The 134,281-nt window shown below is 41.6% G+C and overlaps 1 protein-coding gene across 1 annotated transcript; it reads left to right on the top strand.

Moving 5' to 3' along the window:
* Positions 1–16,729: 16,729 nt before the first annotated feature.
* On the top strand, positions 16,730–77,375 carry CUZD1 (CUB and zona pellucida like domains 1). The gene is made up of 11 exons (XM_030568865.1): positions 16,730–16,862; positions 57,718–57,750; positions 59,109–59,420; positions 65,524–65,538; positions 67,025–67,060; positions 68,537–68,699; positions 69,022–69,233; positions 70,603–70,775; positions 71,694–72,082; positions 74,728–74,999; positions 77,019–77,375. The coding sequence occupies exons 1-11, from the start codon at positions 16,730–16,732 to the stop codon at positions 77,198–77,200; spliced, it is 1,920 nt and encodes a 639-aa protein (XP_030424725.1). The 3' UTR covers positions 77,201–77,375.
* Positions 77,376–134,281: the final 56,906 nt, after the last annotated feature.

Raw genomic sequence — 134,281 nt, forward strand, 5'->3', positions numbered from 1 at the left:
CTTGGATCTTAAAACAAGGAAAAATCAATCAGGTTCTTAAAAGAGAAAGCTTTTAATTAAAGAAAGAAAGGTAAAAATCATCTCTGTAAAATAAGGATGGAGAATACTTTACAGGGTACTCAGATTCATATAGCCTAGAGGAAACCCCCTCTAGCCTTAGTTTCAAAGTTACAGCAAGCAGAGGTAAAATCCTCTCAGCAAAAAAGGTATATTTACAAGTTGAGAAAAACAAAATTAAAACTAATCCGCCTTGCCTGGCTACTTACAAATTTGAAACATGAGAGACTGATTCAGAAAGATTTAGAGAGCCTGAATGGATGTCTGATCCCTCTTAGTCCCAAGAGCAAACAACCTCAAAACAAAGAACACAAACAAAGACTTCCCTCCACCAAGATTTGAAAGTATCTTGTCCCCCTATTGGTCCTCTGGTCAGGTGTCAGCCAGGTTTACTGAGCTTCTTAACCCTTTACAGGTAAAAGAGACATTAACCCTTAACTATCTGTTTATGACAGAGCCATAAAGACATTGCAGGCCCAGACGGCTGCCCTGCAGCCACAGAATGTGGTCCTGCAAGCTCAAGTTGCTCTCCCGTGGGCACTGACCCCCACAAGGCCAAGCTTCCCCACCTGACAAGTTTAATGGTGATTGCGACAAATCTATTGGGTTCCTAAATCAGTGTCAGCTCCTACTGCTGCTATGCCCACAGTCATACCCCACTGACTAAGCCTGCGTAGGACTGATTATCGGACTGATTATCAGCCTGTTTACCATGGAGTGCCCTGACTTGAGTGTATGGGCTCCTGGAAAAATCTACCCCACTTCTGGGACAATTTGAGGACTTCATTAGAGCTACAGCAGTGATCTTTGATGACCCCAGTCACGAGTTTATGGCCGAAGTCATGCTTCAGATGGTGAAGCAGGGAGGCCAGCCAGTTGCTAAATATTCAGCGGCGATTTTAATGCTTAGTGGTAGATAATGAGTAGACTGAAGCCAACCAGTGTTATTGTTTCCAACTCTGTCTCTACAACTATATTAAAGATGAACTTGCATGGGCGGAGTCTGGCCTCGCCTCTCTGACATGGAGAAAAATGGATGCATTGGGCCTATGCTGATACTGCAGGCATCTGGGACACTTTGCAACAAACTTCCTTGCCAAAGTCTGGTCTTTGCCCAGGTCAGGAAATGCCAAGCTTCAGCCCCAATAGGGGGATCCGGGCTGGGTTGACACTCTTCCCCTCTGCCCAGCAGTCCATACCAGCTCTTGTCCAAAAGTAGCCTGGTAATGGCCAATCAGCATCTAACACCTCTTCAACTCCCTAAGCAACTCCAAAACCTTTTGATAACCAACATCAGTCCAGAGGTGCTGGGGGATTTAGGCAGTTGCATGCCTGGAGTTTGCCCGAGCACACAATATTGCCACCCAACATCAGGACTCCCCCGAGTTAGTGGAGTCTATAGATCAGTTGTTCCTTTCACTGGAACCAGTTACCCAACGGATGGCTCCCTTAGAAATAAAAATCCTTTAAGGCCATGGAGAAGTCCTCCAGGTTGAGCTTACTTGTGCTCCACATTCAACAGCTGTCCTTGGCATTCCCTGGTTTGTCACTCATGGCCTGCTCATCTACTGGTGGTCAGGAATGGTATACTTTGACTCCCTGTCTTGCCAGCAATCCTGTTTCCAAGAGTGTTCCAGAAACCAACAACCCCCTTTGTAGTTTATTCTGTCCTCTAAAGAATTCAGAGAGGTAAACAGAGGACCCAAAGCTCTAACCCTGGCAATTGCTACAACCGCCACAACACCTCCAGGTTTTCCTGTTAAATATCAACACTATGTCAACATGTCTGGCAAAAAGAAACCCGATACTCTTAATCAAAGCTACAACTGCTCCATCAACTTCCAGCCAGAAGCAGAAGTTCCCTTTCAATGCATTTACTCCCTCTATGAAACTAAACTATGGGCACTCTGGAGCTAGCTCAAGGAAAATATGCAGAAGGGGTTCACTCTCCCCTCCTTGTTTCCAGTGGGGTCCACTTTTCTTCATGGTGAAGAAAGACAGCTCCCTCTAGCCTTGTGTGGACTATTGAGCTCTGAACAAGATTATAATCCCAAACTTGTACTCCTTACCATTTATTAATGAATGGTTCGAAAGACTCCACTTTACCTAGGTAAGGCCATTTCAAGTATTTAATCATGCCTTTTGGATTGTGCAATGCCCTAGCAACTTTCCAGTATTTCAGAAATGACTACTTTAGGGACATTCTAGACCAATTTATCATCATTTACATGGACAACATCCTCGTTTACTTTGAAAGTCAGGTCTCCACAGTCATCATGTGTGCACTGTCTCGGGGGGGCCTCTGTCAAAGCCATCTCTATGTGAAGCTTGAGAAATGTGAGTTCAATAAGGACACAGTGGAATTCTTGGGATGTATCATCTTACCTGAGAGGCTCACTATGGACTCACACAAAGTGGCAGCAATATCTGACTGGGCTGCACCCACAAACATATACAGGGGTTAGCTAAGGGAGAACCTATGTATTGAAACTATGCCACAAATTGCTGGTCTTGGGCCTTTTTGGCCTAGTCAAGACCTGAAGTTTTGTCTTGAGAATCTTCTGGTGGACAGACCTATGATCTTACAACAAGGATTATATAAGGTCCTTTGACCTCTGCCCCCAAAAGAGAATCCACAATCAAGATCCCTAAGTCTGACCTCTGCCCAATGCTCTGCAGCCTTGGTCTACTATATCATTGTAGATCTGCTATGTTCCCAGGGATACTAGTTGTTCTAGACCTCCTAAAAAAGATGGCAAATTTTGTCCCTTACCATTCCTACTGCACAGGGGACACTCAGCTGATACAAGACAATGTCTTCCATTATCATGAGTTATTAATGGGCATTGTATTGGACTGGGCTCCCAGGTTCATCTCCCAATTTTGGTGGGAATTTCTCAGACTCCTGCACATTGAGTCTCTCACCTTGTCCACCTACCACCTGCAGACTAGTTGACTCTCACTGTTTCCCCATCAAATCTTGGAGCAGGAGCACAAGGAACACTTGAAGTCCTCCAAAGAAGCCTATAAACACCAAGCAGACAAGACCATTAGGTTGCCCCCAATCTGGCTGTAGGGGGCAAGTTGTGGCTTTCTGCCCAGAACCTTAAAATGAGCTGCCCATTCACCAAACTAGCTAACCAATAGCTAGGCCCTTCAAGATTGGGTTAACCCAGTGGCCTTCAGGTTACATCTCCTTGAGTCCTTCAAGATCCACCCAGTCTTTCACATCTCACTCTTAAAGTTCTACACCAACAACCCATACCCAAACCATTCCAACACACCACCATCATCCATAAGGGTCCGTGGACAGGAGGACGATGTTTCCTACTATGTTTTAAGGGTTTTGAGTTGCATGGTTTCAGTTCCATATTTTTAATGTAATTATATTTATTTTAAGAATGGTTCAGGAGTGCTGATATATTAATTACTTAAATGCCAACCGCAGGTGCTGTATAAGACAGATGATGAGTGTTAATTATTTCCCTCCTAAGTTTGTCAAGCTGGGCAATCATGACTTGATGTGATCCCCAGTTACCTCTTACTAATCTGATTGGGGGCAATCAGCTGCCAGGCAGGCATAATTCAGAATGTATAATTAATTAAGGGAAGGCAATCTCAGCCAAAGAGTTCCCCACATCTAGCGAGTGAAGCTATGTGCTGGAAACTTTTCTGTGCACTCTTCTGGCTAGAATAAAGCTGTTTACTGTAAACATTGTGATTGACTAATATATTAGTAGAACCCTCATAATATAATTTTGATACATAAGGTAAAGATATGCTCAAACCTAAACTTTGGATCCAATCTCTCCCAAACTTCGAGGAGGTTGAAATCTAGAACTGAACTTTGTATTTGGATCCTTTCTCTAGGAATTGCCATACTGTATCCAGATCTATTGTCCATCTATGGTTCACCATCCTGTTTCCGGCAATGGCCAGTACCGGATGCTTTGGAGAAGGGTACAAGAAATCCTGCATATGGGAGTTATGGATGTATAGGATTTTGGAAAATTCCTGCCTTTATGAAGTTTCCTCCTTGCCCTTATTGTTGGAGATTAGTTTATGTTCCACTGGATCAGGCAAGCTGAATTTTTCATTGTTGGCATACGGGAATAATAATTCAGTGTAATAAATGGACTCTTTAAATAAGCTCTTACAAAACTGTGTGTATTAAATGACAAATTGACTGCACTGTTGTTATGGAGCATGGGACTAGTAGAAATTAGTAGGTTAACATGCAATAAAGAAAATCCACGAGGTACCTGCTGGATTGTTTGCTGTGTGATACAGATAATATTTAACCTGATTTTGAAATTAGTAAATTGTTAACCCAGTTTCAGAGATGTATTGTATAATGACGACTTCTACAGTGCTAGTGTGTGAATAACAAGCACATAGTTCTCATATTCAGTTTCTTATGTCGTCAGCTGTGAAAGATTAACTAAAGAATCTCATGTTTATTTAGTAATGTGACCCACATTGCCATATGGGAGGTCCATTGTACATGCTGTACATATATGGGTCCTGTAGTTGCCATTGGATTGCTATTGTAAGTGCTTCACCCTAGGGTGAAGGTGACAGGGAGTGAAGAGATTGGCAGTATCAGAACAAAACCGAAAGGATGTTTTTAATTTAGAGAGTTTAAAGAGGGGGGGTCTTTCTGAACTGTAAGTTTAGGAAGTGTCATTAGAACCCTTTGGACCAAATTAATTGCTGGTATAGCTTTAGTGAGTGACACCAGGAATGTGTCCCCACCAGCATATATAAAACCATCTCTGTATAAGATTTCTTTTACCACTTGTGCATGGTTGCTCTATAGCCACAACAGTTGTCCTTTGCCTCTGAGTTTTTTAGCTGACAATTTCCTTCAGATGTCCTTTACTGGCCAGAACTAGACAAGACTGACTCCCTCTCTCCCTCCCTCCTGTGAAGCGCTCCTGCTGCAGGATGTTTTACAAGCCCTTTACTATGACTTGGCTGCTTTATTTTGTTCCTTGGCCGCCTCTTCCTTCAGATGTCTCTTAAAGGTGAGGAAACCCCTGTCCTTCCTTCTCCCTCATTTGCCACATCTCACTAGGATGTACAGGTTGTGTATTCTGTTTAAAAAAACTGGGTCTTTTTCTCCAGCTTGAGAACCGATGGTTCCTCCATCTCCTAATTTGTGATCTCAGTTTCCCATGGCATTGATTCTACCAGGACTAGCTCCACTCCACCACTTTTTTCCCTTAAGGAGCACTGCATTTTTGTTCACATTCTCTCTAAATAAAGGCACCCACCCTGTATGTGGGACATGAGCTAACCTTTTTACATGGAGTCTGTATGCCCATATCAGGATTAAGTAAAGTTTACAGAGATCCTAGCATGGGGTCTTATGCAACACCCACTAAAGGAAAGTGGACATATAGTCTGTGATATGCTTCAGAGAGCCCTCTGCAGCCTCATGGATATATGCAGTGCTACAGAATATTAGGTTAGCTTTGTAATGCTTTGGACTTAAATTAAAATTATATACTGTATAGTATATTATATAATTTCCACAGTAGCATACAGAACATCTAATAAGGCTGCAGGCATCCTCTGAAGTGATGAGGTGTAGTTCCATACTATCCTGGGATGTTTATGAGTTCAAAATATTCTAAGGGACACCCAGAACTCAGAGTTGGTGAGAACCCTCTTTCCCCAGAAGTTTTTGCTGTTGTATTTGCAGTGGGACTTGCCTTTGTGATAAACTGTCTTCATACGGTCTGTAAACTGTGTCTGCTGCAGAACTACCAGTAACTGTAATACTTAGTTATGGTCTGTCCCATGCATTTTTGTGTTAGGCTGCATGGAATTGAGTTACCTCTAGTTTGCAGGGTTATGAAACTCTCCCCAAAAGTATGGAAGATAATTGGGAGCTAAAGAGACTTTATGTGATGAACCAGTCCAGTGGGAAAAGAGAAGCTTTTAGAATAAGGCAGCGTAAGGGGAAAACATGCATATATGTGAACATGAAAGCTAACTTCTCCAAACTGCTTATAATATCAGGTTGTTTAATGACTCAAGTGATGGCAGCCAAACATACTGAAAGGAAAGAAGACTACAGGTGGTATTTTTAGAAGTGCCTATATAACTTGAGAGTGCAATTTTCTAGTCAATAGGACATCTGTTCCGAAATGACATAGGTGCTTTTGAAATCCCATCCTATATACACAAGCTCGTCCCCAACACAGCAACTTGTTTGAAATATACAGATTTTGGGACTTGGACTTGGGATAGGTGCTCAGTATTGCAGCTATGAGTCACAAAAAGGAATTCTTACCCTCTTCACCTTCTCATTTTCCTAGATGCTGTATCTAAACGGGACGTTAGACCTGTTCATTGACGTTTCCTGCAGTGACATTACAAGTGAGTACAGTTTATTTTAATCAACTTATTTCATGCCTTTCTCTCCATTTCTGTACTTCCGCAATAAAATCTGCTTTTAAGAGAACTGCATCTTCTACATGGTTAATTTCAGCTGACTGCTGAAGGGCTCCTGGGATAGAGAAGAACTGATCTCTGACAAATGCTGGTAACAGCCAGTGTGAGTGCAAAGAGCCAACAGAGCTGACAGGTGTTAAATACCCCAGGGACTGTATCTGGAAGGAATCTGCCAAAATAAGGATCAAGGCTTAAGGAATATGTTGCCACTGGGAAGTCATGAGAGCAGTGCAAAAACAGAGAGAGGCCAATGACAGCTGGATACTGACATGTTAAGAAGTGGGCTGTGTTGAAAAGTTGGAATATTTTGGACTATCAAGACAAAAAGATGGCTGGTTATTGCGACTCATCTGGAATGAAGGATTTTGTCAGTGAAAAGGTGAGAAAATGTGCCAGAACAATAGCAAAGATTAATATTAAAGTTGCGCAACACATTGTAAATAGAGTAATGCTGGCAGGAAATCCTCGTAGAAACTGGTAGGTCAGCTAGTTCTTAAATACACAATATCTTGTACATCTCCCACACTGCTGAAAATGTGTGTTACTTCTCTGTGTGAATATTTCCTTCCTACTGATGATACCGCAGGGATGACAATTTACTTAAATCTACTGTCAGTGAAATCCTAGCCCTATTTTCTAAACCTCAGGATGTCGTTTTAGGGCAGGGACCGGCAATCTTTGGCATGCAGCCTGTTGGGGAAAGCTGCTAGTGGGCTGGGCCGGGTCGGTTTATCTTCAGCACCCACAGGTTTGGCTGATCGCGGCTCCCACTGGCCGCAGTTCGCCATCCCAGGCCAATGGGGGCTGTGGAAAGCGGTGCAGGCCGAGGCACATGCTGGCCGCCGCTTCCTGTAGCCCCCACTGGCCTGGGACAGAGAACCATGGCCAGTTGGAGCTGCGATAGCCCAAACCTGTGGATGATGCAGGTAAACAAAGCGGCCTGGTCTGCCAGTGGCTTTCCCTGAGGGGTCGCATGCCAAAGGTTGCCGATCCCTGTTTTAGGGCTTGCCTACTCTACAAAGCTACACAGGCATAATTAAAGCCATACAACCCCCCCTCCCCCAGTGCATAAATACAGATATATACCCATAAAGGTGCTTTTTATCAATACAGTTATTCCCATATAGAGGGGTAATAACTATCCCTGTATTAAGTCACTTTACAGGAGTAACTGTGTCCACACCAGGATTCTTACCAGTATAACTATTCTGGTAAAAATCACCCCTGCCAGTGAAATAATTACATCAGTAAAACTTCTATGTGCAGATCTTAGAATGTGTAAATGTATTTCTAAGGGGGCCTAGGGCCTCCCATGAGGTGCTGAATCATTGAAGTTGGTGGGAATCGAAGGCACACAGCTAGGAGATGCTTGGCCTTTTCCAGAATTATGATTCATATCCTTAAATTGTTGTTTTGCTCTTCCATCTCTGAATGCCCAGTTATCTATCTAGATATGTTGCGGCACATCTTAATACTGGCATATCCTAACTTCTGCATGCTTGACTATGCAATCTTAACGTTCCTTTTAAGGTAACATTTTACAGTGATGTAGTAAATACTAGTGCATTTATTATTTAGTAGCACTGCACACTAGTTTATATTACATTTTATTTCACAATAGATGTTTTAGTAATTAGTATCTTACACTAGGATAGTTTCAATAACACTTCTGAAGGGTTCAGAAAGATCATAGAGTTTAAGGCCAGAAGGGACCACCAGATCATCTAGTCTGACCTCCTGTATATCACATGCCACCAATGCCCTCCAGCACCCGCACCTTAAACTCAACAGGTCAGGCTGTAGCCTCTTGGATTTCAGAATTAATAGCCACTGATTGCAAAGATGGTTTAGTTGGTCCAGGCAATACCAGTGAGTGTCTAAAATATGATGCTAAAAGATCCCCAATACCAGACAGTCCCTCACACACAGCTCCTGTGATTAATAGGTACTAACTTTTATTCTCTATTCAGCCTCGAATAATAACTATAATATTACTTAGCTTTTATACAGAACTCTTTATCCATGGATCTCGAAGCTCTTTACAGAGGAGTTTGTTGCTCCCCGTTTTACAGAAGGGGAATCTGAGCCATGGACTAGTGACTGTCCTAAGTTCTCTCACAGCAGGCTAGCTGCGGAGCCAGGAACAGAACCCCAGGTTGCGATTTTCAGAGCTGATTAAGAAATTTAGCCACACTGAAATTTATGGAAGTAGTGTAGCTAAATCTGCTAATTAACTTTGAAAAGCTCAGCCCAGATCTCTTAACCCTCAGACAGTCCCAAATCCTACTCAGTAGACAATGAGGCTAGAGTATAAAATGTACCTAATGTGACTTTTAGGGACATATGCAAAGAGAGAAAAAATGAGGCCTTGGGCAAACTCCAGAGCACAAGGCACAATCCCCTGCAATGTATATAGCCCAAAAGTATATAGCATTTTCAATAGGAATGGAACTGGACCCAGTCTCCTGATTTTAAAAAGCAAGCTCCAATCATTCTCAGATCTCTCTTGAAATCTCTATACCTCAGTCTTGTGACAGATGTGAATAAGATGCAACCTGATGTCTCCCTTACTTTTTTATATCCACTGCTTTCTTAATATCAGCAACTGCTTTTCACGAGTACTATTCAACAGAGCCATAAATATCCTTTGTCATTTAGGAAGTGTACTGTGCAGGGTAGAACTTACTTCATAATTTCAGTTTCTGGTGAGGGGCTTCTGCTAACGTTGGCTGAAAGTCCTAGAGTCTCCATCCCTGAGGTTGGTAGGTCTGCAGCATGGGAACTCATCATATTACCTTCCAAGAGGTTTACCTGGGTAACAGGGCTAAATTTTCCTATAGGGGGCGGGGAGAGATAGCTCAGTGGTTTGAGCATTGGCCTGCTAAACTCAGGGTTGTGAGTTCAATCCTTGAGGGGGCCTTTTAGGGACCTGGGGTTAATAAAAAAAATGTCTGGGGATTTGTTCTGCTTTGAGCAGGGGGTTGGGCTAGATGATCTCTTGAGGTCCCTTCCAACCATAATAATCTATGATTCTATTTGCAGAGCACTTTGAGATCCTGGCATAACATTTATGGAATAGGGAGAGAATAACATTGTCAGGGTGGATAAGAGTCTATTTCAATACTGAGAAAAATTTCCTCTCTCAAAGAGGATGAAGATCCCAGAAACCCATACTAGCCCTGATACATGTGCCAAATAAACCATAGAATCCTAAATATTAGTGATAGAAGAGATCTATTCAACCACTTTCCCTTGCTAGTTCAGGATTTTTCTGTATAGTGCTCTTCCCCATCTTTTGTCTAAACTAGCATAAAATGTCTCAAGCGATGAGACTTTCACTCCTTCCCTTGGGAAACTGTTCTTGGGCTATTACCCTGGAACTGAGAGGAATGTTCCCCCATAATTTGATCATGCTAACTGCAGCCATATTGTGTGCATTCAGCCACCTTGAATTAATAAAATAGAATATCACATAGTTAAGAGTTCATTTGGATAAGCTGGGCTTTTGGAGGCAAGGTCAAATACTAGCTGCAGGTTTGCAGTTTCTGCCAATCAGAATGGGAGGAGGAGATAAAGGAGTCAAGAAATTATGAGACTGAAAGAAAATACGTGGATGGAGATCTTGAGTTTTGGGTGTTTTTGATATAGAAGCTTATTATGGTTAAGATTGTTAGGAATCTTTTGTTGCTAAGTAGTTAGTTGAAGTTAGGAGAAGTGATGACCCAGTAGGTGGTCACTATGAGCTATGTGTTTTGTAAAAAAAAACAGTTATAAAATGACTAGATAATAGAGTGCGTGTACTTTGGAGCAGTTCTCTGAAGCTATCCTGAGAGACCTTTTCCTGACACCATACTCCCCAGCGAGGAAGCGATTGGCTAAATACTCAATACCATCTCAGATTTTAGGTAATTATTTGGGATGTTCTAAACATATTGCTTATGTCTGTGTGTGCTTAAATCTAGTAAATAGCAGTTTTAGATAAGAACATGCTTACTTGTATCAATCTTTCACTGTGTTCCCACTGATTTATTCCTGACACTGCCTGGAGTGAAACAGCTAAGTTAGCACTGCTTTGGGTTCTGAAAACCTGAGTAACAGGGTTAAATGTATCTAACTTTTCCCTTCCTTAATTGCATCTCAATACTCCTATCTATGTGCTTTGTGGAATAGCGTACTTGATTGGGCAAGCACTGGAATCAGTCCCCACGTTTCTCAGCTAATGAAACAAATCTGATTTCTTTTCTTCCCTCTCCTACTATTTATACTAAATTGGCCAAGTAGTTATGCCAGTTGGTTGAAAATATGGAAATAAATCACTTTATCAATATATAGTAATTTAATTATTTCTTGTCCTATATAACCACCTGTCTTAAGGTCGTCACTTAGCAAAGCCAGATGTTTTTCTCAGCAATGGGGTGAGGGTATAATGTGTGAAGGTCAAAAGTAGATTAACTTCAAATTCAGCTTGTTTATGCCAGTGTGAATTTGATCTATTTTATATTAGAATCAAATTCTCACTGACACTGTAGAATTTCATCCATTATGTCAGGTTAAGAATCTCCCATTGTCATTCCTTTCAGTGAGGAAACTGTTCATTTGAGAGATGGTCTACCTGCTTTGGAAAATATAGATATATTTATTTTGAATATACTATATATAGAAAGTATATTCAAAATGAAAATAATTTCTAATGATTTTTGTTTTCTGAAATTATATGACCTAACTGTCTTAATTATTTGGCAAACTGCTGAGTGGAAGAAATTGAAAGAGACTGTCACAAAATGGGAAATGACAAATCAGGAACTGTGGAGAACTGGGAAATGTTGATATTAGTCTTTTTATAAACATCATGTGCCCTCCACCAGCGTATCTGTGTGACTTATCCTACCTGAATATGTACAGGTAGATCAAAAGGGATTAGTGTAGTGTTGGAGCAGCAGTCAGGTCCCATCCTGACCAGGTTTACTGATTCAGAGGGACCTGGAGTGGAGGAAGCTGTTCCTGAGGAGAAATGGCTGGTGGCACTGAAAAAAAACAACAGCAGCTTTCTGATTGGGACTGACAGAGCCAGTATGAACTGGAACTTGTAAGACTAGGGAACCAGGAACACACTGATCTGATAAGCAGGGTTGAAACATTAGATGCCAATTCCACAAGGGGCATCAGCCCAGTTCAAAGAAGTGGGAGCTATTGATGTCTATTTCAATGCCTTTGAGAAAGCTAGTAATTTGAACTTACCCCTGAGGTTAACAGGAAAGGGTTCTGAGGGAGGCTGAAGCGCGAGGGCGTCATTTACCTGGAATTGGATAACCAGATGAGGGATTACTTCCCCAAATGGGAAAGAGATCTGGAACCACTACCATGGACCAGTTGTATGAAATATTTGGGCTGGAACAGTTTTATGACATGTGTCCGCTTGTGGCTAAAGGATCAAAAACCAACGGGTCTGCAACTCGCAGGCAGACTGACTGATGAGTTTGTAAATAATTTATCTGGTTCTGAGAGGAAGGGGAACACCAGGGTAAACTGCTCTAAATGTGGCTCCCAGGAGGCATAACAGGTGGAAGCACTCCAGAAGTGGGTAACCTCAAGACAAAGAGTGACAGCCCCAAACTGACCCTCTAAAAGAGATTCCAGAGATCTTTACTGAAGTGCTATCACTGTCAGATGATGGGACACGTGGTCAGACTGGGCTTAGATGCCAGGAAGCTTGCAGTGAAGTCTAATGGGTTCACCCACTGTCTGCCCAGCCAGAAAGGCAGCTTCTACCTCAGGCTTATGGAGTAGATGAAGTCACTGAGTCCAGAAGAAAGGAGTTATGCAGCCAAATTCTCTGGGGCACAGAATATGCTGATAGATGAATTTACCCGCTAAAGAACTGTTTTGCACTCCCTGCATGCTCAGTGGGAGCAGGAGATGGAAGTTAATGTGGATACATTCATGGGGTGGACACCTTGACTGCCCCAACTCCTCTGAGACCTCTTGTGGTGAAACCCCATCAGTTGCTGAGAGTATGTAACATCTAGGTGAAGGTTCCAAGTTTGAAACCATTTGTGCTGCATGCTGCATAAATTTCTGTACTGACACAGGAGGGATTGGGATGGGATACTGGATGATGTCTCTCTGGAAATTACTCTAAGTTTAAGGTAAAATCCAGTCCTCCCTTTAAAAGCATAGGGGTTGGATCAGGTGCTGAAAACTGGCTGTAAGAATGTAGCTGATGGTATCAGTGAAATGCAAATGGAGGTGGCTGGGAGGGAGAAAGGGGTGTCATTTCCCTCTTCCCTGCGACACAAGGAGAAAATTGTGAAACTCAGGACACCTTCCCAGTGTCTGTAAGCAGACACACGAATGTGAGCTGGGCAGGGGAAGTCTCTCCACCCCTGAGTCATTCTGGCTCCGATAAATTCTGGGAAGCCAGACTCTGTAGGAAGGGGAGCCACCTGTGATTTCCCCTCATACAAACAGTCCCAGGATAGAGACAAAGCCCCACAGAGGTTATGCCAATGCTGGGGATGGCCCTTATTCCCTTCCTCACCTGAGCCTAGGAAACAGAGCCCAAGATTTACTGCTGGTTAAGTCCAGCTTTGCAAAGAACCAAACCTGACTTGCTTTCCCCATCTGTTCAAGGGGTTGCTTCCCACACCACCCTAGTGGGAAGGATGCCGCGGGCTGAAGTTGAGGCACCTTGAGGAATGTGGGTTCACCACTCTTCTCACTCACAAAAGACAAATGGGAAGAGCAGGACCCAGACCCAGGCACAAGCTCAGAGATTTTTAGGGTGAAAATAGACTGTGGGGCCACATGAAAGCTCCCCATGTGTGTCCTGCTAGTGTGATCCAGAGGAAAAGCTCTATATTTATCTATATCTGTAGCTATGTATTTGATAATGCTTGGCTCTGTTTTATGACAATTGTGTGGTGTGTGATTATGGGGAAGGCTTAGTGTGAAGGTCTCAAGTATCAAAGGGGTAGCGGTGTTAGTCTGGATCTGTAAAAGCAGCAAAGAGTCCTGTGGCACCTTATAGACTAACAGATGTTTTGGAGCATGAGCTTTCGTGGGTGAATACCCACTTCGTCAGATGCACGTAATGGAAATGTCCAGGGGCAGGTATATATATGCAGGCAAGCTAGAGATAATGAGGTAGTTCAATCAGGGAGGATGAGGCCCTGTTCTAGCAGTTGAGGTGTGAAAACCAAGGGAGGAGAAACTGGTTCTGTAATTGGCAAGCCATTCACAGTCTTTGTTTAATCCTGAGCTGATGGTGTCAAATTTGCAGATGAACTGAAGCTCTCTCTGAAGTCTGGTCCTGAAGTTTTTTTCTGCAGGATGGCCACCTTAAGGTCTGCTATAGTGTGGCCAGGGAGGTTGAAGTGTTCTCCTACAGGTTTTTGTATATTGCCATTCCTAATATCTGATTTGTGTCCGTTTATCCTTTTCTGTAGCGACTGTCCAGTTTGGCCGATGTACATAGCAGAAGGGCATTGCTGGCATATGATGGTGTATATTACATTGGTGGACGTGCAGGTGAATGAACCGGTGATGGTGTGGCTGATCTGGTTAGGTCCTGTGATGGTGTCGCTGGTGTAGATATGTGGGCAGAGTTGGCATCGAGGTTTGTTGCATGGATTGGTTCCTGAGCTAGAGTTACTATGGTGCGGTGTGCAGTTACTGGTGAGAATATGTTTCAGGTTGGCAGGTTGCCTGTGGGCAAGGACTGGCCTGCCACCCAAGGCCTGTGAGAGTGTGGGGTTATTGTCCAGGATGGGTTGTAGGTCCCTGATGATGAGTTGGAGAGGTTTAGCTGGGGATTGTATGTGATGGCCAGTGGAGTCCTGTGTGAAGGTCTGACATTTGAAAGCCAAGGAGGTGATAATAGATACTCCATTTAAGGCAGGAGGTTTCCTAAAACAAGGTGAGTATTCTTGCTTTGTCCTTTTCTCAGGGGAAGAGATATAGAGAAGGGAGGACACAGACTTGCCACTTGAGAGGGATGCATTTGGGGGTCTGGCAAAAGGTCTCCAAAGGGGCAACCTACCTTGGAACTGTGATAAGAGCATCATGGGGGCAGGGGAGAGAGAAATCTGGAAAAAGTTTGTCACTACCACCTGAAAATTTCCAGGCCTAAACCCTCCAGCTGGTGTTAATCATCGTAGCTCCATTCATCTGAATGGAGCTTTACAGATATCCACCAGCTGAAGATTTGGCTCCCAAAGTTACTTTGGTCACAGAACATGCTACACACAAAGACATCAATAGCAGTTAAAGCTGGAGGTGGGATGCCATGAAAAAAAAATACAATAAAGACCAAAGTCGACTCATCTGGGTTGAAAGAAAGCTTAGATTACTCTCATCTGAGAGAGAGGTGTAGCCATGTTAGAATCTTGGTCGGGACGAATAGCTTGGTGACACAGTAGTGGAAACATGCCTTCAGGTGTTGGTGCTCATCAGATGAGTTTGGTGGTGTGGTTTTGATTCTTATTAAATACCACAACTCTGAGCAGGGGATGGCATTGACTAGCAGTATTTGTGTGTGTTTCTTAGTCTTTCAGCACTAGGTTTAGTTTTGATTCTGGGTATATGACTGTGTGAATGCCTATGTATTCAGTAACTTGAAACCCTTGGCTGACTGCCATGCGGTATCTTGGAAACTGTACTGTAATAAAAAAGTAAGAAAAAGAACAGTAGGCCAGAATAGTGAAGTGTAATTGTAATAGTGAAGTGAACATTTGTGGCTTCCTTTTATCTTTTAATCTTCTCTCAGTTAGGAATGGATAGGCTCCCCAGTGCTTTTCTATGGCAGCACATTTGGCTGCTCATCTTGATATATTCATGCCATTTTTATTTGCCCTTACCGTTTTGTTAATAACGAGCCCTATTTGCCTTTTGTGGTACTTCTGTGAAAAAAAAACAAATCCAATTCCTGTAGTTACCTTTGTGCAGACGTGTTTATTATAGTCACTAACCCTTCTGTCAGATGTAAAGCTACTGACTCTATCAGTCACCAGGGCCTGTGGAGGATCATGTCTCAATTCGGCTGTCCAGACAGTCATACGAATGATACGTCAATTTCATCACGGTATGATGGCTCGTGTCCTGGATGACGGTGAAACATCTGAGTCCTTCCCGTCACCAATGGCGTCAAGTGAGGGTGTGTTTTAGCACCCACTTTGTTCAGCATGATGTTCTCTGACACTCTGACTGTTGCCTTTCAACACTGCACTGATGGAATAGGTCTGAAGTACAGAACTGACGGGAAACTATTCAATCTGAGGTGACTGCGTGCCATCACCAAAGTGAAGGAAACCGTACTTTGAGACTTTCTTTTTGCCGATGATTGTGCTCTGAACGCTAATACAGAGTCAGAAATACAAGCCAGTATGGACAAGTTTTTATCTGCATGTAACAACTTCGGTCTCACTATTAACACCAAGAAGACTGAGGTCATGCATCAGCCAGCTCCCCACGCTCCGTACTCAGAACTGTTCATCACTGTAAATGGACAGAGACTTCAGGCAGTGGACCACTTCACGTACCTGGGCAGTACCCTTTCCTGAGCAGTGTCAATCGATGATGAAGTAAACAGCAGAATTGCTAAAGCCAGCTCTGCATTTGGCCGATTGCACTCCAACGTCTGGGAACGTCGAGGGATCAGTCTACCAACGAAGCTGAAGGTCTACCGAGCAGTGGTGCTTCGAACTCCTTTGTACGCCTGCAAGATGTGGACTGTCTACCGGAGTCATGCACAAAGGCTCAATCACTTCCACATTTCCTGTCTGCGAAAGCTTCTAAAAATCAGATGGCTGGACAAAGTGCCCAATACTGAAGTCCTTACCAAAGCCAGTCTGCCGTCAGTTCACACACTGCTGATGAGAGCCCAGACCAGATGGACTGGACATGTCGTGAGAATGTCAGATGAGTGCATTCCTAAACAGCTCTTCTACGGAGAACTCACCCAGGGAAAGCGCTCCCATGGAGGACAAAAGAAGCAGTTCAAGGACACGCTGAAGACCTCTCTGAAGTCCCTCGAGATTAACATCGCCATATGGGAAACCCTCGCACTGAACCATCCAGCATGGCGCAGCCTCATTTACACAGGCAGTAATACCTTTGAGGCAAGGCGTACTGCTGAAGCTGAAAGAAAGCGTGAGCTGCACAAGTCCAGAGCTGCCCGCACATCGTCGACAATGCCATCACACGTCTGCTCAACATGTGGCAGGACGTTCCACGCCCAAATCAGACTGATCAGTCATCTTCGGATGCACAGAGCCCAGTCATCGAACGAATGAGATGTCGAGGTCTTCATCGACAACGATGGATGAACATCAGCCCCTCTGTCAGATGTAAAGCTACTGAGAGATTTAAAAACAGGGGTGAACAGATGAACTGACCAGAACCATTGCCCAGAACTCAGAACTATGTTAATTGAACTATTATGAAGTTAAAATAACCCCATTTAAATAAAAGATATACATTTTTTCTTTCTAGATGCCACATCTCATCCTGATTCTGGCCAGGAGTGGAACAGGAAATGTCAGAATTCTATGAGAACTCGATAATCTGATGTTTTATTTTGCTGGGATTGGGTTGGGTTTGCAAGACAGTCTCAGTATCTCCAACAGTTCTGTTGAAAGTGGGTCTTTCTCTCAATTTCAGCACAACTCCAGGACATCTGGATTCCCAAAGCATTGTGATGTTGTGAATGCAGCATTTCAGTGCTTCATATAGCCTTACTGGCAGTGGCACCTTCTTCCAATTGGCCACTTCTTAGCTGGTAGAATGAGAACAGAAGTCACATCCATCCACCAGCAAAGGGCATGAGGCTTGAAGACATAGACAAGGGCATGAGCATGGAGAAAGACATGGAGGACTGCTTCCACTCCTCGTCCTTGGATGAGGCAGACCCTGACCCTCCTGAGAGAGTGACACTTGTGGCCAACTAGAAGATGTTTGAGGAAGTAAGAGGGAGAGAGATATTTTAAAACTGTCTAGTAGGAGTAGAAGGGAGAGTGGGATGGACAAAATATTGATGCAATGGAGAAAAATGTGAGTAGGGAGGGTTTGTTGGATGAATGGGTAGGTGTGGAGCTGGGGAGAGCTGCGCTTAAATAGTTTGCTTTAAAAGTTCAAGCACAGAAACACTTAGTTTTACAAGAGTGAATGTAGGTGATATGGACTGAGAATATGTGCTGTGATAGACCCAGACCAGTTGGGAACAGCGGAGAGGGAGATATACTGGCCACTGGATAAGCAGTTTTCTGTTCCCTGAGTGACCAGAGCAGGGGCTGCTCCAGACTAATGAGAACACCTGACTCCAATTAACCTGCTAAGAGTCAGGTGAGGCTGTTAAGCACCTGACTGTAATTAAGGCCCCTCTGATGCTATAAAAGGGCTCACTCCAGTCAGGCCAAAGGGGAGCCAGAGGAGAGGAAGTGCGTGCGAGGGAGGAACTGGGAGCAAGAGGCTTGCGAGAAGCGGAGAGTGAGCAGGCATACTGCTGGAGGACTGAGAAGTACAAGCATTATCAGACATCAGGAGGAAGGTCCAGTGGCGAGGACAAAGAAGGTGTTGGGAGGAGGCCATGGGGAAGTAGCCCAGGGAGTTGTAGCTATTGCGCACCGTACCAGGAGGCACTATAGACAGCTGCAGTCCATAGGGCCTGGGCTGGAACCCAGAGTAGATGGTGGGCCTGGGTTCTCCCCAAACCTCCCAACTCCTGATCAAACAGGAGGAATTGACCTGGACTGGGGCTTCTAGCAGAGGGGAAGGTCTCTGGGCTGTTTCCTGATCCGCAGGGTGAATCTGTGAGGCGAGCAAATCCGCCAATAAGTGCAGGACACACCAAGGTAGAGGAGGAACTTTGTCACAGTGCATTAATAATATGTAGGCCTATTATTTCTTTCACAGATGTAAATAATATGAAATATCAGTATTTGTGCAGAAACCACCTAAAATTATGAATGGAGACTGCTAGGAGTGAAGCATCTCAGCATAAGGTTTAAAAAAAAAAAAGCATTGTAAGCAATATCTCTCTTTCAGAGACTGGTTGCCAAAAAGTTAGGAATGTTTTGAAAGAGTGAGTGGGTAGGGAATTTTCACGCTATCAAAGCTATAAAATCCCTTTGCTGGTTTCCCCCAGATTTATGGTAAAAATTCTACTGATGGATTAGATGTTTTGTTTTTGAAATTTTTTAAGAATTTGGTTTGATGAAGTAAAAACGTGTACTGAAAATAAGGCTAATGATCTTAATTGTCAATAGCAATTAGATGCTGTGTGTATGTATCTCATGCACAATATCTTTAAGGATTTCTCAAAAGATATTTTCCAAGCTGCTTGGTTTGCCAGTCTGGTCCTGCTGATGGGAAGCAGGAAATTACTGCCTCGTCCATTCCTGCTGATACCTTTATCTCTCATTCTGTTGAAGCTCAGGGGTTCATTTTATTGTTTTACAGCATGTGGAGTATTTGCAGTGTGATGGGAGGTGCAGTGAATCAACTCAGGACTGGATCCAAGCCATTCTAATGTGGAAGCTACGCCTTGCTTAAATAAACTTCATAGATCTGATTTTTGTTATCTTTGTGTATTTATTGGTAATAAGCCACGTAAAACTCAGATGAGCTTGGATTTCCACATCTAGCAAGAGCCACGCAGCTCACATGACTCTGGCCTGCAGCCCAGGTGAGTTCTCATGCAGGCGTATGAGTTGCAGGCACGTAGCAATTATTTCTCTAAAGCGATTCTTCTTAGCCACCAGGAGCTGGTGTGGCATCAGATCTCCTCTTGCTGTTCTCCCTATAGGATACAAGCCAAGAAGGCAGGATATCTGATAGGGAAACAAAATATAGAATCCAATGCTGAGTCAAGGTTTCCCCCTCTCAACTCCTTTTTCCACAGCTTCAGCCCCTTCACCTCATAACTCAGCCACTTGTCCTAAGCTTTCCCTCCCTTTCCCCAGCTTCCAACCGCTTCCCTCTCTATATATCAAGTATCAGAGGGGTAGTCGTGTTAGTCTGGATCTGTAAAAGCAGCAAAGAGTCCTGTGGCACCTTATAGACTAACAGACGTATTGGAGCATGAGCTCTCTTGGGTGAATACCCACTTCATCTCTTTGCCTCTCTATATATGTGTCAATAGTTAGATAAGGTGCTAATAGATGCACTCCAGGATATGTAGCATAGTTCATGAGTTTTATAGGATCAATAAAACTTCTTGTCTTGCACTTGTTCCTCTGTGCAGTTTGTTACATTGCTCTTAACACTCACCTGTCCCATCACTAACCTCCTCAGCTGGCCAGGCACAATCCCACTGCTAAGCATCCAGCAGCCTCTTCACACCCTCATCTGAGCAGGCACTGGCAGCATTCTGCATTTCCCTGTCCTTTGAAAATGGCTATACAATCTTTTACAATTCAGGATACTGCACCTGGCATTTTATCTTCTGTGGGCAACCTACTACTGCCACCCCCCCAACTCTCCCTCAACCTCAGCCCTTTTGCTTGGAGGAAAGGAGCATGGGGGATGAAATTTCAGAGAGTACCAGACATAGAGAACAGCTCATGGGGACAGCAGGCATATGAGCTAGCAATGGAGGAGGCAGAGTTGTTTAACAAGGAAGGTGTGGTAGTTAAATTAAGAGGGAAATTTGTAATGGTGGATTTCCTTCAAAGAGTGTTGAATGATTAAGGGCAGGACCAGAGGAAGTGGATGTCTGGGCCAGGCTTCAGAATGGGTGGATGGACAAAGCAGAGGGAGAGGAGATAAAAGTAAAGACTAGAGTGGTGTAAACAATTCTCTCTCAAAAAAAATACAGTGTAACAGGGCGATCTGCCCCTTTAAGGGCCCAGGGGAGCAGGAAGAAGATGATCCTGTTATTGAGATGAGCCCAACAGGCAGGTTCTGGGAATCATTTGACCCACCAGGACACATTTAGTGATTGGGTCTGAGGAGTCTGAGCTAGGACACACAAAGAAACACTCAGCTCTGGGAGGCTGCTTGGCGTTTTGGGAGGGCTGAGAGTCCACCCTCTTGTGGCTGCAGCAGAAGGCTGTGAGAAGAGAGGCAAGCCCTGAAGACACCCATAGGCTAAAGGATGGTCCAGCCCACTAGTTATCAGAGGCCAGACGGTCTCACAATCTCAACTGAGACAAGGACTGTTGCTTTTTGTTGTTGTTTTATTTCTCCTTTTTTTGGGATGAAGGATAACTAGAGCCCTGAGCAAAGGGCTACAAACTGAAGTGGGTGTGGCCAATTGTTTGTCCTTGGCTGGTGAGCAGGTTCACCAGCCTCCACGGTGAATTTAGCCCTTTTCTTTTTGTTAATGAATTGTCCACAAACACACTGTGACTTTTACAAATTTTACAGATTACTTTGATGATTGTTGGATAAGGTTATGTGATGGAGTTGTGTGTTGAATAAATTAGTTGAGTACAAAAGTCAGATCAATGGCCTTGGGGCTCTTTTGACCAGAGATCTTCTTTTGCATGGCTATTATAACAGAACAATATAATTGGTGCTATACATCAGACATCAGTTTGTTCGATCAACAGATAAATCATCACTATCTTCATATTTAATAAATCAATGGTTCTATATTAACCAACTGAAATCCAGTACAGGACAGACTGAATTAACTGGCTCCAGGTTTCATGGGGCAACTGGTTGTAATTCCAAATGCATGGGAAATGTTGACATTATGATAGCAGATACTGTAAAATCCGGCTTTAGGATGGTCCATAAACAGATATAGCTCTGGCCTCTTCTGAGCTGTCACCTGTGTTGCAATCAGATAGTGGGTCTGAAAACACAGGGTTTTGATATGCTGTCAGCAATGGTCTTTGATATGTTTGCAATCTGTTCACATAGAATCTTTTCTGTTCTTCTGGTGGCTTTAGCTTCCTGATGTGCTAATCATGATTTCACACACAAATATAATATAAAAAGATGAGGAAATAAAAGGGGAAAGTCCATACCGTGTATGCCTTTATAACAGCTGTAGCTCAGAGGTTCAGAGTCAGCCTGCTCCTAAAAGTATACGACATTCTAAGTTTGAGCCTTCCCCATTGAAGTCACTAAACATTTTTTCATTGTTTTGATTGGGAGCAACATAGCACTCTCAGTTACATATTCAAGGTCACACAGCAAACTCAGGACCAGAACCAGGAAGCAGAATCCAAGAGTGCTGACTTCTAAGCCCACGCTATATCTGGTGAACCATGCTGCATCATTACCATTTCATAAAGCTGGACCTCGATAAGTAGTTAAGGGACCATTCTCTCATGATCAAGGTTGTGAATTGCCTCTTCAAACAGGGATATTCTTAAAATTGTAGCAGTTAAATATCTGGTTAATCTTATGTGCCTTTTAAATGGTTTCCAGATGAACTCCACTGAAGATACCATGCCTAGAAAAAAGCTACCAGCAATAAATTGACAGCGAATGCTGACAGAATAGAGATTTCAGCAGAGGGTTGTTGTGTTTTTTTCAAAACTTCAGGGAGTTTGTTTTGCAGTACAGTGAATTGGAAAACATCTCAAGATGATTAGAGAAGGCCAAAGAGAACAAAGTGCCCATAAAAATCTATCCAGATATGATGAGAGATGCCATGGCTAGGAAGGGGGAAGCAGGTTAATCACAATAAGTGCAGAAATTAACCTGCCAATATATTTTTTATTTATTCATACTAACTGTGCAGATCTTGTCTGACAATGGAATTCTCCTAAAACTAGCTCATGAGACAGAAAATGCAAACACTTTGAAGTTTGTACTGAAGAACAGAGTTGGCAGAATTATGGACCGTGAATAAATTACCTGAACAATTGAGCTCTTTTCTCTGCTTGAACCATTTGTGAATGGATTTTGTATTAATTTATTTGCTATTCATAATAGTTTTAAGAGTTTGAAAGAAGAAATGTTGTCTTCTGGGTTGTTTTTGCTTCACTAATCAGTGTGCAATTGGTCAGCTGGGCCACTCAGTATTGGTTCTTTTTCCTGCCAAGATGTCTGAAACGAGAATTGTGAGTAGTGGATGACAAATGATTTTGTTCATGTGTGAATTTCTTTATTCACATGCAAATATGGTTTTCTGAACTCAGAAGAACCAGCACCTATTTACTTGATGCTTTGCACATATCCTTGGCTGTTCCCTATTACAGAGCTTACCTGTTAAGTGTCTTGTGCTTTGTTGTCAAGGCTTCAAACTGTATCTCTGACCTTTTTCTTTTTGCATTTCCCCATTCCATTGCGACATTGCCAGCCTTTAAGCTTTTTATGTTCCTTTAAACAACTTTGTTTTTGTACCTTCTTTACTGTTCCCCTTGTATGGAACATCTTCCCAAGCATATTTGTTGAGCCACCTTCCTTGACACATTCATATCTCTCAAATATATTGACTTAAGCTATCTGGCCTGCACGAAGTGCGGTAAAAAAGAAAACAGTGTAAGTGTGCAGAACCCACAAGCTGCGTACGTGTCTCACTAAGTTTGCACGCGGTCTTTTCACTGTAACCTTTGTACCCTCTTCTCTTCTTTTTCCCCTTTTATGACTCCTGCTTCTGTACTTGGTTGCATTCAGACTGTGTACTACTGAGGGGAGAGACAGTATCTTAATGTGTTTTAGGAGGTACCTAGTATTTTTCTGAGTGCTTAAGAAGTAATATATTTACTAAACATTATTGAAACCCAAACCCATTTAGGAGCAGCAAATAAAATGTGACAGAACTCAAGAGCCATGATTTCAAATGAGTGTCTACCAATGATTTTTGCCATTTTCACCTAGTTAATTCAGAATACAGCATTACAAAAAAGAAGTCAAGCACATACTGTAGGTAATAGTAAAAGGAGTAGAATGTCTGTCAAACATTGACCCTGCCCTTTTCTACCTAATGCCCCTCCCACCCGTCACTTGGGGTATTACTTCCGGGGTTGAGAATGACACGTGACTGGAAGAAAGGGGGGGATGTGACCCCTATAAAAACTCTTCTCTGCACCATCTACCATAGGACCACTCCGAGAGCAGATTTGACCAACCAAGGCAAGGGCTGGGGCAGGATGACCTGCCTGGAAGAGGGTTGTGTGATCCTTCTAAGAATTCTCCCCATCCCTCTCTATCAGTTGGCAGGAGTTTCATGCATTTAGGCTGTCCTTGAAGGGAAATGTGTACCAATCAGAATGAGTTTACCACAAGGATCTAATCCAAAACCTCTAATCTCTGGACCTCAGTGGCTGGCTGACTGGCAGCACCACCCTGGAAGTCTCAATGCTGCATCGAAGACACCATCTCATTTCAAGAACATGTTTTTCAGAAATCATGAAAATACTAGGAGGAAACTTGGACTCCTTCACCACCATCATGAGAACTTTGGAATTTGTTTTAGCTCCAAGGGCATTCAATTGCCTGCAGAGAAAGTGCTACATCAGCAACAGTTCTGAGGAGCAATAGGAAGAGGGAGTGACTAAAGGCGCCCTTTGGCCTAGCCTAGCCATTGATGCAATGGAACCCGAGACCTGAGCCCTCATGAGGCAGACTGACTAACGTGACGGCCTCCCATTGTCCAGTTGCCTCAGCCATTGGTGCCTAGAGATGCTCTATTTTGGGGGAGGACTAACAATATCTGCCTGTATTATAAACTTAACCCTGGTGAAGAAATCCACTATTATGATTTGACCAGTCTGTACCTTTCCTAAACAAAGCCAAAGAATACTCAATCAGACACCCTGATATTATTCACGACAAATCTGGACTCCTCACAAATCATTTTGAAATTGCAAAAGTTAAGCGTACACCCCACGAGGCCTATTTTTCCCATTGTTACCTATGCCAAACCTGTGCAGAAACCGAGCAGTGGGAGACATACACCATACTGGCAAGGAGAAGGCCATCCTGGGGACTTGGTGCAGGGTGGAATTGAAAGTGGGTGTAGTGAAAGGGTGTGTGGTGGCAAAAATCTATGAAATCCTGCAGTTTGAAGAAAAATCTGACAAGCTTTTTTCCCAGTATATAAAATTACACCTACATCAGAAACAAGAAGCTTCTGGGTATCCCAGCTGATGGACAGATAAAGAAAAACAAAATAAGTATGTTAATGATTTCTATCAGAAAGGAGGCATTTGTTTATGCCAACGTGAGATCATGTTCAACCCTGCAAAGCACCAAATTGCTAAACTGTTTTTAAATTCTCTGTGGGTAAATTTGACCAAAGAACAAACTCACTCAATACCAGCATTGTGAGAGACCCCGATGAACTCTTTCAGTACCTATTTTCCTCCTGTTATGAAGTTTCATCCTGCAAGTTTATTGACAGTGAAACAGCTTGTGTGTCTTGGAAGCATGCAGATGAATGCTACACAGTTTCTAGCAATACCAACATCTTCATAGCTTGTTCCACCACTGCTTACAGCTGCTCAGAACTATACAATTTGCTAGATAAGTTGCAAGAATAGTGCCTGTAGTATTACATAGACTCAGTGATATATCTGAAAATGAAGGGTGACTGGCTCATGTGTCTCCTTGAATCTTTTCACAAGCACACAGTGACTAGCTTCCATAGCCGTTATGTGATGTAACGCCTGTGATTTTACGTGACTGCTCCACAGCGCCAGCTCCAGGCCACAGCGCCAAGCGCATGCTTGGGGCAGCATGCCACAGGGGGTGCTCTGCTGGCTGCTGGGAGGGTGGCAGGCGGCTCTGGTGGAACTGCCGCAGGCGTGGCTGCCGATGGTCCCGCGACTCAGGTGGACCTCCCGCAAACACACCTGCGGCAGCTCCACCAGAGCCACAGGACCATCGGACCCTTCGCAGAAACACCTGTGGGAGGTCCACTGGAGCCGCGGGACCAGTGAGCGGCAGAGCGCCCCCCTGTGGCGTGCTGCCGTGCTTGGGGCGGCGAAATTGCTAAAGCAGGCCCTGCTGCTTGCGGTGAGCACGTTACTGAGTTTGGACTCAGAAATGGGAGTATAAACACTGTTTGTGCTGCTGTGAAAATTTTTATCAAAATTTTTCCTACACCATCCAACAATGGAAGGCAAGTGCAAATGGAACAGAAAATAAACAGATGAAAATTGAGGCTCCCAACAGGAGTGGGACAATAAGTGTGTTTTTGTTGAATGTAATGGGAAGTCCATGCGTTGTCTTTGCCAGCCGTGCATCTCTCAGTTCAAATCTTCAAACTTGCAGTGTCATTTCACTTGGAGCCATGCACATACGGATCAAAAATTCCCACAAGGTTCTGAATTCTGCATTTTAAAACTGAAAAATTTGAAAAAACAGATGTAGAAAGCCGAGTTCTTCACCAAATTTGCCAACCAATCACAGACTGTAACGTTAGACTCCTATTATGTGGCCTGGCACATAGCCCGTGAGAAAAAGCCCTATTCTGAAGGCGAGTTTATAAAAACTTGCCTCACTGATGTTATTTCAATCTTGTCTCCAGAGAATGAGAATGTACAGAAGAAAATTTATGGCCTGCAGCTTTCATGCCGCACAGTAGAATGCAGAATCTCTGACCTGAACAATGACATTGAATTGCAACCGCACTTGCAACTTCAGCAGTGTGAGTATTTGATCATCGCTTTGGATGTGTCTTGCGATGAACAGGACCTCAGTTATCGCTATTTGTCCACACTGTGTCTGACGACTGTGTTGTAAGGGAAGAACACCTTGATATCGTGTCCCTGAAGGACAGAACTCATAAACGAGATCTAAAGAAGGTGTTGATGTTAGTAGTTGCGAAAAACAACTTGCCTTTATAGAAACTCAATGTCATTGCAATGGATGGGGCTCCGTCCACGTGGGGATCTGTGAATGGATTAGTAGGGCTTTGTAAGTCTGATGAGAGCTTTCTTGAATTTTGGACATTTCACCATATTATTCATTATTTTAGATACCAGGAACAACTGGTATCTAAAAATCTCAAATTTGATCATGTCATGAAACCTGTCTTGCACATTCTGAATTTCATTCACTCAAATGCACTCAGTCACAGACAATTTCAAAATCTAATTGAAGAACTGGATGAAGGCGACTCCCCTGCTGATTTGCCATTTTACTGCACAGTTCAATGACTCTTGAGAGGTAAAGTTATTTCACCTTTTTTTTTTTTTTTTGAGCTCCTGGAACTAGTAAAATTGTTTATGGAGGAGAAGCACAGAATACACCCTGAGCTTACAGATCTTGGGTGGGTTCTAGATTTGGCATTTCTTGCAGACGTTGGATAAACTAAACGTGGACTTACAATGAAAATTCTGGTTGCTGTCTGATCTAGTGCAAAGCGTATTTGCGTTCATGAACAAACTGCAGTTGTTTCACAGACAAATGCTTGAGAGAGAGCTGACACACGTTTCCTCAGTGTCACAACTTCAAGCCAAATCAAAAGATGATGCAGCAGAATCCCTAGAATGGGGCACAACTAGATATGTGAGCATGAATAAAGATCTTAAGAACAGTTTTGAGTAAAGATTCCAAGATTTGCAGCGGAAAAGACCTCAAATCAAATTTCTGATTGACCCTTTTAGTCTGAAGCCCACTTAGTCACTGATGAAGCAACATCCCAGATGGAAATAATAGAACTTTTGGAAGATGACAGATTGAAATCTGTTCAGAAGACAAAGGAGACCCTTACTTTCTGGAAATCTGTACCAAAGGATAAATACCCCAACATCAGAGGTGCAGTCCTAAATTAATCTCGATGTTTGCCTCAACCTATCTTTGTGAATCTGTTTTCTCAACACTCAAACGTGTGAAATCCAAGCACTGATCCATTCTGACAGACAGTCACTTAAGAGAACTGCTGTGTGTGAGCATGACTGAACACAAACCAAATTTCAAGGGAATTGTTGAAAGCAAGGATTGCCAGAAGTCCCACTAAGTAAAAGGGTAAGTTTTTATTATTATCATTGTTTATTATACATTATAAATGTATAAAATATATATTATCAAATTCTATAATGATTATTTGTGTGCATATAAATACATCTACATATACATATATAATAATTACATATTGCTGTGGTTCTTTGGCAGTGTACATTGGTAAATTCTGGCTCCTTCTCAGGCTCAGGTTGCCCCCATCCCCCCCACCAGATAACATCATCACATCATAGAGTTTGTGTCAGCTGGTCCAAAAACGTATGAGTACCAAGCTGTCAGGAAGAAAGGCCTAGTATGAAGGTCAAAGGGATTACCCTGAATGTAGCTATCTGTGAAGAGATCAGCCCTGACAGACTGAAAGATCCTCTCCTGGGCTGTAGCATAAATTCAGGAGATAACACCTCAAAAAAGTTAGAGGTGAAGCAGCCCTCTATTATAAGGATCAAAAATCAATGGCAAATAGAGACAAAGACCCTTAAGAAAACATAGAATGTTGTTTACAACAAGAGGGTCATCAGAAAAGGTTTTAAAACCCTGCCCTATGGTTTTTGAAAATGGATACATGGTGGAAACCCCCCTTTTCTGTAATTCTTGCAGGACCTAGTAACAACAGGAAAAGCTACTTTATTAAAATGTGTTGGATAATGTTGAGCAAATGTTGTCTGTTATGCCTGAGAATATTGTGTGGTGTTGCAATTGCTGGTAACCTCTGTATAAAGAACTGCTTGGTAAATACTCTTTTACCAATTTTGTGGATACTTTTACCAGTGACCCATAAATATGATTAGCATAGAAGATTCGATGTACTCTGCTTGTGAAAGCGATAAAACTGAGAGAGCCTTTACCAATGCGTGCATCAAAGGAACCTGACCATTAGGTGTATAGTTCAGAACATATTTTGCCAGAGAAAAAAAGTCGCACAATTAATCTAAACACAAAGTACTTGGTTCTGTTAAAAAACCCTGTTATAAACAACAAATCACTATGCTCCCTCGGCATGTATACACCAGCAAGGCACAATTCTTTCCAGAGACTTTGAGGATGCTACCTGTGACACATGGCCAGAAAAGGTTAAACATCCAGCAAAATAAATGACTCAAATTCAACCCTTAAAGACATGTGAGGAGATAATGTTTGTGTTTTTGTGTATTTCCATATATAGGGGAGTGGTCAACAATGTAATCAACAGTCCCTGTCTATGTGGTATTCTGATAATTTGGAGATCAAAAGAACATCCTAGCATTTACATGAATTGTAAACACAGGATATCTCTGTATTCATCTCTCTTTGAAATGTATAGCAAATCATTGGTTAATGGTGATGAAACAGGCAATTGTCTAAGTTAATTTATATAGTTAAGTACCAGTGATGACCCACTTCAAAGATGCCCTAATTATCTGTTGTTTCTGGAGGAACTTCAACTTGTCAAAAAAGTCCTGAAATTGTATAAAAGATCCTTGGGTTACAATCCTTCTCATCTCAGATCTGCTTAAGCCTCTTCAGGGGAAGTTTGAGTCGCCAGATTGAGATCCCAGTTATTCTGGTACTCCCTGAAGGTGATATTGGAAATTGGACTATAACCTGTGGTTTTAAATTCTAAAGGAACTATTTGCAACTAGAAAGCTCACCATATTTGCTATGTATCTGAACTTCAAGAATTGAAAGCGTGTCTATATGTATATTGATCTTTCAACCGCACTCTCTTTTGTTTTTTAATTAATTTTAGTTCAGTTAATAAGAATTGGCTGTATGCATGTATTTGGGTAAGATCTGGAATATTCATTAACCTGGGAGGTAATGTATCTGATCCTTTGGGATTGGTAGAACCTTTTGTTTTATATGATGAAATAAGATTTTCAGAAATCTTCATCATATTTGACTTGGAGGCCTGTAGCTGGGTTACTTCAAGGGAACTGTGTTGTTGACTTCTGGGAAACCAGTGAGGTAATAAAGAAACTGTTTCATGCTGATTTGATAAATCTAAGTATTGAAAATATCCACCAGCTTTGGGGATTATCTGCCCTATTCTTTTCAGTTCACCCTAATTGAGTGACCTCAGCTGGGACCCCGGTCACACTACCAAAATACCTTATGGCTACCTGGTGTGGATTTAAGTGCTTCTATACAAGATGTTTATAGATTAAGAACCAGCCTGTTCCCTCCAGACAGGCCGGTGGTTTATACTTTGAACAGAACAACCGCCAAGCATAAAAAGAGATGAATTATCAGCATGTTCTTTTTAACAGCTGGGGCTGCTGACCAAAAGCATGTCTAGCTGCAGGAAGAGAAACCTGATCCTTTTAAAATTACTTAGCAAATTGTCCTCATAGCAAAGGAAGGCTATACGGCATTGGCCTCTGATGATTTAGTAGTGGCAATCTCAGAAATAGCACTCAATACCTTAAATGGCACCATACCTCTGACAGAATCAAGAGTGTGCACTGAAAAAGCAATGCAAATTTATAAAAACTCTGTGTAATAAATGGGTCTCACTTGAAAGAAAAATGTGTCTGGTGAGGCAGTCTGGGGGGTGTTTATCAGACCTCTGATAATGTGGCTTTTGACCAATCAATAGTTGAGTATGCAGAAAAAATGTAGCTGGTGTCTAGCCACCAGTTGGAGCAATTAAGGGGCTATTTTGCATTAGCGGTAAGCAGGGCCTCCACATGCCCCAAACAGATGCATGGGACCATCCATACTTTTGTCCATACTTTAAAGCCTTTGGTGGCATTGCCCATTATGCAGAAGGTATCTTTACTGCATGTCAGTTTAATTTTCATATCCATGCCGTTCAACAAAAGTTTTTCTTGAAAAAACAGGTCGCTGTGTAGATGACCCGACAGTCCTGCTCTTGGTCATTAGGTTTACCTGCCTCACAAATCCTAGATTCTCACCATCCAGCTCTATTGCTTCATGTTGTTTGGGAGTGTCTTGATAAAACAGGGCAGTGGAAAATTGTGTGGCAAGGGTGTTGTGGCTGTAATTAAGCACTGATTCTATAAAGGCTGTTACCAGATTTGACCGTTACTTTGGGGGTATGCTCATTTATTAGGGTTACTCTGGGTGGGGAGGGGAGCTTTCTGTAATTCTATCAATATACTGCTTGTGTCACTTGTGTTTTCATATGGAGCTCTGCTTCTCCTTTCTGCAAATCCCCTCCCAATGGAGCAATCTTGCAGGACCTAGGTTCCCCAGGGCTGGGTTCCTCCAGCTCCAGAACCGGATGAACACACACACACACACACACACACTAACTAACAGAGCAATTCTGAGTGGACCAGGTCAATCAGCACTTTTAAGCTGACCCCTTATATGTCCCTGGACTTAGTGGGCTGGGTCAAGCAGCACTTTCAAGCTGCCACCCTTATGTGCCACAGGTACCGCACTGGAATAGAGTAAGCCTGAGCAGGCTGGGTCAAACAGCACTTCCAGGCTGCCACCCTTATATGCCCCTGGACTCAGCAGACTGCCACCCTCATATGTCACAGGTTCAGCATGTCCCTATCCCCACTTTCACATTACAATTGTACTGGTAGTAACCCAGTTGATGAGCAAACCCCACAGTATTTTTGGGTGCTACAGGGATCTTTAGCTTAGATAAGAGAAGTGTTTCTGCAGAGTAAATGGGGAAGCTAAAAATACAAAAGAGTAAAGTTGAGAGAGAGAGAGGAAGCAACCAGCTTAAAAGCTATTTATTGAATAATAGTGATAACTACACAAGGAGAGCTTAAACCAACATAATAGTTACATTATTAAAGGTTACAAAAGTTATATATAGAAAACTATACCTGATCAAACAAGTTAGGGTTAGAAAGTTATACCTGAGGTAGAAAAGAAAACAGAGAGAGAGAGAGATCACTTCCATGAAGCTTGAACTGGTTGGGGTTCCCAGGTGATGGTGGTAGCTCAGGGTCCTGAGAACTGGAGACAGGCAGAGCCCCCAGCACAATCAGTCAGGAGAAGATGTAATCCCAGTGGAACTGATGCAGAGTTTGGATCCATGCACCAGAACACTGACTGGGTAGGGTTTTTTGTAGGGAAACAACAATGGTTCAAGGGAGAACACTAGATTTGTTTATGGGTAAACTGATGACTGAAGGGTTTTTCTTTAGGCTAGACAATAGGAGCTGATCACTCTTGGCTATGGGTGGTGTTCCTCCTTCCAGGGAGCTCACAATGCAATTAGGCAGCTTCAGTATTTTGGATATGAGTCAAGGATTCATTACTAGAATTGGTCTGATAACTGCTGAGCTGGGTTTGTGCAGGCGTAAGTTCATTAACGTCTGGAGCAGAGATCCTCCAGAATGCAGTGCTTCCCTGCTTTTCTGGTCCCAGAGTTTAGTGTGATTCTTGCCTTGGAAACTGTTCTCTATTCTGTATGCTAATGGAGATGCCTCCCTGTCCCATCTTTCATGCAGATGAAGCTAGGGAAGTTTCCTTAATCCTATCACCCTTGTCAGGAGGGGCCTAAGTGTATCTCCCACCGCCCTTCACTGCTCTCTGCAAGTCTTTTCTCTGAACAGTTTTGGTTCAAACAGAGGCTGAGGGGGATGTCCTTTCATGAGTCAGGAAGGGTGGATACTGCACTCTGGTTCCCCCCAAAACACAGAGCTGACTGGTATCAAGGCTCTGCAAGGGTAACAGTTGTTGCTTTGGTTTACGAGTTGGTTTCCCAATGTGACATCCAACTGACTGAAAATAGAAGCCATGGGGTAATTCACCAGACCCACCTTGGCCACTCTGCTTAAGGCACTTCCATATTTTTTTACAATCTTGCAACACAGCAGTCTGTTGTTTAAATCCATATAATGTATGCTATTTCCTGCTACAAAAAAAGTCAATGGGGACAGCCTCCATAATTGCTGATAAAGGCGACTCTTTGATGTGGTTGCTTTTCTTGAAGCTGATCTGCTTAGGGACTATTTGGAACAAGTCTAGTTTGGATTTGATGCACTCTTCAGAAATACAGTGAAAAAAAGCCATGCTGATTAAAATTTATTTCTTTTGCCAAGTGCAGAGCAACTCCTCTTTCTCCCAGGCTTCCTCTTGGGCGTTCACTTATGGCTGGTCCTGCGCCTCAAAGCCTTTCTTTTAAAGGGTTTTGGGGACCCATGCATTGTGAGTGTGATGCATTTCTCTTTCTTTTCCTCCTTTTAATATAAATCAGCTCTGATCCCTTCTGAGAAGATGTATGACCCACCTTCTCCAGAACAGCTAAGGAGATGTAGCTTACCACCTCTCTAGCTATGTTTTGAGCTGATATTTTAAGATGGGATTTAACAATCTCTAGCCCCCTCCTCCAAAGCTGTAAGGCTTTTCAGAAGAGGCTATGGAATATTCCACCCATGCCAGCCGCAAACATCAAAGGGGCCCCATGATATCGAGGAAGGGCATATCCAGTCTGGATTTGTAATAGTTTCTGTAAACGGTGAAGTCCCCATAATTTTTTAGGGTCACAGTAATGTTTTGCATTTTAAAAACTTTACTCTCTCTGAGAGTGCAGGTTCAGCTTGATGACCACTTTGAACAGTAAAATGACATGTTTCTGTTCTGGTTTATCTTTATTTTAAAGGTGGTGATGTCAATGTGATGTTTCTTGGCAGGGATGAAAGGTGGTTTATCATTGATGATAGTGACAAACTTGTTGTTCCTTCCTCAGATGGGGACACAGTGTAACGGAGGAACGGAAAAGTCCCCAACAAGCTGATGCTCTACAATCTCCATGTGTTAGAGGGATAGCTATGTTAGTCTGGATCTGTAAAAGCAGCAAAGAATCCTGTGGCACCTTATAGACTAACAGACATTTTGGAGCATGAGCTTTCGTGGGTGAATACCCACTTCGTCAGATGCATGTAGTGGAAATTTCCAGGGGCCAGATATATATATGCAAGCAAGCTAGAGATAATGAGGTTAGTTCAATCAGGGAGGATGAGATCCTGTTCTAGCAGTTTAGGTGTGAAAACCAAGGGAGGAGAAACTGGTTCTGAGGTTGGCAAGCCATTCACAGTCTTTGTTTAAACCTGAGCTGATGAACTGAAGCTCAGCAGTTTCTCTCTGAAGTCTGGTCCTGAAGTTTTTTTCTGCAGGATGGCCACCTTAAGGTCTGCTATAGTGTGGCCAGGGAGGTTGAAGTGTTCTCCTACAGGTTTTTGTATATTGCCTTTCCTAATATCTGATTTGTGTCCATTTATCCTTTTCTTTAGCGACTGTCCAGTTTGGCCGATGTACATAGCAGAGGGGCATTGCTGGCATATGATGGCATATATTACATTGGTGGATGTGCAGGTGAATGACCTGGTGATGGTGTGGCTGATCTGGTCAGGTCCTGTGATGGTGTCGCTGGTGTAGATATGTGGGCAGAGTTGGCATTGTTGTGGAATAACCATCCACATCGTTGAATTTGAATCAGACAGCCTGAGGCTTTCTTTATTGATTACAAGTGTGCACACAGGGAGACAGCGGTTCCCTAAGCAGAGAGAAGGCTGATCTGCCCTTTACAATTTCACCCAGCTTTTAAAACTTAAAACCGCAAAGCGTCACACAGTAGTACATTTGATATATTCCTTATTTGGCATTTTGCACAGTTAATATTGTGGAACATAATTGATAACTTTCCTTATATGGCTTACCTATTGTAATTTCAGCTACATATTTCACAACCTTCCTGTTATTCTCTTCAGGGTGGTTGTGTGGGCCTAACCGTTACATGACCCGTGACTTTGCGGTTACCTTAAGCAAGCACTTATTCCTACACGATAATCCACCAAGCTGCAATATGTTTCCCCCGGGGCCCCCTTCCTAGTACATTTCCAGACAGTGTATTTGAGTAAACAACTTTTAGGGAACTAAAGGGTACTTTGGCTAAGGCTAGTTGGCTAAAGGCTAGGCCTACAAAATTATCTTAACAGCCTGAAAGTCCCTATTATGCAGGGAATAGTAGGAAAGCCCCTGTTAAGGAGTGGGTTATTTTCCCTATTAGCATCGAGGTTTGTTGCATGGATTGGTTCCTGAGCTAGAGTTACTATGGTGCGGTGTGCAGTTACTGGTGAGGATATGTTTCAGGTTGGTAGGTTGTCTGTGGGTAAGGACTGGCCTGCCACCCAAGGCCCTTGAAAGTGTGAGGTCATTGTCCAGGATGGGTTGTAGATCCCTGATGATGCGTTGGAGGGGTTTTAGCTGGGGACTGTATATGATGGCCAGTGGAGTCCTGTTGGTTTCTTTCTTTGGTTTGTTTTGCAGTAGGAGGCTTCTGGGTACACATCTGGCTCTGTTGATCTGTTTCCTTATTTCCTCGTGCAGGTATTGTAGTTTTGAGAATGCTTGGTGGAGATTTTGTAGGTGTTGGTCTTTGTCTGAGAGGTTAGAGCAGATGCGGTTGTACCTCAGTACTTGGCTGTAGACAATGGATCGTGTGATGTGCCCAGGATGGAAGCTGGAGGCATGAAAGTAGGCATAGCGGTTGGTAGGTTTTTGGTATAGGGTGGTGTTAATGTGACCATCACTTATTTGCACCGTGGTGTCTAGGAAGTGGACTTCCCATGTAGATTGGTCCAGGCTGAGGTTGATGGTGGGGTGGAAGCTGTTGAAATCGTGGTGGAATTTTTCCAGAGTCTCCTTCCCATGGGTCCAGATGATGAAGATGTCATCAATGTAGAGTAGGTAGAGAAGGGGCGTGAGTGGATGGGAGCTGAGGAAGCGTTGTTCCAGGTCGGCCATAAAAATATTGGCATATTGTGGGGCCATGCAGATGCCCATAGCGGTGCCACTGATCTGGAGATATATATTGTCATCAAATTTGAAAGAGTTGTGTGTGAGGATAAAGGCACAGAGCTCAGCAGCCAGTTGTGCTGTGGCATCATCAGGGATACTGTTCCTGACAGCTTGTATTCCATCTGTGTGTGGGATGTTTGTGCAGAGAGCCTCTACATCCATGGTGGCTAGGATGGTGTTTTCTGGAAGGTCACCAATGCATTGTAGTTTCCTCAGGAAATCAGTGGTGTCACGGAAATAGCTGGGAGTGCTGGTGGCATAGGGTCTGAGTAGAGAGTCCACGTATCCAGACAGACTCTATAGCAGACCTTAAGGTGGCCATCCTGCAGCAAAAAAACTTCAGGACCAGACTTCAAAGAGAAACTGCTGAGCTTCAGTTCATCTGCAAATTTGACACCATCAGCTCAGGTTTAAACAAAGACTGTGAATGGCTTGCCAACTACAGAACCAGTTTCTCCTCCCTTGGTTTTCACACCTAAACTGCTAGAACAGGGTCTCATCCTCCCTGATTGAACTAATCTCATTATCTCTTGCTTGCTTGCATATATATACCTGCCCCGGGAAATTTCCACTACATGCATCTGACGAAGTGGGTATTCACCCACGAAAGCTCATGCTCCAAAACGTCTGTTAGTCTATAAGGTGCCACAGGATTCTTTGCTGCTTTTAATGTCCATGTATAGATACAAGGAGTTGAACCCCTCCTGTAATGTCTGCTGAGAAGGGGATTTTTTTGGACACTGTGATTAGGGCCCAAACCCAGAATATTACGTAGCTCCCTGCTGGTACAAAATGTATAAGCACCATCATGGGATTTAAGTCTAACTTTTCTACCCACAGGGTCATAGTTCATGACCACCTTAAGTGGTCCTGGATGACTAGCCACAGTACTTTTCATGTAGTCCAGTAATTCGGATATGGACAAGTAACAGTCTTATTGTAGGGTGAAACTCCATTTCTTATCTGCAAAAGTGATTTTGAAAGGGACATCTTCATTGATACTGTTCCAGTTGTGTGGGTATTTTATTTCCACTAATCCTACCTCTCAGGCCCCCAGGAGATCCAAGGATTTAACTAGCTGTATTGTAAAGTTCAAGTTGGTGTTTTGGGGAAATCCCAGAGCTGGCATTGCTAGGCAAAGTTATGCAAAAGCTGCCATGACTCATTTTCCCCGTCGCTCCCCACCTCTTTGCAGGCGTAATTGTTTTCTTTCATGTCTAAATGTCAGAGCTGAGAAGCTTCCACCCAACTGTTAAATGTATTGAGCCATCCAAACATTTCACCACTAGTTTTTTTTTCTCCCCTTTGCTTTCTCTGCTAGAACTTTTTCAATCCTGTAAATCCTGTCCTCTTTGAGGTTAACTTTTTATAATTCTTCAGGGTACTCCAGGGTACTCATCCCCATAATCTTTTAATTGGTATACATTGATTAAGGCTTCATCCACTATGGATAACTCATTGCTAAATGTTTGTTCTTAACCTTTTCCAAACTCCTTCGATTTTAGATTGTCTCACATGCTCGCCTTTACTAAAAGGGGCAACAACTGGCTTTATTTTAAAACTGTTTCTGTAAGCCATTTTCCATACCTTTAGAGAATTTGAGGTGTTAACATCAATGTGTCTGCTACATGTAGTTCTGTGAAAGCTCTGGTTGTAACTCTTTATAAACTCAGGTAACACATTGATGTAGCAAAAGGTGTTGTGGGATGTAAAATATCTCCACATCCTAGATTTTAAATTGCTGTTAAATCACTCCACGGCCCCCTCCCCCATTGATGTCATTATTGGTAACAAAATGGTGAACATCATATTGCTTTAACACTCTGCTTAAAGGTTTGTTTAAAAATTCTTTTTGCCGATTGGTTTGTAATTTTGAGTCACACGACCTTTGCTGAAAATAGCTTTAAAGGTGTTGGATACTTTGCCATCTCTATTGTCTTTTAGGCCTAAGGCCCAGGCATATTTGGATAGAATATCTATCGCTGTCAAGATGTACTTAAAACCACTGTTGGTTTTGGAGAACTAGTGCATTTTCACAAATCTGCCTTCCGTGGTGCCTCCACATCTGAAACAACGATGTGTTTCTTTTAAAATGTATTTGAGACGGTTTGCATAAAGTGTAGGCATCCTGATCTGAAAGTCAAGCTGTTACTTGTCTTATATTCACTGTTTTATTAGGCTTTTTGGCAGCTTGAAGTAGATGGTTCACCCTTCCAAATCTCCCAACTTCCCGGGTGGTGAGATGTATTCTCTTTAACAGAGCCTTCAGCATAGACAAGACTGTTAGCTGTAACATCTTTTACTAACACAAGTATGGAAAGGATACATTCACAGTGACACATTTAAATAAGTTTTATTAATCACCTGGTTTAACACATCCTTTTACAGCTGCCTTTGGAAAACGGATGCTATGACTCCTTCCATTGGGGAGGAGCTGCTTCATTCTTCCATTTTGTTCTTATCCAGATTTTCCTCTCAAGCATGAGCAAAAACAGCTGAAGCGTGACAGATTTACCCGCACAGGGCTACCAGTGTGTAGGTTCTCAAGGGCCTCTAAGAAGGTGTTGTCGAGCTGCCCAGACATTTTCAGAATAAAAACAGTGTAAGCCCCCTTGTTTTTAGATTTATGCAACCTTGGGTCAGTTCTTAGCCCATTATACCCCATCCTCCACTGCCACTTCTTATCGTTCATTTACCTGTGCAACATCTCCATTCACCTTGTCCACTAGCGACTCTCATAAGCCATGGTTGCCTTTCTCCACAGGAGTGGGCAACAGGAGGCCATCATGCTCACGAGTCTCACTTACGAGCGCTAGGTGTCGGAGTCAAATTCAGGCTTATCCATCAACGGCTGGGCCAAAGGGCTCACCTCAGTCACTCCCTCCTCCTCAGAACTTTGGCTGATGTAGTGGTTTCTCCCCAGGCAATCGAACTCCCTGAAGCTAAATCAAATTCTGAAGTTCTCACACTGGTGGTGAAGGCGATCATGTTTTCTCTGAGCGTTTTCACAATTTCTGAAAAACATGTTCTTGAAACTAGATGGCCTTTTCCACACATTATTGGGACTTTCGGGGGTTTCATCCTAGACCCTCCTGCTGTACATATTCTGATTGGTACATGTTTCTCTTCTGGGATGACCTAAGGGGCTGAAACCCTCGCAGATTGGTAGAGCGTGGTGGGGGAGTTGTTAGAGGCATCACACAACCCTCTTCCAGGCAGGTCACCCTACCCCAGCACTTTCCCCAGTTGGTCAAATCTGTTCTCGTGGCAGTCCTAAGAGGCTGAAACTCACTCCAATTGGCAGAGGGCAATGGGAAGAGTTGTTAGAAGGGTCACATGCCAACCCTTGCTTCTGGTCATGTGTCAATCTTGACCCTGGAAGTAATACCCCTGGGTGGGTTTTATGGTGATAGATGGGAGGGGCATTAGGGATCAATGTGTGGGATCATTTGATTGAAGTTGTACCCCACCTAGTACTGAATAATCAGAGCCAGATCTTCATATGGTGTACATGCATCTCTATTGACTTCAGTCAAACTGTATTTATTTTACACCCAGATGAGGATCTAGTCCATAATCCCACATGAACTAAAACAGTGCTTCTCAACTTGTGGTCCATGGACCACCACTGATCCTCAAAACCCTTCTGGTGATCTGCATAGCCAATTCTCAGTTTATCTAAACTGTGGGGGTTGAGTTGATGAAAGGCAAAAGATGTGCTGTAAACATGTGTAGTCTATTTTAGGAAAAGGTTCAAAAATAAAGTTGGGTAATGATATAAATATAACTTTGGGGAAATGGCTGGCAGAATTTCTTATTTTCTAGGTGCCCAGATTTAAACTCTTTCCCTGTGAAGGCTTGCATGTTCCAAAGACCTTGAGAGCTAGCGTGACCATAATTCCTTATGCTGAATAGGGGACACTTGTTAAAATTACTTGTTTCAGTCAAGTACAATAGCAATGAATCAGAACTATGCAGTACAAACATTCAAATCAACACTGTTAAAGATAAATACTGCGTAGTTGGATTCTTTTTATTTGTCTTCTTATCTTCAAGACTTTAGGGTTCACATGGGGAGGGGCAAAACACACACACACACACACACACACACACACACACACACAGAGGGAGGATGACTGACTGACCCACTCTCTCTCATGCCTAGCTGGGTGCCCGGGATGGAACCACCTCTCCAAGTACCTGACACCACGTCTTTCCAAGGCAACATGTGCAGGGGCACGCAGGGTCACATGCTCTTCTCCCCAGATTTCTGCCAGGGTTCACACCAGAATGTGGCCAGCAGCAGCCTTTCGGCACTTTCGAGGAGAGCTGGGAGCGATGACCTGGCCCGTGTCTTTGCAGAGCTCATCTCTCCCCGGCTCCTGCCCCAAGGCTGGAAGCAGCTTGTCCCTTCCTGCTAGCACAGTGTTGAAAGTCAGCTAACACCTCCAGGCTGCTGCTGACCACCGACATAACCCAGCTGCCTCAGCATGGGCAGGAAGGGGCTAAGCTCAGAGGACGCATTGTGCACCAGGGCCTAGGGATCCTGACTGCAGGGGCTTCAACGAACCCGGCCAGAGAGGTGGCTCAGCAGGAGAAGGTGCCTAGGGGATGGAGCAGCCTCATGCTCCCTGGTGGCAGGACCTTGTGGCGGAGGGCAGGTAAAGAGGGGGCTGCTGTGGATCCTGCAGGGCCAGGGTGTGAACAGGCTGGAAATTACTTTCCCCGCCACTCCAGAGATTAGCTGAGCTGTGGATAGGCTTCGCTGTGCCAGTGTTGTGCGAGCTTTTTTTTTGGCACATGCAGGTCTCGGGTCCTGCTGGCCAGCATCCTGGGCTGGAGGGTTTGGGGCTTTCCCAGGGTGCTGGCCCAGCCAGAGGCAGAGAAGGAAGAAAGGAGCCTGCTGGCCAGGCTGTTGGTGAGCTGAACATGCTGACCAGGGGCTGGTTCTCTGCACAGCACTGGGAGTGGGACATGCCCAGCTAGGAGGAGTGAAGGGGCAAAGCAGGGCGAGGACAGCGATAGGGGAACATGTAAGGAGTGGATGGATGGGCAGCAGAGGCAATACGTAACCGGCTGCCGCCTGGCACCTGCCCACACTCACCAAGCCCTGCTGGCATGCAGCAGGGGCTGCGCTGACAGATCAGCAGGGGGAGTGGCCGGCCCTGTGCATTGCATCTTCACCCCACCACCAGCCTTGCACACAAACCCCATCATCTGCCACTGAACCTTCCCACTTACCGCTGGTGGGCAGGCAATTAGTGAGCAGGGATCCGACCAGCAGCAGGACCTGCCAGTACTAATGAGGAGAAGACAGAAAATACGGGACAATTTGCCCCTTTTTAAGAAAAAGTTGGGACACCTGCAGGAGGGCTTAAATATGGGATTGTCCCTTTAAAAACAGGGCATCTGGTCATCCCATTAAGAGCTATGCTGGTGGCAGTTTTAACTCTTTGTAGGGCCACCCCAAACAGACAGGTCAAAGAGTTTCAGAGACAAGGGACCAGACAAAAAGCAGTTAACTTCCCCTCTCCCCCATGTTGGGGCTTGAGCAATAGGCCAACAACCTAGCTTCATATATAAGGTAAGTTATAGAAACACAAAACAGATATTTCTGGCAAATGGTATAATATACAGTGGTGGTCCCCAAACATTCAACTGTCTTTCTGTACCTGCTGAGCCAGTAGTTGAGCCTTTCCTTGGTGCTGTAGAGGGGTTGATGTATGGCTTCATCAATCAAGGGATAGGCTGGGTTCCACAGGATTGCTATTGGCATTTTAACATTCCCAATGGTAATCTGCCAGTCCCTGCTTGTAGCTTTCTGAACAGTCCTGTGTTCTTAAAGATGTGAGCATCATTCACCTTCCATGACCAGCCCACACTGATGTCGGTGAAGAAGCCCTGGTGATCTACCACTGCTTGCATAATGATAGAAAAGTAGCCCTTTCTGTTGATGTACACTGTGGAAAAACTGTTTGCTGCCAAAATAAGGATATGCATGACATCTATTGCTCCACCACAGTTCAGGAACCCCATTGCTGTAAATCCTTCTACTATGTCCTGCACGTTGCCGAGAGTCACAGTCCTACATAGCAGCAGGCAATTAATGGCCCTGCACACTTGCATGAAAATGGCCTCAGTGTGTTTTCCAATGTCAAATTGATTTCCCACTGACCAGTAGCAATCTGACATTGCAAGTTTCTATAGTGCAATCATCACTTGCTTCTCCATTGCTAATGCAGCTCTCATTTAGGTTTCTCTGCACTGGAGGGCTGGGACAAGCTTGGCATACAGTTCCAGGAATGTGGTCTTGAGCAGCTAAACGTTCTTCAGCCACATCTTGGCATCCTAAGCCTGCATTACAATGCAATCCCACCAGTCAGTGCTCGTTTCTCAGGCCCATCTGCAGCTGCTTCATAAATGCCATCAACAACCTTGAATTGGTTCTCGCTATGTCCTGCAGCAATCTGTCCTCCAAGAAATCATATTCCCCACAGACTTTCTTCTTCTTATGGCTCTGCAGATACCATAGGATCTTGAGTCCTGTGCTTGCCACACTCCTGACAACAATGCAGAGCTGTGCAAGATCCATGCTTCTGTCAGAGTTGGTGGACAGTGAGAAGGGCTGTGCGGGTTTGTGGGATTTTGAAAAAAAGTGTGAAAATTACGGGATACAGATGACATTATGGGATGGAGTTAGTTGCACACTGGAAGTTGACCCCTTGCTTCGTGATGCCCCAGCGTGAATTGTTTTTACCCCACCAGGCACTGCCAAAACTTCCCAGAAGTCAGTGTGCTGAACAGTGGCAGGATGCAGAGTGGGATACCTGTCCATGGTACACTGCACTGTGCATCTGTACACGCACTCCAACTGAGTACATGCACTGCTGACACAAGAAGCCAGTATACATGTGCATAAGTGATATACCAAACTGCAGTGTCTGTACGCTGATGTAACGTGCATTGGCAAAACTTTGTAGTGTAGACATGGCCACAGACCATCCCTTTGGGGATATAAGGAACCAAAAGAAAGACTCTGTCTTTATTCTTTACCTTCTGAGACAAAGAAACCAAGAGATTTGATCTCTATGATGGGTCCTGGTAAGGCTGGGCAGAAAAAAGCCCTGGAAAGGAGACTCTGGGTGAGAGAACCCATTTTGAATAAAGACTGTATCTTGCTAGGTTAATTTTTAGTCTTTTAGAAACATATTTTCACTTTTATTTCCTTGTAACCATTTCTAATTTTATCCCTTTTACTTGGTATCACTTAATCCATGTTCATCTGTTAATAAGCTTGTTTCATAAATCAGTGCTGTGTAAGATCAGTAAAGTGTATGCTTCTAGAAACGTAACAGGTTGTAGTGTTTTATTGTCCGTGTAGACAGTGAACTTAATACTTTCTCTGTGAGGCTTCAAGGAGAGAGACTGGCCCCTGCAGTAGGATCATTTGGCATCAAATTCTAGAGTAGAAGGCTACAGATTTGAGATTAGAAAACTATAAAACCAAATTGAGCAAAGCCAGCTTGCGGGCTGCTGGCAGGTTGTTAGAGTCAGAGCTATAAACCAAAACAGCACAGCCAAAAGACACCTAGCATTACAGGCTGGATGGTGACCGAATCCATTACTTGTCTGAATGAACCCCAAAATATCAAAAAGACCTTAATAAAATATTCTACAAATACTTGGCAGTAGTTTATTTGTGATGCTGTGACTCAGTCACATTTCTTAAGTATGTACTGCAGGCAACGAACTGACCCTTCAAACACCATTCCTTCTTGAAGGAAGGTAAATCTGTAGGAGCACCCCACTGTCATCTACAGCCTCAACCCTTTCATGCCATCAGCAGTAGCCCGGAAGAATAAAGCCCTTGGATCCATCCTAGAGATGTAAAAGGTAACTTTTGATTCATACATGAATAACAAGCACATGGGGTAATTTACGCCAAGGATGTTCTCCAGGAAGTGAGAAGTGCTACTGTTCAAATATCTTCCGGCAGAGATCAGGAAGTTATAAAATAAAATAAAACCAGGAACACCTTCATCTGAGACTGAAATGAAATCACTTTGTATTGATTTACTGTAGACACAAAACAGAATATTGAGCCACGCCCCTCCATAGTCAGCGCCTATAAATTCTGATGCAGCTTTTGTCAGGCACCCTGACAGGATGGGTACCACAATGTTCTTCAGTTGGATGATGCTGTTAATTTCTGAAACTCTGCAGACTACTCAAGGTAACAGGCCTACAATTCTTCCAAAGCTATTCTTTCAAAAATGTAAAGAGAAGTTTTGCTCATTTTCACTGGGTCCACAGCTAGACCTTCCAATCATGGCAATGGGAGTTTTGTGCAAAAACTAAAGGTAGCGTAGGGCCACATTGGCTAGCCCAGCTTTATTCTCTTCAAAAATTTGAGCTAAGGAAGCTAGTTAACTATAACTACTATTTGAACCATGTAATAAACTGCTCAGTATGATGAAATTAACCTTGCTCCCACTACCTAGGGTTTTGTGTTAAGGGCTTGCATCACAACTGAAATCAAGTCAATCACTATACTGTAAGTTACTGATTTCATGTCTCCAGATCTTTGTGTTCAGGGTGGGAATTAAGGAGGGATGTGGTTTCTCTTGCTAAAAAGCATATTCATTTTAAAGTGCTTCAATTGTAATACATCCAGATCCACATTGAATCACTCAATTTATATTTCATTAAATATATTTTAATGACATATAATCAGATATGCTTGTAAATTCATCATAGTGTTCTTGGGGCAAATGAAATATTACACACATCCTAGTATGCAGGCATCTTTCCTTTGTCGGTGATTTTCTTTCTTGCTATGTTATATGATTAGTTGGGTAACCAGTTCAAAATGTTAAACCAACCTATTCTAAACAAGTCTGTAAAGCTCAAATTATATTACTTAGACTTTGTACCTGGAAATACTGTGGGTGATTTTCATAACTAGTATTTAAGCAGCGTTATAGGTATTTTTATTCACATCAGGCCCTTGATTAAATGAAAATTTTAGAGGTCTAGTGTGCTATAGAGTGTGTCTATCCTTTCCATGTATTGATGAATGGTTATGTTGTAACAGGGGTATAAGGATATATGAGTGAACTCTAATCTTAAAGCTGGGCAACTTCTTTAAAACACCTTAAAATTTGGCTTCTTCCCTAATCTGAAATATCCTTCCTAACCTACCAATCATGGGATCCGAGTTACCTGTGTGTTCGCTGCTGAACAGATGGCTGGCCTCCCAACTATCTGACCTCTAGTCTCTCTTTGTGTGTGTTTCTTTCTCCCCATCCCTTGTTTCCTCCTTAGACTCTCCACATCTTTCCTCCCTCAGGATGGCCCTGACTCCTGCTTCCCCCAGCTTCTCCCACACTTTTTCTACTAACTCTCACCATTACTGCCCAGTCCCTTGAGCACTCCGTTCCCAGTGGGAGAGACTATTTCCAGTGCTCTCTATGCATTATGCCATTGGCTGTTTCAGGCACCTCTGTATTTTTGGCACCTTTCACCTGTGTTGCAGTGAGCAGACCTGTAAACTTACATCCCTAATGGACAGCTTAAGCAAATAGAAAGATGAGAAAGAGGTAGGCAATGGGGGCTCCCTTATAACCTTTAGCGCAGAGCCCTCAGCTGGGATGTGGTTGACCCAGGTTCAATTTCTCTCTCTACCTGATGCAGATCAGATTTTGAATTTGGGTCTCCCATGTCACAGCAGAGAGCCCTGGCCAATGGACTATGGGATATTTGGTGTGGGGCTCTCTGAAGCTTTTCTTTTGAAGGTGGTCTACTTTATACAAATGTAACCCTTCTGCCCCTCTGAGTTGGAAGCAACAAGGGCCGGGTTCAGTATCCAGGGGTTCCGTTTCAGTAACACAATGTATAACCGGCTTGAGCCCCCACCCAGTGACCTGGGACACTCACATACCACACCCCCCTGGGAGCCTCTAGGAGGCAATACTTCCCCTCTCGCAAGCACGGAGTCTGAGTGTAGCAAAATCTTTTTAATAAAGGAAGGAATTAATGCAGCATCCCCTTGGAGAAACACCACGAACAGGGTTATAACAAACCATAAACAAAAACCCACCTCCAAGTACGTTTGGCACTGTCCTTTTTCCCCTTAGGGTTTTAAGTCCAATCACCCCAAAGTCCAACAACCCAAAAGTCTCTGGTCAGTGCCACCCCAGAGTCCAAGAGTTTATCTGCAGAGGTCCCTCCCGCCCCAGCTTGGATAGAAAGGGGCACCTTACGTGGTCCGGGGCCAACTGTCCTGCCTCCCCGTGGGTTCTGCTTCCGCCTTCTCCACGAACTGCTCCGCTTTACCAGCCGCTGCACGCTGCTCCTCCAGCCGTCCTCAGAAACTGCTCCGCTCCACCAGCTGCTCTGCTCCATGAGCTGCTCCGGTTCTCTCTGCAAACTGCTCGGCTCCGCTCGCTCTGTGGGCCGCTCCACCTGTCCCACAGCTACTCCACTCTGCCAGCCGCTCTGCTGCCACCAGCCATCCCCACAACTGCTCCACTCCGCCAGCCGCTCTGTTCCACAGCATATCTTCAGGCTCCCCCACTAGTTAGCACAGTACTCAGTGCTCTCAGCTCAGTTATTTCAGCTCTTTAGTGATTTCAACTTTTAGTGATCGCAGCTCTTAGTGGGGGAGCCCCAGTGCTAGTGCACCATTAGCCCAAAGTGATTTCAGCTCAGTAACCTGTATTTAAATTCTTAAGGGAATAAAAAAATCAACTCTGACATTCCACAGTGGAGAGAGAAGGGGGTGCAACTGGTGCTTCTGGCTCCACAAGAAGACTGCACCACCAGGCACAAATACCTGTCCCCAACCTCTCTCAATTCTCTGGGTTTTGGAACCCATGTCTAGCCAGTACCACCCAACTGAGGGTGAGCAATTTGTCACCAAGCAATCCCACAGCTTGGGAGTCTGGGATAGGGTGGGCGTACCTATGCAAATACACTCTCTGAACTTCTTTCCACCAGATGTCAGTGTAGAGCTTATCCTGACTCTGCTTACACAAATAATTAAATAGTCAGTGGAGAAGGGACTGGAATTTGAGTCTCCCATATCTTAGGTGAGTGTCCCAACCATGGAGTTAAAGGGTATGAGGAAGCTTTCCCCTACTATTTTGTGCATCTAACCCTTTATTTCCTGTGCTTCTATTTTAAAATGCTCCAAAAATCATTTCATTTGATCTAAAATTAATATTTTTGTCGTTTTGATGATTTTTTGGGGGGGCATTTTCAGTTTCAGATCAAACCAAATGGATTTTTTTAAAAAATTTTTGAAACTGCCAGAGAACTGAAAAATCCAGGATTCACCCAGTCCCAGTGTTCACTCCTGCTATTGATGACAGATATAGACTGACTGCAAGAAAAAATAACTTCGTCACTTGTAACTGACCAATAGTATCGTGCATTGCTTCCAAATTTACAGTTTCAATTCTATGCAAATTGCAAAATGTTTTGGTATTGCCGAATCTACCTTTTTTTCCTGGAAAAAGTTTTGGCCTAAATTTTTGCCCTGTTCTAGTTATAAGACTCTATTAACTGATGCTAAAATTTCTCACGTTTCACCCTAACAGTTGCTGGATATACAAGGGCTTCAGAAACAGGTAACTGATCACTTACATATTATCCATCATGACATACATTTTAATATGCAGACATGCACATGTACAGAGTCACTACTGAAATGTATTACAGGCAGAGCTGCTAGTACCATTACTTAAGATTGCCTAACACTGTCCATGATAAGGTCCAATTTTCAGTTGCTTATAACTTTGCCAAACTTCAACCATTTAGGCTCAAATCCATGAATGTTTGCCACACACTGGTGTATTTTGGGAAGTTTCAGCTACAAAATTTCTTCTGTTTTCAAAAATAAGATTAGGGAAAACATGTTGTTTTGCCCTGGTTAAAAACATTCTTTAAACTGTTTCATTAAGGAGCTCTTGCGCTTCCATGATTGGGTGTAGGGAGCTGGAATTTGGCAAAGAGGATATACTCTTGGCCAGCCTGTGAAAATTCACTAAAGGTCTCTAGTTTTGCCTGTTATCTTCCTGCAGAAACACCAGGATACCCTCTATCATGGCCTTGGTACACAACTGGTAAGTGCTAACTCATGCTCGTTTCTCTCAGGGATTTCTCTTTTATGGGATTCCGTGCTTGACTGTAACATATGATTTCAGGGAGCCGTTGCCATGTGACTGAAATGAGAGGAAGGATTTTTCTCTCCCATTCCATTTCCATTTCCAATTGCTCATAATTTCCTCAAAGAAATTCCTTTTTCAGCTGAAATAACCCATACTTTGTCTGAAGCCTTAAGGTAATCGTGTTATGTGGAAAGCTTTGAATAAAATATGTGCAGCCATTTTGAGTTACATGAAAAAGGGCGGGTTAAAAATTCTCCATGTTCCTTTTGACATCTTGCTGTGGGTATAAATTTCAGTCATGGTTTGGTTTGCGGGTTTTATTGCCTGTGTCTTCACACCTTTTTTCTCATGTTCTTAACTTGTGTTAGCTAACCCAGGGTAAAATCCTGTTTTGATGTTTTCACATGAGTTAGCAGGTTGAGATAAGTCCCAGGCTATCTCCTGGTCTATAACTCAACCTGCTAACTCATGTGAAAACTACCAACTGCCTTGTCTTCATTTGATTTTATTTCAAATTAATTAACATGAGTTAAGAACATACTTACCTTTTTTCGAAATGTGCGTTGAGATCTATTATTTAAAAGTGCTATATAAGACTTAGGTGCAATTCATGGAAGTTATGGAACTGATAGTAAATATCCTTAGGCATATCTGATTATCAGGGATCTCTCACAAGACTAACAATTCCGTGGGCACCACTTTAATCACATTAAATCCATTGGTTTCAAGTCCATCGAATCACTTCCTAGCTTGTGTTTATGAATACGTGTTGATAGGACTGAGGCCTAAGATTGCATTCCTCACAATTACTTAGATGTTAGTGATTTCAGGGTTTTGTGCAATTCTGAGAGATCCTCTGTGTCTTTGCTGCCCTATTTGTTGTTCTTTGGCACTACATTAATTACAGCTACAATTACAGTGCCCAATTTGTTGTTCTTTGGCACTACATTAATTACAGTTTTCTATTTATTTTTAGAAAAAACATTGCCATGGCCACCCCTCCCCCCAATAACCAAGCTCACTAACCTCTGTCCTTCTCTTTTATTTTTCAGACTCGACAAGAACTGATAATTATCTCTTTTTAACATTTTTATTTATCTTTATTTCTCTTTCCCAATGCTTTCCAATCTGACAAACAACACCATTACTGCTCCCAAAAAAGGGTTCCAGATGCAGGAGTTATTGGCAGATATAAGCTGGTGTAAAGAGAGAAGGCAGAGCCTGTTGCACTATGCATTACACTGAGGGCCAGAGGAGAGTGGCTCTCATACATATCAGAAAAAGAGCCAGGGATAATAGTAAGAAAGAAATGAATGCATTGATGGGCATTATCCAGAGGTGAAAGTAAGCCGATAAGCCCCAGTGCGCTGTACTGGGACGGCTCGGCTTCCTCAGGCGGCAATTTAAAGGGCCTGGGACTCCCAGCAGTGGCTGGAGCCCCAGGCCCTTTAAATTGCAGCCAGAGCCCCAGTGCTGGATCCCTGGGGTAGCGGCAGTGGGGCTCCGGGAGTTATTTAAAGGGCCAGGGCTCCCGCTGCCTCTACTGCCCTGGGCCCTTTAAATAGCCCCCGGAGCAGCACCGCCGCTACCCCAGGGCTCTGGGGGCTATTAAAGGGCCAGGGTGGTAGAAGCAGGGAAGTCCTGGGCCCTTTAAATAGCCCTCAGAGCCCTGGGGTAGCAGCGGCAGCTGGGGGCTCCGGCAGCGGTTTAAAGGGCCTGGGGTGGTAGCAGTGGCCGAGCCCTGGGCCCTTTAAACTGCTGCCAGAGCCCCCGGCTGCTGCTGCGGCTACCCTGGCGGGGGAGGGCACTTACTGGTACAGGGCAGGCTGGGGCTTGCTCTGACCCACTCATCTCCGCCTCTTCTTCCCTAGGCCCTGCCCCTTCCAGGGGCCAGAGCCGGCCCCAACCCAGCCCCGTACTGGTAAGTCCCTGTTTCTACTGTCACCTCGGTATTATCTATGCTGAAGAGTTTGAGGGCCCCCTACTGATTAAAAAATAGATGACAAGATTCTTAAAATACACTGATAATTTTTGCAAACCTGAGCTACCTGTGGATCAGATTTCTGAAGGCTGACTGTTACTCTAGCAAAATAAAATGGCACAGCAAGCTCCATAAGAAATATTACATGAGAGTTCACAACAGAGCAGTTCTTGCAGCTGTAAGTGTCTCTGATCCTTCAGACTGTAGGGTCAAATGACTATGATTGTTTAGTAGCTATATTACCGCAGCACTGGGCTATAAATCCGTGGTTCTAAACCAGGTGTAGAAGTACACCTGGAGATAAGCAGAGGTCTTCCAGTGGGATACATCAACTTGTCTAGATATTTGCCTAGTTTTACAACAGGCAACATAAAAAGCGCTAGCAAAGTTAGTGCAAACTAAAATCGTATATAGACAAGGAGTTGTTTATACTACTTTATAATACTATACCCTGAAATGTAAGTACAATATTTATATTCCTATGGATTTATTTTATAATTACATGAGAAAGTAGGCAATTTTTCAGTACTCAAATGCTGTGACACATTTCTATTTTAATGTCTCTTTATTTGTAATCAAGTAGTTTTTAAGGGAGGTGTAACTTGGCGGTACGCAAGACAAATCAGATTCCCGAAAGCGTTACAGTCATCTGGAAAGGTTGACAGCCACTGCCCTAAGTGAACATCCTAACCACCAGCCTATCGAGTAATTCTTACACTTTGCCCCTCTCCCAGTGAATTCATTGTCATTCATAGTGGTAATTCAGAGAGTCATTCATAATGCTAATAATCTATTTGCCAAAAATCTTTTGCCCAGCTCTAATTATAAATATCCCTCTTCCTAACACAAAAAATACATTCCTAGGACATATTTCTTTCAGGAGCCACTTGACACATGCAAGAAAATCAAACATTTTAGCAAATGTCTTCTCGTGATACTGAGAGATGTCATTGAAAATGAAAAACAACCCCTAGCACAAAGAAGTCTGGTCTCTGACTGGGGTGCCTAGGTGCTACTGCAATAGAAATAAAAACAATAATAATTAATGCACATGAATATTCATTAGAATAGTCATATTGACTTGTATAGGACTAGTTAGCAAAGGATAATTATTCTTAGAAATGTAGGGCTGGAAGGGACCTTGAGAAGCCATCTTGTTTTTTCCCTCTGTGCTAAGACCAGGGTTAAATATACCAGGAACATCCTTTCTTAAAAACTTCCAATGGTGGGGATTTACATGCATGCATGTTTACAGGATTGGATCCCAAAGGGTTAACATTCATATTTCTTAACTCTATTTTCTCCTTCCTCTTCTTTTAAGCAAGTCTTCAGTATAGTAATCAGAGGAAATGCAGACAGCTAGCTTTTTATCAGATTTGTGAATTATACAACGGGCTAGAAATATAGTTATGTGTTATTTGCAAGATGGGTGCCTGCTCTGTATTCTCTAGTGTCATGATTAGCCAGACAGCTCTCTCTCTCCATACACCTTTCTACCTACCACGTTCTAATTTTCATCCTTTCTTTCTCTCTCCATCTATCTTCTCCCCCCATTCAGTTATGCTGTTAATTTGGTTTTGATTTTATTGGCATTATCTTGAAATTGGCACATTACTCTAAAAGCCTCTCTCTCACTATTAAAGATATTGCCGATTTATGTATTGTTCTCCTTTTGTATTTATAGCTCCTACTGCTATTCCAACATGGTGGCCATCAGGTAATTCATAATTCTTTTACTTCTTTATTTCTACGTTGTATTCTTCTAAATTATCTCATTATAATACACAAATAATTCCCATATAAATGGCACCAGATTCCTTGGATAGGAAAATAAGTATGGCACGGTGATAAACCTCTGTATTTTTTGCAGGCTGTCTTCAGGCTGATGGCAATACATTTTTTCTGAATATCACCTTTTTCTTTCTTTTGGCAGCCAGCACTTCTAAATAGGGATACAGTAGTACTGCAATAGTTTATTTAGGTATTTATACTTTAAAGTAAGCACTTAGACCCCAATCCTGCAAACACGTATGTATGTGCTTAACTTGGCTGACGTGGCTGGTACCAATGGCCTCGATGAAACTATTCCTGTCAGCAGATTTAAGCATGTGCGTATGTTTGCAGAAACGGGGATCTACAGCCTGGTGGTACTGGAGTACATTTGATATGGGAATTGATGAGACAATAAACATGAAACAGAATGGAAACACCTACACAACACGAGTAAGAGTTTAAGAATTGGGCCCAGAAAAAGAAAATAACCCTACAAATACCTGTGCACAGAAATAATTTGAATTATGCAAGTACATACCATTGACATCAATAGAACTAGTGATATGAATAAAGTTACTCATACATGTAGGTTTTTTGTATTTTGTGTTTTCCCATGACTCTGGTTCTCTGAAGAAAATCTGTCCAGAATTTTAAAAATGTATTAATATTAAAATTAGAACTGGAACAGAACCAAAACCATGTACACAAATATATTTGACCTTTGGGAACATTAGGATCCAAGTCAAAACTGTGATTTGGGCCCATCTCTAATTTAAAACTGAAACATTCTTGCATGCATGTTACAGCCTTTCCTATTCATCCTTTCTTTGTGTGGATAAAATGAAGAAGGTCATAATATTTGGGATGATCTGTTAAGGCTGCCTGAGGGAAGGCCTGCTAAATTAAGGGTGCCTCAACTGATACACCACAATCAAGGCTATTTCAGTTTTGGACATTTCTGCCCATAACACATTGCTGAAGATATTAAGCATGCATAGGAGCAATTCAAGAGACTTCTTTGTTTTCTTTTTCTCTTGTTTTTATTCTTTCTTTCTCCTTTTTTGGTTTTGAGTTTACTTTTCATCCTTTTACATTTTTAAATGTTCAGGGAAATGGGTATTTTATAAGATGAAACATGGGAATTATTAATAAATGCATAAAAGATGGAGCTGAAAATGGCCAGTTTAAGGTAATTTATATTTATGAAAATGAATTTCAGTACCATTGGAATGTTCTTGTTGTTTGAGAGACATAGAATGGAGAGTTAATTTCTCCCAGGCATTTCTTTGTCAATGATAAAGCTTGTGATAGAGAGATATAATCGGTCGTAGTTTCTCAGTTATCAAGAGAGAAGGAGCCCAGTTCTTCCTCTGCAGGACACAGGTATATTTCATTAACTGTAATGGGAATTAGGACTATCCCCTATGGTAGGAAAATCAGATTCCAGTAACATGTATGAAAGCATGCCAAAATGAAACTCTTTGAATGCTCATCAAGATGTTTTCTGTCTTTGAAAGGAGTTTTTGATCTCAGACTGGTGAATGGCCGGAACAGATGTGAGGGCCGTGTCGAAATTTATGCCAATGAAACCTGGGGGACAGTCTGTGATGATTTATGGGACATAAATGATGCTCAAGTTGTATGCAGGGAGCTTGGATGTGGATGGGCCATTTCTGCACCAGGAAGTGCCCGATTTGGTCAAGGCAGAGGAAATATTTTCCTGGATGATGTGCAGTGCAGAGGAGATGAACACTTTGTCTGGCAGTGTCAGCACAGAGGGATAGGCATACATAACTGTGGCCACCACGAAGATGCCAGTGTCATTTGTTCAGGTATTGTCTTTTCGCTTATAACTATTTTAGTTAAGAATCAGAGAGCAGGATCTTTTATAAATGTGGAATTCTTGCCATTGGCAGTTTCTTCTTTTTCTAATAATAACATACTTTATATCATAAGTTAAGATACTATCATACTCTGAGGTACAATCCAGACCAGAGAGGGATTGTGTCAGCACCTGCCCTGCAACCTGGGGTGCCGCACAATGCCTTGCTGATGTAGCTGCCAACCTGAGCTACGTCTGCAAGACAGTATGCAGGTCACACCCTGCATGTCTGTGTATAGCCACAGCCCTGCTCCAGCAGATCTGACCCCAGCAGCCTGTCAGAGACACTCCAGTCACGTTCCAGCTTCCAGCAGCCTTGATAATTGCTTCCAGGGTGAGCCCAACACTCTCCCAGTCCCAGATTTCCCCCCAAAACATGTTTTCTGAACTGCCCAGTCAGAGGTGAAAGTAAACCGGTACAGGTCAGTACGGCGTACTGGTAAGAAAGTGGCCGAAGCATTCAGTACAAATGGGTAAAATAGGCTAGATTTATCTGTAGTAATAACAAAAAAAATGAGATTTATCGCTTGAATTAAATATATTTTACATTCTTTAGAAACAAAATGCTCCCCTTCAGTTTTCAGTTGTTACTTCTTGTCAGGTGGAAGATGTTCACATGATTCAGAATGTTAGCTTTTGAGTGCCATCAGGATAACCTCTTGCTTCTTATTGGTCAAGTCTCTCATGTCAGGCTTGCAATTTACAGTAGAAAGTAAGTGGGAAAAAAATGCCGTCTAAGAAGCTACACTTTCAACAGCCCCAAAAGGGTGGGTTTAAATATAAAAGTGAGGAAATGAGGGATTGTCAGTCAAAAAGAACAGCAACAAATGAAGAATCTGAGAGTCATCCACAAAAGGGTATGTCTACACCGCCAATGTTAAAGTTCTGCCACGGCAGCACTTTAACGAAGCTTGTGTGATCACGGCATAGCAATGGGAGAGAGCTTTCCCAGCGCTGTAATAAAACCACCTTCATGAGGGTAATAGCTCCCAGCACTGGCAGCGTGGCTCCCAGCACTGTGACACTGTCTACACTGCCACCTTACAGCACTGAAACTAGTATACAGCTACTGTATCAAAGTCATGCAAAGGGATCCATGAAGTGAAGTGTATTGGAGTAGAAGTGGGAAGGGGGGGTGCCGACACAACTGTACCGGTAAGAAATTTAAGTTACTTTCACTCCTGTGCCCAGTCCTCTCCTGGACAGTTCAGATATTAGAGGTCCATTGCCTCAGAAAGGAGTCTATGTGCAAGAGTTTGCTACCTTAGTTGGAGTTGTTGGACAATTTAGTTTAAACATAGCACTGGATTAGTTTTGATTAAAAAATAAAGCAAGTTTATTTAACTACAAAGAGAAAGGCTTTATGTGAGTACAAGCATAGAGCATAAAGTCAGAAATGGCCATAAGAGAAATAAAGAGAAAATGCTTTCTTATTACTAAAACTTAACAAACTAGATTTGGTTCAAGATAAATTTCTTACTACTTGTTCCCAGCAAAATAGCTGACCAATTTCTCAAGTCAGGATCTGCCCTCCAAGTCCAAAGGGCTGGTCCCTTTGTCTTCTTAGGTGAAAGAGCAAGTGAGAGAGATAGAGATGGTGTTTTTGCCCTTCACTTTTCTAATCCAGTCACCCTTGGAATGCATTTTCCTGAAGGTTACCCTTACATAAAGTTCCTTCCGGCTGTGAGGATGGAGGCATGGAGTCTCATGGTGAAAGTGGTTCCATGTTATTGTTTGTTAAAATGTAAATCCATCAATTCCTGCCCACCTTAGCTACTGCAGAATGGTCACTTGACAGGTGATTTCAAGTTAACTTTGATGACACGTAGCTAGAGACATCAGCTTGGCCTTTGTCTTTGGAAATCTGGTTTACCCCTTTCCCAGACTTATCTCATCAACATATTTCAGATAACTTTACATATAATGTTGCTATACACATTTCAGCATGATGATATTGAGCAAGAAGTTGAGTTTTCAAATGATACCTCACAAGGCATATATTGTACAAAGATTATTACAGTGGTGTGTAGGGTGTGAATACCGAGGTGTATTTGGTCACAAATACATTAATATAATACTGTACTCTTTGCAGTAGAGACTTCTGCTGGAGCTGATTTAAAATCTTCATTTTTCTGCAAAGGTTAAATAGTATAAGGAAATCACCTTCATGTTGCCTCTTTGTTCAGTCAGATGTGCTGACGTTAGGGACTAAAATAAAATGTTTATTGCATTTTAGTCCTGTTAACCCTTCATCATCAAGAGGTTTGTTTACTAAATTTGTTACAGGTACATTTGTGCAAAACCAGAGAAGCCAATGAGATTGCACAGCTGGTACGGAGAGTGTAATTTGTTCTGTAGAATCTTTATTACTGATGGTGATAAAAAAGAGGGAGTGAGAGATAGAGAAGGGTTTAGGACTCAGAACCCAGGATGGACATGCATAATTGACAGTCGAGAAAAAATTAAAAACCAGCACTGGTTTACGTCTCAACTTTTCAGAGCAGTACTATAAGAGAAATAAGCTGGGCCAGTGAGCTTACCTCTCACAAGATGAACAGTTCTATAGGTACCAATCCAATCAACCATCTAAGCACATGCTTAACTTTAATCACATTTAATCCATTGGTTTCAAGTCAATGGAATTACTTCCTAATTTGTGTTTAGGCATATGTCTTGATAGGTTTGAGGCCTAAAATTGCATTCCTCTCAAATACCTAGATGTTAGTGACTTTGGGGTGATGTACAGCTTTCAGGGACCTCTGTGTCTTTGCTGCCCAACTTGTTGCTCTTTGGCACTACATTAGTTACAGCTACAACATTTTCTATTTATTTTTGGTAAAATGTTGCCATGCCAAAAAAAACAAAAAAAAAATCAAACTTACTAACCTCTGCCATTCTCTTTTATCTTTCAGACTCGACGACAACTGGTAATTATCTCTTTTTTACATTTTTTTTCCACTTTATTTCTCTTTCCCAGTGCTTCCTAATCCAATAAACAACAGCATTACTGCTCCCAACAGGGGTACCAGATGCAGGAGTTATGGGCAGATATAAGCTGGTGTAAAGAGAGAAGGCAGAGCCTGTTGCACTATGCATTACACTGAGGGCCAGAGGAGAGTGGCTCTCATACATATCAGAAAAAGAGCCAGGGACAATAGTAAGAAAGAAATGAATGAATTGACGGGCATTATCTATACTGAAGAGTTTGAAGGCCCCCAATGGTTAAAAATAGATGACAAGATTTTAAACTACTCTGATAATTTCTGCAAACTTGCATTACTTGTGGATCAGATTTCTGAAGGCTGACTGTTACTCTAGCAAAGTAAAATGGCACAGCAAGCGCCATAAGAAACATGAGACTTCATGACAGAGTAGTTCTTGCAGCTGTAAGCATCGCTGATCCTTCAGAGTATAGGGCCAAATGACTATGATTGTCTAGTAGCTATATTACCACAGCACTTATAGCCCTGGGCCCCATTGTGCTGGGTACTGTACAAACACACACAAAGAAGCATTTTACCCCCAAAAAATATTTTTCTTTGTGTAGATTTTTGACTATTACAAACAGAGCTGGGCCCAAGTTCAATTTCCTTTCTGCCTTGAGTCTCCCATGATTCAGGAGCATGCCCAGGCCACCAAGCTTTGGGATGTCCTGATACAGAGTTTTCTCAGTCTCTCCTGTTCCAGCTGTTCTAGTTTGTATAAATAATTACATAGTCATTGGAGCAGGGACTTTGAATTTGGATCTCCCATGCCCTAAGTGAATGTCTGAACCTCCAGCCTATAGAGTCGTTCTTACACTTTGCCCCTCTCTCAATAACCATTCATTGTCATTCATGGTGGTGATTCAGAGAGTCATTCATAAACTATTTGCCAAAAATCTTTTGCCCAGCTTTAATTATAAATATCCCTCTTCCTAGCAAAAGAAATATAGTCCTAGGACCAATTTCTTTCGGGAGCCACATGACACATGAATGAAATTCAAACATTTAAGTAAATGTCTTCTCATGTTACTGAGAGATGTCATTGAAAATGTGAAACAGCCCCTAGTACAAAGGAGTCTGGTCTATGATGGGCTCCTAGGTGTTACAGCAACACAAATAAAAAAAATACTAATTAATCCACATGAATATTCCTTTGAATAGTCCTATTGACTTATATAGGACTAGTTAACCGAGGAAAATTATTTTTGGAAATGTAGGGTTGGAAGGGACCTTGAGAAGCCATCTAGTTTTTCCCTCTGTGCTAAGGCCAGAATTATAGCAAGAACATTCCTGATAGATGTTCGTCATCTGTTCATAAAAACCTCCAAAGGTGGGTATTCACATATATGCATCCCAAAAGGTTAACATTCGTCTTTCTTAACTCTGTTTTTTCCTTCTTCTTCTTTTAAATAAGTGTCTTCAGTACAGTAACCAGAGGAAATGCAGACAGCTAGCTTTTTATCAGCATTGTGAATTATGCAATTGGTTAGAAATATAGTTATGTGTTATTTGCAAGATGAGTGCCTGCTTTGTATTCTCTAGTGTCATGATTATCTAGCCAGTCATCTTTCCCCATCCATCTATCTACTTACTACATTCTAATTTTCATCCTCTCTCTCTCTCTCTCCATCTATTTTCTCCCTCATTCAGTTATGCTGTTAATTTGGTTTTGATTTTATTGGCATTATCTTGAATTTGGCACATTACTCTAAAAGCCTCTCTCTCACTATTAAAGATGTTGTCAATTTATGTATTGTTCTCCTTTTGTATTTATAGCTCCTACTACTACTTCAACATGGTGGCCTTCAGGTAATTCATAATTCTTTTACTTCTTTATTTCTATATTCTATTTTTCTCAATTATCTCATTTTAATACACAAATAATTCCCATATAAATGTCACCAGATTCCTTGGAAAATAAGTATGGCATGGTGATAAAACCTCTGTATTTTTTGCAGGCTGTCTTCAGGCTGATGGCAATACATTTTTTTTGAATATCACCTTTTTCTTTCTTTTGGCAGCCAGCACTTCTAAATAGGGATACAGTAGTACCGTAGCAGTTTATTTAGGTATTTATACTTTGAAGTAAGCACTTAGGCCCCAATCCTGCAAACACATATGTATGTGCTTAACTTGGCTGTCGTGACTGGTCCCAATGGCCTCAATGAAACTATTCCTGTCAGCAGAATTAAGCATGTGTGTATGTTTGCAGAAACGGGGATCTACAGCTTGGTGGTACATGAATACATTCAATATGGGAATTAATGAGACTATAAACAGGGTAGAATCACTTTCAGAGCAGAACTGTGCTAGAAGAGAAATAAACTGGGTCCAGTGAGCTTACTAACTGAACTCCATCCAGCCTTTTCTCTTACTCGCCAATTTTTTTTAAATTACTACCTTCCCTCTCTGTCTCTCATTTTTCCCATCTATACACTGAGGACAATAATACTTACCTTTTTGGTACTTGCTTTGAGAGGTAGTGATGAAAAATGCTACAGAAGAGCTTGGTGGTGTTATCATTATCATAATTTTCATGACAGAAGTAACTTGACCTGCACCTTCAAATGCTTGTGATCAAAAGATGCATCAATTGCAGTGAAAACTTTCTATGAATCACTTATTGGTCAAAGTGTGCATGGATAGGAGTGAGGTCAAAAGTTCCACTGTCTCCTTCACCCAGAAGTTAGTGATTTGTGGGGGCTGTGCTGCTTTAAGGAACCCACTGTGTCTGTGTTACCCTACTCGTTGCTCTTTGGCACCAAGTTAACTACAATTACACTGGTTTCTTTATATTTTTGGTAAAACATTACAATATCCAAAGCAAAACAAAAAAATCACCAACCCTGTCCTTGTCTTTTATCCTTCAGGCTCGATGATACCTGGTCATTGTTTCTTTTTAGCATTTTTTGTTTAGATTTCTTTGTTTTTCAATGTTTGTCAATCCAATGAACAGCACCTAGAGTACCCAGTTTCAGCACCTATAGCATCAGGTTCAGGAGTCACTGGCAGAACTAAGTTGTACTGCACAATTGGTGTAAAGAGAGATGGTGGAGCCTATTGCATTATGCATTCTACCCTGCTAGCCAGACAGGAGTGGCTGTGAGAGATACCAGCAAATAGAACTGACTAATGTGCTAATAACAATTTCCTTGAATCTGTTTTAGGGCTGGCATTGAGACTGGTGAATTCATCTAGCAGATGTGAAGGTCGTGTTGAAATTTATTATCAAGGATCATGGGGAACAGTCTGTGATGATTCCTGGGATCTCTATGATGCAGATGTTGTGTGCAGGCAGCTTGGCTGTGGACATGGTGTTGCAGCAAAGACCAGTGCCTGTTATGGTCAAGGCTCGGGAAATATTGTCCTGGATGATGTGGGTTGTAGAGGATCGGAATACCGTCTATGGGACTGTCCTCATTCAGGATGGCTCTCTCATAACTGTGCTCACTCAGAAGATGCTGGTGTCATCTGTTCAGGTAAACACCAAGAGTTTGCAGGTTTCTTGCAGGTAAATAACTGGCAAAGAATTTGCTTTTGAACATGTCTAAGATGTTTGTGAAAGTCACATCAGAGAGGTTTCAAAATATGAAACAGAGTTTTTGGAACTGAATCCTATACTAAAAGGGCCACTTTCCTACTTCCTCAAACATTAGTTCCCTGCTTCAGCCAGCCAGTTAGTTCCCTGGTGAATGTGATTGTGCAAGCATAGAATAAAGAGATTTAAAAACATGAAACAAACAAAACAAAACAAAAATCAAACAAACGAAAGATGGTCAAGTAGTTAAGTCATCTCTCTGAAGTTCCAAAGGGCACGCTCCACGTCCATGGGTTAGTTTTCAGTTCTGTTAACTTCATTTCCTTTGAGTGTAGGATGGTTCCGTTGGGATAGGGCATGGAAATGGGGCGGGAGGGGGAAGATGTAGAGTTTATTCCTGATTCTGCCATACCACTTAGCTTCTCAATGCCTCAGTCATCCAATAAGTAAAGTAGGGATAAAGAGACTTACTTAGCTTCATGAAGCACTCAGAGATCCTGAGATGAAAAGACCTATTTAAGTACTAAACTTTTTGTAGTTATGAAAGGTAAATTCATTTGGAATTTCTTCATTGACATCGGTGAGGGTCAAGCACATTTTACTATACTTTATGATTTACCCTTAACAAGATTTCACAAACATGGTGCTTTCAAAGTTCTGCTCTACTTGTTTTGAAACATAACATCTTCCAGGAAAGTCATGCAGCTTCTGATGTCATTTGCTCAAATTTTATAAGGATATCCAGGCAAATAACAGATATTTTGATTCATTAGCAATTTCAGAAAGTTGGGAAAAAATCATTTAGGGTCAGACCAAAAGCCAAAGAAGTTTCAATGAGCCCCAAAGTGGCATGGCACAGGGAGTTAAAATATCTGATTTTTGTTCGCAGCTTTTTGACTTTCTTCCTGTGTGTCCCAAGTCATATTATGCCTTGGTTTCCCCATCTGTAAAAATGGGCATAAAGATACTTTACTTCTGTGTAAACTAGTTTGAGATCCATACATGAACAGCACTATATAAATATAAAGTATTATTATTATCAATCTGAGTTAATTTTATATTTTGCAGATTCTCTGTATAAAAATATTATTTTTATTTTCCATTTTCCCCTGGAGATTCTTATACATCAGGGTCAGAGCTTCTTCCCATTTTTGCTAGTTTCCTAAAATTCTTCTATCCTCCTGCCAGCTAATGAAGACTGCATAGTTAGGCTTATGAAAGCAAACCTCAGTCTGACAACAACATCCTTGAGAAGTCATGTGAAGTAATATGAAGTTGGCAACCTTACTGATCACACTGACTGCAAAGCTGTGCTTTCTAATCAGGCGAAATTGAACACCCTTGCCCTGCCCCCTGCTTCACCCCTTCCATGAGGACCTGCACCTTCTCAGAAGCCCCCTCTCACTCCATCCCCCCTCCCTCTGTCACTTGCTTCCCCCAACCCTCACTCACTCATTTTCACCAGGCTGAGGCAGAGGGTTGGGATGTAGGAGGGGGTGAGGTCTCTGCCTGGGGCTGCAGGCTCTGGAGTGGGGCCAGAAATGAGGGGTTCAGCATGCAGGAGGGGGCTCTGGGCTGGGGGGTAGTGCTGAGATATTCAGAATGTGGGAGGGGGCTGAGGCAGGGGGTTAGAGTGCAGATGTTGAAGGCTCTGGCTGGGGGTGCGGGCTCTGGGGTGGGGCCGGGGATGAGGGGTTTGGAGTGCAAGAGGGGGCTCTGGGCTAGGGGGTGTGGCTGAGGGGTTTGGAGTGTGTGAGGGGGGCTCCTGGCTGACCCAGAGGGTTGGGGGTTGGGAGGGAGTACAGGCTATGGGCTTGGGGTATGGGCTCTGGGGTGGGGCCAGAAATGAGGGGTTCAAGGTGTGGGAGGGGGCTTCAGGCTAGGGCAGAGGGTTGGGGCAAGGCTGCCCAGAGGAGTGGGGCAGTGGGGCAATTTTGCCTCAGGCCCCGCAGGGGCCCCCAAAAGAATATATTATTCTACAGTATTGCAACTTTTTTGTATGGAAGGGGCCCCTGAAACTACTTTGCCCTGGGCCCCCTGAATCCTCTGGGCAGCCCTGGGTTGGGGTGCAAGGGGATGAGGACTCCCGCTAGTGGTGCAGACTGTGGGGTAGGGCCAAGGATCAGGGGGTTGGGGTGTAGGGAGGGGGTCCAGGCTGGGGCATAGGGTTGGTGCATGGGAGGCGGTTTGGGGTGCAGGCTCCAGGTAGCACTTACCTCAGGCAGCTCCTGAGAAGCAGTCAGCATGTTCCTCCAGCTCCTAGGTATAGGGAAGACCCCAGGGGCTCTGCATGCTGCCACCCCCTTCAGGTGCTGCCCCCACAGCTCCCATTGTCCACGGTTCCCAGCCGATGGGAGCTGCAGAGCCAGCACTTGGGGTGGGGGGCAGCGCGCGGAGCCCCCATGGCTTCCCCTATGCCCAGGAGCTGGAGGGATAGGCCGGCTACTTCTCAGGAGCCATAGGGAGCTGCCAGCCCGCACCAATCAGACTTTTAATGAGCCACCAAGGTCCCTTTTCGACTGAGTGTTCTGGTGGAAAGACAGACACCTGGCAACCTACTGATCAGGAAAGGGTCATGTTGAACATCAGTTCAGCTCGTTGTGAGCAAATTATATACTTAGGCTTCTCCACACTTCCGCAGCATTGCTCTGTAGAAAGTAGAGGTCTTAGAGTTCCCCTGCTTGGTCTTTCTGTGGTATCTCACTTGTGCTGTGGTTCCACTGTGCTTAGGGCTTTTTGCACGCATGAGGCATGGATTTGGTATGAGATGATATTAGACACATAGAGTTTCCTCATCCCTAAATATAGTTGACTTGAATGTGGTTCTAAGTGAGTTCAATAACTTAGAAAAGGTATCAACTAATTAACAAAAACAATATTTAACAGGCAGTCTAGTCCTTTTTAGATGCGGTTTCATACATGTTTAACAAATAAGGCCTGTCAGATAAGAATTACTTAATACATCATAGACCTGATGGTTGTGCTAAATCAGCATAGTTCCACCTGCTGTGCTAAAACAATATTGCTTTTCCCAATAATAAGCGTTTTTAAGTTTTAACACAATAAGGTTACTGTGTCTCCATGATGCTGCAAGGAAGGCAAAAAAATCCCACTGGACCTTTTGCCAGTTTGGTCCAACAAACAAAAATTATTTTCTGAACCCATAACAGGTGATCAATCAGACCCACAGCATACAAATAACACAACACATACTAAGGGGAGGCTGGAGCAAGAGGCTTTTAGAAAAGATTGGGTAAGCTTAATAGGTATGGGGGGAGGGGCACAAGAGCCAACCAGCTAGCCCATTGCCTCATCTCCATCCAATGGGAACAGTGACGGACCCCAGGGGATAGCCCCCCTTTCCCAGCCACACACACTGTCTCAAGCCAGCCCTCTACCCGCACCTCCTGGATGCTGCCTCCCCTCTGGTCACTCAATGTTATTTTCCCCATTGATTGAGGAGAGGGAGCATTCACATTATCTGAGGGTTTGGCCCCATATTTGTATGGGTAACTTCACACTCTGTTTACATTTGGAACACACAAATCCCCTCATTTTTCCTTAACCATTTATGCATTACTGTAAAACTTGCCCATTTAACTGGAATTGCTTATACTGTCTACTGTCAAGGAAGAAATAAAAATGGATAACATAGAAAGAATGACAACCCTAAATAAATAGTTCATCCCACCAGGTTCATAAAATATATATTCTCTATGCTAACCAGAGTATCTGAGACAAATTTACTGGTAATTGTTCTTACCGCATTGAAAAGAGTAACAAGAAGCATTAAATCCTGTATTTTGGTAATTGCCATTGCTTGAAAACAGAACAGTCATTCTGTTTAAATAGGATATATATGTGTGATAGCCACCAGCACAAATTCTTCACAGTAAAGTAGATATGTATGGCTGTCGCCAGATTTTAATAAAAGCGCAAAGACAGCTGCTGTGCTCCGCCAGTCTGTGGAGGGAAAGTTAGACTGTATTAATAATATATCCTTTTGGCTGTCAGTCAAAACACTTCTTTGAAAGTGCCTCAGACACTGTTGGCCTTCAGTCTACACTAGCCCGACCTCTCATTGCATACGTGCCAGTTGCTAGCATTTTTGCATGCATGCAGGTAAACACTTGCCTACCACATTTGCTACATTCTTGGCACACTGGACTGTTTGTGCAGGCAGAAGTGACAGCTTACAGAGAGACAAGTAGAACCTATGTTTTGGAAATGTAGCCCTTAGTGGTAACTACGCTACTGTACAGATAATGGCAACAAAAATGATTAGGGGTATCGATCACCAGGGATATAAAATTTTTATGGTGCAGGTGCTGAAAGCCATTGAACCAAACTGTAAATCCTGTATATCATGGAAACCATTTCAAGACGGGGGTGCAGCAGCACCTCTTGTTCCGGCACCTACATCAATCAGCTTCCATATGAGGATAGATTAAAAAGACTGGGACTGTTCAACTTAGAAAGGAGACGACCAAGGGAGGATATGGTAGGGGTCTTTACAATCATGATTGACGTGGAGGAAGTGAATAGGGAATGTTAGTTACCCCTTTACATAGCACAAGAACCATGGGTAACCCAATGAAATTAATAGGCAGTAGGTTTAAAATTAACAGAAGGAAGTACTTCTTTATATAATGCATGGTCAACCTATGGAACTCATTGCCAGAGGATGTTGTGAAGGCAACTGGGTTAAAAAAATCAGATAAATTAATGGAGAATAGGTCCATCAATGGCTATTAGCCATTGGTCAGGGAACAACTCCATGCTCCAGGTGCCCCTAAACCTTCAACTGCCAGAAATTGGGACTGGAGGACAGGGATGGATCATTCTACATTGCTCTGTTCTGTTCATTTCATCTGAAGCATGTGGCAATGGCCACTGTTAGAAGACAGGATATTGGCCTAAATGGACGATTGGTCTGACCTAGTATGACTGTTCTTATGAGATCCAGGCTCAAGTCCCTGCTCTGCCTTGGAGCAGACTTGAACCTGGGTTTCCCCACACCAGGTGAGTGCTCCAACCACTAGGCTGTAGAGTCTCTTTCTTCCTAGCTAGGGAACTGGATGGAATCACTTTTCAGAGGAGAGCTGTACTATAAGCTGCCTGTGAATTTATTAACTGAGTTCAATCTAGCCTTTTCACTTACTCACCAGAAATTTTTTAAAAAGTACTTTACCTCTCTCTTCCATCTGTAAAATGGGGATAAGAATACTTACTTTTTTTTGTAAAGTGCTTTGAGACCTAATGATGAAAAGTGCTACATAAGCACTTGGTGATGTCATCATTATTACTTTCATGACAGATTTAACTTGACCTGTACCTTCAAATGTTTGCTATAAAAAGGTGCATCAATTGCAGTGAAATCTTTCTGTGAATCACTTATTGGTCAAATGCTACCTTATTTATATAATTCGACCATGGTGGCTTGTCTTAATTCATTAGAATATAGCATAAATTGCAAGTGAAAATGAGCTTTGTGGTGTCATCCCCTTTATGTACACATCAGAAAAGCACCAATACAATCTTCTGTCCTGGCTCTCTTTCTTTAAACAGAACTCTTAGTTGCAGTGCAGGGAGTGCCTGCCCACAATGAACTTTGCTCAAGTCTCTTTTTTAAGAGTCCCTTACTTCAGTGAGCATCAGATTAATAGATATAAAATTATTAGAAATATGAATAAGCCCATATGTATTTTTATGGTTTGTATAGCCCACTCTAATCCTTGGGAATAACCTCAGCATCATTTAGATGGCCTGATGTGAAATTCATTGGTGCATAGAACTGACAGTTAATATCCTTAGAACATGTCTGAATATTAAGGATTTCCTCACAAGATTGAATATATTGATGGCACCAATCCAGCCAAGCACCTCCGCACATGCTTAACTTTGATCACATTTTGGTTACAAGTCAGTGGAGTTACTTCCTCGCTTACATTTAAGCACTGTTTTCTATATATTTTTGGTAAAACATAGCCATGTTAAAAAAAAATCAAAATCACTAACTTCTGTCTTTCTCTTTTATCTTTCAGATGCACTAACACATGGTAATTGTCTCTTTTCAATATTTTTTGTTTACATAGCTTTCTCTTTCCCAGTGTTTGCCAATCCAATAAACAGCAGTATTACTGCTCCCAAACAGGGGCACCAGGGAGTGGTGCTGGAACAATGTGTATGGTGGGGGTGCTGAGAGCCATTAAACCAAACTATAAACCCTGTATATGATGGAAGCCACTTCAAGCCAGGGGCTGCAGCCGCACCCTGAGCACCTCTAGTTCAGCATCTACAGTTCCAGGTTCCGGAGTCACTGGCAAAACTAAGTTGTACCACACGGTGTAAACTAAAGAGAGATGATGGAGCCTCTTGCACTAGGCATTCTACCCTGCTGGCCAAAGGGGAGTGGCTGTGAGCGATAAAAGCGAAAGAGACAGGGAAAACTGAAAGAGAAATGGCTGAATTGATGGGTTTTATATATGTTGAGGAGTTTGAGCGCCCCCTACTGATTTAAAAAATAGATTACAAGATTTTAAAGTACCCTCACAGTTTCTACAAACCTGCACTACTCTTGGATCAAATTTTTGAAGGCTGATCGTTATTCTAGAATATATATATATATATAATAAAGAAAAACTATTTTCTAGAAATCTTTTGCTCAGCTCTAATTATAAATATCCCTCTTCTTAACAAAAATAAAATACATTCCTAGGATGAATTTCTTTCAGGAGCCAACGGACGCACAAAAGAAAATAAAACATTTTAGCCAACATCTCATGGTACTGAGAAATGTCATTTAAAATGTTAAACAGGGCCTAGCAGAAAGGAGTCCTGGTCTATGACTGGGGGTCTTAGGTGCTACAACAGTACAAAAGCCCCAGTAATAATTAATCCACATGAATATTCACTTGAATACTCATATTGCTTTAAATGGGACTATTGAGGATAAGAGAATTATTTTGGAGAATGTAGGGCTGGAAGGGGCTTCGAGAGGCAATCTAGACTATACCCTCTGCACTAAGGCAAGATTAAGTATACCTAGACCATTCCTGAGAGAGATCCATCTAATCCATTCCTCAAAGCCTCCAAGAGTAGGGATTCAGTGCATGCATGTTTACATGATTGGGTCCTAAACGTAATCATTGTATTTCTTAACACTCTTGTTTCCTTCCTCTTCTTCATTGCAGTAATTATATGCAGACAGCTAACTTTTGATCAGCTTTGTGAATTAGACAACTGGATAGAAATATAGTTCTGTGTTATTTGCACAATGGGTGCCTGCTTTGTATTGTTTAGTATCATGATTTGCCTGCCAGCCCGCCTGCCATCTCTTTCCCCATCTCTCCATCCACTGACCTGCTTATCCCTTTCTAATTTTCATCCATTCTTTCTCTCTCTTCTGTCCTCATTCAATTATACTGTCAATTTAGTTTTGATTTTATTGGCATTTTCTTGGATATGGCGCATTATTCAAAAACTATATATGTCTCTATTAAAGATGTTGCCCATTTAAATATTGTTCTTCTTTTGTATTAATAGTTTCTACTACTATTCCAACATGGCTGCCTTCAACAGGTAATTCAGAATTATTTTACTTCTTTATTTGTATGTTGTAGTCTTCTCTATTCCCTGATTATAATACACAAATTATTCACATATTAATGGCACCAGATTCCTTGGACAGGAAAATAAGTACAGCATGATGATAAATCTTAGTCCTTTTTGCAAGCTGTCTTCAGGCTGATGGCAATACATTTTTCGAATATCAACTTTTTCTTTCTTTTGGCAACTAGCATTTCTAAATAGGGATAGAGTAGTACAGTACGATACTATATTTAGGAATTTTTACTTTAAAGGAAACACTTAAGCCGCAATAATGCAAACACTTATGTATGTGCTTAACTTGGCTAATGTGAATGATTCCAATGGCTTCAATGAAACTCTTTGTCAGTTGAAATAAGCATGTACATGAATGTTTTCAGACTGGGGCAATAGGTAAATCAAATAAAACAGACCTCTTAATGGTTTCACGCCCTCTTGAACTCACTCTTCAAAGTTCTTTTCAACTTTCCCTTACGGTACTTGTTGACTATCAGTCTCGTGCCAGTATTTAGCCTTAGATGGAGTTTACCACCAACTTTGGGCTGCATTCCCAAGCAACCTGACTCCAAGACCACCTGGTCCCGGCGCTCTGGGGGCTACTACCAGCCTCACACTGTCCATAGGCTGTGCTCCTATCAGGAGGACTTGGGCCCCCAAGAGCAGCACCGGGACAAATAAAACAGTTACCGGTCAACAAATACATGCCATTAAACTCAGTTTCTGTGTGCTTCACAGGAGGAAAAATAAAAATCCAATATTTTTTTCTGTGCGTCGCTCAACAAGATAATGAAATTCCTTGCTGTTTTTCGCTTTTTTGTATAAGCAGGGCAAAGGTTGTGCCCCTAGCCTCTGTTTGCCAGAAGCTCAAATAGGCGACCAGGAATGGATCACTTGATGATTACTTGTTCTGTTCATTCCCCCTGGGGCACCTGGCATTGGCCACTGTCGGAAGACAGGATACTAGGCTAGATGGACCTTTGGTCTGACCCAGTTTGGCCGTTCTTAAGCCGTGTGTCAATTAAAGCTCTGCATTAAGTAAAAATTGTTACATTCCAATGTTGGCTGTAGACGATATTTTCATTCAGACTGTAATTTTTGTTCCCAGTGCACCAGGTGCTTCTTCAAAAAGTTACTTCCAATCTGAATTAAGAACATAACATTATTGGAGAAAAAAAGCATAATCTTTCTCCCCTGAACATTTTCTTTGGCCCATATTTTCTGTCTCCAATTATATACATTTAGGGCTTAATCTTGAGAGGTGCTGAGTGTTAAATGAAACTGAGTGGGCTCCACAGCGCTCAGGATTAGATTCTGATCACAGAACACCTCATTGAAGTTATAGGAAGCTTTCCTTTAACTTCAGCAGGTTTTGGCATCGACTGATAAATCATATACAAATATATGCAAAAGTATATATAAATGACTCATATGTATTTTCTTTTCTTACAGTTTATTCTTCAGCAAAATATACTTGTGGTGGTATCCTTCAGTATTCATCTGGGACATTTCAAAGCCCGTTTTATCCTGGGAATTATCCAAACAATGCAGATTGTGTGTGGGAAATAGAAGCAGTGAGCAATTTCCGTGTGACACTTTCATTTAGTGTTATAGAGTAAGTAAGGCACTAATTTCCAAGGCAATTCATGGGTTCAAAATCATGGAATTTTGAAATTGGTACCCTCTCCATTTCAAGGACATTTCTTAACAGGGTTTAACACTTGTAAATGACCAGTAAACCTAAAATGAAAATTGTATGAATATAATAGTATTTGTGGTTATTTGTTCAATCCTGGTTGGTATCATATAAGAAGCAAAATGAAGACAATCTGTCACAAATACCTGGCAGACTGATGGGTTTAATTTGAGATTTAGTGGTGACTAGTTAAACAGGAGTTCACAAAATAGTTTACAAAATGTTCGTGTTTATTCCCCAGGACAGAAGGTGGTACATGCCAGTATGATTATATTGAGATCTATGATGGGCCACTCCATACCTCTCCTTTACTGGGGAAAATTTGTCATGGTTCCTATCTCACATATACATCGTCCTCAAACTTGATGACAGTTCGATTTCACAGTGACTTGAGTGTCACAAACAGAGGGTTCCATGCTGCTTATTACACCTTTCCAGCAGATCAGAATACTAGTAAGTTCATGTTTAATACAGAACTTCACTTTTCAGCAGACAAGCCTAGTTACTGATTTTATTTCCTAAATAACTATTTATTAATGTTGTTGAACCACTTCAGTATAGCAAGCACTCACTGTCATCTTTCATACTGCGGGATTATCAACCTATTACTTTCAGTTTTATATTTAAACAAAATCAATGTTTGTTATTATCAAAGTAATTATTTTTAGACATTTTCTTTGATATTCAGCCTCCATTAACTTTTTCTTTACATCATCTCATTACTCTTACTTATGGCACCTTGTACGACCTAAGCGTTCATTCTCTCTGGGTTTGATCCTAGTCCTGATGCAGGCAAAACTCTCATTGCAAGCACTCCTCTTTATATAGCAGAAGTGAATTTTATGTCCTCTCCCCAACTCATTAGTTATTTATTTGAGCTCAATGCCTGTTGAGCACTTTGCTGGTACATGTTTAGTATTAGAATTATTTATATTTAGAATCATTCCCTCCACTTCCTTTTGCATTTTTGAGGCTCTTCCTTGAATTCCCTGCAATTTGTCCATGTCTTCAGCAGCAGAGGTGCCCACAAATGAACTAGAACACGTTTCACAGCCATACAAAGCACTCATTCAGGCAAGACTCCTATTGTTTTCAAAGTGAACTTTGCCCACGTAAGGACCACAGGATCCAGTCCCCAAGCAGTGACTATCACTTTGATGTTATTCAGCCTCTGCACATGTAGCTCCAAACCCCATATGGCTCATGTAAGGCCATACATGCAAACCCTTGTTTCGGCAACCCTTGATCATATTGAATAGAACATAACTGGTTAATTCCATTGGCTGATCAGTATAATTCAAGATAGCAAAATCTGGTGCATTAATTGCTGTCAACAAACACACCAATTTATCTTTACTTTACTGTTACCTTTGTCTTCACCTTCTATTGCATTTTAGATCATTCTCTCCCAAAAGTACTGAAACACTTTATTTTATTTGCTTAATAATGGCCCTGGTAACATTGTTCTTAATTTTACTCAAGCAAAATTCAAAACCAACTTCAATAGGACTTTTACTTAACTGCCGCATTTTTTCTACTATGGTAACTGTGATTTATCGATGAGACTGTCACTGATCACAGGAGGAGAAGTTATAATTTGCAGATTTTCATAGTAATAATAATCCTCAGCCAAAACCCACAGGCCCCTGGTCATTCAGTATTTAAGACGTAAGATAGTAAAATCATGTGGTTTGGCTTATGAACCCCTTCCCCTCTCCCAACCTACACACAGAGTAGATAACAGCATATGTATAGATTGCAACATTTAATTATGATTGTATGCCTGTACATACTAATAATGTATGTTTTATCCACCCACTAGCTCTTCTGTGCTTGCCAGAATACATGCATGCAGTTATTAGGAGATCGTATCTCCACTCACATGGCTACGATGCATGGGATGTCAGCTTGAATGACCCTTACTGTAGACCAATCATTACATCAAACTATGTTATATTCAACATCCCATACAATCGCTGTGGCACAAGACGAGAGGTATGAAGTTGAATATTTAGCAACCTGTGTAAGTAGGTCTGTGCAAACTGCAGAATGTATTTTAAAAAGGGTCATGAACAGAAACCTGCTGTGGTTCACAGGTGTTACAAATGAACCAACGACTGCAGGTTCAGATTCATTGAATGCTCCCACACCTGTCCTCCCCCTGCCTGCAAGGAACACATCACTTATTGTAGATTGACTTTATGGGGAATATTGGGGGACAGGGAAGATAGGTGAGCAACCTTAACCCCTGTTCATAGACTTTTTTCTAGCATGAGCTGATGTTCATGAATAGTAATAATACTTGGCACTTACATAAGCCACAGTTCAGTAAGGTACCAATTTAAAGCATTCACTTCTATAGAACTTTAGATTAACCACAATTCTAAGTACCTTGCTGAATCAGGACCTTTGTGTATTACATAGTCAAAGCTTTGCATAAATGTAAACTAACTTGGCTGTGTTTGGATTCAAAGAAAATATTTTTTACATCTCAATGTAATCACTATATTATACAGCCAACAAAGCTTTTTAAAATTGGTCATTTCTATTCATAAGTCACACTTCTTTTCAAAATACTGAAACAACACTTTTAAAATGTGTGTTATTCTATGGGCATACCAAAAGTTTAGTAAGAATAATGGTACACCTCTACCATTATATAACGTGACGCAATATAATACAAATTCTGACATAACGCGGTAAAGCAGTGCTCAGGTGGGCGGGCGGGCGGGGGGGGGTAAGTCTGTGCACTCTGGCTGATTAAAGCAAGTTTGCTGTAACTTGGTTTCACCTATAACTCAGTAAGATTTTTTGGTTCCCGAGGACAGCATTATATCGGGGTAGAGGTATAATTGTGACCTCAGGCAAAAGCGTGACTACATTAGATAATTGTGTATTTAATGTGTCAAACAGGGAAACAACAACACTATCATCTATTCCAACTTGATCAAAGCAATCTCTTCTGGTTACATAATCAAAAGGCAAAAAGATCTTCACTTGCATATCAATTGCAAAATGCTCCAAAATAGATGGATTGAAATAATGTATGTGGCTGAGGATGTTACTGAAGTCAATGAAACTCAGTATGGCAGATACAACGTGACCATTTCATTTTATGAATCACCATCCTTCTCAAGACCAGTGTATGACTCTCCATACTACGTTGACTTGAACCAGAATTTATTCCTTCAAGCTTCAATTCACAGCTCTGACCCAAATCTGGTGTTGTTTTTGGACACATGTGTTGCATCACCTGATCCCAATGATTTTACAACAGTAACCTATGACATTATCAGGAGTGGGTAAGGACTTTTCCAGTGATGGTTTTCAATGAAACTGTGCATGGAGTACTGTATCTGTTTTGTTTATGCAATAATTTGAACGGGGACAGTGTGAAGTAATTCCAGTTTTCCTTGCCACTAAACTATTTTTAAAAATTTTTTTTGGCAAATCCTGGCAAAAAATGAGAAGTCAATAGAAATGACAGTTAGACGATATAACTCTGCATCAGTGATTCCATTCAAGGATGTAACATAGTAGCTAAAGAGGTAAATTCAGTTCTGATGTAAACAGGTATAACCCCAACCTCCTCTGATGTCAGTGGATTTTCACCTGCCCACATCAAGATTGAGTTCAGCCCCAATTAGTTTGTCTATAGAATTCAACTGTATTTTTAAAATATTCTGCTCCATTTTTAAAGAAAAAAAATCATTCTTTTTCAGTCCTAGGTTTTTTTTTGTAGCATACTGGAAATGTTATTTCAAATTACTGTAATTCAAAGTTTGGTTCAAATGACTGAAGTTTAATGTTTGATTTTTCCTACTTTTCTGTATTTTTCCTGCTTTTTAAAATCTTTTCAGTTTCTTTTCATGAGTATTCTGTGTTTTGCAAGTGACACTTAAGAATTTTAATGTCCCAGAATTGTTCATCTGGCTTAGTTTAAACCATTTATTGTGGAAAAGTCAGATAAAAGAATTATAGAAAAATTAGATTCTTAGGTCTGGTAAGAAAATAAAAATAACTGATCTCATTCAGAATAGCGATTCCTGTGTTTCTAAGCTTTACCCGCTAGAATTTCAGTAGAGTTCTCCAGTGTTAGACTCTACAACTTTCTGGATATGAAAGTACAAGTCTTTCATGAGCAAGTCCCATTGTCAATTAATATGACTCTATTTATTGGTGCAATCCTAATTATATATAAATAATGGGGAATAAGAGTAAAATTTCAAAATAATTCAGCAAGGGTAGCATTAGAGTGGCAGGACATACAGAAATTAAGTTTTAAAGACGCCATCTGCATGATAGTTTAAACCCCCTATCTATTGCAGGAGATGAAAATTAGATATTCAAAACAGCCCTTTTAAGAAATGATCTGATAAAAAAAATCATACAGCGAAGAGATAGCCAAATCTTTTAAACCTCATATTTGTTTAAATTAAAACCCAAAAGGAAATAAATTTTTCCATATCTACATTCAAACATATCTTAACCATCTGTAGGTGAGAGAAGTGTTGGCATGAATATAAAACATAGTTACACATGCAGTCTTAATCTCAGTTTATACAAGTTTAATACCTTGTGATGTTTCTTATGCTTATGAGTTTATTAAAATGTGTATAAAATACATTGATGATATGACAAGTCTGCAGATTATTCTGAGATAATAGCTATGTATTAACAGATAAGTTGAGTTCCTTTTCATGTTGGTTAAATTGAACCAGAATGCACTGGCATGGAATTTTGGCACTTACTATGGTGAGTCAGTGCTGACAGGAAAGTGAAACATACTAGAATCTTGTTCTGTGAAGCTCCTCTGCAGCTGACTTATTAGAGATTAGGGTCATTGGAAACATTGACTTTCTTGCTTCTTGCATCCAAAGCAGAAATCAGAGGATTGAGAGTGAGTTGGATAAGATGGCACAGAATGGAAGAAGGAATTTATCATCCTTATTATTCATATCCAGTAGCACCTAGAGAACCCAATCAGACATCGGGGCCCCACTGTGCTAGGTGCTGTATAACCATTTAGTAAGGAGCCGGAGCCTGCCCTTCAGAGTAGAGCTGGTAGGAAAAATTGTGACTAAACTTTTTCCTGTCAAAAAAACAGCTGTTCAAAGCTGAATAGTTTCATGGAGATGTATCCGTTCTGACAGAAATGTCATTGGGAAGGCTTTCTCAGGTGAGACAAAGAGAGAGACCTAGGCCAAGTGGTTAGGTTGCCTGGGCTGTGGGAGACCCAGGTCCAAGTCCCTGTTCTGAATCAGGCAGAGCAGGGACTTGACTCTGGGTCTCTTATCTCCTGTGTAACAGCCCTGGCTATTCTGCATTTGGACTCTCTCTCTCTCATGGTTTTTTCATGAAAAATGAGATTTCAAATTTTTTTATCTTTGGAACAAAAACAAATTTCAAAATTGTGTGTGAAATGGAATTGTTGTTTTCTGGCCAGCTTCACTTAAGAGCTTAAATCTTGGTTACATTTTCCTGTTAATCATAAAAATAAGCCCCATTTGCTTCAGCTCTTCTACAGGGGTCACAGACATTGCAGTCTGGAGATATTAATAAGCAGCCTTGGGCTCTTTTCAGTTATTAGTTGCCAGGACATCTCCAGGGGACCTCTTTGCAACTTGTCTGTTCTGGGCCCTGATCCTACAAAGACTTATGCACAAGCTTAACTTCAAGCATCCAATTCAGTAAAACTACTCACACTCTTGCATGTATGTAAATACCTTGCTGAGTTAGAAAAAATATTGTATATTTTGCTTTTAGACAAGTGTCTGCCACTATTTTAACCTCTTTCATTTTCTATTACTATAATTATATATTTTCTCCCTTTTTGTTGTCAATGCATTTTTAATTTTTATCTTTGCATGTAGGGCGTGCTTGATGCCTGTGATTTGTTTCTGTGTGTATGCATGAAGATGAATTGTATTTTATTTGTTTATTTTAGGTGTGTTAGAGATCCTACCTATCGTGTATACTATTCACCCTACGCCTCCACCTTACGCTTCAAATTTAATGCCTTCAAGTTTATTAACAAACATACATCAGTTTACCTGAAGTTTAAAATGGTGGTGTGCAGGGTATATGATTATTCTTCCCGATGCTACCAAGGCTGCACACCCAGGTCCAAGAGAGATACAAGCTCTTACCAAGAAGAAGTGGATGTTGTTGTTGGGCCTATTCAGCTTCGGAAAGATGGCACTAAGAACAGGAATGCTGGTAAATTTTAAATAACCTTCTCTTTTGTTTAGTGTAAGTGTGGCTCACACTGAGAATGCTCAAACTGCAAAGAATAGGGCAGACAATCCCCCAAAGTTGTGGTTTATTCCTATAATTAGATTCACCAAGCCAATAACAAAACGGCTTCTGTACTACCTACAAAGAAGCTAAACTACAGTTTCTTTTACGCAATCCAGCATTTGGCTCCCACCTGGTGAGCTAAGTCTATATAGTGAGAGTTACTTTAAACCTTATTCACCACAAAATTCTACCAGCCCCAAGAGACTGGACACCATTACCTACCATGTCAATGAATATTTCAGATCTGACCCAAATAAATGCTTACAGCCAATTCTTATTAACTAAAGTAAGGTTTATTAAAGAAAATAAAGTGACTGTGGTTAAAGATCATTATACATACAGATATGAGTAAAGTTCTTAGGTCAATTTCATAACAGAGATGGTGAGGCTGCTGGTTTGTGAAAGTACTTCTAGAATCAGTTCAATGGGTTTTAGTCCAATAGGCAGTCCATGTGTAGAGTTTGTTCAAATTCTTCTGAGAATTTGCAGGGATAGTTCAGGGTACACCTGGAGACCTCAGTATGATGACCTGAACTTCCCCTGACAAAGTTTAAGCATTTCTGAGATAAAATGAGATCAGGCCCAAAGCTGCTTTTATGTTCTCTAGCAAGTTGATAGCATTTTGACAGCAGACATCACAGCAGGCTAGAGTGAACAGATGTCTCGATTTTATAGGGACAGTACCGATTTTTGGGTCTTTTTCTTATAAAGGTTCCTATTACCCCCCGCCCCCTGTCCCAATTTTTCACATTTGCTGTCTGGTCACCCTAGCAGGGGCCTTCCCAGATGAAGAATGGACAGTGCATATTGTTGCTTTGAAGCTAAACTTCTATTTCTTACGTATACACATATAAACTAGTTGCATTGATTAGCATAAGGCAATTGCCCATTCAAACGGTTCATAGGTAGTTTATTATAAACATCAAAGAGAAATAAAGACAATGATATTATTATACCACAAGTTTCTTTTAATATCCCCTTTTGATCTCTGAATCAATTGAATATATAATGAAGCATTACAGATAGCAACTGAAGTTCAGCATTTACAAGCTAATTAGATCACATTGTTAAAATTTCTAATAAGATATAGGTAAACACAGACAAATACAATTGCTATCTGATTCTAATTCTTTAACAATACAGATTTACATTTTAAGAAGTCTGGCCTATTTAACCTTTGTTAACTATCTTCAAGGAATGGCCCTGTTTACCATTTCAATACTTTTCTAAAATGACCTTAAAGATTGATTTTGGATCACTCAGCCTGCTGGTTGCTTAACCCTTGCTGGCTTATTGTCACAATAAGGTTCTGTAGATCACTTTCCATTTCATTTTACAAATTCTTACTTCTGATTTCGCAGTGCAGCATGCTTTTACTGCTTTAGCAACAACTCCCTTATAAACATCAGGGACTTGTTTATTGACTAAGATCATCTACAAATTTGTTCCTTACTTAACACATTTCAAACCCATCATTTTAATCTGCCCAGCTTAAAAATGCTAATTGAATCAATTCTTCAGGAAGAAAGATGAGATGCAGTCCATTTCCTTCTAGCCTCATTGATTTAATTATCCACAAACTGTTCAAGAGCTGTGGTTGTCATGTCTCACATTGAATATCTCTAGTAAAGTGAAACCTCAACCTTCCCTGAAAAACTACTCCATTCCCTACCTAGCTCCTGTCCTAGTTATGATGTTTTCTTAATATTGAACCTAAAACATCCTTGCTGGGGGTTCAGTTCATGAAATAGTCTTTACTAATATAAAGATGGATTGATGTGTCTAGAATATCTTGTATAAAATAGAGTGAAATTGATTTATTTCTTGACCTGATCTAGAACATAACTTTGTAATTCAAGTTGTCTTTGTCCTGGTATCTTCGGCAATAACTAGAGCAGAGAACAAAATGAAACCAAAACTCTCTCTCTTAATTCACAGAGCTGGACTATTCTGAACATCAGGAAGATGTGGATTCCCGTGGTTCACTTACTGCTACTGACGATCATTCCCAGGCTCCATTTATTGTTACGGGTGTGGTGTTTGCAGCTGTTATTTTCACTCTTGTTGGGTTTATTTTGAAAAATAAACTGAAGAGACCGATTCCATATGAGATAATGTGAGACACTAAAGACACCAGCATCAGGGCATTTATGTAATGATTCAATTTTTAGCATTTGCACTAAATAACTTGTATATGACAAATCATGCTTTAAAGAGAAAGTATGAAAACCTTACTGTAATGATACTACCATCTGAGTTCTGGTAAATTCAGGCTAGAGTTGGGCCTGAGGTTAAAACCCCACCTCCAAATAACATGAGAAGCTAGGAGAAGTTTGAATCCAGATCCCAACTCTCTGACTTGCAGCCATGTCCATGGACTTGAACTCCAGCCCCATATCTGGCCCACTAGCTCCCTCCCCCTCAATCTAGAACTAGATTTTGCAGCTCAGGACTATCTCTAGCCTAGATAGGCTAAAAACTGGGTTCAATTCCTGTTCCACCACAAACATCTTGTGTGATCATGGGTGAGTCACAGTCTCTCTGGGCCTCAGTTACCCATCTGTAAAATGGAGATATCAGCACTTTCCTACCTCACAGGATATTACAGGGAATGGGGCCATACAAGTACTTAAGATAGATGGAGAGTACTTTGTTTTGACAACTTTATACATAATAAAGGGCAATCTGACATTTTTATGTTTACCTTTTATGCCTACCCTAGGACATTTCAGTCATTTCTGATCATCAAGATATTTAGATTCTTATGCATGTTTTCTTCCTCATAATCCTCCTCTCTAGACCAGTGCTTCTAACATCTCGAATAGTCTGATGTGGAAATTATGGTGAGGAGTCAAATGATAGATGGTGCAAATTTGTAGGATGGGATGGTTTCTAGTCTGAATGAATCTCTTATGTAAACGCAGCAATTTAAAATCAGAAACGTGTTTACAAAGCGATATTTCTATTTGTGTACTTTCAAATATAATGCCTCTGCATCTCCAAATTATTGCTTTGCAATATGAAAAATGTGGTTTGTGATAAAGAAACTTTGGCAAGAACCAATTTGTGTTGGTTTTTTTTTCCCATTTCCAAAACATGGTTGGTACAATCAATAAGTGTATTTATTTAGGCTTTTTATAAGAAAATGAGATTTGTCTCTGCCTTTAAGAAGTACGTAATATTACAGAGAAACTGGTTTTAAGAAGCCAGACATTTCAGTGGGATTGGTCACTGATATTTGACTCAGAAATTCTCTCTTCAATTTTTCTAATATCTTTGTGTGTTTTTTTGAAACCTGGGAAATGTCAAGATTGCAGTGGAGAACAGAGGGGACTGCAAAGGAGCCAGTTGCAGCTCCCTGGGGCTCACCCTAAAGATGCCAGCTGATTATGGCCCCCAAAGAGCCATCCACCAGCCAAGGATTACTGGACCATATTGGTGCTCTGATCATGCCTACCCCTCCCCCCTCTATGTCACCAAGTGCAAGGGTGGCAGGAACACTAGCATAGGAGCTAGACCCACACTGAGAGTATCGTCAGCTAGGGAGATCCAGCAGCTTTCCAGCTCCATGGTATGCCCAAAGCTGAGGATATTTTCTGACCCAATATTTTTTAAAAGTTATTTCTGTGCAGAGTAGTTGACCTGAGAACACACACCATGCGGATGGATTCTAGATGCACTTCAAAATGTCCTGTGCACTTGCAATCTTTTTTCCTGTAGGCCCAAGCACACGCTCTTTCCCTTACTTTCATTGACTCTAATGAGCCATATGTATATTTTATTAAAGTCCAATATATGTCAGAATGTCACAACTATGCCCTTCAGCTAGTGTATTTTTCTAAGTGATTTTCTGTATACGGGCAAAGAAATTATTGTAAAAAAGACCTGTTCCTGAATATCTGGTAAATTATTTTATTTTCAAACATTTCAGAGGACTTTTTTCTATGAAACCCAAGGTTTCTGCTGATGTCAGGTTTTTTTTTCAAATTCCCTCTCGCGCCCCTAAATTAACTGGTTTGAACTTCCTTTATCAGGAAAGGTACTTCATAGTGATTGGGGCAGGGGGAGTGTTCTGAGAAAATTGTGAGTCAGAACTGTACTGTGTGTTATTGGTGGGAGAAAAGACCTCTTAATCTTTGTGGTCTAGGTAAGATAAATCTGAATAGAATGGAATAAGACTGAGGAATGGTCAGTGGGTCTCACACTGCTCTATGTGGCTTTTGTTGGTGGTCATGTAGATCTGGCTAGTCATATGCTGGCTATTTTCCTTGTTTCTAGGTACTAACCTGCATTAAAGGAAGCTGAAAATACATTACTGTCCTAATATTACTTTTTCATGTGAGCAATTGCTTTAGCTGCCACAGGGAAGTTATGTATTAATAGATGGGGCAGGGATCTGGTCTGCATCAGAGCAAATGGGAAAGGAAGTAGTCCTGTAGATAGTCTTCATGATGATAAGGTTTGAGAACCCCAGGACTGAAGAAAGATGATAACAGTACATCACAGGGTTGAGTTCACATGGAAGACTGTGAGGTGCTCAGGTACTGCAGTAATGGGATTCATCTACATACCTGTAACAGGGGAAGCTCCACTCCTGTCCTGCAATCCTTTGCAATCTTTGTTAACCTTGTGCCTCTAGCTTGTTAACATCTCAATGTAATTTGTTAACATTACCACCATTGTATTAATCCTGTGCAACAGCTCTGTCTACAGCACTTTTCAGATGTCAGCCATTTCTTAAGGGGGAAGAGATCTCACCCTCCTGAAATCCCCTTTCCCCCAGCTCTGCTAGCCTTACCCCCTGTGCACTGCCTTCCTGTACTATTTAACTGCTCCTCCCAGCTGATTGGACAATTAATTCCTTAGCATTCCCAGCCCCATTAGGTAATTAAGTACTGTATTCCTCAACTGAGTCTTCTCTGGGGGGGGGGGAACTAATCAGAGCTTAAGTGACCAGAGTGCAGGGACAGATGTTGGCTCTAAGCACTCTGCCATTGTACCTTAGACAGATACATATACTTACCAGTGATGCTTCTCTATCTGCTGCCAATTCCCTCCCAGAGAAGATCTAAGGATGAAGACTTATTAGTGAATTGGAACAACTGAACTCCAGCAAATACCTGTGCTAGCGCAACCATGCTCTTAATTCTTCTATTTCCTTTTCTAGAAAATGTTGGTAATTATTTAACATTTTTTCTTTTGAGGTTTGTTTCAAGTTGGGTTCCCTTCTTTCTTCTGCATTTTAAATTACTCATGCCTCACAGTGTCCTTGAGAAGGACTCTCTCTATCTCAGTCTGTCTTTTCTTCATTCATGCTTTGCCTCTGGCTTATCTTTCATTTTGATAAGATTATCTGAGTTCTATAACGTTTCTAGTTCTCCTCCGTTCCTGGCCCCTGCAATGCTTGCCTCTTGCTTTCCTTTTTTCAGATTAATTATTCCACAGCATTGTTCATCCACATATGCATTTTGTTTGCATTATTGATTGAAAGGGACACATGGAAACCTTAGTTCTGAACTGAGCTGATTGGAGAAAATTTGTCAAATAGTTCATTGTACAAATTTCTTGTTTTTTAATAGTGAATTATTAGACATACTTTCCTCCATTATTTGTTCTGCTGTAGTCATGAGTGCTTCATGGGATGTGGGGCACTCTCTGCTGGGTGTCTGCTAATATGTTTTTCTAGTGAGATACAAGTCTACACTGATGATTATAATGATTTGTACAATCAGTAGCTGCCATGACCTAATGAACAGGAGCTGTGAACTGTTCTTACTTTACTTAGAATTATTTCACCTCAGAATAATAATTTCAAAAATGCTTAAATCTCATTTTCAAAAATAACTTAATTTCAGATTTTTTAGGTTATTGGGTACTTTCGGATGCAGATAAGTGCCTACTGGGATTTACAAAAGCACCATGGTGCCTAACTTCCATTGATTTCAATGGAATTTGCAATGCTGTTGCAGCTGTATTGGTCCCAGAATATGAGAGACACCAGGTGGGTGAGGTAATATCTTTTACTAGACCAACTTTTGTTGATGGAAGGAACAAATTTTCCCTTCCATCAACAGAGGATATTATTTCACCAATTGGCTCATTGATTTCAATGGGAATTAGGGAGTTGTTCTGAAGGTCTCAGTAGTTGCCTTGATGCATCTTTAGTTGCCTAAATATTTTTGAAAACCTGGCCTGGGGCACTTAGGGATCTCATTAAGAATCAATGGTCCTAGGCCCCTTAAATAATTTAGACACTTTTTAAAAAAATACTCTTGGTGCTTACAGAATAGTTAAGATTATATACATCTTGTACTTCCCAGTTCTCTACTGGACAATACAAGCTCATATAAAGACTGTCATTTTATCAATGGAAAATGATATGCAGAAGCCCTGTTATCTCAAGTGGAGGTTCCCAAACAGTTTAATCCAAACTCACTGGTCCAATAAAACAAGCTTATTAACTATTGAAAGAAAGATTTTAAGAGATTAAAAGTAATGCATAAAAGTCAAGATTGGTTACAAAGAAAATAAAAAGTAAAACATGTTTCAGAGTAACTAACATCTAACTTATAAAGCTAAAAGAATTCAAAGCAATGGTCTTTCTCACCACATACTTTTTGCAGTCTACTGGTTAGATGCCCTCTAGTCAGATCCACTCCTTCAGTTCAGTGTTCTTTCAGGGGGTTTTGTCGCCTTGAGCAGAGGGAAGAAGAGAAGAGGTATGTGTGGTAGTTGTTTTCTATTCTTATACCTTTCTCCCTTGAGAATGATTTCCAGCTGGGGTTCAAGTTATAGCAGGTTTGTCCTATTGGAAACCCCCTCTATGTCTTTGCCAATATATAAATGTCTTGCTCACATCTGCCAAAGAATTCTCCCTGCCAAAGAATGGCCACTTAACTAGATGATATCTCATCTGATTATGTTCTGACCGAGGCATCAATTTGCCTATTGTTTCTGAGGAACTGGTCTGTGCCTGCTTTTTTTAACTTAATAATGCTATACAGTAGAATCTTATAACTTTACGTATAGTGTTATCACACTTATTTTACACTAGCACCTCAGAGTTATGAACACCTCGGGAATGGAGGTTGTTCATAACTCTGAAATGTTTGTAACTCCGTACAAAATGTTGTTATTGTTCTTGCAGAAGTTTAAAACTGAACATGGACTTAATACAGCTTTGCAACTTTTACAATGCAGAAGAAAAATGCTGCTTTACCTTTTTTTTAGTAGTTAAACATTCTACTGTATTGTATTTGCTTGGTGGTTTTTTCTTTGTTTTTGTTTTTGTTTTTGTTGTCTCTGCTGCTCCTTGATTGCATACTTCTGGTTCCAAATAAGGTGTGTGGCTGATTGATCAGTTCACAACTCTGTGTTCATAAATCTGAGGTTCTCCTGTACCAGGACAGTATCGTTTAGCAGATTGAGTTTTCAGATGATACCTCACAAGACATACTTCATACAAAATTTATTATAGCCTTGTAAAAGTATTACCGAAATGTCAGGTCCGCCTGGCTGAGAGCCAGTGACAGCTAGACAGAGATAAGGAAAGGCTGTTTTATTCTGCAGAAGAAAGGAGAGTTTTGTACCTTGGTACAAAAAACTCCACTCTGTACAAAAACCAAGAATCTTTTATACACACTCAAACACAGGCTTTGGTCATGTTAGTATTTGATTGGTGGTTAGCAAACCCTGCACTTCTGCAATCTGCTCAGCAAAAACCAGCTTAGGACCAGCTTCAACTGCCTCAAGACTGGTAAGGAAAGACAGTTCAAAAGTTCAAGCTACTGCGTCAGTGAGATATCCAATTTCTCCTAAAGGTTGCCAGCTATTATAAGACTACTAGTTGTTAGGGGGTTTCTGCTGACTGTCACAGTTCCCCCTTCGGGCCTGATAATTCAAATTGTCAGGCCTGTTACGTATTTTGCGATTAAGCTAGAGGGTGAAATATTGTGTTTTTTTATGGACAGTAGTGCTTTTAGTAACAGCATTATACAAACATATTGCACATTGCAATATTATTTAAACAATATATAGAAAGAAAAGAAAGAAAATAATTTATTTGATAATTTTACAGAAAAGGCCAGTAAACTATGACCCCAGGTCTGGGAGGAGGTTTTTAAAATTAAGGGTATGATTAAGAGATATAGTGTGGAAAACAACAGCTGCATTTTTCATGGCCTGCAAATTTTTTAAAATTAAATTAGAGCGATTAATATAAAAACAGCATTTTTCTTTAATGCAAACACAGGCCCTCACTACTTTAGCATTTATGGCATTTAGCACATGCCTATTTTGCAGTGTTATTTTTGCTATGTTACTAATTTTTTGTTGTAATTTTTGAAAAGCATTTAAGGAGGCATTAGTTGCTTTTTTAAGTTTTGCAGAAATGTTTACTACTGCCCTTTCCAGCTCTGCCACCCCCAGTCCAGGAAAAAGTTCACCTATAAAGGAAAGAAATTCCATTTCTTGATTACAAGGGGGTTGTTGGCATGTTTAATTTGAGCCCCTTTCAAGGGTGTGAAGAGCTTGTGAGAATAAGTCCCCAGGTTGAGGATTTGGCGTGAGTCCAGCGTGGTGTTCACTTGAACGTTTGGTAATACTTTGGCCATACCATACTGGCCATGCCAACCCTGTGGGAGAGCTTTATAAGCATTATGGCTACAAATAAAATATAGACCAGGGCTCTGTAGATAAAGGGTGAGGAAGCTTTTTGCTGCTTGGTGGCGCTAATTTACCGTAACATTTTGATGTTTGGAGTTGCTAAATACCCTGTCCCGGCACCGCCAATGGGATGCATTTAAATGTTTTATGACTTGGGTGTTGTTTAAGATACCCTTATAGTATGTAACAGCAAACAAATGTGATGTAAAGCTTAATAGCGCTTTTTGGTATTTAGAAATTTTTACAAGCGATGAGTGAGGTGATAAAATGCCAGAGGAGACATTTATATAATATGCATGGGTTTTATCTATGGGATCCAAGGGAAGAAATGAAGAAAACCACTCCCCTTGATAACGTTAGCCTGTTCATTTTATAATATAGGCTTCTTGAAACTGGCAGGGAGGTTTTAGGGTGTCTACACCAATTTTTAAGGAGTAAAAGGTTTTATTTTTAATATTAAACTTAAGGGTTGATTGCAGGCTTTTAAGGGGATGTAACAGGGTTTTTTTTGGTCCCATTAACAGCTTTAAAACATAAGGCTAACTTATACCCAAACCCAAGGATATCAAAGAGAGGGACCTTTTGGGCCTTTTAATTATGATGCTAAATTTTAGATTTTTTTAATGTTTATTAAACTGTTTTTTGTTTATTATTATTATTTAGCTTTTTGTACTATTTGTAGGGAAAGAGTTTTAGAGAGGTTTAAAGGTATAGCTTATAGTTTTTTTTTTTTTTTAGAATGAGTTTGGTGACACAACCAACAGTTAGAGAAGTGTCCCAACGTGACCAGTCGCTGAAGAGGTTTAGCTGCTGGGTGCAGGTTAGCTTGTACAAGGGACAGGCTCAGAAATAATAGCCACCGCAACACCGTTTGAGAACCCATAGTCACAGGACTTTGTTTGTCTGAACAAAAGCTTTAGTTTTTTGAGAGGTTTAGTTTTTTACGTATTGTTTGCTTTTGGCTTTTTCGGGTCGCGGTGGGAAGAGCTGGCGGTACTCCCTCGAACTCCAATATTGCTTGCTTTTGGCCCCGACCTAGGGGCTAGCTTGATTCGGGTGTGGTGAATTTAGGTATTTTGTTCCCTTACTTGAATTGCAGTGTGGGAGGTGAGAAGGGCTTGAAAAGGGCCAGCCCACCGGGGTTGGAAAGGCTTGATTTTTTCCTACTTTATATAGATTTAATTTTTTGGCTGGATCCGGTGACCAGGTACATCAGCGGGTAAGGACTGAAATTGGGCTGCATACCTGTGAAGAGACATGAGTATTTTGGAGGGTATCAACGTACTTGGTCAACTCCTCGTCCCCCCAAGTGGCTAAATTAGTTACAGGTCCTGGGTCAGCAAATCCGGTGTATGGCCTGCCAAATAAAAGTTTAAAAGGTGAGAGACCAAGCTGACCCCTAGGGGCAGTTTGATCTGCCAAGAGGGCCAAAGGCAGAGCCTGAAGCCATTTTAACCCAGTTTGTGCATATATTTTGGAAAGCTTAAACTTTAAAGTTTGGTTTATTATTTTTATTTGCCCAGAAGATGGTGGTTTTTAAGGAGTATGTAGAAGTCAGGTGATACCTAGGGCCTTTGCAATGTATTGAATAACCTGGGCAGTGAAATGAGTTCTTTGATTAGAGTTAATAGACTTAGGAGGACCAAACCTAGGAATAATATGTTTTTTTTTAATTTTTAAGGCAGTTGCTTGTCTAATTGGGAATGCTTTGGTTCAGCCAGTTAGTTGGCATACAATTACAAGAAGATACTTGTAGCTTTGAGACTTGGGCATCTCTGAGTAGTCAATTTGGAGCCGTTCAAAGGGCATATATGCCCATAACCTTGCTTCAGGGGGGCTTTTTGGTTCCCCTCTTGGATTGAATTTTGCACAGATGTTACAGGTGGAAAGGACCTTTTTGTCTTCCTGGAATATTTTAGGGGCATACCAAAGTTTGTTTACAATAGCTGCTATGGCTTTGTTTTGCTGTGTGTTTTTTGGTGTAGTTTAAATAGGGCAGGCCGCAAAGCAGCCCGGGGCAAGCCTTTTTTTTAATTAGGTGGCTGCCACTCTTTTCTTGGTGTTTTAGTGGCCCCTACGTTTTTTCAGCTACTAACCTTTGATGGTTTAGGGACAAATAGGACCGGTGTTGATGGGGGAGAGGGTGTGAGCACCATTTGGTTGGTAATGTAAGGTTGTAGGGAGGCCACTTTAGATGCTGCATCAGCTAATTGGTTCTCACGGACAGTGGATTATTTTATTTTTGGTGGGCATGACCATGAATAATGGCAATTTTGGATGGCAGCTGCACGGCCTTTAATAGTTTTAGAATTAAGGGCTTTTGTGCTGCTTTAGTGCCACTGGAGGTAATAAAACTCTGCTTTGCCCAGAGTTGGCCCGTGGCACGGCAAACGCTAAAAGGATATTTCAAATCGGTATAGATGTTTACAGACTGACTTGCTGCTAGCTTACATGCTCGGGTAAGGGCTACCAATTTTGCCACCTGGGCTGAGTGGAGGGTTCTGGGGTGCAGACTGTAATACCTTAAACTGGGTAGATACTGCAAATTTAGGTATTTGTTGGCCCTTTACGACTCATTCCGAGCCAGCTGTATACAGTTCCAGATTAGCATTTGGAATGGGCACATCTGAAAGATCTGGTCGAGGGTTTTTTTGATAATGCACTATTTGAAGACAATTGTGTGAAGGCTTATGATTGTTGTCCAGAAAAGGTAAATGGGTTGCAGGGTTTAAGGTATAGCATTGCTCAATCTTCAAATTGGTTCTGGACAATAAAGAAACTTTCAAATGGATTAGTCTCTGGGAGGTTAAATGCTGAGTGCCTTCTTAGACTAGCAGTGGTTGGACCACATGTGGGGTCCGTAGGACCATCGGATGGCCTAAAGTAACCTTCTTTGCTTGGGGTACAAGAAGGCCAACAGCAACCACCGCCTGAAGGCAACCAGGAAAGCCTTGTGTCACCGGATCCAATTTTTGGGAACAGTAGGCCACAGGTCATGCCTTGGGCCCAAAAGTCTGGGTCAGGACACTCAAGGCTACCCCTAGTTGCTTATGTACATAGAAAACGAAGGGCTTCCAATAATCGGGGAGCCCAAGGGCTGGGGCTGAGGCCAAGGCTGTTTTAATCTCCTGAAAGGCTTTGATAGCCCCAGAATTCCAGTGCAGGGGCTTTTCGGCACTATGGGTTATTTGCTCATAAAGGGGCTTTGCCATTTTTTTAAAACTTGGAATTTAAGAAAGGCAAAATTCTGCAAGGCCTAAAAATCTCTGCATTTTACGTTTAGTTTTTGGCCGTGGGATATTAAGGATTGACTGAATATGGGCACTAGATAGAGCTTGATGTTTCGGGGTCAGTAGGTGACCGAGGTAGGTTACCTGGTCCTTGGCAAACTGAAGCTTAGAAGGGGACACTTTATGTCCCTTATTTGTCAAGTAATTTAGCAAGTAAATAGTGTTTGTTTTGCATATTACCTGATTAGGAGAACAAACCAGGACTTTATTTACATATAAGTGATAAGTGGACCCACCAGGTAGCTTCATATTAGCTAAATTGCGTGTCAGGATAGAGGAAAAAATGGTTGGTGATTTAATATATTTTTGTGGTAGCTGAGTCCAGGTCAGCTGTTCTGCCCTTCCGGTTTCTGGATTCGTTCATGTAAATGCAAAGATATTCCAGCTGTTTTGTGTAATTTTTCAGTATTCTCCTACATCAAGTCTATTACCGAATAGCAAGCAATACCTGCTGGAATGGCAGTTAGGATAGTGTGAGGATTAGGTACCACATTGTGTCTAGCTTGAACGACTTTATTTAATGCATGCAAGTTCTGGTCAAATTGGTATACCAGGTTGTTTTTTTTTTGGATTTATGTTAGATTTTTTGACTGGCAGAATGGGGGTATTGAAAGGAGACTTGGTGCGAACCAGCACTTTTAACCACAAGAATGTGTTGATAAGGTTCTGGAGGCTTAGCAGAGCTTCTTGGGGGATGGGGTACTGATGAATACGATGAATTACAATGCCTGGCTTCAAGGTTGTACGCACTGGTTCTATCCAGAGAGTGCCCAAGTCTGTTTTATAAAGTGCCCCATAGGGAGGCTTTTACCTCCTGTCTGAGTTGCTTGGGTAGGATCAGGTCCACAGGCAGGATTGAATCCTCTGAAGCCTGGGTCAAAACAGTACACAGCTGGGGAAGTTGGTTTTGAGGTAACCGGAGGACGATCCTGTCATCTTAAAAAAAAGATTTGAGCATACAATTTACACAACAGGTCTCTGCCTAAGAGGTTAACTGGGGAATCCAGAGCTAGCAAAAAGGCATGGGAGGTGGAGACACCAGAGATTTTAACAGAAGAAGCCTGTTTGCCGTTATTTTTTATTGTTGTTAACGTTTGTTTTTTTACCGTTATTTGGAGTTGCAGTGGGTCTGAGCGGCAGGGCTGCCGCCCAGTGGGTCAGTATGGGCACTCCCTTTTTTACTGACCAAGCTGCTTACAATAGTTGCACATATTTTTGGCATGTCCTGGGTCCTGCCCCATCTGTTTTAGGTTGCTTTTTGTAGTCCTCCACTATTCTTGTTTTTTATTTTTAGCTTTTACAAGAGCCGCCAGCATTTTTACTTGCTTTGTTTTTTGTACTTTTTTTTCTGTTATATACACGAGTGGCAACACTTACCAGTTTTTTCAGCAATTTCCCTTTAGCGTCCTCAAGTCACTGTAACCGCTTTTTGATGTCCAGGGCTGACTGAGAAATAAAGATAAGCCGGACCATGGACTGTGTGTCTGCCGTCTTGGGGTCTAGGTTAGTATAGGTACAAAATGCTTTACAAAGTTTTTTATAAAAATTGGAAGAGTGCTCCTCTTTCCCTTGCACAGTATTAAGAACTTTTGATCAATTGAGAGTTTTTTTCCTGCCTGTTTGATACTTATTAAAATGCAGTCCCGGAATCTCTTTAGATTTGCTAGGTGGGCCGAATCATTAGGGTTCCATTGGGCCGGATTAGCAAGGGATATAAGGTCATGGGAATGGTCGCCGGCTTCCACGGCGACCCGGGCACTCCGAAGGACCTGTTCCTTCTCCTCTGTGCATAACAAACAATCTAAAAATTGGCTCACATTTTGCCAGTCAGGATTATGAGACTGGAAAATGGTACAGAATCGCCTATAGACGACATTTGGGTTGTCCTTGAGGCAAGGCATAGTGGTTTGCCAATTTATAAGGTCAGCTGTGGTAAACAGAGCATGAATGTGATGGTCCACAACATTCCCTTCTGTTGCTGGAACTGGGAGGACCCAGAGGGGTGCTTGAATTAAATTGCCCATGGGTTTTTTTTCATAAACTGACCCCAGTCTAGTGTGGGATGGATTACCCAAGAGGCTAAAAGACTCTGACCCACTACTCGTCATTCTGCCAGTAGCCGGTTTGTCTACTCGAGCTGTAGTGTCCTCAATTTTTTGGGGCAGGGCTGCTACCTCTGAACCCACGGCTGCAGAGGAAGGTATCGAGCCCATCCCACTTGGTAGTGCTTCTGCTACTGGTGGCCGAGGTCGAGGACAGTATATAGGGGGATTTTTTTTCCCCAAAATCGGCCTCTTTAGGGGCAGAAGGTTTTGGGTATAGAGGAGCTTGAATCTGTATTTTCTTTAAGCGACGATGAGCTTCATCGTCCCACAAGAACCAATAATTCATTTGTCCTGGTGCCTGCTTTTCCAGCACCAGGCACAGAGGAGTTAAGTGAGTTGGAATGTCAAAAGACCCAAACTCAGGCCAATCGGTACCCAGGGCTGGCCAATCCTGGGTACAAAGCTGCAATAAATGCCTCTTTGACATTCCTTTCTGAACACCGGGTAAAGGCCATTTATTTAACATGTAATCCAAAGGGCTATTCTTAGAGGTTTTTTGCTAAGACCCACACATCCCCTTTTCTGGCACTTAAATAGAGAATTAAACAGAAAGAAGGAGGGAATAATGGTCTAATTCAAAAAATCCAAGCCAGCAATTTTTGCTTATACTGACTGCTACAGGGGACGGAACAGAAGGATTTTAATATGACCTTAAAGCTTCCTCCCATGTTATGGCTTCCACCCTGAGGAATTACGAACAAGAAGCTCAGTTCTGCCCACACACCTAACACCCAAAGGTATAAGACAGAAATACAGTAACCAGGTAACCAGAATATAACCAGAACCCTATTATTTCCTTATTCTACTAGGGCTCACCTTATCGGAGCATGAACCCCAGGGGCAGCGGTGAAGTGAGGAAGAGGGGCTAAGCACACCGGTGGTGCCACTCCTAGTTCACCACAGCCATCTGGAGTCCAATGTCTGAGCTAGGAGGGTCCCATCTGGGGCTGCCAGAAACTGTTACCAAAATGTCGGGTCCACCTAGCTGACAGCCAATGACAGTCAGACAGGGATAAGGAAAGGTTGCTTTATTCTGCAGAAGAAAGGAGAGTTCTGTACCTTAGTACAAAAAACTCCACTCTATACAAAAACCAAGAACATTTTATACACACTCACACACAGGCTTCATTCATGTTAGCATTTGATTGGTGGTTAGCAAACCCTGCACTTCTGCAATCTGCTCAGCAAAAACCAGCTTAGGACCAGCTTTAACTGCCTCAAGACTGATAAGGAAAGACAGTTCAAAAGTTCAGGCTACTGTGTCTGTGAGAGATTCAATTTCTCCTAATGGTTGCCAGCTATTATAAGTCTACTAGCTGTTAGGGGGTCGCTGCTGACTGTCACAAAAGGGTGACCATGAGAGTATAGACTTTCACAATGGAAAAACCCTGTTTTGGCTCCTTTCTCAGTCTCCAAGGCGTAATATCAGAGAGTATCTATAATTGCACCTACAGTGTTGTTACAAACATTTCACAGTTATATTAATGAGAAGTGTGTTGTTAGATTTCAAACCATATAGTGCATTTCACTTTTAAATAAATATCGTCACACCAGTGTGTGAGGAGGAATGAGTATGTCAGGCCTGACAAAAGTTTCTAACACAGTGCAGTGACCCCATTGTAGTGACATAGAGGACTCCTATGGAAATGGTGGAGAGGCCCCCTGAACCAGCCCAATTGGCACATTGTCAGAGCCAGTGCTAGCCATTGGGGGCCCTAAGCAGGAATATGTTTGGCCTCCCAATACTAAAGTAGGCAAGTTCTTATAGTAAAAAGCCAATGGGATGGGCCCCTGAGCTGCTCAAGGCCCTCAGCAATTGTTTAGTCTGCTTATGCCTAGCACGAACGCTGCACATTGGGGCCAATGAGTATTTATGAAGCTGATTCGGAATGCAGTGATGAAGGAGGAAATACAGCTGTACACTAGTGTAACAGAGCAAACTGTTCCTGCTGAGGACTGATGAAGAAATGGATGGTGATAGGCAGCGCTGTGAGGGATTTCTGTCGTAATGTTCACAAAGAGTGGGATACAAGCAATGTGTGTAAATCACTTCTTCCCTCTCTTCAAATCAAATCTGTGCCAGGTTCATAATGGTGACTCTTCTCATTAAAACTGTTAAAATGCATGTCAAGGTGATATAGAGGGTACATCAAGAGCCTAGAGGTTGTCTGAAATATTTGCCATTTGAGAGCTGGAAAAGGGGGAGAAAACAAACACCTTTGTTTCCTAAGCTAAACATATACTTGGCACTGTTGTAACAAATAAGCAAAATATTATGTCAGCAATTAACAGCCAGGTTTTGAAAGCCACTGATTTCCAGTTTGTTTGATTTGTAGTTTAACATTTTGTTCAATTACTGTAAGCTCCATTTCAAAGATATCAAAAAAACATAAGTTTGCAGAGCTATAAAGCACAGACATTTTCAATGCCCAATAAATGTATGATAAGTTGGTTGATCAAATTGATTCCATGCCTCATAGGAAAGATACTACCAGGGGAAAGTGGATGTATCCCCCTCCACTCTACCATGTGGGGCCAGATTGTGAACCTCTCATTTGCAGGGATGAGTTGTTCAGAAAACTAGGTCCCATTAAAATAATCTGTTTATTTACAAAGGCCAAAGCATTGTCAAGATAACCACATCAGAAAAAAAGCCTAGCAATGCAATCAAAACTTATGAGAATGATGTAACCAACAATTATCAGTATTACCATAGTGCCTAGGAGCCCTAGTCCTGGGCTAGGGCCTAATTAATATGCTTAAGGTGACCAAATGCACTCGACTTTATACAATCTGTTTCCAAAAATCAAATCATGTAAAATCGGAGTAATTCCATAGTGTAAACACATCCTTACTCAGATTTGGCTTGGCCACCCTTCTCTCATGATGGAAGGGCGACCAGGCTGAATTTGAATGAGGTGGGGTGGCATCACACTAAAATGTTGCCTAGCACAGCCAAATTTCTTGAGCAACCTTTGTTGGTAATGTGAGGCACTGGAGTCCAGTGAAAACAATTTTACCATGGATTCTTTTCATAAGCATTCTGTTTGCAATTTTCAGCAATCTCTGCTGTATGTTTAAACTCTAATTTTGCAACTAAACTTACAGTACTTGTGTAATTCCCCACCCCCTCCATGGGGTGTTCACTCTACACTTCACCTGAAGGAATTAAGCTAGGTTGGAAGGGGCTTGTTAATCTAGTAGGATGCACCTGTGGGACAATTACAATGGATAGACAAGGCCTAGTGGAAGATGCTGCTCAACTGAACAGGTGTAGACTAGGCTGGTACAAAGCTACTAAGCTGAGACTGGAAAGTCTTGTTGTGAGGAAGTCTACTCATTCACTCTCTAGGTATTGGAGAAGAAACGAAACCTTAAGGGAAGAGGCAAACCTCTGAGATTCAGGTTCTGAAGGAAGGGTTTACCTAGAAGGGTAATGGAGCAGAAATCAGAGAGGCAGAGTAGGAAGAGACTCAGGGAAATAGCAGCAAGGTTTGGAATAGAGCAGACTGTGGCTGTTGGTTAGGGGGTCCCTGAGTTGGACCTTAGAGTAGAGGGTGGTACTGAGTTCCCCTACCAGTGATCGGGAGAAGTAGTGTAACTTTGACTTAGGGGACTGCTGGGAACACCTAATGACATGTCCAAACCATGAAGAGAGTTGCCAATCCTGGACTGTGAGGCCTGGTCTACACTACGTGTTTATACCGCTTTTAGCAGCTTTAAACGGATTTAACGCTGCACCCGTCCACACAACGAGGCCCTTTATATTGATATTAAGGGCTCTTTAAACCAGTTTCTGTACTCCTCCCCGATGAGAGGAGTAGTGCTGAAATCGGTATTACCATATCGGATTAGGATTAGTGTGACCACAAATCGACGGTATTGGCCTCTGGGCGGTATCCCACAGTGCACCACTGTGACCGCTCTGGAAAGCAATCTGAACTCGGATGCACTGGCCAGGTAGACACGAAAAGCCCCACGAACTTTTGAATTTCATTTCCTGTTTGCCCAGCGTGGAGCTCTGATCAGCACGGGTGGCGATGCAGTCCCAAATCCAAAAAGAGCTCCAGCATGGGCTGTACAGGAGATACTGGATCTGACAGCTGTATGGGGAGTCAAATCTGTTCTATCAGAGCTCCATTACAGAAGACGAAATGCCAAAGCATTTGAAAAAATCTCCAGGCTATAATGCAGAGTCCACAGTGCTGTGTGACAAGCGTAACGGAAAGCCAACGAATCAAATGGACGCTCATGGAGGAAGGGAGGGGGGACTGAGGACTCCAGCTATCCCACAGTCCCCGCAGTCTCCAAAAAGCATTTGAGTTCTTGGCTGGACTCCCAATGCCTGTAGGGTCAAACACGTTATCCGGGGTGGTTCAGGGTATATCTCGTCAATTTACTCCCCCCTCCCCTTGAAAGAAAAGGGGAAAAAATCGTTTGTTGACTTTTTTCAATGTCACTGTATGTCTACTTTATGCTGCTGGTAGACACGGTGCTGGGGCAATGAACAGCGGCATCCTCTCCCCTCCCTTCCCCGGTGGCAGATGGTACAATGCAGTAGGACTGGTAACCGTCCTCATCATCAGCCCGTGAGTGCTCCTGGCTGGCCTCAGGTGAGGTCGGCCAGGGGCGCCTGGGTAAAAATAGGAATGACTCCGGTCATTCCCAGTAGATGGTACAGAACGGCTGGTAACCGTCCTCATCACAGCAACTGGGGGCTGAACTCCATCAGCCCCCCCTCCGCTTTCATGTCTGAAGAAAAGATTCTGTACTGCCTGGACTATCATAGCAGCTGGAGGCTACCTCCCCCTCATTTTATCTCACTAAAAAGTCAGTGTTGCTTATTTCTGCATTCTTTATTACTTCATCACACAAATGGGGGGACCCTGCAATGGTAGCCCAGAAGGCTTGGAGGAGGAGGGAAGCAACGGGTGGAGTTGTTGCACGGACGCCCCGTAGAATGGCATGCAGCTCATCATTTCTCTGGGATCTGACACGGAGTGGCTGTGCTCTCTGGTACACTGTTTCTCTAGTACGCTTGCCCCAGATTCTAGGCAGGACTGACTCTATTTTTAGATACAACATAAAGGAGGAAATGACCCGGGGAGTCATTCCCATTTTTGTCTTTGCACTCCTGGCTGACCTCAGAAAAGGTCAGCTAGCAGCACCCATGACAGCAGAAGACGGTACAGAACTACTGATAACTGGCATCTCATTGCCAATTTACAATGGCACAGCAGACGGTACAGAACGATTGGTAACCATCTCTGCTACCTTGCAAAAACAAATGAATGCTGCTGTGTAGCGCTGCAGTACCGCCTCTGTCAGCGGCATCCAGTACACATACGGTGACAGTGACAAAAGGAAAAATGGGCTCCATGGTTGCCATGCTATGGCATCTGCCAGGGCAATCCAGGGAAAAAGGGCACAAAATGATTGTCTGCCGTTGCTTTCACAGAGGAAGGAATGAGTGATGACATTTACCCAGAATCATATGTGACAGTGTTTTTGCACCATCATGCATTGGGATCTCAACCCAGAATTCCAATGGATGGAGGCGACTGCAGGAACTAGCTACCCACAGTGCAACACTCCAGAAATTGACACTAGCCTCAGTACATGGATGCACACCACCAAATTATTGTGCTTTATGTGGCTGCATGCATCTGACTTTATATAATCTGTTTTACAAAACCAGTTTATGTAAAATCGGAATAATCCTGTAGTGTAAACGTACCCTGAGATGCTGCAGAGCAAGAGAGAGAACAGAAGGTAACATCATCTGGTGGAGGGAGCTATACTTGAAAGGAACCACAAGGGGGCACCCCAGTGTGAGTAGGGACCCCTCTTATACCCCTACTTTGAATTTCCTGGCTCCTGGACCTTTAGACTGAAATTCAGCAGTCCCTGAAAGGACTACAGCTATAATCATAGAATATCAGGGTGGGAAGGGATGTCAGGGTCATCTAGTCCAACCCCCTGCTCAAAGCAGGACCAATCCCCAGACAGATTTTTACCCCAGTTCCCTAAATGTCCCCCTCAAGGATTGAGCTCAAAACCCTGGGTTTAACAGGCCAATGCTCAAACCACTGAGCTATCTCTCCCCTTCACCTAACTTCTCTGACCACATCTCCCAGCATGCTTGCAGTCAGGAGTGGGGTCAGAATGGACTAGAAATCCCTACTGAAGCCAATGTTGAGGCTTCTTCCTGGAGTGGTTTGGATGAGTCGTTTACTGGTTGGGTGAGGGGACAGCCTGACTCCGGGAGTTTGTTTGGTTTGGAATCCGGGAGGGACACAGCACAGCTCAGGGTTCTTGAGTTGCTGCAAAACTCCCCCTCTCAGCACCGAAGGGGATTCTTGCACTGCTGTGAGAGAGCTCTGACCCAGTGCTGGCTCTCAAGAGCCAGCTGAGACCCCCATGGAGGAATTTTGGACCTGAGAAGCAGGGAGTCAGGCACGTAACCTTCCCCCACCCAGGGTGAAGATAGATTAAGAGAACTTGTAGCTTAAGCTGGCCAACACCACGGCACTGAGACGCTATCTCTGGACACTCAACCACAGCCTACCATCTGCCTTGGGGAGGTGCAGGGAGGGAGTAGTTTGGAGAAGTTGTTAGTGCTGGGATGTGAGGAAATGGTTTATTTATCAAGGTTAACTATTAAGCCTCTTGTTCCCTTGATCCTATTTTCTTGTTCCCAATAAAGCCGCCTTTTGTTATACAGTTGGTTTTGGTGTGATGCCCCTTTGCTGGGGTTAGTTCTGTGAATTTTATGGTTCCCTGTGTATTGGGCTTTACAATCCTTGCCAGCTAATATTATTCACTTTCTTAAGGCACAGCACCTTCACACTGGAGAATCACTTTGGGTGAAGACACCTGCTGTCAGACAAGAACCCAGGACCCAGCCCGTGCAAGGGGATAGGAGAAGCCACTCTAAATACAGGTGATAGCAAGAATCAGGGAGAGAAAAGGAAAGAGACTTCAGAAGAGAGGCTACACTTACATCCAGTGTTTAGTTTTCCTTGGAATTATGGATGGATTGTGCAAAATTTCCTCATTAAAAATACATGGAAACAACATAACAGGACTGTATGTGTCAGATTCAGTTAAGCAAATCCACTGTTAAATACAAACTAACTTATCAGCAGAGTTCTGCAAATGGTAGCTACTTAAATCTTTAAGAAGAAGAATATTCAAGTGTATATTAAGGCTTGGGTTTGGTGAGCAGAAGTACTAAAATATGATCAGGACACTGGAGTGATGGATATTATAAATGTATATTTAATAATCAAAATAAAATTGTGGAAGTAGTTTTGAGAGAGAAAGATAAAAGCTGATATTTTAAAATTAAACAAGATTGCATATAAAGAACATTATTAAGGTTTCAGAGTAGTAGCTGTGTTAGTCTGTATCAGCAACGTGGGTTTTAGCCCACAGACATGTGCTGGGAATCATCCAACCCAGCTGAGCAGTGTCAGGTGATGGTCTGATATTAGTAGCTTGGGAGATATAGATTCCAAGGCCAAAAGGAACCCTTGTGGTCATCTAGTCTGGACTTTCGTGTAACAGCAACAGAGGACTGCCAGAGGCCCTGACTCCTGAGCTGCTAGGGTACAGCCCCCACTATTTGTGTTGGGAATAGGACTATTACTTCATTTCCTTTTGTGTGGGTGGGTGTTGGACAAACCACCAGAGCCCTGAGGCAAATGTTATGAAGTGATCTGAGAGTAGCTGAACATTTTTCTTCAGGCTGGTGACCGAGTCCTCCAACCTACACTTCTACTCCAGAATCTACCTGCCCCTAAACATTTTTTTAAAAAAGAGAGTAGCATAAAAATGATGTGGAATTTCTTAAAGCTAGCTTTTTCTGGAGTAAACGATAAGAAATCAAGGCAGCATTGAGAGCATGTATATTGTTATCATGGTTTACTGGAACAGCTTGGCAGCAAAAGCTTTTTTTAAAGGTGACACATGTAGCACTTCCTTGTAACTAATTTGATAGAGGAAAGATCAGATTTCAAGGGCTGCCTCTATATATTTTCAAGCAAGGTGTATCTTGAAGCTCATTGCTTTACTTGCACCTCTTAACCCAGTCAAAATGTCTGACTCTGTGACCTTCATTTGGCTGTTGCTTTTATATGCAGGTATTGTGTCTAAATGTTCTGATATCTCCCACTTTTCCCCCCTTACCTCTAAAAAGATGAAGGCAAGTTTTCAGAGAGCTATTCAGGTAGAAAAGTTGGCAGCCTATACTGCTGAGAAAAGCTATTGCCTAAATTTCTGGAACTCTTTATTTCAGTAAAACTATGGGCTTGATTCTAACTTCATACCATTGTCACTACATTAACTTCAGAGCAATTATTTCTGCTCAACATTGGTGTCTTTGTGAGGAGAATCAGGTCCTGTGTTTTTGGTCTTTGCAACTAATGCCATGGTGGTTGTTTAGTGCTTGTATAATGCTTTCTTTTCCAGTGTGCTTAATGAACAGATGTTACATTATGTGTAGTGGTAATTGTGTCAGCCCCAGGATATTAGAGAGACAAAGTGAGTGGTAGGGTAATATCTTTCAATGGACTAACTGAAAAAGAGCTCTGTGTGGCTCAGAAACTTCTCTCTCACCAACAGAAGTTGGTCCAATAAAAGATGTTATCTCACCCACCTCGTGTCTCAGATGTTACTTAAATGTTTTGGACCCAGTTCATTTGTTGTGTAAAGAGTGGTTAATGATTTTGGTGAAATGGAAGTGTAATTTGCACAACGGTGGCATTCATTGCTAGTGTAACTGTTGTGTAAAACCCCTTAGTCAAAGCTGAGGGTAGAGCAGGCAGGGAAACGGGAGAGGTGAATGCAGAATAAAGGAGATGTTTCCACCCCTTCTGGCCATTGCAGTCGTGCAGTGGTAATGAAAGAGACCTTACTTTACTACTGTCTACATTAAACTATTACATCTCTCTCCCTCCCCCTCCAAAATATGATAGAGAATTTGACATATGCTAAAAACTAAATATGTACAACAGATGTTGCTTACTATGTCTGATCTTTAACATCACAACTGCTTGTTTTTGATACTGACTACCATACAACTTGTATCAATTTCCATTTTATACTGTATTGCTTTCCTTGGTAACAGGTTGACAGTATCTAATGTGCTGCATATGGCTACATTAATACACTACACATATACTGTAGGTGCTGTGAATTTCCCAACAAAATGATCTAACCAATTTTCTGAAGTGAACGGCAACTTGAGGAAGAAAGGGTGTAACCCACTTACTATCCTGAAGGCTTTTACCAAATAATGGGTTGCTTAAATTTGCCCAGCTTCAGCTAAGAGACCTAATGGCTACATTGTCCATGAACATTTGAATTGCTAAATGAAAACATACTCCAAATCTTTGAGGAAAATGAGAGAGGTTTAACACTGATATAGGTCAGGAGGCTGATTGACTTAAGCTTTTTGCGCACATCTATTCAGAAGGGATTAGAGTTCTCAAGTCATGAAATTGTACTTTTACGTGCTTACCTATTTATTCCGATTAGGCCAAATCATGATGTCCTTCCTTACTCATTTATATATTCAGTGGAAGTTTTGACATCAATTCCAGAGTAAGGTCTGAGTGAAAATCAAGTAAAACATTAAGATTTGGTCTCTTGTTTGATCTAATGTACAGTATTAAATATGAGATACCCTTCCAATCTAGTTAACCTATTCATCTATCCATTATAGCTATAAGAATTTACAATATTCCATTTTGCCTCTACCTTGCATAGAAAATGGTATTCAACCTTTTAATCTAATACCTTAAAAGCCAACCTACCTCCTTCCCCATGAGAAGTTCCCATTATTTGATTTTTCTTTTACTTTTTTTTAATTAGAGGATGTTAATTTTCTCTACTAACTTTATTTCTGTTTGGTTTCCTACAGAAAGATAATGTATTTATGTTGCTGTGGCACATGGACATATGCTGTAAACTTTTAGAAAACGAGGAATGCTTAAATTTTTATGTAAATGTACATACCTCACTAATGTTTTTAACACATGTATTAATCATTTATGTCTATGTACACATAATCTGCTTAGATTTTTATATTACCATTCTAGTACTTTCTCCCAGCAGTATCTATAATAAACTTGTAAGATATTATTTGGCTTTATGTTTCCATAATACTATATTATTCTAATGAATATAGTTTAATGTTACTTTATTTAAAATACTGTGAGCCAGATTCACCAGCAAGCTTTGAATCACCAGAATGGCTTAAGGCAGTTGGGACATAGCAACACTTACTGTCTTTTGTGTGTTGACTGTGTATGAACTGAAAGTTAGGTTTATATGTATGTATGTAACAGTTGTAATATGGCCCTCATTATGTGCAGCATATTCTGACACATTCTTCTGTCTGTCTCTCTGTATTTATCAAAGAAGCTGGATCTCTTCTATATTTTTGAGTTTTTATTTGTTTAAAAATATCTTTGATAGATTTTATTTAATATAGCAATTTTCAAAAAGAGTGAGGTCTTTTCTAGTTTTGGGTCTGACATGGAACCAAAACTGTATGGGCAGGTTCTTGCATAGGAGTATAACTCTCCAACCACAAAATACATGTAACTGCCATATGCCGCCCTCCAGCATCAGTGGATGGGGAAAATTGATGGGGCTGATGGTAAAAGGGGGACAATCTGGGTAGCAGGGGAGGGAGACACTGGCCAAGGGACAATAGGTAGCTCCTTTCCCTGAAAGTCTCTGGTATCCACTGGTCAGCTGGGGAAGAGGGGTTCTGATTAGCTAGTATTCCCCTGCTCCCAGAATTTATCTCCATGCAGTTAGTGAAGAGAATAAAATGAACAGTTCCCAGAGGTAAAAGACCTGGGATTTTGGTGGTGGGCATTGGGCTCGTGCAATAGGCTCAGACTTTGTCGCCTTCGTGGGCTGAGGTCATCACCCTGCTGCACCTTCTCTCTCCTTCATGATGGGGAGAGTCCTAGGACTCAGAGAAAGCAGAGTCCAGAAGAATAGATTGAAGACAGCCACCCTGCTGCTAGTTATGGATTCTATGGTAAGGAGCCCTGTAACCTCCATACTGGAACCAATTAAATGCTTGGTATAGAAAGTATGGGTGATGAGTGGATAGCACTCCTGCTCTGTGTTAAAGTTTATAAAAGCTGCGGTCTGCCACTTAATTCCATGCATATGTCTGTCTTCATTTTGTCCCCATATCCTCATCAATGAACTCAATGGGAAAGAATCTAAGTGAAGAGATTTGAAGTCAGCTTCCTCCTACCTCCAATTCATTTTGAGACGCTGGGTTTGGTCTCTTTCTAATATAAACCCTTGTGAAATTACATTGCTCCTAGTTTTTGGTAATGCTACACTTCATACGAAGCAACACACTCAAATAGCACTTCTGTTTATCAAAGGAGTTCTAAGTTTGCCTTTATCTTTTGTATTAACATCCTTCCTTTACTTGCTATTGTTGTGTGTGTTCTTAGTGCTACTTATGTAATTCTACAGTGTGTATGTCAGACTGTGGAGGATGCAGACTCAAAACTCAATAGTATCTTGATTTAGTGGGGATTGTATTTACTTTTAACACCACTATTGTTGTCTTTTTGCATGTATCAGCCTCTGGAGAAACCACAATGGAGTACACTATAAGTCGTAAGTCATATCTACTTTTCTTCATAACAGAGGGACTAATTCTGAGTGGTTTTGAGTGCAGCAGAGTGGGAAACAAATTCCCCATCATGCAAAATATGTTGATACACCTCTACCCTGATATAACGCGACCTGATATAACGTGAATTTGGCTATAACTCAGTAAAGCAGTGCTATGGGGGCGGGGGCACACTCCAGCGGATCAAAGCACGTTTGATATAATGCAGTTTCACCTATAACGCAATAAGATTTTTTGGCTCCTGAGGACAGCATTATATCGGGGTAGAGGTGTATCAAAAAAAGGTCCCATCCTGGCCGTCATGAGGAAAAATCAAAATGTCAAAAATTTTAGCAACAGAAAATCCCAAATTGCTGTGTAGATGTTTGGGCTCAGGCTAGAGCCTGGGCTCTGATACCCTGCTCCTATCCCGGAGCCCTAGCTCTAGCCCAAATCTCCAGGATGATCCCCCCTAGAGGCCTGGTTGTGGATGTGTTTCCACACAGATGGACTTGCCACTGCTGAGATCTTTGTGCTTTTGTTCCAGTGGAATTTGTGCAGATCACTACAGATCTTAGATCAAACCGCTTTATCTTGCTTTCTTTTTTAATAAATGATGTAATTTTGTGCTTGACACTCTGCAGCTGAAGCCACCATTTTGCTAAAATCAAAGAGGAAATTATTATAGAAAGGAACAGTTTTATCAAAACTTGATAATTATGGACATAGTTATTCTTATTTGTTACCACCTTCACCCTCCCCTAATTATCTCTGCTTTTTGTTACATCCACTTGTTGCTGCTTGTCTTAAATTAGACTCTCAGCAAGCTGGGGCATTGTACTGTGTGTATGTATGGTGGCTAGCCCTACAGGGCCCTCATCCTGATCCAGGGGCCTCTGTATGCTACAGTAATGGTAGCACTGCAACTAATTAGTGTAATAGGTTTAAACTAGGGTTTGGGGGTTGAGTTTGAGGCTGAAATAGGCTTCAGATCTGAACCCCAGCCTGTCAATTCGAAGGGCAACAAATATAAGGCTTTGGTCAATCAGTATTCTAGAACTTCCATACAGGCTCATGAGTTCTTGTTTTCAAAAGCAGATTTTTTAAAAGAAATTAATAAAATCTAATGGTATTTTTATTCAATAAAACCGACTACATTTACCTTTTCCTACCTATTCATTTAGTTTCTCCAGGTATTATATCTCGCGTCAGTACTAATTTCAGTGCCAGTCTGTCCCCATTGTATGGTAGGAAGCATTCATCTTTATAGAAGGGCCGTGAGTGGTACCACCTTGCCCATTGGAGGACAGCTCCAATAACTCCTCTGAAGTGCTAGTTGTCAAGATTGCCAAAGTGATGTGCTGAATCCAGAGCATTCTATGGGCACTTCAGTCACTCCCATGCCACATAGAGCACCACAATCTGTGGCTTTTACTGCTCTCCAAGATGATCCCTCGGAGGACTGGTTGTGTATGTGTTTCCTCACAGATGGACTTGCCACTGCTGAGATCTTTGTGCTTTTGTTCCAGTGGAATTTGTGCAAATCCTGAAAAGAATCAGATCACTACACATTTTAGATCAAGCCATTTTATCTTGCTTCTGTTTTTAATAAGTGATGTAATTTTGTGCCTGACACTCTGCAGCTGATGCCAGCATTTTGCTAAAATCAGTCAGGAATTGTTATAGAAGAGAAGAGTTTTACTTGACTATTTATATTAACCTTTTTACATGAACAGCTCCACCTGGAAGTACAACATGGGGAGAACGTACTACATATGGTAATTCACATATTGTTGGGCTTTTAAATAGTGAAAAATCTTGAATGCCCCAGGGAAGCTACTGAACTTCTACAGTGGAATTATAAACCCTCAAAAGGAGCAGAGAATGCTCAGGATTTGGCCGATGGTATCTTTCTTCAATACTTGAAAAATGGGCAAGCCAGCTCACAACAAAAGGGAACTGATTCTCTTTTGTCTCTCAAACTGAAAATGGAACTGTGAGGTTAAAAAGAATAAAATAAAATAAAAAGTTCAGTTAATGTAAGACCAGGAATACAAATAGCTTATGTCTCTGTACTTTTTTGGGGTTGTGAGAGTGTCAAAGATGAAATACCAAAGGACAAAAAAGAGAAGGATTTTATTGCAGTGTTTTCAGACCAGACAAACCTGGAAGAACTGGATTTTTGTCCCAATGTTCAGAAATACATAGATTCATCTGGGAAAATTGTTAAATGAAATTGACTGACTGAATTCAATAGATGCTGGGGTGTTTGGGTCTGGGGTTTTCTTTTGACTCACCTGGGGAAAAGAGATTCAGAACTTTAAAACAAAATTGAAATCAGCTTGGTTTTACATCCTCTCGTTTTATGTTCTCCAATAGGAGATCAGTGCGGTGGCTTCCTCTCAGATCCATCTGGGTCACTTTCTAGCCCGTATTACCCTGGAAATGGTCTCATCACACTGTGTCTGGCAAATACAAACAGAATTCAATCGCATAGTACTAGTCTTCGCTTATGTCAGGTAAGTATGAGGAATTACCAGCATCCTAGCCTTCCGAGAGCACTTATTCATATACTTAGGATCTTGGAATTGCTGGAAATTTCCAAGACAGCAGCTGCCTTGGGTCCATCTTTGTTGCCCTCAGAGGAGATGGTATGGGCTGGTAGGCTTGTGGCAGGGCGGGCAAGAGAGGAATATTCTCACACTCCTAGAAGCAGAAATATTTTTTGGGGTTGGAAAAGTTTAGTCCCATGCTAAAATGTCCTTTCACAATGAGATGGGTAGAGATGGATAGCAACATTAGAGTGCTGCCTCTGCCCCTACTTTGGACTGTAATCATCCTTGAGGAGCTTGGAGTTTGTTGGCAGGCTGTGTGTAGAGCTGGGTGAGCTATTTTGGAAAACTAGCTTATTGTTTGAGAAATGCAATTTAATTTATTTTTACCTGAAACTATTTGTGAATTTGACATACACATTCAAGAAATATTTTCAGGGGGAAATAAAACCTTTTTGGGCCCAGGTTTACAAGTGGATTTAGGTGCCATTCACAAAACAGTTGGAGGTGATGGTGGCCCCAAGGTAACTTTTACCCCAGTAATTAGGGAGCTTACCTGGGATATGGAGACTCAGGTTCAATTCCATCCTCTGCCTGATGTGCTGCAGGAATTTGAACTTATGTCTTCCACCTTCAAGAAGAGTTTTCTAGCCATGCAGTTAACCTTTGAGTACAAAGGAGTGGGGGGCATCACCTGCTCCTCTTTTCTGAATCTCTCTCTTCATTTCCTCTGCTTGTATTTGAAAAGAAAGTTTAAAATGCTCAGAAACTAAACGTTTTGTTTGCCCTGAAACAAACTTTTTGTTGACTTTTCTGATCTGCTGCAATTATTCAGAATGTATGGTTTCGGTTAGGGTTGAACTAATTTTTTTCCAATATTTCTGTTTGACCAGAACTGTCACAAACTTAAACGCCAGTTATCCATGCAGTTCTAGTTGTGTGGTCAAATGTCAAGCAATGAGCGAGACTCTTCATGCATTCAGAGGCTCCAAAAGGTCCTCAGTTACTGAACATTGGATTCAGTGGAGAACAAAGTAGAGTTAGAGTCTGAATGCAATGTGCAGGAGTTGGAGCAGATAGGCTGCTGCTGCTCCTCCTCCTCAAAGAGGACAGGAAGAGAGGTGGATCCATTGAAGGAAAGAGAGGCTCCGGTGCCTATATTTTAGCAAATAAGTAACTTTTCATGAGGCTGCCTTTTGTGGGTTTGAGGTGGAAGAATTAATTTCTAGATCAAATAAATCCCTTTGTATGGTGGTATGTGGGAGTCTGGGAACAGAATTCCTAGGTTTTTGGAATACAAGGATCTGTGCAATCCCTCACCTGACATCATTGAAAGGACTAATGAATGACATGGAAGTATAAAATAATGTGACTATATTACCCAGTTTATAAAACATATGTTGTTAACTTACTTCCACAGTTTGAACTGCTTTCAGGAATTTATTGAAATCTATGATGGACCCCTTTATGCATCCCCCTTACTTGGGAAAATCTGTAATGGGTCAAATCTCAGCTATGTATCATCTTCAAACACACTGACAGTTCTATTACGCAGAGACTCCTATAACTCGGAATATGGGTTTTCTGCTTATTATAACTCTATGGTCCCAGGTAAGACTAAGATTGAAATGTTTACTATTAGTCTATTAATTTGAATTGGATGTGTGTGATTAAAGCTTGATTATTTTTATTTAATAACCATTATCTTTTATCTGCATTTTATTGGTGATTAACATTTTATGTTAATTTTAGACCACATTTCTTGGATTTTTCTAATAAAAAGGATACATTTGAGTAAAAATCCTTGTTAAGACAGCTCCCAATGTTCATCCCTCAACTGTGTCTCAAAAGCTAGGGTCGGCATAGAAAACTGAGTCAGGGAAAGAATCTTCTCCACATCCCGTCACTATCGCATCAGTTGGCTTTGCTACTCGGCAAGTCTGTTAAGATCTTGAAGATTAAGGACAATTAGGAGATCTTGCTTTGAATTAAATTGCAATATATTCATTTTATATTAATTGTTTGTATTTTATACACGCATCCTTTTTAAAAAGGCTAAACAAATGTGTTCTGGAGAATTTGATAAAAAAGTATTGAATTCAACAGCAGGAATATAAAAGGGTGAGGAAAACCTATAGGAAGAATTGCATTCGCTACTAAATTCTGTATGTTTTTCAAATCACTTCTGAAAACCCAGTTACATTTCTCTAGAACATTAGGGGTGTCATGTCTATCAAAGGCTGTGGTGACTTATGTGTAGGCCCAAAGCTGAGGAATAAATCCACTAAACAGAGACACCATTTCTTTCCTATTCAATTCTACTTCCACTTTCTAGCTGTGTCAGAACCTGTGTGAACTTGTTAGTTTGATTTCCGTAAAGTTAGGACTGTTGTCCATTTTTCTCAGTAAGGATTGATTTTTTTTCCCCTCACTGTCTTGACTTCAGAGCCATACTTGTTTTACACTACTGTAGTGCAGTAATTTGCTTACAAGTTCTTAAAGATTGTATAGATTATTGCTAATACTGAAGGATGTATCAAATTTTATTATTTACTTTTACATTTAAGAGCTTCCTACATCTAGTGCACCAGGAATAACAGGTAAAACATTTTTCATTTTACAGATGTAAAACGATGTACTATTGTAACTATGTAATGCTTCTGGGATTTCATGGTTATCTTTGTTCAAACTCTTTTTCTTTTGTAAATTTAGAACACCATTCAATTTTGCCCTAGGGATTTATCTCCTCCCCATTGTTATTTCCCTTTGAATTTGTGTGCATAAAAAAAGGAGGCTAGAGCCCTATAAATCCAGACATTATATCTTTTTCCCTATGAGTGCAAGAGTGAATCTTAAATCAATTAATTGTTTCCAACTTCCTGCCATTTCTCTTGGCTCACCAAACACTGTCTCTATAGAGGAAATGGTTGTCCACCCAGCCTTTCATTTGGCCTCAGGAGCAGTCTTGGGGAAAAAGATGAAATTTTTGGATGCGAGAGAGGTAGACAGGAAATGCTATGTTGTTGTACTTCCATGCACCTCGCATTCTGAGAGTGAGGTTCCTTTATATGTGATAGAAATCTGGTCGTCTGGAACCACATCTGTATTTGGTTTGCAATCATGGTAAGACTCTCAAGGGTTGTCTTATAAAATCATGGTTGTTCATGATTTGTTTTTGTGGGATTTTATTTCATTTTTGAAATTAAAGATGGAAATTCTCACATTTTCACTCATACTGAAGGAAAGAGCCTATATTATACCAAAATATTAGTGTGTATTAACTGAAAAGAGAGGCCAAGGAAGGGGGTGGTGCTGTGTTTTTTATATCTGGATTCAAAATGGCTTTGGTTTGGTGATTGTGCTCATGGACTGTGCTAAGAGAGTAATATACAGTTTTATTTAACAAAGATGGTTGCTAATTTTGCTTCTTTTTGTTTTGTGGATACAGCTCTTCCAAGTACTCCACCAACCACTATAAATTGTAAGTCGGGTCTTATAGTGGCTTTACTGTTGTTTTTTCTGAAGTCTGTGTTAAGCATCCAAACTTTTAACTGTGTCTCAGAATCTTTTGAGCAGCCACCGGTTGTATATCCCCTCTCCCCAACATAGTTAGCTCTGTTAGGGAGACTCCTAGATGAAAGCTTCCTTTTCTTTACATGACTACTCTACTTGCTTTTTGACATCTACTGTGGCATTCCACTCCCTCTGTATTAGGCTCCAGGTTGTCTATACTGTGTTAATTATAACAAGCTCTGGAGACCGATGTGCCTCAGACTGAACTGTGAGCCCAAGCCCATTAAATGCAAAATGGAATCATCTGGGGCCCAGCTGAGAAACAAAGGGACTCTAGGAGAGATGTATAAAAGTGTAAGGGAAACCAGTAGAGGAAATGACAGCAGTCTAGAGTGGATATCTGTATGTGAAGGTTTAAGGAGGGTGCTAGAGGTCCATGAGAGAGGAGCCATGAACACGTTTGGTGTCAGCTTAGTAAAGAGAAGCAGAGCCTGATTAGGTAGATTCTCTTAAACCAAACTTTCCTGAACCTTCTTGTGTATACCTTTTTGGAGTATAAGCATGCTTATACTCAACCCTTAGTTGAAATGTGCTCTAAGATATTTAAATTATCGATGGGCAATCTTGCTTGTACAAAGTGCATTTTCATTTATGTGGAGGTGTTATGCATAGTCAGATTTATTTTATGTATTCCTGTGATCATGCAGAAACAGATGTTGAGGAGTGCAGACTTAATGTATGGTTCAGAACCTTACCCCTCATTTGGGGAGCATGGTGCATCTTGCGCAGGGACAAACTTCAAGCAAACTGCCCTGAAAGGGGCAGCTAGGGATTTCCCTGTCCCAGTAACACCTGGATAGCACAAAACCACCATAACACTCCACTCCACTCACTCATGGGTCTGGGGTAGACGGTGTGATGGGAGAGGCTAGAAGAGTCAAGGCCAGAGTACACTGTGCTCTGGCAATCCTCACCCACATAATGGCTCCAAGAGGTCATTACAAGCTGGTGGAGGTTTAAGCAGCCCTTAGGCTTCTGCAGCTTATGCCAAAGCATTTATGGCCACCTCTTTCTCTTTCCCCAGCAGCTGTATTGAGGCCTCTTCTGAATAAACAGATTCAATATCTTCACCAGAAATAAAATCAAAAGGAATCCTAAAATTTACTGGTTTTTGTTTCTCTTAGCAATAAATGGCTCATGTAGTGGCTACCTTTCCACCGCTTCTGGATCATTCTCTAGTCCATTCTTTCCTGGAAACTATCCAGTGAATATACAATGTGTCTGGAGAATAGAAGTCAAGAACAATTATTAAATCAGACTCATCTTTAAGCATGTTGAGTAAGTAAAATATTAGATATTTAACTGCAGTTTAGCCTTCAGAGATCTTGATATAAAGTGATGACTTCCACTTTTCATATTTGTTTGCCTTTTTAAGATTTTGATTTTACTGACCTCTTTAAACTATTTGATTTTGAGTTTAGAAAGATGTTCCATTGCTTATGTTTCTTATGAATTTTATTTTATTTCATTATTAAAGTCTCTGATCAACCAACTACAGTAGGAGGTCTGATCTGGCAATCTAGTAGCTGACCAACTTACTACCATGCAAGAGTCTCATTTGGTCCTTTTGCTCCTTCAGTAGCTGGCACTGGAAATGCTGCAGAGGCAGCCTACCTCTCTCTGGATCCTATCAAACAAAGTATTTAAGCACATAGTAGTCTATGGGACTACTCTGGTGCTTAAAATTAAACACATGCTTAAGTACCTTGACCTTTCTGCACCTCTTTTGGCAAGCCATATGTCTCATTTCTGGAGCAGCACTGAACGGGAACTGTTAGCCAAATTTCCTTGGCTGGAAGAATCTTTTTTTTGGCATGAACGCTTGATAGTGAAGGGAGTTGGGCTAAAGCAAGTGGGGAGATCTTTGAAGTCATCAAAGGGTTAGAATAGCTCACAAGGCAGGGGGAAGCATAGTTTGTTTTTCTTTAAAAACAGAACTAGAAAAATTTTTTTTAATGTTAGCCAAGCACAGATTCAATGTTTTTACTATCTTTAACTCGGCTAATATGCGGTGTTCATTATAAAGTTGTATGAGTATTTTTGGAAGAATAAATAAATGTTAGCTGCTGTAGCATTGATGTGACATGGTTTTGTGGTTGAATCCAAACTTGACCTGTGTGAGAGAGAGAGTTTTCATTCAGAAAATGCCAGCCCTATATAACAAGGCAATAGTTTATGAATAAGCTTGATTGTCTACTGCTTGATCTTTATAGTCTCTGTTCTGTAAGTGAGTCTTCAGACTGTGGCTGTTAGTCCAACACCTTCCTCAAACAATGCAATCACATTTAAAAACACATTAAAAGAAAAAAGAATACATATACACACCCCTTTGACTTATGTCAAACGTTCCTCTCCAGACCTCACTGTTTGTCTCCATTGCATATCATTCTGTGCAGAAACTGTGCAGAATATGCAACAGAGCTCTAAATGGCAGATCTGGTAGGAGAGTTTTGCCATAGATTTGAATTAGTTTACCAGATCATTTTCTAGCCCCAAATATTGCTGTTAGCTTATGTTATCAACAAAGGTGGAAGTGTTCACGCTGTTATATATTAGTTTAGTACTAGGTTCCCTCCAAAGTCAATGGGAATCAATTCATTCCAACCTCATTTCACTCATTTTGAAAACTATTATTTTCTAACTCTATTACTTTAAAGTAACACAAAACAACTTTATCTCCACAGGCTAGAAGCTTCATATAATTGTGCTTATGACTTTGTTGAAGTCTATGATGGTCCTCTGAATACATCTCCTCTTCTTGGGAGGATTTGTGATCGTTCAAATTACACATTTACATCGTCTTCAAATACAATGACTGTTCTGTTTTCAAGTGACTTTAGTTATACAAGAAGTGCTTACTATGATTCATTTCCAGAAAAGAACAATGATACAGGTAAGCTTGCCTTAAATATAGCAATGTTCCTATTAGTAAGGTAACAATAAGGACCTGATTAAGCCAGTGAAGTCAATGGAAAGACTCCCATTCATTTAGATCAGCCGGATGTTAGATCAGGCTAAATTTAATATCTTGCAGTGTTGTACCTAAGTTGGTTCCAGGATATTAGAGAGACCAGGTGGGTAAGGTAATATCTTTTATTGGACCAATTTCTGCTGTTGAAAGACAAGCTTTTGAGCTTACCCAGAGGTTTTAAGTCTGGAACCAGGTGATTTTTAATTATAGTAATGTTTGGATATATATCTAAAATTAATATTAACCTTTCCTTCTGTCTCATCATACAGCACTGTCATGTTCTAGACAATATATTCCTGCAGCCATTAACAGAAGCTATCTGCAGTCATTGGGTACAATGCTTGGGATGTTTATCTGAATGACTCCTCCTGTGGGCCACAACAGATCACAGAAACCTATGTTATAGTCAACATACCTTTTAATGGATGTGGTACAATAAGACAGGTGAGAAACGTACTTTTTATTCATATGTCACTTTTGCATGTGAACACACCTTTAGTTAAACAAAGCAATTTAAATTAGTTTTGGACAAAAATGATTGGTCAAGCCATTCACTTTAAAAGGCCATAATTTAGATACAGAAATATTTGTTTAAAAGTGCTCATCATATGTTCGAGGTGACTAGTATATTTGTTGTGCATGAGTTTGTCTAACCACCTTGCTGACAATTAGGAGCCTTTACTTTAAAAAAAGAAAATCCTGAGGGGAAATTACAATAAACACAGAACCTGATCACTTCATATTTGTCAGGATGACTCAAGGTGTTGGTAGCATGGATGGCTGAAGAGCCTTTGACCTCTTGGTCACATTTGTGAATGTTGCAGGTCAGTGGTGTCTGGAAAAACTCCATCTGGTAGTGTCATGGGGTGTGCCCTCAGCTACCTTGCATTGCCCAGCCTGTTTGCATGATCTCTTATTCATGCTATACATACAGTGTGTATCTTTAGATTCACAGCACTGCAGAACATAGTATAAGCATGTGTCAGGAAGAGTCTTCCATCCAGCTTTCTCTACCTCATCTAGCTCACTCTCTGAACTCCCCACTTCTGGTTCCTGCAAATTATGTATCATGCCCCCAAGTGTCAATTTCCACCATAATAGGTAAATTGCCTCCAATTAAGCCCATGATCTTCTTTGTTAGGCAATTACCTACAAGACCATCATGCTACAGCTAGGTCTATGTCTACACTACGCACCTTTTAATGACACAGCTGTGCCGCTACAGCCATGTCACTAAGAGGTGCGCAGTGTACCTGCTCTTTATCAGCAGGAGAGAGCTCTCCCACAGACAAAATGAATCCACCCTCAACAAGAGACAGTAGCTTTGTTGGCGGGAGAGCTCTCCCGCTTACAAAGCACTGTCCACACTGGCACTTTTCATCAGTAAAACTTTTGTCATTTGGAGGTGGGGAGAATTCACAATCCTTGAATGACAAAAGTTTTACCAATGAAAGTGCAGTGTAGACAAAGCTTAGCACTCTGTCACAGTGGACAAAATCCCCTTGAATTTTAGGGGAGAGGGTAATATTTGAATCCCTAAACCCTAACTCTTTCTTTTCCAAGTCTTGGGAAGATGTACAACCAGAAGGGACTGATTCTTTGGTTCTGTTTCACATGTGGCCAAAATCTGTCAAGAATAGCCAAAGGAGAAGAAATCTACCTCTTATCCCTAAAATTGGCCCTGCTGTGTCAGGGTTGAGACCTCACTGTAGAGGATTAGGGGAAATCAGCTATCATTCTGTGGATAAACAGACTAGCTTAGACCCTAGGACTGTCAGTTGGCACCTTTCACAAGCAACAAATTCATTCTAAAATCAAAAAATGTAAAGAACACTTGGATTAAATATGTACATCCTGGCCATGGACCACTAAGGTGTGCAAATGTAATTCATCATGTACATAGTTTACAAACTATTGCACAAGGGGCATTGATTGCTAATACAGAAGTTGAGCAAAACTAATAGTGCATGTTTCTTTTCTGATAAAGCAACCTCATGAATTAACCACCAGAAGTGTATACTGAGTAGCTAGAATACTACTATATAAAAACAAATAGTGGCCTGAACAAAAATCCCTGTAATTTGGGTGCTGAAGATAAATCCAAACTGTCAATAGGCCCTGTCTTTATAATGGACTGAACTACCATAGACTTTGTGCTGTCTGAAATACAGATCCAGAACTGCCTTTTACAGCATGCACTGATCTCTAATAAAATAAATAGATAGAAAAACAAAGTCCAGTGAATTTATGAAAGTGCCTTCAGAGAACAGGTCTTATGCTAGCTCTAGGAAGCCCTGCTACACCTTGTCTTAAAAGTGAATTTATGGCTTTTGTTCTTCGGATTAATGACAAATTTGATGTGTTCCAGAACACTTGTATCGCCCTGAAAGGTATTCACTTGTTAAACCCTGCTGGTGAGGGTTAGGGTCATCACCAATAGTGTTATGCCAAACCATAAAATGCATATTAACCAAAACTGTGCAAAATCCCCATTCTCCTGAAATGTAGGAGGAACTGGGCAAGAGAGAAGTGGTGCTGCTTTGACGAGAGATTTCAGTGGACTAAGGTGTGCATTTTACTAGGGACTAATATTTTCCATGGGCTGTTTATGTCAGAACCAAATTAAAGATGCAACATCAATTTGAAAATCCTGTTGGAAAATGTTATACTTAATATGTTACAAGTGACACCTGAGATTATGCAAATGGTGTAGGGAGAAATACATCTATTTTTTTAGCTTGTTTGCTTTCTGCATTGGGAAGAATTTTGTGTATAATCAATGTTCCCTGGCATAGTTTGTCAGTTTCACCCTTTCTGAAAAGACCATAAACATCAACAGAGAAGCAAAAAAAATCTTCTAATATTTTTAAGTAGTTAGAACAAAAAACCAAACCAAAAACTCCCCATCAGAACCTACTATTTAAACAGTGTTCTTTGGGAAACTAGATTTTTTTTTTCAAATTAGCTAGTTTTTAATTCGTCTCAAGTTGACAGTGTCTTTTTACATAAATCAACTATTTCAACTGCAATATTTTGATAAAATACATTCATGAACCACATTTTATTCTCATTTTCACAGGTGAAAAATAACACTATCATGTATTCCAATGTAAACAGAACATCTCCTTCTGGTTATATTATCACAAGGAAAAGCAACTTTCAGTTTCACGTTACCTGCACAATGAACCAGGACACAATGGTAGAAATAATGTATGTTGCCAAAGGTGATATAGACATAAGTGAAGCCCAGCATGGCAGATATGAAGTGAATATTTCATTTTATGAATCATCAAATATCTCAAATCCAGTTTACAGTTCCCCATACTATGTTGACCTAAACCAGGATTTATTCCTTCAAGCCACTCTCTACAGTTCCGATTCAACCCTGGTGATGTTTACCGATACATGCATGGCATCTCCATATTCTGACTTCACAAACCTGACTTTTGTTTTAATCAGGAATGGGAAAGGACTTTTAGTTGTTATAAAGCAGTTATACCTAAAGTTATACGTGTATCTTTCTTTCTGCTTTTATTGCTTGCACTGCAGCAGTAAAGCAGATACATTTACTCTAATTGTGTGTGTTAGTGGAGCAATTCTGATTGTTTGGTTTGGTTTTGGTTTTTTTTTACGGATGTGTAAGAGATTCCACCTACAGCTCATACTATTCACCAATGGGACACGTTGTTCGTTTCAAATTCAATGCCTTCAAGTTTCTCAACAGACATGCTGCCATTTACTTGCAGTGCAAGATAGTTGTATGCAGGGCATATGATTATTCTTCTCGATGCTATCAGGGATGTTTAGTGAGGCTCAAGAGGGATACAAGTCCTTACCAGGAAAAACTAGATGTTGTTGTGGGGCCAGTCCAGCATAAAAAAGAAACCAATGAGGACAGAAAATCTGGTAATTTATTTTTATGGCCTTTTCTCTTGCTGTAGCTGTTTAAGTATTATTTTACAATATCATTTAATATCACATTTCAGTATGTCATATTCTTTGCCTGCTCCCTTATCATGAATTCTAAACAGGAGGGTGCTAAAGGACAAGCCTTTTTCATTGTGAACACAATTTGATGGCAACAAGGGGTTAATTATAAAAGTATCCAGAATTTTTTCAAGCATCAGTTATTCCCACAGAAAAATCTCCACCCTACTGTCAGTTTGTCATAAAATGATTACATGCTGATAATCTGCTTTTCTTTATAATGCCTTCTGTAAACAAATCTGTAATGTTACTTTTTCCTTCCTCAAATCCCTCTTCAAGACCCACTTCTGCCTTGACAGCTAGAAAAACCCAGTCTTGGCTGGCCTTGCTAATATTTTTTGATATACTTAAATTCAAATTATTCAGAAACATCAGCTTTGCTCACCTATTTAACTGCAGTTTGTATTGCTTTCACCCTGGCCTCTCACTCTCTCCTTTTCTTCTGTTTGTTACTCACTTATTACATCTTGTTTCACATTAATTAGCTTTTAGGTTCAGAGGCCTTATCTTCCTAGTGTTTGCATAGTGCATAGTATAATGAGAACCCAGTCCTAAATGGAGCTGTAGGCATTACAGTAAAGCAACTAATAATGGTGGTTATCATTATTATAAATGTTAATGGACTTGTTTACAGACATACTCATGATAACAGAAAATAATGGTGTACGGGTCTTTTACTGTAGGATAAGAGCGAATGCTTGATCAAAATATTGGCTTACAGGGGAATCAGATGTCTCTCAGAATTGGTAATAGGGCATTTCATTTCACTTTCACAGATGCTAGTTCAAATTTAGTCTGACCCTCTAGCCCCTGAAAGTTGTTACCATTTGATTGCTGGTCAACTGGCTGTGTAAAAGCCTAGGTCTAGGTAACTACATTACAAACACCATCAACAATTGGAACTTTTGTGATAGTCATCAGAGAAATGAGACAGAGACATAGTCATCATGATGCTAATGAGCACAGACTGAGCTATCCTCTTACCCCTGGAGCTGGTTGATGGTCTTCCAGGTCACGGTTGAGACACACTGACAAAGCAGTGTGAGATATTGGCACTTCTGCTGTTTTGAGTTGCACCTAAGCATAAGATGTTAAACTCCAGAGTTGTCTATCAGTCATTTTTAACATATGCTGCATTTGCTTGTGCTATTTTACTTTAACAGACATTAAACAATTTGCTCTTGTTTTCAAAACTAAATTTATCAGCATGGCACTTTTGGTCAGACTATTATGATTCTTAATGGCAATGAAATTTTTACCTTTAAATCTCAATGGTGTCCTTTATGCTCTAGCACCTCCTATGTATTTATGTACTGGCAAAAACTGTAAGATTAAGTCAGATAAACTCTCTCTGTCATTTACAGACTCACACAAGAGAGAGTTTCTGGAAAAAGATGATGTACGCAGCCCATTTGTTCTTGCCACTTTGCTCCTGGCAGGAGTTGTTTTGGTTCTCACTGGGGCCCTTTTGAGAAGTAAACTGAGAAGAGGAACTGAGTACCAAGTGCTGTGAGAGGCAAGGCATCACGTGAGGTGGCTCAGCCTCGTTCTTCATGAATGTATTCAATGTCAAACATTTGCACAGTGATTTAATAGATAACAGTAAATTAATAAAGGAAAGTACTTGGCTTTCAAAGGTCAACAATAAATGTACAGAACATGCTCTAATATGCAGAGATGTGTTCCACTAAACCTGATTTGGGTGCACTTTAAATGAAGAGTCTCAAATAGGGCTTGAGGAAAATAAATCTTCAGTTTTGTGTGTGCAGACAAAAGTGCACATGCACCAATTTTACCTGCAATATCTTGCCTTTTGTACACACAAATGGACATTGATATGTTCAAAGTGGGTAACTATCCAGGCAGTAGATGGATTCACAATTATTTGACTCTTGCAGCGTTTGGTGATTTCCTAACATGTTTAGTACATTTGTATTTGGTTACAGTGATCGGTCTGAATATGTTTGGGAAGACTTTGACTAGGTCAGTTGTAGAGAAAGGACAACTGTGAAACTCCAATCTGGACATTGGGGGTGTTGAGTTCTGTCGATTCAGGTTGGGGCCATCTCTGCATTTAACTAGCACAAGTAAGTGTATTTCTCTGGAAGTAACATGAAAATTCCTGCCCTTGTTAATTTAGCAAACAGTTGATTATTAAAGTGATACATCTTGAAATCCAACAGTTGTTTAGCATAGGGATGTATATTAAGTTTTTATTATACTTAATTAAACATATAATCAATCAGTATAAATAGTTTAAAATTATCATAAATGAAAGTTTGTATGAGCATATTTTGTTTCTGATTTAAGATGCAAAACCAACATCAAATAAAATGCTAAATCTCTGTCAATGAACTGTGTGTTTATTTTTTTACCTTAGATGGGGGAAGCATGGCATTAGATATAATTGCATCTTATTTCTTTTTAGGCTAAATCTGCACTCCACACCTAAGCCAACCACACACAAAGAAGTCTGATTCAGGTCAGCAAGCAATCAAGACCTGGGTCCTATGACCCTGCTAGGGTGATGGGAGAAAGCCTGAGTCCCGTTTTGACTCTGGTCATTTTGCAGAGTGGACTCATGTCAGAAGGTCTGCGTAGTCCAGCATGGATGCATTGGCACTGCTGTGAGACCTGAGTCCATCAATTGTAAACCTAGGTTTACAATGCTGTATGGATGTTCAAGCTCTGGCTTAGTGTACAGTGTAGACATGTACATACATTTTATTAATGTGAATTTATAGCTACTTTTCTACCACTACTCCCCATCTAGGTGCAATAATCTAGTATCTAATAAATGTTAAAAAAAATAGATAAAAACATTCATGTTATAGATCTGCTTTGAGTAGAGGAAAACCACTCCCACAAGAGTACTGTTCTCTCTTTCCCCTACATCCAGCTATGGTCTGATGTTTTTGTTGCTCATGGTCTAATTTAGGCCCTGATTTCTATAGGACTACTCTTGCGTGTAAAAGTTTTCAGGAGGGGCCTAAAATTGTATCCTCTGATCTGGGACCATGTCTGCTTATATTCCTGTAAAGCACAGTCCAGAATAACAAATGGCTAATTCCTGCAGCCTCTACTTGAAGGCTCTGAAGACAAGTTTTTCATGCAGACTATAGCCCAACATTTTAAATAAAAAGTTTGTTAATGCTTATTATGAAAAATCCTACGCTCCAACTTCCCACACTATGCATTGTGCAGAACTTTCAGATGGACCAAATATAGTGAGTAGGCAGCATGATGGTAAATGGTATTCAGTGTTTACTAATACAAGGAAATGTATGTTGGAAGGAATCATTGGTGCTCATCATACATAGCACTGAATTCTAAGTTAACTAAGTCCCCAAAGGCATTGCTAGCAGAAAAATCTCTGATCAAGAGTGCACAGGTGCACATGTGCATATCAACATGGAGCACCCCTAGGGATAAAACATCTTGAATTCCAGTTACTGTATAAGGTAGGCAACCTCTCCATTTTAACAATGAAAGAACTGTGACATAGCAAGGAAAGTACTTCAGGATATTGGCTCATTGTGATTAAAATTCGTGTTGAAGTCTGCTATAGACTTGACACAAGTAAAGCAAGTTCAGAAATCTAACTTCTCATACATGTGCCAGGCTCCTGCTGATGTTAGTTTGAGCTGTACGTGCACATTGAAGAAAGAATGCCCCCCCACGTGTAGGTGGATCAGGAAATTATATGGTACAATAAACATATTCAGATAACTGAAAAATGCAGTTACTATAGAACATACCGTTTGCCAAGAAGGGTTCTCAGTGTAAATAATAATAGGTCTATTGAAACAGCTCCTCTGTACTGATTTCTTGCAGGCAATGAAATATCAAATTGCATAGCACACCCAAAGTAATTATTAACTTGTAAACTCTGCAGAACATTTAATCATATTGACTAGACATCCAGTCAAATTGGGTACCAAGCTGAGCTTGGTACTAATTTAGGATCTGATCTTTCAGTCCTTAACGTCATTGGAAGTTTTGCTGGTTAGGATAGTAAGAGCAAGCTCTTCAATCATTAAACTCCTTCATACAATGAAACTAGTTTGTCATACCGGTGCCATGTTTACAATCCAAGGAATAGATTATCTGAGTTTTAGATATCTTTCCTTCTGTTTGTGTTTATTTTGATGGTGTGAACCGTAGAAATATCTTGTGTTTGGGTTTGAGTTTAAAAAGCAACATTGACAATATTGTTTCAAGTTACAGTAACTATTAATATTAAGTTTTAGATTCTGATGAGTTCGGGAATAATTGAAACATCTCGGAGACATCGTTCATTTTTTAGAGTTTTTATTTATATTTTTGATAGCTTAATTCCTGTCTTGTATAAGGGCTTCACTAATGTGTTCTGGAGAGTGACTATATTTAGCAGAGGTGCAGGTAATTACATACAAGCCAACTGGCTTCATTCAATGTGTGGTTATGGCTTAGTGCTTTCAGTTATGGGAGTGTTTACACTAGGCTACAGAACTCCTTTTAAATTTATTCTTGGTTCTAAGAATGTTTTTATCAGCCAGTTATAAACTAGGTTAACATAAAAAAGTTATCAAAGGTGCCAACCTTTGTTTTCTTTGTTTTTTCAAAGAAACGAAACTGTCACTGATTAAAGGAATGAACAGATGTGAATGTCGTGTTAGCAGGGCATAATTTGTGCTGGGGCTTGCTAGAGCTGAGCCCCAGCACCTCTAGGCTTAGCAGTTCGTAGCCCTGGCGCCTCATGGCTAGCTGGGTCAGTGATGAAGGTAAAAAATTGCTTGAGCCTCAGCACCTCTTTCATTACAAATTAAGGGCTGCGTGTTAGTGTTTATTCCAAAGACACCCGGGGATCAGTTTGTCATAATTCATATGACAAAAATGATTTTGAAGTTGTGTGCAGATAGCTAGGATGTTGACAGGCCATTTCAGCACCAGGAAATGTCTGTTTTGGATAGAAGTAGTCTCCTGGATAAAGTGCAGTGCAAAGGGAATGAATCCTACCTGTGGGAATGCTCTCACAGGGGGTAGTACAGACATAACTATGGTCACCATAAAGATGCTGGTGTCATCTGTTCAGGTACCTTCTGATTTCTTATATGCATGTTGAATATTTAGTATTATAAATCAATTACTTGTTGAGTGATACTTTAACATGTTAAGGGCAAACATATTAGTTTCATGAAGCTAGTTTATGTAATCTTCTTTGAGCTCTGGAAACGGAGATGCATTTCTGAATCATCAGAATTTTTAATAGCATCCTTAATCCCTGTGTTTGGACTTGTGCAGGCTACCCATGTTGGACCTCCAGTTTATCTGATGACTTTTATCCACTCTTATGCTCTCTCATCATGGCTGCCTCTGTGGTCAACTCCTCAGTTTAATTCCCTCTTCCACACTGGACTTTTGTCCCACACTGTCCTTCCCACCCGTCCCAGGCCTGGCTCACTCCTCATTTACTGCTTCAGCCGCTGCTCCCAGCCTGCTGAATGCCTGGGAATAGGAAATCCTGGGACAGCAAGTTTCTACAGTTGCAAATCTGTAGTCTTATCATTCAGCTCTGCTATATTCTTCACAAAGCACATCCTTCTTCCTTCCTTCCTGAGTTCAATGTTCACAAAACCCATCACCTATTTGCTGACTTCCTCTCCACTCTCAAACCCTTCTTCTCCATTCCCTCTGCATAGAGGATCTCAACAAAGTGACATGTGTCAAACTCTAGTGTGACCTTCCTGGATTCCCCTCTCTCATCACCCCTCACCAACATTTTCTCTTCCCTATATCCAGTTTAGCCTCCACTTCTAGCCCCTCAGCATGTTACTTTCATCCTTTAACCTCTAGCCTACTGATTTTCCTTCCACACTACCACTTTAACTCCCTCATACCAAGCCTTTCCCACTCATCGGGCTCATTCCCTCTCTGTACAAACATGTTCTGGTATTGTCCATCCTTAACTGACCCTGTCTCTCTCATATTCATTCCTATCCAAGCCCTTATTCTAGGCCTGCTCAGTCATCTGTCGTAGACAAGAAGCTACTGGTTCTAACTGCTCTCTCAACCACTTGGGCTTAAGAGCTTATATCTCCTGAGTTGGTGAGCTGAGGAATCACTGAAATCTGTATCTGTATGGTAAGGGGTACATCTACACTACGGGATTATTCCAATTTTACATAAACCGGTTTTGTAAAACAGATTGTATAAAGTTGAGTGTACACGGCACACTAAGGACATTAATTCAGTGGTGTGCATCCATGTACCGAGGCTAGCGTCAATTTCCAGAGTGTTGCACTGTGGGTAGCTATCCCGTAACTATCCCATAGTTCCCGCAGTCTCCCCCACCCCTTGGAATTATGGGTTGAGATGCCAGTGCCCGATGGGGCAAAAAACATTGTCGCGGATCGTTCTGGGTACAGCCTCACTCCTCCCTCCGTGAAAGCAGCAGACAACCGTTTCGTGCCTTTTTTCCTGGGTGAACTGAGCAAACGCCACAGCACAGCAAGCATGGACCCCGCTCAGATCAAGACGGCAATCTTGGACATTGTAAACACCTCGCACATTCTTGTGCAGTCTATGCTGAACCAAGACCTGCAAAGTCAGGTGAGGAGGAGGCGGCTATGGCAGAGCAGCGACGAGAGTGATGAGGACATGGACACAGACTTCTCTCAAACCGTGGGCCCCTGTGCTTTGGAGATCCTGCTGGTAATGGGGCAGGTTCTAGCCATTGAATGCCGATTTTGGGCCCGGGAAACAAGCACAGACTGGTGGGACCGCATAGTTTTGCAGGTTTGGGACGATTCGCAGTAGCTGCAAAACTTTCGCATGCGTAAGGGCACTTTCATGGAACTTTGTGACTTGCTTTCCCCTGCCCTGAAACTCCATAATACCAAGATGAGAGCAGCCCTCGCAGTTGAGAAGCGAGTGACAATAGCCCTCTGGAAGCTTGCAATGCCAGACCACTACCGGTCAGTCGGGAATCAATTTGGAGTGGGAAAATCTACTGTGGGAGCTGCTGTGCTGCAAGTAGCCAAAATAATAATTAAGCTGCTGCTACGACAGGTTGTGACTTTGGGAAATGTGCAGGTCATAATGGATGGCTTTGCTGCAATGGGATTCTCTAACTGTGGGGGGGCGATAGATGGAACCCATATCCCTATCTTGGCACTGGAGCACCAGGGACCCAGTACGTAAACTGCAAGGGGTACTTTTCAATGGTGCTGCAAGCACTGGTGGATCACAAGGGACGTTTCACCAACATCCACATGGGATGGCCAGGAAGGGTTCATGACACTCGTGTCTTCAGGAACACTACTCTGTTTAAATGGCTGCAGCAAGGGAATTACTTCCCAGACCAGAAAATAACAGTTGGGAATGTTGAATTGCCTGTAGTTATCCTGGGTGACCCAGCCTACCCCTTGGTGCCATGGCTCATGAAGCCTTACACAGGCAGCCTGGACATAGTCAAGAGCTGTTCAGCTACAGGCTGAGCAAGTGCAGAATGGTGGTAGAATGTGCATTTGGCCATTTAAAGGCTCGCTGGCGCACATTACTGACTTGCTCAGACCTCAGCCAACCAAGGTCCCCATTGTTATTGCTGCTTGCTGTGTGCTCCACAATCTCTGTGAGAGTAAGGGGGAGACCTTTATGGCGGGGTGGGAGGCTGAGGCAAATCAGCTGGCCACTGATTACGTGCAGCCAGACACCAGGGCGATTAGAAGAGCACACCACGAAGCGATGCGCATCAGAGAAGCTTTGAAAACTAGTTTCATCACAGGCCAGGGTACGGTGTGACTGTTGTGTTTGTTTCCCCTTGATGAACCCACCCGATTGACTCCTTTCCTGTAAGCAACCCACCCTCCCCCTTCGATTACAGCTTGCTTAAGGAAATAAAGTCACTATCATTTAAAAATAATGTATTCTTTATTAAAATGTCATTATAAAAAGAGGGAGAGAACTGACAAGGTATCCCAGGTGTGGTTTGGGAGGAGGATAGGAGGGAAGGAAAAGGCCACTAAAAATATTTCAAAGTAATGACAGGCTTTTGGTTGGGCTGTCCACAGGGGTGGAGTGGGCAGGTCTACGAAGCCTTCCCCCATGCGTTCTTACACGTCTGGATGAGGAAAATATGGAACATGATGAGTGGTGAGGGTGGTTACACAGGGGCTGCAGCGGCACTCTGTGGCCCTGCTGCTATTCCTGAAGCTCCACCAGACTTCAGAGGATGTCAGTTTGATCACGCAGCAGCCCCAGCATTGCATCCCGCCACCGCATATCTTCCTGCCTACAGCTCTGATCTTCCTGCTGCCACATCTCATCTCGAGCGTCCCTCCTGTCCTCACGTTCACTGGTATCTTTCCTGTAATTTGATACCATGTCCTTCCACTCATTCAGATGAGCTCTTTCATTGCGGGTTACTTCCATGATTTCCAAGAACATTTCATCTTGCGTCTTTTTTTTCCTCTGCCTTATCTGAGATAGCCTTCGGGATGGAGTAGGGAGGCTTGAAAAATTTGCAGCTGCATGAAGGAGGTAAAGAGAGAGAAGTATTTAAAAAGATACATTTTACAGAACAATGGTTATACTCTTTCACAGTGAACAACACTATTCACCTTACATAGCACATGTGATTTCACTACAAGGTTGCATTTTACATCTTAATATTGAGTGCTGGGGCTCTGGTGTTAGAGATCTCACAGGCGCAGGTCCGGACAGCAGAATTCAGCTTGCATGCGGCCATGGTAAGCCATTGTCTTTCAGCTTCTGCAGCCTTCATATACACAGTGCCCTCCTTTCCCTAATACCAAGCAAAGCCCGTTCAGTGCTGCTTCTTTCCTGTTAACATGCAGCAGCAGAAACCACCCCCCATCCAATTCTCTGGGATGATCGCTTTACCCCTCCCCCCACCGCGTGGCTAGTATCATGGAAGATCACTGCTAATCACCCCCCTTCCGCCCCACCACGTGGCTGGTAGCAGGGAAGATCCCTGCTAGCCAAATGCGAAAAAGCTCAGCGCCATTACCTCCCTTCCCTCCCCCCGCTTGGCTACCTGCAAGGAAGGATTTCTTTTAAGCAACAGGCAAACAGCCCAGTAGGAAAGGCCATCTCTTTCCTCTTAATTAAATTCCTGAATTTCAACCAGGTTACCATGAACGATATCGCTCTCCTGAGGATAACACAGCGAGATAAAGAACGGATGTTGCTTGAATGCCAGCAATCACCGGGACCATACGCAGCTAGGCTTTGTCATGCAGTGATACCAGATTACTTGCTTACACGCATGGCGTGGTCAAGTGTCCTACCATGGTGGATGTAATAAGGCTGCCTTGCCCTGAAACCTCCTGCAAAGGCTTTTGGAGTACCTCCAGAAGAACTTCATGGAGATATCCCTGGAGGATTTCCGCTCCATTCCCAGACATGTTAACAAACTTTTCCAATAACTGTACTGGCCGCAAATGCATCCCAAGTCCTCAGGGCAAATCAATCATTAAAAAATGCTTGCTTTTAAACCATGTTTTATGTTTACAAAGGTACTCACCAGAGGTCGCTTCCATGCCTTCATTGTCTGGACTACTGGCTTGGGAGGGCTGGGAGGGTAATTCCGTCTGGGTGAGAAAAAGCTCCTGGCTGTTGAGGAGAACGGAGTGCTGTGTGCTCTCTGCAAGCTCATCCTCCTTTTCCTCCTCCTCATCTTCCCCATCCACAGAATCTGCAGCCATGGCTGAGATTACCACCCCTACCTCGGAATCCATGGACAGGGGTGGGGTAGTGGTGGCGGACCCCGCTAGAATTGCATGCAGGTCAGCATAGAAGCGGCATGTTTTCGGCCCTTCCCTGGACCTTCCATTTGCTTCTTTGGTTTTCTGGTAGGCTTGTCTGAGCTCCTTAACTTTCACTCTGCACTGCTCTGAGTCCCTGGTGTGGCCTTTCTCCATCATAGCCTTGGAAATTTTTTCAAATGTTTTTCATTTCATCTTTTGGAATGGAGTGCTGTTAGCACAGAATCCTCTCCCCATATAGTGATCAAATCCAGTACCTTCTGTGCGGTCCATGCTGGAGCTCTTTTTCAATTCTCAGGAGACTGCACTGTTACCTGTGTGGTCACCTGTGCTGGTGAGCTCTCCACGCTGGCCAAACAGGAAATGAAATTCAAAAGTTCGCGGGGCTTTTCCTGTCTACCTGGCCAGTGCATCTGAGTTCAGATTGCTGTCCAGAGCGATCACAGTGGTGCACTGTGGGATACTGCCAGGAGGCCAATACCGTCGATTTGCGGCCACACTAACCCTAATCCGATACGGTAATACCGATTTCAGTGCTACTCCTCTCATCGGGGAAGAGTGCAGAAACTGGTTTAAAGAGCCCTTTATATCGATATAAAGGGCCTTATTGTGTGGACGGGTGCAGCGTTAAATTGGTTTAACTCTGCTAAAATCAGTATAAATGCGTACTTTAGACCAGGCCAAGGGATGACCTATGTGGGATCACTGTGGGTAGACCCAGCCCAGAGTACTCTAACCACAAGAGATGTAGCCTGAAGCATAATCCCCTGACCCACCATAGATATAGAGCCATATATGAAGTGATAGTGGGCAGTGCTATACTCATCAGAATGCAAGGTCCTGTCTGCAGTAACCAGGGAACAAGAGCAAGACCCATGATCAGAGCCCCTTACCCAGTCATGGAGCAAATGGCAAGAGTGCCCAGAGCTAGCCACCCAATTGGGAGCCAGCAGCTCACCCAGCTGATGGCAGGAATCAACCTGATCATCGTCCATGCCAGGCCAAGCCAAGCAGCAGCCAGCACCAAGAACAAACAGCCTGACCCCCAGCTCTACCCCCATTCCAGGAAAATGAGCAATTGGGGTGGATCCTCCAGGAGATATGACTGCTCCTTATAAATACATCAGAGGGATAAATACCAGGCAGGGAGAGGAGTTAAGTGCCAATGTGGATGCAAGAACAAATGGCTATATACTGGCCATCAACAAGTTTAGGCTTGAAATGAGATGAAGGTTTCTAACCATCAGAGTAAAGTTCTGGAACAGCCTTTCAAGGGAGCTATGGGAGGCAAAAAACCTAATTGCCTTCAAGACTGAGATTGATAAATGTATGGAGGGAATGGTATGATAAGTCTTCCTACAATGGCATGTGACCAATCTGCGCCTGCTAATAGAAAATGTTAACATGAAAAACATGTCTCTCTGCTTACTAGCATTCATTTTCTCCAATGTGTTGAAGATACATTCCTGAGGCTGGTGAATGGGGAGAACGGGTGTGCAGACAGTGTTTAAATTTATTACAGCAGATGCTGGGGACCAGTATGTGATGATGGCTGGGACAGGAGAGAAGCATAGAAGATGTGCAGACAGCCCAGCTGTGGAAAGGCCATTTCGGCACCTATAAGTGCCCATTTTGGCCAAGGCTCAGGCTGAGTTTTCCTGGATGATTTGCAGTGTAGAAGAGACAAGCCCCTTGTGTGGATTGTTATCACAGAGGGTGGTTCTTGCACACCTGTGACTTATTAAATTCCAGAACAGATTATACTGGATTCCTCCTGATGGCCACAGTTTGCTTTATGGCTTGGTGTCAAAATAAGTGGCTTGACTTTCACAGGTACAGAGCATAGGGAAGCTCCCACTGATTTCCACTTAGGTGCCTAGTGCCTACTATGAATATATGTTCCTCTTTGCAGGTACCTATGTTTGAAATTTTGGGGCTATACTAGGGCTCAGTGATCTGTCCTTGTAGATCCAATTGCAAGATCATAGCCAAAAAAATGTTTTGTTTTCTTTTTAAATGAATGAAAAACTTGGATAGTGCAGTGGAAAGTTTTTTTTACTGTGCATCATTGTATATGTTAACCAAAGCACTTGATCAGTGCCCTCCATATGTCAAACTTCAAACAGACTTTCTTTGTTTCACAAGTGTTTGGTGTATTTGTCTAAGAGGTCTGTTGTTATAGGAGACAAGGAAGCTGTTATACGCTAATGCTGCAAAGATCAGTTGAAATGTCACACGAACGGCTTTCCTCTGCGGAAAATCAAAAAGTATGGTAAACTGAAACTTAACCTTTCAAAACTTTTAGCTTATTATTACATTAAACTGTAGATAAAAATTTTAGTAGAGTTTTGGCAATAAACTAGCTCCTTAAAAATATTATCTGCCAGAAAATAAAGGTTGATCAATCTTCCCCTAATTTTTCCTTTACAATTAATATGGAAAGTGCTCGCTCTCCAAGAGCCTGATTTGTGAAGCCTCGAGTGTCTCCTGCAAGGTAGTCCTCAGTTTCCCCCATTGAAATTAGTGGGAATTGAAGATGCTCGAGCAGCTCACCTGGCACTACCCATTGCAGGACCCTAAGTGCTACTTCCAGAAATGTATACATTGAATAAGAAATATAAAAGAGTGAGTCCTTAACATCATTGTTGGAAACATCTCTTAGAAGACAACGTTGGCAGGCATTATCCCACAGCAGTTTGACTCAAAGGGCTGGAGTCTTAGCCAGTGTAAATCAGTGTCACTTCATTTAAGTCAGTTACATTGTTACATTGACTTACACCAGCTGGAGGTCTGACCAGTGGGGTCATTTCAGAAAAATGTGGAGGGTGAGTGGAATGGGTCTTGCTTTCCTAATGACCACAATCAAAGTTGGAGGCAGGGTAGTGGAAAACTTAATGAAGCATATAGACCTATTAAAAGTCCGCGAACACAAAGTCAGGGTTGGCAACAACCCCTTGGACCCATAGCAAATGATGCCCCCCAGCCTCATAATCCATTGGTATGCACTTCGATTTTTGTACTTGGCAATAGCGGGATTCTAGATTCTGGTCCATTTCTGCTCAATAGGAATAGAACTATAGGAAAATGGAGAAGTGGAAAATTTCCCAGCTTTAAAATATCCCTTTTCTCCCTGAATGTGTGCATCAAGCTCCCATTGATGTAAGTGGCTGCTAACTGGGAACACTGAGGAGAGTATCTAACTCTGTCTGTGGAAGAAGAAATTATTTTGAGGGGGGATTTGATAGCTGCTTTCAACTACCTGAAAGAGGTTTCCAAAGATGATGGATCTAGACTGTTCTGAGTGGTACCATATGAAGAACAAGGAGTAATGGTCTCAAGTTGCTGTGCCTGAGGTTTAGGTTGGATATTAGGAAAAACTTTTTCACTAGGAGGGTGGTGAAGCACTGGAATGGGTTACCTAGGGAGGTGGTGGAATCTCCTTCCTTAGAGGTTTTTAAGGTTGGGCTTGACAAAGCCCTGGCTGGGATGATTTAGTTGGGGATTGGTCCTGCTTTGAGCAGGGGGTTGGACTAGATGACCTCCTGAGGTCCCTTCCAACCCTGATATTCTATTATTCTATTTTTAAAAAATTAAGATGAACTAAAAACAGTTATTCTAAACAAACTTTTGCAAAAAAATGTTTTAAATGTATCCCATAACACATTTATTTTGTAAGAATCCATTAAGTTAGAGAACAAAGATCAAATTGCACAGCACACTCCTTCAAATTGATAAGTATATAAATTCTGAAACATGTTTCATTAGATTTACAGGAAACCCAGTCAGACTTCGATGGTTTAACTCCTTCTTAATGAACTTTTCTCAGCCCACAGAAATGTTGCATTAATTTACTGAAAAACAAAGTGTCAATTATGTTGTTTTTTTCTTTCCAAGAAACATTACTGAGACTGATGAATGGAAGGAGCAAATTTGAGAGTCGTATTGAAATATATTGTAAAGGAAACTGGGGAACAGTCTTTGATGACTCCTGGGACTTGAATGATGCACAAGAGGTGAGCAGGCCATTTCAGCACCAGGAAATGTTTACTTTGGTCACGGTTCAAGAAATACCTTCCTTGGTGATGTGCAGTGCCAAGATAATTAATTCTATTTGCACAAGGGCTGGCCCTCATAAAGTATTTGCACAAGGGCTGGCCCTCATAAAGCTGTCTGCATCACGCGAACATCGTTTGTTCTGTTACAGTCTGATTTCACTTATAAGGGGAATGTTCTGTTTTTTTGCAAACTGATTTTAATCTGAATTCCATTCTGAGTATCACTGGATGAAGAAATGCTAAATTGCTTGTTCAATTAGTCTTTTCATTGAGAATATTCAGGCTTTTAACATTTCAGACTAAATCCTGAGCTCTTTATTCAAGAGATTTCTATTGATTACAATGGAGATTTGCCTGGGTAAAGACTTCAGCATTTGTGATTTTTTCCCCCCAAATTCCTTATTTTACTGTAGTGAGAGCAATGTTTGTTTGTCTAGGTTGAGTAATAGGGCCTCATTCCCCATTCATTGAAGAATCAGGCCCATAGAATTAATGTCTCTTTTTCAGTGGGATTGAGACTGATGACTCTTTAATTAGTTTTTCACTCATTTATGTGCTTTCTACACTGCTAAATTGCTTCTCTTTAAGGGCCTGAATTGGCCTGTAATTTTAAAAATCAGTAATATATTACTTGCTCATATTTAGAGGTGGTCTGAACCAAAAGCCAAGGTAATAACTCCCCTCAAAATTTCAGGAAATTAAGATCTGAACCCGATACCTGTGTACTCTGGTAAAGTTTAGATCTAGGTGCAAACTGCAGCTTGAGGCCATCTTTACTCATGATCATGCTACATTCATCTGTGTGCACTGATTTTACTGTTGTCAAAATCTAAATAAAGGAAACTCAAAAAGTAATATGTGTTAAAGCTCTCTCTACTACGCACGCCTAATCTCCATTGGTTATGCTACATAACAAGAAAGCTATCTCAGTTTGGATGGTAACTCTTAAAATATGTTGAAAGCAATCAGTGGGGTAATGAGACTTTTTGTGACCCACTAACACTAGATGCTGAGATCAAAGGCATTCACTGAAAGCAGGGAAACCCTCTTTATTAAATGTACACCATTGTTCATGTAAACATGAAACCAGGAAAAGAACTAAGAGTTTAGTGAATGCCAATATAAGTGTATCATTTTGGTATAAAATCTTACTTAAATCAAGTTGGTTGAGTGAGAGGATGAAATGAATGGTAACACTGTCCATTCAGCCAAAAATCATTGATGCCAATTCACATCTGCGTACCAGTCATCTGCATAGCAAAAGAAAGAGTATTATCTCTGAAGGTGTTTCCCCCAGACATGGTGGACTTCCAGTGCCTGTAGGTGGTGACACACCCGGGCTATGGAGACATATGTTTGGGAATGGAAAGTTGGACACACTTCAGGCCACAATAGAGGACATAATACCTAAGGTTTTCACCTACCTTTCCTTAAACGTTTGCTCCTGCTTAGGGGCATTTTTGATAGTGACCAGTTTTTTTGTTGTTGGTTTTATTTAACCAACCTTTGTTTTATCCCTTTCTCTATAGATTCTTCACTCTGCCAATATCTTTTTTTATCTAAGTTAATTGGGGCTGAATGTAACAACTGTTAAATCAGGGCTAATTGCTTTTATGCACCTAGAAGAGAAAAGAAATTGAACTCTGCCCTTCGAGGAGACTGACTAACAGGTGCGGGTAGGTGAATAAGAGTAAGAGGGTAGGTGAATGCCACTTCAGGCATGGGGAGAACAAATAAGCTGAAAAGTGCTAGGCATTAATACTGCATTGCATCTGGAAATGCAGAAATATACTAGCAAGCTGTCTAATGCCCAGCCTTCTTCCCTTCCCACCCCATTCCCAGAACGTCAGACTTTATGAACTTTCCCAGGGTCTTCCTTTCCCTGACCTACCAGGAAGTCCTAATCCAACTGCCAAATCATCCCTGAACTCTAGTATCCTACTCATTTCACCTTCTCCAAGCTGGATATTTCCACAACACCAAGTGACATTCCACATGTTTGCTTCCCTGTTGCCCGAACCCCATGGATCTCACAGGAGCAACCACTAAGGGTGAAGGATGTGGGTGAATATTCCCTTCACCTCCAGCTTTTCTCCTCCCAGTGATGTCACCGCCCACCCCTCCAACTTGCTTACCTTGTGCCTGGAAAGCATGAAAAGGGTTCTCTCCCTTCCCTGGAAACACTCCCTCCTGCTGCTCATGGACTGAACCAATCTCTCTCTATCCTCCTATGCTCTCTCTTATTTTGGTGCTGGCTGGCTACTGGGTTACTGCAGTTGGCAGAGCCAATAATGGGCTGAGGAAGCATGGATCCAATAGCACTTCTGCCTGCAACAGGCACAGCCTTAAGAGGACAGCAGAGACTGGTGGAAGGATACTGGGAACACAGAGAATAGGCAGGGAAGGACACCACACTGGGGAACATGGTGCAAGGGAAAGACATCAGGGGACACAGAGCATGGAGATGATGGGGACACTGAGGGGCGCTGTGGCTGGTAACCTTTTGAAAGTAAACCAATATTAAATAAATAAAGCAGAATTTTAATTAGGTTGCTGGCGATACTATGGGAAATGAAAATATTCACAACAAAACATCACTGATAAAATTATAATTGAGCAAGAAATCTGACATACTGTATTTTTTAACCTTAAGTTTATTCCTGTTGAATATAAATATTTATAATGACTTAAAACATCATAGAACTATTGAGGGTCATGTTGCAGTTTCAGGATGTGATAATATATTTAAATAATCCAAATCTTCAGTACAAGATTAAAAGACTGACATGTTTATTTTTACTCACGTAGAAATATTCAGAGATAAGAACATGGAAATCTACAATGCAACCAAATTTTACTACTGGTCTGAAAATATAGGGAGCATTGTAGAAGGAAGGAAATGACATACCTTTCTAAATTAGTTAAGGCTCTTTCTGTGTGGATTTTCTTCTTTGGACTCAGAGTTAGAGCTGGGTGAAATTTTTCAGCCAAAACATTTTTTGCCAAAAAATTGATATTCAGGCTGATCAAAACATTTTGCAAATTGCTGTTGATTTCAGAGATTTTTTTGCTGAAATAAAAATAAATTGGAAATGTAAAAATGAATAGTTTCAACATATTTAAAACATCTTAATTTTTGGGCTAGGCTCACAAAGGCATTTAGGCACCATTCACAAAATCAGGGAAGGAGGATGAATAAATGGTGGTGTCTCCCCCATTATAACTTTTTCACTTTGTAATATTCTGGGGTGGGTTTTCTCTCAATCCTGTTGAAGCTCTTCCACTTGATATAAAATACTTGAATATTTATTGAGCCAGAGAAAGACTGGGAATGACTTTATAGCCTGGGGGTTAGTGCCTGGGATGAAAAGGCACCGGGGGTCCAGTACCTGTTCTAGTGGCTATTCAGGTATTTTATAGAAAGTTGGAACACCTTCAAAAGGAGTGATTGGGAGACATCCACTCCAGAATACCTAATATCCTGGTGATTAGAGAGCTCACTTCGAATGTGAGAGGCCTGTGTTGCAGTCTCTGCTCCTGAGTGGGGTTTTAAATCTGGTTCTCCCATATAGCAGGTGAATGCCCTAACCACTGGGCTAAAGATTCTAAAGATGTGTGCGCGCACGGGGTGGAGGAGTATCACCATGATCATATCATCCACCTCAGTTTTTGTGAACCTAACTCTTCATTTCTTTTCTTTTATTAAAAATACCCAAAACATTTTGTTCTGCCTGCAACAAAACTTTTCTGACTTTCATTTTCTCAAAAGTTCAAAAAAATTCAATTTCAGTTTGCACCAAACTGATTTTTTTTTTCAGAATGGGCAGCAAACTGAAAGATCCCTTAGTTTCAACAGATACTCTGCTGTATGGATATCATATGCAAAACAGTTGTAAAGGACAATGAAATTTCAGTAGAACTCTCTGACATAGCCTATTGTGTGTTTATAACCCTGATTCAGACCCACTTAGTTGTTTGCTCAGGCTCATTCTATAACATTTGCTTAATAATTACTTATTTATTAGAATATTAGGGTTGGAAGAGACCTCAGGAGGTCATCTAGTCCAATCCCCTGCTCAAATCAGGACCAACACCAACTAAATCATCCTAGCCAAGGCTTTGTCAAGCCAGGCATTAAAAACCTCTAAGGATGGAGATTCCACCATTTCCCTAGGTAACCCATTCCAGTGCTTCTCCATCCTTCTAGTGAAATTGTGTTTCCTAATATCCAGCCTGGACTCCCACACTGAAACTTGAGATCATTGCTTCTTATTCTATCATCTTATACCACTGAGAACAGCCTTGCTCCATCTTCTTTGGAATCCTACTTCAGGTAGTTGAAGGCTACTTTCAAATCCCTCCTCACTCTTCTCTTCTGCAGACTAAATAACCCCAGTTCCCTCAGTCTTTCCTTGTAAGTCATGTGCCCCAGCCCCCTAATCCCTCAGCTGGACTCTCTCAAATTTGTCCACATCCCTTCTGTGGGGGGCAAAACTGGACGCAATATTCAGTGTCGACTAGAGGGAAAGGATCACATCCCTTGATCTGCTGGCAATGCTCCTACTAATACAGCCCAATATCCTGTTGGCCTTCTTGGCAACGAGGGCATGCTGCTGACTCATATCCAGCTTCTTGTCCACTGTAATCCCCAGGTCCTTGTCTGCAGAACTGCTGCTTAGCTAGTCGGTCCCCAGCCTGTAGCAGTGCATGGGAATCTTTCTTCCTAGGTGGAAGACTCTGCATTTGTCCTTCTTGAACCCCCTCAGATTTCTTTTGGCCCAATATTTCAATTTGTTTAGGTCACTCTGTACCCTATCCCTACCCTCCAGCGTATCTACCTGTCCCCCCAGATTAGTGTCATCTGCGAACATGCTGAGGGTGTACTTAATCCCATCATCCAGATCATTAATAAAGATGTTGAACAAAACTGATCCCAGGACTGACCCCTAGGGCACTCTGCTTCATACCAGTCCATTCATCCAATCCATACTTTTTTAACTTGCTGGCAAGTATATTGCGGGAGACCATATCAAAAGCTTTGCTAAAGTCAAAATATATCACATCCACCTCCTTCTCCATATCCATAGAGCCAGTTATCTCATCATAGAAGGCAATTTCTATTATATTATCACCATATTATTAGCAGATTGGACCCCCAGTTTGCTAGATACTGTACAGCTTTTGTTCATGAAAAAAATGTAACAGCAGAGATTATTATGTAGTCTGCGTGTATGTTTAATCTTGTCTGAGGCAGGGGCACCTCAGAGTTTGATCCAAATGGTAAGAAACAAGCTTCATGAAACTGTATTGTAGGACTGTGAGGTAGACTATATGGTGTCTTGAGCTTGGTGATACAGCCACAATATGATGCTCATACTTCTGAGTGAACACCGAATGTGTTACTAGTTCCTTTTAATAGTTCCAGGGTTAAAAGAGAACAGAAAGCAACAGGATCGACACTGCTGTTTTTCAGCAATAAATGATGGCATATGGCTGGATGAAGATTGACTAATTAGCATAGATTGGAAGATTCCCAAGACTGCTCTGATCTACCCTGGACATGGCATAGAACCAGCTTCAGTGCCCACAGGATCAGGGAGCAGCCACTTCCTCCTGTGTGAGCCATCATCATTTATGAGAAACTGTTTCATTGCTACACCAGGCCTCAGATCTAAAAGAATTAATTGAAAGGCAGGATAAAGCTCATGAATGAACAGAGATATTCTCTCCAGGCTAAACAGGAGCTGTCATAAACAGATAAGTAAGAGTTAATATAACAGAAGTACTTCATATCTCTTTTGACTGTAAAGGATTAACAAGTTCAGTAAGCCTGGCTGTCACCTGACCAGAGGACCAATCAGGGGACAGGATACTTTCAAATCTTGAGGGAGGGAAGTTTTTTGTGTGCTGTTAGTTTTTGGTTGTTTGTTCTCTCTGGGTTCTGAAAGTGACCAGACGTGCAACCAGATTTCTCTCCAATTTCCCTGATACAGTCTCTTATATGTCCAGAATAGTGAGTAGTAGGTAGATAAGGAGAGTTAGGCTTATGTTTGTTTTCTTTATTTGCAAATGTGTATTTGGCTGGAAGGAGTTCAAATGTGTATTTGGCTGGAAGGAGTTCAATTTTTTTTTTCTGAAAGGATTTTAATTTGTCCTTGTATACTTAGGCTGGGAGGATATTCCCAGTGTCTATAGCTGAAAGACCCTTAAATTTCCATCTTAAATTTACAAAGATAATTTTTACTGTTTTTTCTTTAAGTAAAAGCTTTTCTTGTTTAAGAACCTGATCATTTTTTTATTCTGGTGAGATCCCAGGGGACTGGGTCTGGATCCACCAGGGAATTGGTGGGAAGAAAGGAGGGAAGGGGGAGAGAGAGGTTAATTTTCTCTCTGTGTTAGGATTACTTTCTCTCTCAGGGAGAGTCTGGGAGGGGGAGAAAGAAGAAGGGGGGAAGGTGGATTTTCCTCTCCGTTTTAAGATTCAAGGAGTTTGAATCACAGTGATCTTCCAGGGTAACCCAGGGAGGGGAAGCCTGGGAGAGGCAACGGTGGGAGAAAGGGTTTACTTTCCTTGTGTTGAG

The sequence above is a fragment of the Gopherus evgoodei genome, chromosome 7 (genome assembly GCF_007399415.2).
Source record: "Gopherus evgoodei ecotype Sinaloan lineage chromosome 7, rGopEvg1_v1.p, whole genome shotgun sequence".
Classification (NCBI taxonomy): Eukaryota; Metazoa; Chordata; order Testudines; family Testudinidae; genus Gopherus; species Gopherus evgoodei.

Excerpts from the sequence above, each read along its gene's own strand:
- CUZD1 (XM_030568865.1), top strand. The coding sequence starts at position 16,730 with ATGTGGCAGGACGTTCCACGCCCAAATCAGACTGATCAGTCATCTTCG. Across the intron at positions 69,234-70,602 it reads TCCAGCAGATCAGAATACTA|CTCTTCTGTGCTTGCCAGAA; the intron begins GTAAGTTCATGT and ends TCCACCCACTAG. Across the intron at positions 72,083-74,727 it reads TATGACATTATCAGGAGTGG|GTGTGTTAGAGATCCTACCT; the intron begins GTAAGGACTTTT and ends TGTTTATTTTAG.